This window comes from Ruditapes philippinarum, unplaced genomic scaffold, assembly GCF_026571515.1.
Source record: "Ruditapes philippinarum isolate M1 unplaced genomic scaffold, ASM2657151v2 ctg826_1_1_1_1, whole genome shotgun sequence".
Taxonomy (NCBI): domain Eukaryota; kingdom Metazoa; phylum Mollusca; class Bivalvia; order Venerida; family Veneridae; genus Ruditapes; species Ruditapes philippinarum.
Window position 1 is genome coordinate 47,025 of NW_026858472.1, and position 144,179 is coordinate 191,203.

General features: G+C 33.2%; 6 protein-coding genes across 9 annotated transcripts; 1 reads left to right on the top strand and 5 right to left on the bottom strand.

The window, feature by feature from the left end:
- Window positions 1-1,694: 1,694 nt before the first annotated feature.
- On the bottom strand, window positions 1,695-13,805 carry LOC132753267 (putative leucine-rich repeat-containing protein DDB_G0290503). Its single transcript, XM_060743718.1, has 21 exons — window positions 12,865-13,805; window positions 12,221-12,313; window positions 11,742-11,819; window positions 11,269-11,319; window positions 10,514-10,606; window positions 9,760-9,846; window positions 9,321-9,389; window positions 8,684-8,761; window positions 8,096-8,152; window positions 7,621-7,737; window positions 7,073-7,177; window positions 6,638-6,742; window positions 6,424-6,495; window positions 6,008-6,085; window positions 5,684-5,725; window positions 5,110-5,205; window positions 4,493-4,645; window positions 4,060-4,258; window positions 3,472-3,579; window positions 2,873-2,950; window positions 1,695-2,432 (listed from the first exon to the last, which is right to left on the bottom strand). Exons 1-21 carry the CDS (start codon window positions 12,933-12,935, stop codon window positions 2,163-2,165), a joined length of 2,100 nt encoding a protein of 699 aa, XP_060599701.1. The 5' UTR covers window positions 12,936-13,805; the 3' UTR covers window positions 1,695-2,162.
- A 1,166-nt stretch (window positions 13,806-14,971) lies between these two features.
- On the bottom strand, window positions 14,972-21,136 carry LOC132753271 (vitamin D(3) 25-hydroxylase-like). The gene is made up of 6 exons (XM_060743722.1): window positions 20,488-21,136; window positions 19,195-19,407; window positions 18,817-18,955; window positions 17,020-17,285; window positions 16,312-16,439; window positions 14,972-15,332 (listed from the first exon to the last, which is right to left on the bottom strand). Exons 1-6 carry the CDS (start codon window positions 21,013-21,015, stop codon window positions 15,116-15,118), a joined length of 1,491 nt encoding a protein of 496 aa, XP_060599705.1. The 5' UTR covers window positions 21,016-21,136; the 3' UTR covers window positions 14,972-15,115.
- A 2,641-nt stretch (window positions 21,137-23,777) lies between these two features.
- On the bottom strand, window positions 23,778-37,437 carry LOC132753257 (proton channel OtopLc-like). The gene is made up of 9 exons (XM_060743700.1): window positions 35,655-37,437; window positions 33,560-33,963; window positions 28,339-28,459; window positions 27,668-27,788; window positions 27,144-27,348; window positions 26,548-26,708; window positions 25,951-26,128; window positions 25,180-25,311; window positions 23,778-24,842 (listed from the first exon to the last, which is right to left on the bottom strand). Exons 1-9 carry the CDS (start codon window positions 36,080-36,082, stop codon window positions 24,070-24,072), a joined length of 2,523 nt encoding a protein of 840 aa, XP_060599683.1. The 5' UTR covers window positions 36,083-37,437; the 3' UTR covers window positions 23,778-24,069.
- A 15,527-nt stretch (window positions 37,438-52,964) lies between these two features.
- LOC132753258 (F-box/WD repeat-containing protein 5-like) lies at window positions 52,965-64,512 on the bottom strand. Of its 3 annotated transcripts, none has more exons than XM_060743703.1 (8): window positions 64,466-64,512; window positions 63,452-63,709; window positions 62,234-62,406; window positions 60,969-61,176; window positions 58,525-58,652; window positions 57,418-58,061; window positions 56,006-56,242; window positions 52,965-55,206 (listed from the first exon to the last, which is right to left on the bottom strand). In XM_060743703.1, the coding sequence occupies exons 2-8, from the start codon at window positions 63,621-63,623 to the stop codon at window positions 54,894-54,896; spliced, it is 1,875 nt and encodes a 624-aa protein (XP_060599686.1). In that variant the 5' UTR covers window positions 63,624-63,709; window positions 64,466-64,512; the 3' UTR covers window positions 52,965-54,893. The 3 variants fall into 3 exon arrangements, with proteins under 3 accessions (XP_060599686.1, XP_060599685.1, XP_060599684.1); XM_060743702.1 differs by lacking the exon at window positions 64,466-64,512 and adding an exon at window positions 64,379-64,454; XM_060743701.1 differs by lacking the exon at window positions 64,466-64,512 and adding an exon at window positions 64,105-64,254.
- An 8,946-nt stretch (window positions 64,513-73,458) lies between these two features.
- Window positions 73,459-87,365, bottom strand: LOC132753259 (F-box/WD repeat-containing protein 5-like). The gene is made up of 7 exons (XM_060743704.1): window positions 87,029-87,365; window positions 85,860-86,032; window positions 84,947-85,154; window positions 82,399-82,520; window positions 79,381-80,024; window positions 78,404-78,640; window positions 73,459-74,939 (listed from the first exon to the last, which is right to left on the bottom strand). Exons 1-7 carry the CDS (start codon window positions 87,198-87,200, stop codon window positions 74,627-74,629), a joined length of 1,869 nt encoding a protein of 622 aa, XP_060599687.1. The 5' UTR covers window positions 87,201-87,365; the 3' UTR covers window positions 73,459-74,626.
- A 7,301-nt stretch (window positions 87,366-94,666) lies between these two features.
- On the top strand, window positions 94,667-102,824 carry LOC132753260 (alpha-N-acetylgalactosaminidase-like). 2 transcript variants are annotated; one of them, XM_060743706.1, is made up of 8 exons: window positions 94,667-94,854; window positions 95,510-95,684; window positions 96,246-96,423; window positions 97,227-97,312; window positions 98,361-98,436; window positions 98,712-98,797; window positions 99,467-99,664; window positions 100,919-102,824. In XM_060743706.1, the coding sequence occupies exons 1-8, from the start codon at window positions 94,697-94,699 to the stop codon at window positions 101,189-101,191; spliced, it is 1,230 nt and encodes a 409-aa protein (XP_060599689.1). In that variant the 5' UTR covers window positions 94,667-94,696; the 3' UTR covers window positions 101,192-102,824. The 2 variants fall into 2 exon arrangements, with proteins under 2 accessions (XP_060599689.1, XP_060599688.1); XM_060743705.1 differs by lacking the exon at window positions 97,227-97,312 and adding an exon at window positions 97,512-97,609.
- Window positions 102,825-144,179: the final 41,355 nt, after the last annotated feature.

A 144,179-nucleotide genomic window follows, 5' to 3' on the forward strand; every position in this document is an offset into this window, starting at 1 on the left:
CAAAATATTGAGTTTGCTAATATTGGAAAGCATGTCTTTTCTATTGAATCTAATCACAAAATGACTCATACTAGTTAGTGTTTGAATTTAATTTTTTCCCAATAGGATTGCATTTCAAATGAAACGTAACACATTTACTTTGGTAAATCGGCAAACTGTTTATCAGTCTAGTAAATCGACTGTTTATACAAATAATTTAAAACACTAAGCTGGTAAAAATTTATTAGTACATATTTACGTATTTAAATTGGTCTGACCAATTTAATTTTGTAAATACATATTCATAAACTTTAACCTATACTTAGTATAAAATCATTATCTTTTTCACGTTTTATTTTTTTTAAATAAGCAATTACACAAACTATTTAACAAAAAATGATGTATTTCATAGCTATTAGGATACTAATTGCCTGTCAAAAGTGTAATTGCATTTATATAACATTTAGACATACATGTGTTTATAAATGGATTATCTATGTTATCAATGTTTAAATTGCTTTCTTCGTAAAAATGTTCCATATTATCAATTAATGTGTCCCTTATGTCATTTAATATGTCTGAGTGTTTAATATTCATCTGACAGAATGTCTTCTGCAACTGTTGGCTTATTCATTTTAAAATATTAAAATAATGATTGTCTGTCAAAAGTGCACTGTTGTTATATTTTTCTGGTCCTTCGGGATCCTTGATCCCAGCAACTGTTTAATGTTTAAAATTGTGAACCCTCTCAAGCCGGTGCTAGTGGGCGTGAGGGATGTAGCACTTATTCATTGTCCCTCATGTACAGACGCCATCAAACCGAGTATGCAATTTTCATGTAATGTTGTGATTAGTGCTTCCGAGGGATCACTTTGTTTCCAGATTTTTATACTTCCCAACAACAGATGTCATGTGTTGTGTGGCAGCTGTAAAAAGTTGCCCCGTACTTCACTTCAGTGTTGTTATCTTTTTCTGGTCCTTCGGAATCATTGATGCCAGCACTATTAAGTTTTGAGAATTGAGTACCGCTCTTGAATACCGCTCAAGCCGGCGCTAGGGGGCGTGAGGGATGCAGCACTTATTCATTATCCCTCATGTACAGACTCAATCAAACCGAGTCTGCAATTTACATGTTATTTTGTTGTGATAAGTGCTTTCGAGGGATCACTTTGTTTCCAGATTTTTACATTTAGATTACATATAGACATAAATGTATCTATAAATGGAACAGTCGGTGGTCAACTTTTTTAATCATATCATCAGCATGTATATTTTTATCAAGTAAACAAAATATCGATACATGTATTTATAAATAGTAATTTTGTCAGCTCATTTGCTAATTTCTTGAGATATTTCTAAATTTTACAATTCCGACGATGATACTAAATATACTATCTCGTACTTAATATTCAACTCGGCATTGATGGGTGCTTATTTCTAAGCAATATCTAATGTTTTGCTTGTCCCCATTCATTATGGGCAAATATAAACTTTATGGTGTAATAAAGTAGATGCAAGTTAGTTTTTTTGTTATCTTTCTATAAAAGTCATTTGATAAATGGTTAATACAAACAATATGAAAATAAAACAAAGGAAATAAAGATGTAAGTGCAACAATTGAGATACACAGCCACGCCTTAACCAGTCAAAAAACCAGCATGTAATTCAAGACAAGTATCATATAGGAATTCAAAAAGTAACACAACTCTTCTTTTTTCTTTTATCAAACAATACCAATGAAGAACACAAAGCACAATTGTTTTCAAATTCTTAAATTACTTTTGGTCGACAAAGCAATCCATGTCTATGACATATGAATGAATCAATTAATACTGAAATGATAAATTCATAAATGTAGTACAATAGATGTATTTTGTATTTTATTTAGTTTATGACACTAGGCATTGGTCCTCTCGACACATACGGTAAAAGTGCCGAGACAGAAATTAAAAATGCAAGTTGTAAAGAACACATGTACTAAACTAACAGACAAAAATACTCGCACAGTATAACACTTTTGATTATTCCTCTCTGAAAAATATGTATTCAAATTAAACTGAATATGGTCTACATATTCATCTTACACAGTTTGATACAATGTATTGAGCAACCTGTTACTAAAGATTCAAAATGCAAAAAATCAATTGGAAATTTAGCACCCAGTTTCTAAGTTTCTATCAACATTATCTGGCCTGTGCAACACCTTTGCACAACAATTGTCCATCTTTATGTAACATCACAGGTGGCCATACAACATAGTCTATCAGTTTTCCTGACTTAGTGTATGACCTGAATCTATCCCCGTCGAATTCCGCACCTTTTGAATATGTTGTATCTATAGTAACAGGTGGGTCCTGGGAGTTCATCAACCAACAAACTTCAACACATTTCTTCATGAACTTTTCTGTTGTCCTCTTTCCCATCAAGTTAATTTGCATTGTGTCGAGAAAATGCTGAAACAAAGTACAAAACATTCTCTTAGCATAATTTTATGTGCAACAATGAATTGTAATACGCTGTTTCAAGACTCCTAAGAATAGTACAAAACCTTGTTCATGTACATGAATCCATTTTTGGTGTTTATTTCCAAAAAGGTGTTGGAATTATAGAGTTATACAACAACATGGTGTTGTGTCAATTACAATCGTGTAGTAAGTATACTTGTACAAGCAAAATAAGATTGATATCTTAACTGCCACATGCAAAATTCGACAATGGCTTTCTTGACATATTTAGTGTTTTGGTCATAAGTGAAATGAAAAAAAAACATCTATGTGCATTTAAAGTGTTTTAAAGTCAATACATTATGAGTATTAGATATTCAATAATGGCACCTGACTATCATTAATTTGATTTGCAAATCAACACGATAAGAGTAAAAATTAATTCTTGCCTGGAATACACCTTCTACAAGATGTGGCGCAACAAGTTTTCTTAACTCCTTCAACTGGCGAAGGTTGCTTAAACCAATCTGTAAAGATGAACATACAGGTTTTAATAAATACCACACACTTTAAGAAAAAAATTTCTTTGATATGAAGACTACGAAAACAGTACGCGTATCCCTTCCAGCACATCTTCCATAGAATAACTAATTCAGAGAATTTAGTTTAAAGAGAACAACTATTAGAATAAAGAGGGAACTCTATAGCTCTCTAAACTCAGTAAAGTTCATTATCATTGATGGTTTCATTTGATTGAATCAATTTGTTAATCATTCATATTTGTATAATTATACTTAATACTAGCATATCATTACAGAATTTAAAAGTCAGTTTATTATGTTCAATTGCGAATTCTATATAATTCGATCGGTTTTTAAAAAGTTGGGAATATCTAACGCTCACTTTTTATTTGCAAAACCCGCCAGCAAGTACTTATGAACATTCTGCTAAATATTGTAATATTAACATATATTTCATAGTTCACTACAGGATAAACAAACCCCTTTAAAAACTAAGAAAAATACTTAAAAAGGAAAATAAGTTTTACCTTATCTGTTTTAAGTCTTCCTCTAGCAGCATACGGGACAGTTAATGCACATGCTTGAATACTCTTTTCATGTTCCTCTGCGATAGTCTTACAAAAATCGAAAATGTCCTGAAACAAAAATGCAACATTGACGAATTTGAAATTCTTCGAACACCTCTTGACCTTTCATAGAGCGAAGTAGCACACATGCCTTATTGTGTTAAACTAAACATAAAACTTGAATGGAAATACGGACACGTATGTACTTGTAGATAGATTACGTTACAAGTCATTGAATAGAATATTTACAAGGTTTATTTTAGGAGAATCTTTTTAGATTCGTGTTAAATACTTTATACATGTAAATAGATATCTTTTGTGAAACTGTTCAAGCTAGATTGTTTAGTTTTTATATTTTGTTTCATGCAACTATTGCCTATTTATACAAAAGAACTTTAATATCCCGTGTTCAAGATATTTCTTATTTTGTAAATGTATTTGCAATTTTTTTATTATATTGGTAAAAAATGCAATTTATGATATGAAAGTTCTTTTAACCATTACTACTTTTATGCAAAACAAAAAAGGAAACATGCGGAAAACCAGTACTATCACAGTTTTATAAAGATGCCCAATTATTTTCTCATCTGAATTGAATTCTTTTGCAGCTTCTTTATATGCAACTGTCCATTCATTTTCATAAAGTTCAGAGAATTTTTCCGAAAGTTTGGCCGGTCTGTTGTCTCCTGTGAAGTCAGAAATACTTTGACTGCCGTTTACCAAACTTCCACCAGGAATTTTGAGAAGCCTGAAAACACAAAATATATTTCATAATAAAACTGATAAAAATTTTAAAAAAGTAGGGATAAACAAAAATGTACCTTCTATCAAAATGAGTACACTGCCAAATTATCAACGCTGTTGAAGGAATATAATTCTTATTTTTGTCATTGATTTCATATCTCTTCAATTTTAATATCGTTAATGATTATCAATCACAATAAAACTCCAATGCATGAACAAGTTATTCTGTATTCTTTACCTTTGTTTAAGTTCCTCAATCTCGTTCCTAGCATTTGTAAGTTCTTTCACAGTTTTTTCGTACTTTTCTACAAGGCTCTTTGTTTCTATATTTGCATTACCACCACCTGTTGGATCTACCATCAACTTTTCAGCGCGGAGTTTCTGGATAATTCTATGATGTAAAAGATTGAAAAAAAGAGATTCATCTTATATGTGAATGCTACTGAATACCGCTTGTTTTCATAACTGTTTATGCCTTATAATCTGCACAGATAATCTAGAAGCATAAAAGTTCGTACTAGAAAATAAATTGAAATAAGTCCGTAATCCTTTTTTGTTTTATTTGTTGAATTAAACCCTGACGCCATATTTGACATAAATGCCTCTAACCAACCTTGGATCGGATATGTACCAGACAAGGATAAGATTTGCGTGACAATGTAGCAACTTGTTTAAGCATTAGAAAGTTTTCTATTTGACAAAAGCAATGATTGGAATAAAATTATAGCCTAAATTTTCTCAAGTATTTCAGTAATGAGTTGTTCAAATAACATGACTACAGAGCAGCATAAATATTCATATCGAATCTAGTCTAACCAGTACAAAAATTTATAAAGGTATTTTCACTTTACGTACTCATCTTTCCTCTTTATCGCTTTATTGTGCTCATCTTGTTGTTGTTTTATTCTCTTTTCTGTCTTTTCGAGCTTGTCAAACGCCTCGTGACATGTGCTTCAAAAGGGAACCATAATGTTTTTGAAACATAAAACGTGTTATCTGTATTTAATGAGTTTGTAAACAAGTTTTAGCATTTCCAAAAATGAAAAAATGCTAGGAATTGTCGTACAGTCGGGTATTCGAAAAATATTCTTTTCGTTAATAAGCAAAAACCTTATGTTTATTCCGAATATTGATTACTCACAGTGGTTTAAAAATTATCCTATCTAATTGGTTATGGGAAAGCTATGTACGGATCGAAATGGACAAATCTCGTTAACTGCATATACGGCCACAATTAGAAATACTGAATTACCTGGAAAGTTTTACTTTCGTTTGTATCAAACCTTAAATACATTTTGCTTAATACCGGTATCCCATAGCTCAAGTCATTTGCATAAAACTTGTATGTTACATTCAGATAAATTAAATACTGTATCTTTTTCAACACTGAGGTATCTCATTTGAAATTTTCATTATCGGCATAACTTACAATTCAAGCTTTTCCTTTTCTCTCGTGACTTTGGCATTGACGCTATGAAATAGAAAAAAAACATAAGATTAGATGCAATAATAAAGAACTGCTTTCTTTATGACAAATATTTTACTAGCTACTTAAACCAGTGTCATAACAGGCTTTACATTAAGCTATTCTAAAAAATCAAATCTGCATTTTCTTGTGGTGTTTAAGAAATTCGGAATAGTATTTAATATAACAACTGACTTATATATAATTATAAAATTATCAAATTATCGATCATAAATGATGGTAGGCTATTTGCCTTTACTAAAACTACAATCGAGTAAAACAAATTACACTTTGGCTTCCTTTAATTCATTCGTCAATCTGTTGAGTTCATCTGTTTGATCGATAACAGAACATTCCACTTCAGACCTATACATAAAAGCCAGCTTCGATTTTATGTTATCAAATAATTCAAAAGTTTGATATATCTATGATAAAACTTACATTTTTAAAACAATAAATAAATTGGATACAATTCATTTCAAAAATGATTCAAGAAACCAAAAATTAGCTTTTTAGGAAATACAGATAAGCGATTTAGTTTATCATATATGCTCTATTCTTCAAATAAAGTCACAAAAGAAATTTGCATATTCATAGAAAAATACAGGTTCACAATAAAGATCATGTTTATCATCAGTATTATATAAAAGCTGTTGTGTACCTCTAATTTTAAAGAAAAACATTCATATAAAAGAGCACAATACCTGTTCTCTGTTGGTGAATTCAGTCTTGATTCGAGTTCTGCTATAGTATTTTCTTTTTGGTTCAAAAGTGCACTGAAAATAAGATGCTTCTTTAGGAGGAAAGGTGAAAAGGTTACAAGAAAAATGTATTTCAAATCACCGCTAACCAGTCAGCTTTATTAAATGTGTTGACATTTTGACTAAATAAAATAGTGATACCAAAATTGATACATACTTCAGCTTTGACAGCTCGATTTCCATTTCAGTTTTCTCGTGTAATAATTTCTGTTTGTCTTCCTTTAAAGATTGAAAAAGCTCTGTTTGTTCGTCAAGGGTATTCCTGTAAATGCAATATTCTTGGATAAAAATACACCTTTTAGCTAATAAAATAGTACATCCCTCTAGAACAATAAAAACAAATTTTGTGAAAAGTAAACAAAATTCGGTTTGATTGGGTATGTTCATTAGAGATAATAAAAAGGTTCCACATCTTTCAAGCCCACTAGCACCGCTTTAAGAAGTATTTAATCTCCAACACAGTAAAGTTTTAAATTTACATAATCAGTGTTTTAGGGACATTAGTAAAGTGTTTATTTTGCCATCGTGACTTAATTGTCACATCAAAACCTTAATAGTCATGGCATGTACGCTCTATAAAAATTGAACAAACCGTAGGTCGGATAGCTCCTTATCCTTTTCCTCATTTTCTGCTGGATTGTGAGTGTTTTCTGCATTTAATCTTTCTATTACATTGTTTCTTTCTTCGAGGGTTTTTCTGTGAAACGATAGGAATTCAAAAACACAGGTATTTTGAAATTAAATTAAAAATGTAAACTTTGGCAGTTACGATACGTATGTTCACGTACACGAATGCCACACATTTGTTTCTGTTGTATTTGCTTGGATGTTTTTATACATTAACTGTTACTTAGTTTTTCGCAAAAATATTTAATTTCAGTTTGATAAGGTCTGTTGTTTAAATAAACTCAACTCAGCTGCTTATTTTTTTATTTACAAGTTAACGTCATAAATCTTATTAAGTAGCCTCTTAATTCTTCAAGAACTTATTTCAATGAATTAAATAATTGATAGAATCAAGTTTAAAGCAGTGAATTTGCTCAAAATTTTACTCAGTAGTATATATTTATTGTTATTTAATATATGTTTTAGTATACGACAGCTAAAGTTTTGAATTAGGAAATTTGACACGATATTTACTGTTGTTGATGCAAAAGTGCCTCGTTTTCTTTAAACATCATATCTCTTTGTTTAAGCTTTCTTGTCAGTTCCTTTATTTCTGTAATACGTTCCTGATGTTCCTTAGCATAACCATTTCTGAAGGGAAACATAAAACAAGCCTAAAGTATGATAAATTTAGAGGCTCTTCATGGATGCCAACGAAGAAATCCAATAGACATCAGATTTTTTCACTTCCGTATTCTACCGGCCTTATGAATATTTTAATTCAAAATATACATGAATTATGTTGCAAAGAAAAATGACCCATTTGATCAAAGCAAGCAATAAATCGAACTTGTCTTTTGCAACATCTTCGTTGGTAAAGAACATTTTAAGAAACTAAAAATAATTTTGTAACAGATGTTTAATATGAAAAGAACTTTATCTAAACTGTGTTCATGACATAGTTCTCTCTCAGGAAAATTTTTGTAATTGGTGTATATAAGATACTGACAGTTCTGCCCGCAAGGTTACTATTTTTGCAGCATCTTCTTTTAACGTCGAATTTATTCTGCAAGTATAAGAATACTCACAGGTAGGTAAAGAACTAGAATGGTTTGATAAACGGTCCTGTTTGATTCAAGATAATTTTTGAACAAGCAATTTTAGTTCTAGAACTATAACCATTTATACTGTGGGCTTTAAATGGTTCTGTTAAACTGTGAAAGAATTACCCCAATATTTTCAGCATAATTATAAACATTGACAATTGTGAGTCCTGTCATTTTTGTGAATTTGATATTAAGTGATATCCAATTTCATCATGTATTTAGAAAAAGAGGAACACCAAAAATGGCATCACCATTAAATCTTAAGTTGCACTTAAGAATACCTTGTTTATATTTTATTTCATGCGGTGATTTAAATGTTCAGCTTAATGTTTTACAAAAGAAACGTGTTTCTATTTCATGTTATTTTACATCGTGTACTAGATACTCCATAAAATCTATATTTATAAGTTTTACACCTTCCAATGTTCTTGTAAAATGGCTACCCTTATAGAATAATGGTTAGTTAGTATACTGAATCCTACCCGACTTACTTTTCTGCTTTGGCAAGTTCGTTCTTTAAATTTTCCACTTCTTTTGATAAGGAGATGATGGTTGACTCCTTTCCTATCCTAGTTAAAAAACAAAACAAAAACATAATTACTTCATGATTAATTCATGTAAACATATCTTAAAGTTCATAAGTTGTATTAATATAAAGGGTAGGGAAAATTTTGAAATGAAAATTTATATCATTGCATATTGTTCTGATCGTACGATTTATAATGAAAAGAAAAAGGGCTGATTTAAGGACAAGGAAAATGGTACAAACATCGATTTCGTAATCTCGTGCATTTAATATTTCTTAAATTGATCAAGCACCAGTCATTAATGATATAGATATCCACTTCTTTTGATATTGACACAAGCAAAATCTTAAAAATAGCCCCGTTCAACGATGACATTTAGATTGTTATATCTCGCGCTACAGAATGCTCTACCTTATTTCCCCCTGTTTGCCGCACATGCAAATCTACTGCAATTATCCGCCGAAAAGGCGTAAATATACAGAAACGGCTGACTCCAAACCGCTCCTTGGGATTGATGTTAAAAATACTTGAAAACCTTTATAAGTTTGGGGTTTTTTTTATTTTAAAAAGAACATTAATCTGTCTTTATCAAAGTACTTACATGTTATTTCTAATGTCATCATATTCTAACTGGAGTTTCTGAAGTTTATCTATGGCTTCAGATGAATGTCTAAAAGCATACAAAAAGCGAGATAGTACAGAAAACTAACCAGATTTTACACTCATAGAATAGATGATGAAATCTTTACGTCAAGAAGGGTCTTTACCGTTATATTAATTAAAGGATAAGCTATTAGAATTGTTTATCAGCAAGGATGCATATAAAACTAAATACATCAATTGAATTGACAAAACACGTCTAATACCTGTTGAATTATGTTTATAAATTATAATTATGATTGACGCCCATTTTAGACGCTGGCTAACTAAAATTGTTAGCACAATTACGTGTGTCTTATCTTAGTGTAGTTTAGTAAGGATATTTCCATGTTAGAATATTTTCAAGTCATTATAGAATTGGATATGTATTTATCTATTACCTGTTATGTGACCTTTGCAACTCTAGCTCTGTTCCATATGCTTTTAGTTCCTTATCTTTCTCATTAAGAGATTTTCTGTAATCATCTCTGAAATTGCAAACATATAGACATAAAAGCATAACGTTTAACTGAACTGTAAAAGCTTATTTCTAATCTAAGTATGTTATAAAGTATGTACTATTTATTTTTTATTTCGTTGAGCACCAAGTTGATATGTATAACAAATTAGACTTAATAAATAGATTCTTTCAAACCAGGAACACATCAGTATTTATCGAAGTATAGTATGAGGCTACATAAGATTTTCTTAATGGCCCATGTTAAGCATGAACCATCTTTCATACATTATTTTAACTCTTTTTTATCCAGTATCAGTGCTCAATCACAGGTTTTGTTTACAATTTACAGGGTAAATATAGAACCAAAAATAGAGAAAATAAGAATCCCTAAAGAAAGCCCAACATGGCAAAATTGAAAATGGTGCAGGCTCGGTTTGATTGAGCCTGTTCATGGACGTTATTGTCAAGTGCAAACTACCGTCCACGCCCCCTAGCACCGGCTTAAGCAAAATTCAACATTTAAAATGAACTGGTACAATTTTGAATTTTGAAACATCCGTAGATGTGTTCATATGGCAGTTATCATGGAACCGTCAATGTGACACGTAAGTTGAAAAGCTGCATATGGTCCCCAAGTAAAAAAATGTGTGTGCCCTAAACGAGAAAACAATGGGCAGAAATAAATAAAACCATACATCATCCTATTTTTCTCTTTGACTTGTTTATCTAGCGTTTTCGAATTTGCTCTTTCTCTGTCAAGGTCAATTTGGAGATCAGACAGACTTCCTCTGAAAATATAAAGACAATTCTGCAATCTTATGCAAACTTACTATCAAACAGAGTTTTAAATAAATCTAAAGAATTTAGATTTGATTTTAAAAAAATATATTTATACAGATGTACTGTTTAAAAATATCTCGTCACCATTTAAAACATGTCGATACTGGGACTATAATATGCTACAATAGTGGATTGGTTTAAAGTGGAAGGACTAACAATAAATAATTATGTTGATAGAATTAGATAGCATAGATAACAACAAGCCACGAAAGAATTATATTTGTATGTTGTTGTTAAATGTGTGATACATGATCCGATATTACATTTTTAAAGCAGATAATTAATTGTTCTTAGAACAAAATTCACCATAAAAAATTTATACTAAAATACTAGGAACTTTATTTATAAGAAAACCGAAACGATACATTTCTATTGTTTTTATTAACATTTGAAATACTTTTGGAAAATGTAGCGATCGTAGACGAATCCACTATTAAGTGATAATGAGATGGTCCATAATCTATATCATCAATTAGTAAAATGTTAAAGTACGTCTTACTCTCATGACATTCAAAACATGTTCTGAACAAACAAAATGTGCTACGGTTAATACAAAGGCATACGATTTCTATATCTTTAAAATATGCTGATTACAACATGAAAATAATACCTTGTTGTCAGTCCTGTGCTTGATTCGTACTTCTGAATTTTGAGCTCTAAACTGTTGAAATATAAATTATATCCATATGTATTTTCTTCTTTTTAAAATGATTAAAATTTGTATCATTAAATGACTACATCTTATATAATATGTTGCCCTAAAACTAGAGTTAAGCATGTTACAATTAAGACATGTATTTCCTTATCTTATGAAATAGATTATAATTCTTTTAAATAAAAAATAAAGTTCGGCATATTATGAACATGATTAGGTTGACTTCACGGAGGGGGAAGATGTGTCATGATATCTCACACAAATTGCTACAACTAAATCACCATTATTTCATTCTCATGATCGTTTTATCTCCCGCATATGATTGCACGTTAATCCGTCTGATAAGGTTTCTATAAAAACAGAAAGCGTGTTATATATAAATGTGTTTTAAAAGATTGTCTATCTATATTAAGATCACAATAACTTACTCATGAAGGGTTTCGAAAAACATAGCTTGCATGTGATTTTCGGGTACGGTCTTGTGAAATTCTTTCATTATTTCAGGCCTGAAAGATAAACAAAATAATTCAACATAGAATTGTGTTCTTATTTGTATTATATTAACTCTTTAATGCATGCATTAGGTTAATATGTTTTAATACTTATAATAAAAGCTATTATAGCATATTTTTTGTATTCATTATGACGATGCACCACAGTAAAATAATTAAAACCTGTAAGGAGGCAGAAAAAGTTTGACATAAGTAGCTTCTGAAGCTCTTTAGATATGTACATAATACGGCCGTACTATATTCGTTACAAACCAAATAGTACAAAATACTACTGCCAGTTTTAAAAAAGTAAATGAATTAATTGTAAAACTGATTCATGGATTTGCGTTGTGTATTTCTGTTTCTGAGAATGATTACTTTACTTCAACATATGTAAAATTAATAAGGATACTGACATATCAAGGTTTTTCCTAAGCATCATATTCTCTCTTTCTAAGATCTGCTCTCGGGTATCCCCTTCTTCTTTAGGTGTTTTCGTCCCGTCTTTTCTACAACAATAACTAAAATTTTTATTCCAACAAGTTCATATTTGTTTATTCCAACAAGTTCATATTTGATGGCAAAAGTAATAAAGTAATAAGGAAGCTAACATATCAAGGTTTTTCCTCAGCATCATATTCTTTAGGTGTTTTCGTTCCGTCTTTTCTACAACAAGAAATAGTGTTTTCATTTCTATACTCATCGAGGCCCTGTGGTATGTTTGTATAAGTCATGACTTAAAAATATTTCTTTGATTCAGATGCAGGTAAGTACGTTTGCCTTGTATGAAGTCATAGCTCATTAATTGTTTTCTAACAGAGATAGTTAAAGCGGTAAATTACTTTAAAGGTGTTAAACATTTACTTAAGTGTAAGTATACATTATATATACCTAGCAAATAAATATAATGAATATTGCTTTCATGATGATTGATAACACTCAATATGATACAAATTGTCTTGCTTTATGTAGATAAAATACACAATATGTTAAATTCATGTTTACAAATGAAAATCACAGTGTGCTTACATTCCACAACAAGAGATCTACTTATACTTACCCATTTTCTGTTGTCTTTGTACTTTTTGGTCTTAAACCAGTTGTCGGCTTCGCGGGTTGTTTAGGTGGCATTTGTGGCAGGTGATAATCCGATACTTAGTATAAGAATATTAAGACCTCATCACATGTACTAATTAAATTACTCAATGCTTTAAATCATCACGTTTTAACACAGTATAAACCAATATATCAATGTCGCTTTAAAGTGTGTCTTTTATTGGAGTTCTAAATATATTAAGTTCGGCGTTGTTCTAATTTGTGTACAGATTATATAGCTGTGACTATAAATAGCAGTAAGAAATCGATCACTTATCGGTTTGCCTGTACAGATAAAATACCCTTTAAACATGACTAAAGGTATTTGTAAACGTTTAAGCAAATACTATATACTGTTATTTCATTAGACCTATCACAATCAAACGATTCGGATACTTACGTTAAGTATTAACTTTTTTCAAAGAGTCATAAACTATTATACAATGTCATGCAGTTCTTTCCACGTGATTACATAAAAATAAACCCCCTGATTAAGGCTAAGTAGTTAATCTATTACATTGCCTGAAGGAACATTCCCCCGACAGATATTACAACGGGCAACAGTATATCTATATATATCCTAACTAAGTTCATATTGGTTAACAAATGTTGTATAAATTGCTATATTGTTTCTTTTGAGTAGATGACATTTTTAATAGTGTTAACTATAGCTATAGTTAACTCGTGGAAACACGAATATACGTCAAAGTTCGTAAATGGAGGTAAACAAAATAAATATTAATTACATTGGTCAGATTAAAGCCATAAAATAAAATGATGATCAACGGAAGATAAATAAGACATTATTTTAATAGTCAGTTAAACCACGGATATATATTATAGATAATTAAGATCCGTGGTTAAACATATTTTGAATAGAAAACAGTTTAAAAACGTTACATTTTCAACGTCTTGTGCATTTTGTTCTATTATAAATCATGTCCAATACCAGATAGGTGGATTATATAATCATATTAAAAAGTGAATTGATCTATAATAAAAGCTTTGTAATAGCATAAATAAGTATATCAATAGTATTTAGTATCATACGTAACAATAAATCACAAAATATATGGATATTGTTAATAAGTATGAGATACATTATCCAATATTACTTATCTATAAATTTGTTGAACAAAATATTAATTTTCGTTGCATTAATGCTAATAAAAAGTATGATTTTATTAAAATATCCGAATGATACATTTTTATTGGGTTTTTTTTATCAAAATTTGAAATGTTTATGGAAAATGTGCCATTTTAGACCAATCTACTTTTAATGCATGTTACTGTTGTCAGAAATTGTTTTACCCTGTATATGTTAATAAAAAGAATATTTGACGAAAGGATATTATAAAATACATGTATTTGTAAATGTACATCGAATCTGAACATTATACATGCTCTTAGGCTATATTGGATTAAAAATTTAGCAGCAGGTTTAACAATTTAGCAATTTAGCAGTAGGTTTAACAATTTAGCAATTTAGCAGAAGGTTTAACAATTGAGCAATTTAGCAGAAGGTTTAACAATTCAGCAATTTAGCAGAAGGTTTAACAATTTAGCAGAATTGACAAAAGAACAAGTAAAGAATGACAAGAGGAGACAATGTAAAAGTTGTTTGCCGTTTTAACTACATAATTATATATTTATGATAAAAAATAGCAAATGCATTCAGTGGTATTCAATAAATTTCTGTGAAAACAAATATCATTCATAATAACTATGATTATATTTTAATAATCGTGAGTTCTCTTTCATCGACTTTTGCAAAAATGGTTATTTTAAAAAAAATTGTTGCATAAAGACACATCATATTAATTTATGTTAAACTTAACCGAAAAATCTTCTGTAAATATATAAATTTAAGATATATAAATTTAGTTCATACTTTTTATCTTTAATGTCATTTTGTATTTGTAATCTAAAGGTTTTTGTTGAAATATAAAGAACCAGTGAAATCGATTTTGTCGATGTGGGGTCCCCAATTAATGTTTCATTTGTTGTGGCCTCACAGAAATTGTCCGGATTATCGCACATGATTTATATATTCTATATTTCTTTTCAAATAAGGGAATTGTCATCCCTTCGGATTTTTTTTCTCAAAACTTATATGCACATTGCAGTCTAAAGAACATAACAATTTTCTATAAGGGTACATTTCTAAGATATGTTTCTTTTTTCTATAAATCATTTGAAATGTCAATAACTTCGAGTCAGTATCTTTCCTCAAAACGAGCGAAGAAAGGTTTCGGTCGTATTGTAGCTAAAGAATCATAATTGTGTTTGTCTCTCGGATCACATGATACTGACTGACCGGGAGAGGACACCAATTTCCAACGTCTAAATATCGACGCCAGGTACAAAAACGACGTGGACCGTGCGAACTGTTCCCCTACACACTGTCGTCGACCGTAACCGAACGGGAACCAGCTGGAATGTAAAACAATTTTAGCTGTACTATCTTTTTTTAAAACAGCATACAGCCCATATATAATTTTGTAAAATACATTTATTTATATTTACCATCATATAAAGAACATCATAATTATTAACCATCAAGTATCATTATCTTTAGAGGATAATGTGCATCGGATACTATCTTCGACAGCTGTTTCCTCAACAGGTTTCAAGTACAAGAAACCTCGGTTTTTAAAGGCTCGACCTAAAGAATTTGTCGGTAGCTGTAGCAGGAAATGCAACCATCAGAGAGTGTTAACTTTATTTACTTTATTTATAGTGTCCAATGAAAACCCACATACCATTTGAACACCACGTTGTATTTATAATGTGTGTGCATGTTTTTGCGAATGTACGTGCGTGTGCATTCATATGAATACAAATGTGTGAACGAAGTGAGAGAAGTAACCCTTTATATTGAAATGTTTTAAAATTTGTATAATTTATATCTGTACATTTCTCTATCAGTATTACATATTGAAATATATAAGATATTATGTATAACGTGTAAACATTTTTAAGTGATATATTATGCCCATCTAATTGTTAGTGTTCAGGTAGATAACTTTACATTTTGCCATAATTGTTTTCAATTATATATTTTGATACGCAAAAATAATAAATAAAACACATAAGCCAAGTAATTTTCAATAAATAATCTTCGGAATCAATCGGTAACGCACGCCCATTTGATAATAAGAGTCAGGCAGTCTTTTATATATTTAGGTAGTTTTAATTGCTTTTTTCTACACATTGTCATTATCAATTATTGTAATAGTCAATCTATTGAAATAAAAAAGCTAATTCAGCTCAACTTGATAGCTTTGTCACTTTAACTTGTTTTCTGTGCACTCTTAATTTATTTTGTTCCTGTCAGCATTAAACACATTACATTTTTTTCTGAAACTTCAAACTATGTAACATGATGTTTGAAAGTTTAGTATACACGTACTTTTTTCTGAAGGTATGATCTTTAGGCACAAGATTTCCTTGTTCACCAAGCCATCTTTCTGGTCGGAAGTTCCAGGGGTCGCCCCATATCTTTTCATTATGGTGGATATACCATACATTTGCATGAACCTAGCATAATGTAAATATTAATAAGTATAGCTGTTTATATATTGCAAGAACAATAATCAAAGTTATGACAAATATCATGTACAAAAAAAAACATTCTATTGTTATTTTGTCGGACTATTGTTTATGACATTTTGTGTCCAAAAATTAAAATAAACGGCAAACGCACATATCGCGTGTTAATAGGTCTATTCTGAGGTTTTAAAGAGAAAATCCAAAAGATAAATAGGCACATAATACGGGACAGAAACTTTGGAATTAATTCGCTTGGATCTGTTCTTGATAGTCACAAAATCTGTGCAACTTTACTAGCATCATCTTTGCAATATTCACTATTGGACTATTTTTAAACTATTGCAATAAGTAATCATCACGCCGAACGCGGAATGTACACTTGAATAAAGAGCAGAATAGCCGCAAACATCAATCATACAAATTTCTTTGATTATCTTATTAGCACGTGATTTAAGGATATTTGTTAGGAGGAGGATAAGAAGAGTTATTGGTTAAATCAGGGTTTAATGGGATAGAGGACATACAAATGATTCATGTATTCGTTTATCTTCATAGCTTTCTTACTTACCATACTGCCTTTCGGTATGTCATACCCTTCAAACACCAAGTCTGCGTTGCAATGTTTAGCATCGAGGAAGTTTACTACAGGTACATATCGATGCACTTCAAGCTCTACAGCTTCAACATACGGACAATCTGACACGTCCTTCACGTCCAATTCCCTTGCGCGACCTATAACCTTGGCCAGCTCAAGAAACATCCTCTCTTGGCATTCCGGATGGTTCAACAGACATAGCAAAGCATTCGATAAGAAAGCCCACGTTGTCAACATACCTATGTAAAAGGTTTATATATTTACATATGCTCCTCCTTGCTAATAATCTACGTAAAATTGTTTTAGTCCTTTATGCAATGGCAATTAATAGACAGACGTGTTACAGGAAATATGCAAATTCGTTCAATTGATACCCCCAACTTCCATAGCTGTATATCTATGAATCAAATCACTTGATTAAAACCTTCTTTGTATGATGCTACTCAGAATGTGAGTGAAAATAAAGTTGGCATCTTTACTTATTATTAAAGCTGAGCAATGTCTAGCAAAACGTGCTTACAGTAAAGGAAACACTTTTGAAATATAATGGCATAAAATATGATTATGATATTGTGTTATGTCATTTGTCATTCATTTTAGTATGTTGTGATAAAGATAACAACCTTAGGGTTCGTAAGTGAAAGCATTTAAAATGAACGGACGAGTGGACGGATAACGATATTTCGAAATCATTCATCTGATTGTATCGGCCTATAATAAATAAGGTTAATATTTCACCGCAAAAGTCTGGTTATACCGAACTCATAGGGACATTCAAAAGTTGTTCCTTATAAGACACACTATGCCTTATAAAGAAACTATTTTTTATCCTTTAGAGGGGCACTTATGGGGTTTTATAAAGGTAAGATAATGGTTCTAGATCATGTAAGATGTACACCTCATGAAGCCAGTAGTATGCTGAATGTGAAATTATTTGTAATAAAAGTAGCAAATTGTAAGCAAAGCGCTATTGTGACTTCCATACAAAATACTAAATCACTAAAACTGTACTAACTGCCACAAAAATCAACTAAAGCAAAATATGGTTCAGGCAACTGGCCAGTGCGTAACTTTTCTGGAAACTATAACAGCAAATCAACAACATTAAAAATCTTTAGAGAAATGAAATAAAAGCATTCCTGTGGCCAACTGGGTCGTTCCTTGTTAGCATATAGCAAATACTAGTAAGTTCCTAAAATCAAAAGTTTTTATAGCAAACTAAATCATTAATAACGTACTGAATGTTTACCAGCATCTTCCATCTCTTATTACGATATATATTTCTAAATCATCCGAGTACAAAATGAATTAATAAAACAAGGCCACCTAAAATAAAAAAAATAAACTACTAATACAAGTATGTTTGAACGTGATGTGCATAGATAAATATCAGTCTTCAATTTCGGATATATTTAACTTTCATTTATAATGACAAGTTTTCTATATAATGTTGTTTTTTTTCTAATTTATTCAAACCTCTGAAAATAAGGCTTTATTACGATTGATGTCATTGTTAAAGAAGTGCTTGAAAAATCGCAAATATCACTGACATATTGCATAAAAGGATATTTGTAAATAAAGAAAATGTGTTTACAAGATCTTTTTGAAAAGGATGCAAATTTATTCGACCATTTTTTACGCATGCGTATTTAAACAAATAAAGAAAACAGAAAATACATGAATAGGCTGTCCTTTTTAAAGTTTGTTGAGAGAGCGTCGCATACATGCGCAATTTGTTTATAAAACAATGTTTCATTTTACATAACCTACCAGTGCTCATTATTTCCAGTATCTGGGAGATAATTCTTTCGTCTGTAAAGAACGGTTCCTTGCCCATTTCTATCTCCTTTAGTTGATCTTTTAATGTATGGTCGACTGTACCTCTCACCTTTTCAGGATCATAACTTTCCTATATATATATATAAATATGTATATTTGAAAACAAAAAAGGAGCGTAAATTAAGGTAACATTTGACAGTTCTTTTGAACTTTCTAGTAACAGTTCATAATTATTATGTGCACATTAATCAACGATAAGTTAAACAATCTTGAAATATTTTTTTCTAAAAACATATCCACGGGTAACTTATATTGCGTTACATGGTAAAGGTCAGCGACAAGAAAAGCGACATCAAAAATTCCCCGTACCTTTTGTTGATGGAAATAAACATCAATTATTGCTTCGATTGCTTTCGTAGCACGCTTATATTGCTTTCCATACGATCCCGGAAGGTGACGCAAGAACGGAAACATTTGTAAAGCATCGTTTACACTTGGTTGCAAAAAGAAATCCGTAATATCGGAAAACTCCCCTATCAACTTTCTGTTTGGATCATCTCCCTTAAACTGCTTGCCAATCAACTGAAATATAGATATGGATATATGTTTACACGTATTTCGCGTCCTTCAGTTATTTGATGATATAACATTTTTTCACTTATGTTAATCGAACATTGTTCGGAATTTTCCGTCAAACTTAGAGCAAAATAATGAGAATACACAGAGTGCATATAAAGCTGCGGTCTCACTTACTCCCGGCAGAGCCCAGGACCATCCCGGTAACTTACCGAGATGATCCGGGACGATCCGGGGTGAAATTATTGTTGCGGTCACGCTTACCCCGGCAGCACTACGGTAGTTCCCAACCAACCACCCAGGATGCGCTCCGGATTATCCAGGCAGAGCCCAGGTGAAGCTACGGTTCATGCCGGTGCTTCCCCGGTCGTTCCCGGTTCACCCCGGACGTCTACCGGGGCTCTGCCGTGGCTCTGCCGGGATGTAATTGAGACTGTAGCTTAAAGTTTCAATTTAAAATGTATGCTGCAAAAATAAATAAGTAAACAAGTTAAACGCAATTGCGTAAAGTTACTGGTCCATTTCATTTTTTTTATACCGAGTATTTTACAAACCGACATCAAATATCAAACGGTATTCCTAATCCTCATCTGATTAAATAAATCATAGTTTTATCAATATACACCTAATATTTCCCTCCGAGTGTTCATTAAATATCTGTGTTGTGAATACATATGAGCCACGTCATAACAAAACCAACATAGTGCGTTTGCGACCAGCATGGATCCAGACCAGCCTGCGCATCCGCACAGTCTGATCAGGATCCATGCTGTTCGCTATCAGTTTCTCTACCTGTAATAGGGTTTGTAAGCGAACAGCATGGATCTTGATCAGACTGCGCGGATGCGCAGGCTGGTCTGGATCCATGCTGGTCGCAAACCCATTACATGTATGTTGGTTTTGTCATGACGCGGCTCATATATTGCAAAGAGTATATATCCTCTTTATTTGTAACAAAGATAATAAAGACATAAGGGTATTTCGAATCATAATTGAAATGTTGTTTCTGAAAAACTTACAAGTGTTCTCGTGTGATTAAGAAAACGACTAATACTGACTGATATAAGGTAACATTCAAATACTAACCAAGGATGACAATGTGTCTGCCAGTGACATCTTTATCTCAGAAACTATCTCAAAATCTAGGTTTTTAGCGGACTCAATCTTTGCTATAAGAGATACGCATCCAATGATAATGTCTTTTGTAGCCTTTGTAAATCCTTTTCTGTAACCATTGTGCTCGGCACTAAACCCATGTTTACATAACACAGTACATTGAGAGTCATAGAAAAACATGTCTCCGTAGAAACTTCCTGGTTTGTCATTCATAAATTGTTTGTAACGATCTGTTGAGCCGGCCAGTCGGGTTAATGACTCCGAATTTAAGACGATAAGTCTCTGATTCAGTAATTTCACTTGGAAAATGTCGCCAAACTTGCCAGCATATTCGAAGCACTTAACATGCATATTTTCTGTATTAACCTCGGTGATATTTCCTACAATAGGCAATCCTTTTGGTCCGGGAATTTGTGTTCCCTCCCGAACATCTTTTCTCCTCATTACGAACGCTATTAGTAATGCGGCAAATAATCCGAAAAGAACAAATTCTATCATGGCTATCTTATTTTGTCTTATTTCCTGAACAAAATGCAATCATATATCGTAATGCATATTCCGCAAACGTTCAAATTCAAGTATCGGTTTTATCTTGACATAAAGTCGGTGTCTATATTTGCATGCAGACGACACAATTTTGATCAACTTAAGCAAACATGCATACAGGTATCATTATCTCACAATACATTGAAGTGAAAGAGATGAACGCATTTTTTTTTAAATTGTATCAAAGATACCATGTTCTTTTCTATGAGAGGGGGGAAGGTTCAATGTGATATGACTAGGCCAAAATGCATTGTTTTAAGATAAACAAAAAAATATAAATATAATTATCGTATCAGAGAGATCCAATGGTCTTCCAAAACCTCCGGAAGAAGAAACAATATAATTATGATAAAGGAAAAAATGTAGAACTGCACATATCTATCAGATAGTGTCATATACTAGATTAGGTAACTTGCTGCTGAAAGTACAAGAAGAGCTATTTATAGTTATTTTTAGCAATTGAAAGCAAATATGTGAATGTTCATTTTAATGGCATCACGTATTTGAACAATCTGCAAAGCCTCGTTCTAGATGCTTTATTACCGTTAACCGATACATTTACATTTCATGGGACATTTAAGGAGATTTCTAGCCAAAGTTTAGTTACAATTTCCGAAGCTTCATACGAGGTAATTTTAAACGATACAGTGAAAATTCTTTCCCCACGCTTAACTCATTTTCCTTCATGAATCGTATATCTTTTTTATTAAGACTCAGACTACGTAGCTAAAGATTTGGACGCAATTCGGATAAGAAAAGCTAACATCTGAATTAGAGGCGAGATTCAGTCAAATCTCTAATGTTCGGGGAATTCGAACTCGCATTTAGGAACATCAAATTATTTATTACATACTGACGACGGATTTCAAACTGTAAAATAAACACTGTGAAACATTTTTTTTCTATTTGATTCGTTAAAGTCAGAAACATATTTGGCATTTTATGAAAAGTTTCAAAAATTTTAGGCAGCGTCTGTCAAATACTACTTGCAAGTCCCTGTCTAAAGTTACAATGTTTAATGTGTTGTTAGGAATTAAATAAACTTAAACAATATCAGTGTATGTTAATTCGTGTAGTTTCACTGTTATTTTTGTCAATAAATAGCTTATTCTACAACCAATTTGCAAATGATGAATAGAAAGCTTAATTTAACCCAGCGTACATATTTTTCTTTGCGTGTTTCTTATGTAGGTTTACGTCCTATAGATTTTTCATTTGTTTTAAACATGTTCTGTATAATATCCCTATTCTGAATGAATGTGATATTCCTTAATGAATTTTGTATTTTAGCAAAGTATTTATTGTTGAATGTACTCTGTTGACGATATCATTGTGTAAATTTTTCATTTATATGTTTCAATTACAGCACAGCACTATCCGGCAAACAATCTTTTTATATTCTTTTTGTTCATTTATTTATTTTGTTGGTCTTTTTAGGGAGTGTGTCGTCTTTTTTATTCTTATCTTATTTTCGACATCCTCCGCCAGGTTCTCGCTCAATTTATTACATTTCTGGTGTTCATTTTCTTTTAAACGTTTTGAGTGTTCTCAGTGGATTTGTGAGACTTATTCATGTTATTTGCGCAGTGTCTAACAACAAATGATTTCGTTCTATCTGGCTTAGTTTTTCTTAAGGCTAAAGATATTTCATGGAGATTGATTGCTAATGATTCATATAACGTAAGACAACAATAAAGTTTGTGATAATTTCGTTATTAAATTTGATATAGTGATAAGCTCCGTTGGAGATACTATAATTGCATGCGTTAAAGTAGGTTTGCTGTATGTCAGTATATTCAAAACTTCTTGACCTTATGCACTCGAATTTAATTAAAAAGGGAACGCTCAGCATTTTTAATTATGTTGTACTTTTTGAAGGTGACCTTTAAATTTGAAACATACTAATTCTTTGACCTTTTAATGTTTAGATAGGTACATGTATATGCATCCGGTGTGCTTTTATTTTCGTTGTAATGCTGTTTTGATTCAAATGTCTTTGATTTTTACTTTCTTAGCAGGTGATGCTAAAGAGGTTTCTACAACGTAACACATCAGGAACATTGAACACTCATATGAAAAGGGAGCTATTGCAAAGTGCAAGCAGTTCTTTCTAAGGTACTTTCTCAATCCTGAAAAAGGCTGGAGAGGTCACTTGGTGGGGGGTGTCTTTCTCCACTTTAAAGCATGAATGCTGCTATATGGTGTAAACGGTGTTGGTGTCGGTGCGACTAAAATTCTAACCTAGCTATCTTTTACTACTTTTACACTTTAAAATTATTCATTTACTCGCACTATATTGCAGTATAATCATTTCCTAAAAATATCAATACAGACTTAACTGAAATAAAAGATGCTTTAAAGATCACTTTATCTCTACACTGCTGTAATTTGAAGATTGCAGCCTAGCATCCCTGTAGTCTTAAGTTGGTGAGTATATCGGTCTTAATTGCATAACAAATCACTACATTTGAGACGAAATAAAAGCTTATTCACATTTCAATTAAAACACCGACGATTTAACATTCTTCGATTCTGTTCTGCATTCAAATTAATCAAGTACAGTATAATTTACAAAGGTGAAGATGTATGTTGGCTATTTCTGAAAATTGTAGATGAATGGTAGCTTTCGATTGAAATAATTGAAATATTTTATCATTATACCGCTCTGCTGAAATATTAACATACAACAATTATATTCAAATGATATCAAAAGTTTAAGCTTTGTTTATTTTATTTTTATTATTAAATGATGATATTATATGTAAGAAACGAAACCGTCCTGTACAAGACTGGTCCCACATATACAAAAAATAAATTGTTCCACGCGTATTAAAATAATTCAGAACAAAAATAAGAATAAGTGGACTAGATTGATTAATCTTACAAAGAAGACAAGAGCTGCCAATAAATATATTTCAAACAGAGTATTGTTAATGTATTGCCAATATCTAGACAATATCTATTAGAATTTTCCTACACTATGATAAGAAAATATATGGCCTTTAACTAATTTCTAAATTTCCAGGCATGTTTCCAAATGTTTGCCAAACAAACTGTTGAATGAAACCTGTAAAAGATAGCGAAAGGCACTGAAACGTGAGTGATAATATTCCAAGCAACACTTCCATAAAAGTCCACCTGCACAGGGTTAGCCTCTGACCTCTGAACTTCAAAAATATTCATGCCCCACAATGCAATGTTACAAATTAATAAAAATGTCACAAACTCGCGCCCTGTCTTGGTCTCCTCTTGCTCTCGTTTCCAAACAGTCTTTCGCATTGTGGTCAACAAATAGAGCGTTTGTACAGTCGCCTGCACACATCTTAGGCAACTTGATAAGATAATCAAATGTCCATAATGTTCAACATCCGTGAGAATTCCCGCGATAATGTTTGTAATGCACAAAATGTACACTCCAATAACGGAAATCACTAGCAAAGCCTCTTCAAAACCAGGACCTTGATCTTGGTCAGTGTAGCGCAAACCATGCGTCCGGTGAAAAGCCAAAATTAGTGATATTGTGGTAACGACAAATATTGCAACGTCTCCCAAATGGTAAAGTCTAACAGCCGTATTCATAAACTCGTCTGTTCGCACCAGTACAAAAAATGTTATAAGTATTATCACGGCTGCAACAAATATGATTATACCAAGAAACAAGCCTCTACTTGAGCTTGAACAATCTACATTTGAGCGTTCCTTTGGCACAGATTCTTCTGATGTTCGGTCATGTTTCAAGTTTCGCTTGCCAAGATTACGCCACATCACGAATAAGATACCTGTCGAAACAAATCAAAAACATTCAAAATGCGCATTTGTTTCATTTTAATACACACGTTTAAAACACCACAAAAGTTCCATATCAACTAATTCAATTAATAATCGACAGTGAAATTATCTTTATTCACATAAGGAACAGAAGCAAATATTAGTTGACATAAAAGCGCTGTGAAAAACAACATGACAAGAGAAAAACATGTTTTTACTGAGAGAAAATAGCAGATGCAAGGTTACACACTCATAAATATAATGGTCCGGTGAATCGGACTTACGCTATAAAAAAAACAAGGCACTAATACTGTCGCCTAAGATAAGGTAGGTAAGATAACTACTTACTGGCACATATTATACTGTACAAAATACTACACGGGTACAGATAGGGACTGGACATTTCAACAACTTCTCCCATCAGGGAATCTCCTTGACAATGTGGGAATCCGTACTCTTCTAACATCCTCAATCCAGTCGCTTAAATACAATAACAAATGTGTGGTAGCTCCACCGTATAATGTTTATTTCGTTGCTATTCTTAGACATTTAAACTGCTTTAAAGTGTATTAGTTAGTTTAGATTACACCTTAAATGGCTCTGTTACAAAAGTATCGAAACATTGTATTTTATAAGAGAATGTGCCGTTAGCAAGATGATAATTTGTGATAATCATGACATCACTTACATTGATTAATGAGTGGAATGCACCACTAAAGTCTTCATTACTTTAGGACTATCAAAATACTACGATAACATTTTGTTACGTGATATCATTATAAACTTCCACACATCAAGAAAATAACTAAATGACATTAAACTACCAGGTGTCCCAACAAATTTGTATCAGTAAGATATTAATCAATGTTAATTATGTATCATCTGGGACCAAAACATTTTTGGCCCAAGGTATCATTAGCAAATGAATATGTGGCAATTGTCATCCATATTTGAGTTTTATAAACATGAAATAAGCGCCAATTGGTACAGAAAAGAACAAAATGGCATTTTTTGTCAACTCCTCGCTTTCATGAAAGTTTGATACGAAAAGTAACAGCTTCCAGAAATCATTAAAAAATAATAAGAGATAAAGTATTTGAAATAAGAATAACCACTTACGACGAAGTGTAACAATCTTGTTTGGTACAGAAGAGTTATCTCCGTCCGTCACAGCGGAAGTTCTGCCAAGTTCTCGGAGTGTCTCTCTGACAACGTCCTCAAACCATACAGCCAGATTGGTGGCGATCATGTGCATAAGGCCAATCCTTGCCAGATACCGGTATCGATGTATCATCATCTTGTTAAATAAAGAAAAAACTTTTTCAATTTTGAAGATAACCAAAGGCAACAATGATGAGTTTATAACTCATTAACGTTGCAGATGTATCATCACATGTTTTGGAATGGACATGCTCCTCAATAATTTCTTCTTGAATTGAACTGAAACGCACATTAAAAGTAGAGCACTACATTATATCTCCTTTGCTGAGAATTTAGCAGCGACTTAGCAAGCACATACAATTCATTACAAACTTGTACCTGTTTCAAGATCATTTACTATGTACATTGTACTGAGCAATATCTTTTAAACTTTACTCAAAATGTTCACGCCAATCCGCTCGATGTTTTAATCACCGTCATTTTAAATAGGTCTGTCCTTTATTTTCAAATGATGTCAAGGGATGTTATAACGATAAGCAGAACATAAATACCAACCTTTGAGTTTAGAAAAACGAAATAAAGTTGAATGAATGTGAAACAGAGGTGTAGAATTGGTCTAATTCCGAACAGCACGTGCGCACAATTTGGCGAAGTTGTCATCTCAAAGTATTCTCCAAAGTGAAGTCCGCTTTTTATCATGCTACCTATCCCAAACCCTATAAAAATAACGATATGAACTCAATAAATTCACTATCTTATATAAGTAAGCGACAAATATTGTATCTTGAATGAGTCGAATCATCCATAAATAAATTGAAATAAAGAAACATTTCTGTAATGAAACAGGTTTTTGATTGCATAAAATTCTATGAAATTTGTCTGATACGATCATTGCGTCTTCGAGATCGCTTCCCCGAGTACGTTGGGCAAAGGTCAAGCTAAACATTTTAAAATTAATGAATGCACATTTAACTGTAATTAGACTGACCTTTACAGACATCCCCTAAGCAACTCTCTGAGTTCGCAGAAGTTATCAAAATATTCAATGCGAAGTGATACTGACAGTTAAATAGCAATAAACACCTGTAATTCTTTGTCTAGGATGAGAAACATTGATGTATAAAAAGTTAAAAACAATATGAAATACTCACCGACTGCTCCGAGACGGAGATAAAAACTTCCGGTCTGCTGTTCTGTCTCATCAACGCTGGCGTTCCTCTTCCGGTTCTGCACTGGAACAGACGATATTATGGTTCGACCTCGGCGGCCGACGGAGAAAGTTCGAATCCTCAGGAGGTAAGAGTATGCGTACACAAGAAACGCAATGCTCATAACGTAAAGATAGATATAAAATCCCTGAAATATAAAACATTTTCATAGACAGGCGGTGATTGAGAATCAACCAAAACTCATGTTGTCTTACTCACTGATGTAATGGGACATAATTCTTGCTCTAAATTTTTTCATGTTTCTTTGCTGAATCGTTACATACGAATATAAATATACTTCTACATATACATGTTTAAAGCGTTTGTGATAAAAACACTATATAAACATAATTTTTTAAGAAAATAAACCAAATCCTTCATTATTATTGTAAACATAACAATACGGTTAAGAAATGAGCTTTATGAACGCTAAAATGTTACGGAAACGGAGGAAAATGATAAAATACCTCAAATAGAGCAGGATAGGGTTCCGCTACAAAGACCTCGGATATTGGGAGAATCAGGCCGCAAACCACAACAAACAACATGTATAGTCCACTGCACACCACACATACACTCTCTGTGAAACTGCATACAATGTATATATAATCAGATTTCATTATGAATAAGACATAGGGTAAAATCAAGTTGTTGATTTGGTGCAGTGATTAAGATAGCTGTTATGAAAAGAAGAAAAGCGGATATCTGAGGACTCATGTCGATCCATCGCAATATGCAAAGTAGCTTAACAAAGTCCCTTGCGAAAATACAGACCTCAGCGGTGAGTGGCAAGTGCTTTGGAGACAGTGATATTAACCAAGGTTCAGGTTTTATTGATACCTCAAGCTCTAACTGCATATGAATGTGAGAAAAACAATAATATATCAACAAATTACAAAACATAGTAATGTAAAACCAATGACAATGACAATGCTATGAACAGTATTGCTCGGGCACGGATGTACTTGGGCACAAACAGACAGACGCGCAGGAAAGGCGTGTTAGTGACGTAATAATATACTCGATGATCGTTATTATAACATACAAGAAAGTCAAATATTTGTTCAGTAAAAGTATCTGGTAAATGAAACACTATTTCTTTTTGACAAAAATGATGTTACAGTCATAATAAAAATACCTCATATTTTGTCCAAACTTGTATTCTCGTGTAGTTTTTCCTTTCAGCATAGAGACGTTGGCAGCTCCCGTGTTCGAGTTTTCATCACTGGGTGTAAATTGTCCCTCGTCCTGTCCTAAACCTGTATCATGTTAGAAATTGAAGATCATCTTTTTTAGATATTTTCTTTACTTGGTAACTTTAAAGTCATGTTATTGTATGTATTTAAATATCTTCTAATTATACATTCACCCATACATATTACTGCACACTATTTAAAACCATTGCTGATAGTTAAGTTTATCTATGTATGTGTGTGTGTGTGTGTGTGTGTGTGTGTGTGTGTGTGTGTGTGTGTGTGTGTGTGTGTGTGTCCGTGTGTGTGCGTGCGTGCGTGCGCGAACATGTGCGTGCAAGTTATTTGTGTTGCTCAATTGGTCCATAGATCATACACATTGTGCCTGATAAGTTTGTACCAATGCATTGTTTTACACATTTTCACAATCTATATCTTTGTTTAGATTGTATAAATGTTCATATGGATGTAAAGAAAATCATATATTTTATGTTTTGAAAAAAAAATCTTTTCCTTGAACATTTTCTAAATAGGTTCGCACAAAAACGAAAATTTTATTCATTGAATAAGCTAGACATTACCTACTTATATTACTTCTGTTTAAATTTATCCATAAAACTAGTAAGGAACAAGTAATATTTCACTGTACCTTGCAGAATTTCTTTCCCAATTTCGATCGCCATTTTAATTTTTTCAGATCCCTATTATAATACTAATCTCACAAAAAATTTGCTCTGAAAATCTAAATTCCTCATTATCACGGAATAACCGTGCAGTTTTACAATTTTCATGTTACTGTGTGCTGATACACTCAAGAAGTTTCGATCTTATAATCTTTACAGCCTATAATGAGTGTAAGATGAGTAAAAAAGATACATGGAAAATGTATTTGCTACAATAAGTCTGCCTCTGAGGGTTCTTCAAGTTCATATTGAGATAAGATATAGATAAAAAAATGGGCAATAAGAAAATCATGGCACCAGCCTCTGCGCTATGACTACACTGGATTGTGGTTGTTTTTTTTTTTTTGTTTTTTTTTTCGCCGTCGTCGTCGTAACTACAGTTATTTTATTATTTTATAATATAAGTCTCAGAAAGGGAGACTCTTAAACACTTATCAGACGGCAAACAAAAAAGACATTAAATAACAAAATGCTTTATTTGTAAAATGAAGAAAAAACATTTCAGAGATGAATTTTTAAAAATTCATCAAATGATCGCATTTTTGTAACTTTTTTAAAAACACTCTCAATAAATAAAGAGTCTTCTTTGATATTTGTAATTTGAGAAGGTACTGATAAGTTTTTCTAATGATGAAAGCAGCCATTACCTTCAACGCGCCAAAATGAAATAAAACTTATCTACATCCGGTGTTTATTCGATAAAAAGTATCTTAAACTGTATCATAAATATCCCTAGATTTAAATATTTTGTTTAAAGAAATATATATATACCAGTTATAATGTACGTATATATTGTTGAATGATTCATGTATATATAAAGCTCGATTTAAGGTAAACCAAGTTTCAAGTTTAAATTGGCGGGAAACGGACATATTTCATGAAAGGGCTTTTGTCCACTTAGTCTTATTTAATGTCCGGGAGGGCTTTTGACCTACACACTACAACATTAGTAGTATGTCATCTTATTTCAATGATTACAACCAGTAAGATTGCAGATGGTAATTCTAAAGAAACAATTTCATTATATATATTTTATATATATTATAAAACTTGTGGTATAGACGGCTAGCCGTATAGATATACATATTCCTGATAAAACAAAACAACCCAGAAACAAACGATGGACTATGCGGTGATTTCATGAACAAGAATAAACATAAATCAACATCATGAGTTAACAATACATATAGATAATAATACAATCTCTCTATCCCAGACCCGCCTGAATTTCTCACAATCTACATACTACGGCCTTTCAACAATAATTTGTAAATAAACTTATGTTAATAACTGAAATTTGTTGATCATAAAACCAAACCTGTATCTGGCAAGCGTTAAATTGTTTTGGACTATCATCCTAACAATAAGGCAAGAGGTCTGTATAATCTTTGAGATTAGACAATTTTGTTTACATGCCATATGTAAAGCCTGGATAAACCTTAAGATCTTTCTAAAGAAATCATCATAACTCATAATTAGCCAATCAGTACAAAGGTTATCATTATCTATATTACAGACTGAAATATCTGACTATCGCGATGTTTCCACAGTAAAACTTTTTTCTAGAAGCTATTTAATCAACGCGAATTTTGATGATCAGGTCATCTTTTAATTATAAAAAAACACTTGAATTCTAGGTAAGCTAGATTTCGATGAAGTTTTAAAATAATATCAGAAAGTGCTTTCATCCCTCACGTTTCGGGCGTATCAAACAGAAAATGTACCTATTGTAACATGACATGAGTGTGATGACGAATTCCATTTTTCAATTGAAAAATGCGTCTATTTGTCTTACTGGTTAAGATCTGAAAGCGTTGTATGATAGCAGTAAGAATGAAAGACATCTTATGTCTTTATACATGCAAGAGAATAAATACATGTAGTTCAATAAAGAATGATAAAGAATAACGTGTTCCATAATTTTGGTAATATAACATATGCATGTATGTATGTATGTATGTATGATGTATGTATGTATGTATGTATGTATGTATGTATGTATGTATGTATGTATGTATGTATGTATGTATGTATGTATGTATGTATGTATGTATGTATGTATGTATGTATGTATGTATGTATGTATGTATGTATGTATGTATGTATGTATGTATGTATGTATGTATGTATGTATGTATGTATGTATGTATGTATGTATGTATGTATGTATGTATGTATGTATGTATGTATGTATGTATGTATGTATGTATGTATGTATGTATGTATGTATGTATGTATGTATGTATGTATGTATGTATGTATGTATGTATGTATGTATGTATGTATGTATGTATGTATGTATGTTTGAATATGTTAGAGGTTTTCTTCCGCACCAGTCAGTAAGTGTTGTTTTGTTTTTGTTTTGTTTTCAGTATAAAGTTAAAAAAAATAATGTTTATGGTACAGCCAACTTATGCTCCGATCATAAATTAGCAATAGGGTTGAAGCGGAAAGGAAGCATACCGAACATAGTTATTCCGTTTCACCGAAATATCGTACCGTAACATTTTGATAAGAAATCTTACTGGCCCGAAAACTTCAGTTGAACATATTCTATGAAGAACCGTAATAAATATATTTTATTTAATCTGTACCATCAATGCCCTAATTCTTTTTTTTCTGAATACTGATAAGACCATTTTAAAGACCATTGGAATATTTCATCTTCTTCTAAAGCAAAAAACTATAAAGATTTTGATCGCGCACGTGCGCGTCCTGTGCGGCTGATAATTACCTCCAGATTGCATCTAGCTTACAAATATTATTAGTATATATCACATTGACGCATCTGTTCATGTATCCATCACAGCATGGGCTATGGGGCGTGCAGTTTTACTCCATGTTTTTGGGTGTTTTTTAAATATACATTTTCCAGTCATAAGTACCTGAAAATGTGTGTGCATAACTGATAATGACAAAGACGTTTAGTGTAAAACAAGAAATCTGAGAAAATGCTTTCATCCCTTACGTTTTGGGCGTATCAAACAAAAATGTACCTATTGTAACATTAAATGAGTCTGATGACGAATTCCATTCTTGAATTGAAAATGCACCTATTTGTCTTATATTTTAAGACATAAAGGCGTTTTATAATAGCTGTAAAAATTATAGACACAGAATACATGGACTTACAATAAAGAATGTAGTTTTAATGATTTTCATAGTTTTGGTAAACGATTATGGAACGTACATATGTTGCACGCGATATCCTAACTGCAAATATGCATTACAAATTGCGCTCTTAATTAAATTAACCCGCTTTCAAAGAAAACCTTAAATCTCTCAAAGAAAGCCTTTAATCTTTCTAAGATAAAGAAAGCCTTCAAAAACTTCGCCTCTGAAACTAAATTATGCTAACCTGAGATTTAGCATGTACAAAACATAATAGAATAAGATAAGGGATTTTTCTTCGCCTCGGTTTCTTTGCTTTTTTGTCTTTTCTTTGATAAGTTTTATTTTTCGACACATCAAATCTCTGTTTCACATTTTATTTTCATAATGTAATCTTTAAAATATGGCGATAAAAATCCCATCCCATTTGTGCAATTTTCATAAAATAAAAACACCCCTGCTTCTGAAAAAAATAATTGGCACCATACTGCCATAATGTTTTATTTTTGTGTCTAACAAAATCCTTGAAAATTATTTTTACATTTAGATGTTTCATGTACACATGATATTTTTTTCTAGAACTTAGTTTAATAGCTGATAAAAAAGGGTTGTTTTTCCAAAACTTAAGATAAGATTGTACAGTTTTAGAATAAAAAATGACATGGGTTTTCACCGATAAAAAAAAAATGAATGAAACCACTGTACTAAGAAAGTGTAAAATTTGTAATACAGGTATGTTAATGTTTTTTGTTGTTGTTGTTGTTGTTTTCAGGTCCGTGTTTACACTTTCTTTATATAATACTTTCATTTTACATTTTACAATTATTAGTATTTACATAACATACATAGCATAATAAAATACGTATGTTAATGTGTAATCAAGTAGATTTAAATACACCACCATCATCCCAAAACAAACCTATGGAAATATATAATTAAATTTGTCAAATAAAAAGTAAGCTTGAAGACTTCCTAATTCTAAGTAAACGAAAGTAAACGAATGACAGGTGTTTCAGAAGCTGTTGATTTTAAAGTGAATTTGCAGCATGTGCATGGAATGAAGTCAATTGTAATGTTTACAATATCTACTGACAGACATCTTTTTTTATTTTGACATAGTCACATATGTTTTGATATGCACAAAAATGTCTAAAAACATCCGGATAATTACGAATGCAAAACATGTTATAATAAAGACGATTCATAGAGACAGTTCTTTTTGTCTGCAATAAAAACTAAAAAAAGATGTATCGTAACTACAAATTGAGAACATCTGCTAAAACAGCTTTGCGCAGAGGGGAAAAATGCAATAGATCTAAATTGAAAAATAGTGAAAATGTTTAGCTTAATTATATCTGGTTTAAGAACTCACCAGAATCCCCATTCGGAACGTTTCTGATATCTAGGGTAATTGTTCCTGTCGTCTCATCGTGACGTAACAGTCCGAGACTGACTTGTTTTGACGGAGATACTCTTTTGTTGACGCCGGAAGATTGAAGATTCGACTGCAGGGTATGCCAAGAGTCTCTTGAATCTCGTCTGCCGCTGTCATGTGACCCAGCTCGGCTGTTATTCTTCTCCATCCTAGACAACCCGGATGGAGATGCTACGTATGTTAAACTGCCGACGCCGGCGGGAGGTACACTTCCGGCTTTATGTATGTAGCTCTGAGGGCGGCTATGATCACTGCCGTTTGATGACGTAGCACTAGGTGGCGGGTCGCTGGTAGTGTCTTGAACCAGGCGGGCCGAAGGTCTTTTGTTTATTGGTACCCAACTGTAAAATAAAATTGGTTAAAGATACATGAGCATGTTTCATTTTTGGCATACTTACTTGAGCAGTTTGTTACATTTTAGATTGGGATAGTCAGACGGGAGATTTGTCCAGCTTCCAAATAATTGTCAACATAAACAGCATTAAATGTTCAGCTATATTCGTTTCGCATTTTTATTAGAATTTACATAAGAATAATTTGTAAAAATAGTGTTTTAGCAATAATTTATTTAAATTATCGTATGCATTTCTCATGTTTCTGGACATATTTTGAAGAGTGTCGCAATGTAAGACAATAAGTACAAAACGAATCAATGCCGTTATTTAAAACAAATTTTTAATTTTCAAAAACAAAATAATTAAAGGTCCTGGGGAGCACAGGTTCACTGCGTGTCGGGGGGGGGGGGCAAATGTCCAGTGATTCGTTTTAAAGTAGGGGAAGGGCAAATGTCCTGGGGCAATGTCCGTATACCGAACAGAATCTGGCACTAATACTAACATTTAACGAATCAGATAACTGATTTGTATTTTGTAATAGGATGTAAATGCGAATGGTAGAAATCTCTTTTTTTTTTTCATAAAAAATGTTGGATTTTTATTATCTCTTATTACGGTTCTCACACATGATAACGCGATACTATTTTGTATTTCAGTATTTGTAAAAAAAATTATCATTTTATCAGAATTGTATTCATAAAAAATGTTATCTTTAAATTTGTTGTAAAAAAAATATAAAATATAGCTAAAATAACAAAGAGGATTTAACGTTCAAAGTTGGATCGTTAAATTGATTGTATAATAAAAATAAACAATAACATATGGGTAACATATGCGTCAGGGTGATTTCTTTCCATGTGACCAATACTACATTTTAGTGGACATTTGGCAAAGGTGACAAAATACCATGGAAATGTGAAAAGAGATGGTCAGCGGCGTTGATTATACTACGATGACCTTTTCAATATGAGAAATTCATCATTGATGAAAAAGTCCTTTGTTACATTACATGCGACTGATTGTCGTCTGCAACCAACACATTCATTCGTTAAGTCAATAAACTATTAGTGGTCAACATTATAGCCGTACTATGTGCTCGAGACAATCCGGAAGTGTCAAAATTGTAGGTGGCATTCTCGTGATTCTTTGTTCATCGTTCGAGCATCGATAATTTATCGATATAATCAATGAAATATTTGCGTGTCACATTTCACGCTTGTCACAAAAAAATCCGTCTTCTCGCGATACATTGCTTTTTATTTGTGACTTGTAAATGTTTACATTGTACTTAATGTGTTTATTTACTTTCTTTTCAATAACAAATAACAAAGCATCAGAATAAGCGACCTGATCACGCATTTTATTATTATTATTTCTGGGTCACTTTAATCTATAATGTCATGGTTTTGTTACTAATCGGCCAACTTTATCTGCAATATTTCATAATTGTCACAACTTCTGGGGGTAATGATAATGGTGGCCTGTCATCCGGATAAATAGTAATACATTCAGATTATTATCTGTAAGTCGAGAAAGGAACAGTTGGGCGTTTAATGTGCTTCCATTTTGAGGTCAAAAGTTGAGGAAAAAAATGTGATAGTTATTTCGACCATGTCGAAAAAAATCGATTTTTTTATTGATATATGGAAATCAGTCTTCTTATTACAAAAAAAAAAGAAATCTGATAAAATTCTTACATTTGAGTTTCCTCGGATTCCGAAGTACTTGTTGTGGTAGTGTCGTCTGTCACCTGACCTTGACCTTGTGTTAGTTCACTTTCAGTACAACTATCTGAATCACTGCTTAAACCCCGATTTATCACGTTTAAATCCTTTTGTATAAATTCCCTTGCGTCCATAACAGATGAATTATTTTTTAAAACCTTATTCACAACGGGCTGTAAGTTCTGATCCAGATTACCGACGACGCCGGCGTTAAAATCTGCAGGATCGTCATCTTCATCCTGTGTCAAACAAACGTCTGTTTCAAAGTTGTCATAATGCCGGTAGGTCGGCTCAGATTCCTCGCCGCTTTCTCCGGTATCGGACTCCGGAATGCCAGGTCGTAAACAACTACCGTTACCCGAAGGCTTCGAACTACCGTCTGTTTGTTTATCAGAACTCATATTAAAATCCCAAGATAAAATTTCAAGTTAAATAAAAATCCTAGAAAACATTAAAGAGAATAAAGCACTGTACTTGTAACGCAATCTAATTCCAATCTACTTTGAAATAAATCGTGAATGCTCTGGAGTAATCTAAGCTACCATCCTCTTACAATAGACACCCCTATCCAGATATCGCAAAAACCAGCACTGTACTTTGTTACACATCATTTCAATTTGTAAATCATCTCTGAGAAACTTTACATCTAAAATACAAATTCCGCAGCACGCTTATTCCGATATGCTAACATGTTAATTTAAAGATATCTACAAAGTAAAACCACATTTTCTGCCTCTGTCATAAACGCAAACAAAGCTCTGACTGACGCTGAAATTCTATCCTCCGTTATAATCAAATTTTTACACGGGGTCACAGGGTGGCTTTCATTAGTAACTCTTTGTAGCCTACTGAATGAATCAGAATTTTAGTGACTCTCACAGAATTAGTTATCGAGAGTTACACTACCTCATCTAATAGCCCCCGCGGGGGCGCGTTGATTAACACGCCTGATTAAATAAAAAATGTACATATATAACTTAAAATGTTTATTTCTTTGTTTACCTTTACTATCAAAAACAAATCTGTATTTAATACTCCGTGTACACAAAAAACAACGTTATTTCAACACTGTTTGGTCAATTGATCACAACGCTTTGTTTCTTTACAATAATTTAATCTCGTGTCAAATATATATATGACTTCATTGCCACACATAATTACTTTAACCACGCTACAAATGTCATTGTAGTTAGATTGTAAATTCCTTAAAATAATTTAACATCTTCAACATTTATGGAATTCTGTCGTAATTAAAATACATATGAGCTTTATTTCTGGGCATGAAATACATTTACTGAATAACAATTTCCTACATATGTGTCTATTAATATCAAGTTAATTGATCTAACATAAATGTGCAAACGCGTAACATGTTTTTCTTTCTGTCCAGATGTCGACAAGATGGGTAATTGTAGAGAAAACATCACCTTACGGCAAATTAGAACAGAACAGAACGTCTAATTATATTATAGAAGTAGGTAAATGCTAATTTAATAAGGTTCTATTAAATGATACCAAAATATGGAAATAAACGTTTCCTAATTTTCTCTTAGATATCGTAATTTGATTATTTGGCTGTCTTTAAAGTCACGACGAGATTAAGACTCCGGCTTTATCGATGGACCTCAATTACACCTCTACGCATTATCTCCGGTACCCTCTGGAACCAGAGTACAACTCCCGAGCCATCCATAATTAATATCAAATGTAGCTTGAAAGCAGGAAATTTTTAAGAAAAGGAGACATATACAAAGTAATAAGTGCTAACAATTAATTGTCTTTAAATAAACTATACTGTACAGGACTATTTATATGTGCGTATAATTAAAACGTAAATGAAAGATAGAAGAAGAAGAAGAAGAAGAAGAAGAAGCAGAAGAAGGAGAAGAAGCAGAAGAAGGAAAAAAAAGCAACTTAAATTCCAAAATTTGACCGTCTGATCTCTCCATTATACAAGAAACGTTTTTTTTTTGTTTTTTTTTTTTGTTGTTGTTTTTTTTTTTTTTTTGGGGGGGGGGGGGAAGGGGGGCAATCATGTTATAATATAGAATATGCTTTCTTACATAAAAATAAATGCTTTCCAACGCGCGTTAACGTCTTTAAGAATGATCAAAATCAAATGGTTTTAAGAATAACAAGTTTTCAATACAATTATGCTAATACATGTAGTAAAGTGTCAATAATGCAAATTCAATAAATGAAATACTCTCCAAATCCCCTTTGGGTGGAGAAATAGTAATTTTCCCTGACACCTCTGACCTTAAACAAATATTTACTTTATCAGATAATTATATAATAGGGAACGATCTGAGATAAGCATCGTATACGTCACTGATAAGAGACCTGTTCTAAAAATAGCCACATATCGATAACTTTCGGACAAGGAAACTGGTTAATCTACATGTAGATTATACAACATGTAATGGTTACGAATACTTTTATTCACATTTGTCTCAATGAAAATGATGTTCCTGGAGTTAAACTTGCATAAAGCATGATTGAGATGGTTTAAAACCATCAGGAAAATAAAGCTGATATGGTGAAAAAGAAATAACTTTCGGAGCAATACTTTCCCTGCATGTCAATTTGAGAAAAATGCCGGCGCTTGGCATTGTTTTTGTGTCACTGTTTATCAAAATTAGAAATGGTGATATGATATGGAATGATTTTAGGAAACTGGGACTAAAAATGAAAGAGTATCTTTCTGTCCCAGATATACCGTACAAAATTTTGTTTTCTATGTAAAAATACGTAGATTGGAGAAGTCATGAATCTATCCACCAAAGTGCTACGAGTATTAGATTAATGATGAAATTAAATATCTTAATTCTTTAATAATTTTAGAATAAGCAAAACTCTGCATTGTCCCTATTTTACCTAATGAAAAACGCTGATTCTAGTATTTATTTTATCAGAAATAATGTATACGTACATGCATGCTTGCATGTATAAGTAAGTAAGTAAATTCTTTATTATAGTGACATGTGTTATACGTATATACATACACATAAATACACAAAGATGAACACCCGGCCCATAGGACCTATAAGTCACCTTAACAAAAGATCATATTCTGAGCATGTGTTATAGTTTTTAACATGTTATTAACATAATAGTAAATTCATATCAATACATGTTATGCATTTACGGACAGTTCAATTTTAATTAATCATGATCTATTATACAATAAATCTCTCCTTAACAGATATGCTTGTACAATAAATTTAATAACTTTATTTTGATGGTTGTATATTTAAACTGAATTGACAATTGAGGTCCGTGATTTAACATACGCTGTTTACGTATAGACAATAAAATATATTTGTTTTTTTATTTTATGTCTCACACAAAATATTTTTTGTTAAAATCATCGCCAATTACTGGTGCATTTTTTAAACTTTGTTTGTAAAGATGTATAAAGAGGCCAGAGCAGATTGTGAGATATGTTTAAATTTAACTTTAAAAACGTACAGCGTGTAGTTGTCCCTTTTCTTTTCACACTAAATTCCATTTCCAACTTGTTTGCATTCTACAATTTCTTAAAATATTGCATGTAAACAAAGTAAATATACGCTGATTAACATCATGTGTAATGTGTACTCCCTTGTCCTTGTGTATAGAGGCTATTCGTTGCCAAAAATCCAGCCTTTGAAACTTGACAATGCATACTTCGGTTCTACTAAACAGATTAGTAAAAATCTAATTGTCGATCCGAGAGTTACATACTGCATTGGTATTAAGCATTTTAATTATCTCGATTTGATAAAATGAAAGCTGTTAACATGCAACTTAGATAAATTGCAAACTGTATTTATAAATGTATAATTTCAAATTTGCGACATGTAGAAATGTAAACGATAGAACGTACACAATACGTTTAATGCTGTGCATCATGACGTTGAGAATGTCACAGCATCAACTTGACACACTCAGGTTTACAACACCACACTTTCTTTTTACATTCTAACGCGATTAACATTTGTAAACGATTTTGCAACTTCCATATATGGAATTATCACGGAAATAGACGAAAATTAATAGGCGGAGCCAATTTCACGAAAGCAGAATATAAAGAGAGGTAACTCTTGCTGGTACAAAAATATTTCAAATTATATAGAAACTGTTACATCAATCTTGACTTTGAACATCCTCTGATTTTGTTAAAACGTATTCTAGTACAGGATATTCAAGTAATGCAAAATTGGTTAAGATATAATGTAAAAATGTAACAACGTATATACTGATAATGAGCATAATAATATGCAAAAACTAAAGTTGGTGAAATAACATAAGGAAATGTTTTCCATATATAGTGACACACACCACTATCCATTGATATCAATGACAGGGTTTTGTGAGCCACGGCAATAGTCTTTAGCATATTATTTTTTTTACCTTCAGCAAATAGTACTAGAATGCGATACATGGAAGGCACTTTTGGCAACACGAATAAAGAGAACTGAACAATAAGTATGTGCCTTCTTTCTTTAAAGGACTGTGTTGGGTTGTAGAAAAACTCATATTTTTTACCAAGTGTATAACCACGAAACAATGCAAAGTTTACTATCGATAATTCCGTTGTATAACCAAAACTTGTGAATTTGTTCCATTTTAATGTTGAAATAAATATTCAGTGTATCCTGGCAACTCTGTTTACCTCCATTGGGAGGTATTTTGAGTCATAGGATGTGATTTAGCCTTTTATTGTTAAATATATGTAAGCTGGCGTAGGTTAAGGTCTTTTTATGCATTGTGCTGAATCAATAGCACCTCTAAAATATGTGTATACATGCTGTCATTAGCTGTTACCTAGATTTGCTGTCTAGATTTGCTGTCTATATGATCAAAAACAGAGAACTACTTTTATGTATATGAAATACTACACAGAATATTTATTAAGTTTTGTAAGTGATGGCTTTCTAAGAGATAAAATAAACAAGGTATACATAAATTGATAATCAACATACATATATTTGAACTCATTTAAATTTTACTGAAAAACAAAATGGGAAAAATGGGAAAATATATGGTAAAAATAAAAAGTTATGTACGAAAGGGTACATACAACTTTGGTTATAATTTTACTATTGTTAAAAGTTTTTTTTCTTGTCAAGCCATACCCTAGAATTAAGATTATTAATATAATAGTACTACTAGGAAAGACAACAGCCAGAATTTGGTCTGTATTAGTAATTAGTCGTATCAAAATTTCTATCAGATGTTGACTTGAAAATTTGAAAGTGGTAAGGTAGCAGCTTAACTGTAAATGTTACTCATTCCTATGCAAATTGGAATACCATCAGTAAAATTTATTTGTCGTTGAATATAGTCTTTTCAAAGTTTTCACTTCCTTGAAAAATATTTAACCTCAGACAGTATGTAACCTGGTGTTTTTTTGTTGTTTTTTTTAAGTTTCTCTTTCCAGGAAATGTGGTGTCTACAACGTTTTAAAACTAAAATGCCTATATTAATTTAAAGTCCGCTGATGTTGATCAAGTGAATTATGTTTAGTAACTAAACACCTAAAAGGTATGATAAACGGAAACTACACCGCTTCTTGTCGCCGACGGTAAATACCGAAAATGAGCGGAAAATACGTTTATTTACGATGATTTAGTGGGCGGGAAAATGGGCGGAGCTTATTTTATCTCCTATTGAAAAACGTGTAAAGCTGGATTATGCTGATCTGAATCATGATGGTTCGACAATGTAAAGCTACGAAGAAGAGTGTTATACGTGCTCGAAGGAACTTAAAAGGCTCGCGAATAGTGATCAGGGAGGATTTGACATCAAAAAACGCAAAACTTGTACAAACATTACTGAACCGCGAGGATGTTAAATCTGTGTGGTCTGATGAGGGGAAAATATTTGCCATATTGTCAAATGGTAATAAGATAAAGTTGGATATTCAAACGGATTTGTCGAGACCTCTTGCTTAAAAAGAACTACTAAGTGATAAAAACTTGATATTGTATTAAATATAAATTCCATTTGGCTTGACTGACATTTTATCATTTATACACTTGTAGAAATTCTATAAATATATCTATAGTTTTTTTTATTGAAAACTTATATATATGATTCATTTATACTTTTCTCACTCTCTGTATTTCATTTATACACTTGTAGAAATTCTATAAATATATCTATAGTTTTTTATTGAAAATATATATATATGATTCATTTATACTTTTCTCACTCTCTGTATTTCATATTCGATTGAACATAAAGAGAACTTAAGTGAGTGACAAAACCTTGATATTTTTACAGCATGAAGTTATCAATATAAATTTAACTAAGCCTGACTGAAAGTGTGGGATTTATACACTTATTGACATTCTACACATATATCTATATATTTTATTGAAAATTCATATAAGTACATATGTGCGATTTATACCTTTTACACTCACTGTTTTTCATATTCAATTTAATAGAAATTTGAGTTCGGTCATTCGACACATAGACGATTAAATTTATACTTAGATATTGGATGTATATATTCCATTTTTTTCCCCCGTTGAAAGCGGTATTACTTAATGATGTATTATTTTATTCGACACATATACAATTAAATTTATATTGAGATATTGTATGTATATGTTCCAATTTTTTCCAGTTGTAAGCGGTATTACTTAATGATGTCGAAACTCATGTACATCTTCACATTGTTTAAAAGCCACACTTTGTTTAAGGTTTTTTTTTGTTTTTTTTTTTTATTCGACACATATACACTTAAATTTATACGTTGATATTGTATGTATATGTTCGAATTTTTTCTCCGTTGTAACCTTCTGTTTAAGGTATTACATGTTTAAGGTATTACATGTATATTATTCGATACATATACAATTAAATTTACACTTTGATATTGGTATATGTTCCAAATTTTTTACTGTTGAAAGCGGTTTTACTTAATGATGTCGAAACTCATGTACATCTTCACATATTTACAAAAGTCACACTTTGTTTAAGGTATTATTTTATTTGAGACATATATAACTAAATTTTACTTAAATATTGGATGTAAATGTTCCATTTTTTCACCGTTGAAAGCGGTATTACTTAATGATGTTGAAACTCGTGTACATCTACACATATGTACAAAAGCCATTTTGTTTAAGATACAGTGCATTTGTGATAACTGCACTCACAAACTACATATGATGATGTGCCTTTATAAACTCAAAAACAACATATACTTGTAGATGATTGTTTTGTTTCGTTTTGTTTTTTTTGTAGGGTACAAATAAAGCAACCATGCAAATATTTTTCTAAATATTAGTTTAATGTTAATTATACATGGAACACTGAAATTATACTTGAGAATTTGTGTGCATATCTAAATGTAATATATGTTTTACTTACAAAAGTAAGGTTATTTTAGTTTAACATGCGCAATTAATAAAAAAAAAACATGAACTTTTTGAAAATTTAAAATTTGTGTTCATACATTAAGAAATATTTGCAATGTCTTATATACTGTATACATATTTACATACAAACTGCTGTGTTAAGTTAGACGTTAAGCAAGACTAAACCTTAGTCAGCGGTATTTTTTGCTACCTCTGAATTTTTTGGGTTTTTTTTTTGTATATATAATGCTAAGTCAAGCATCATTATAAAAACTCCACTTAACGGGTTTTTCATTGTTTAAAGTATGAGTCAATCATTCACTTTTTTTGGTTCAATATGTACGTGTCTTCAAAAATTGATTATAGTTGATTTACATTTGGTACTTGTGTTATATGGTAATTTACTTCTTTCAAACCAATGTCGAGTATTCATGGCAATACAAAGGTTATCTAATTCTGACTTAGAATGTCAAATGGTATAACAATAGCTAGTTTAAATGTACAGGGGATCGGGGACAGTCGGAAAAGAAAAGATGTATTTGGTTATATTCGTGATAAGAAATTTAATATTTATTTTTTGCAGGACACACACTTTACAGACAAAGAATCTAAAATTATTAGAAGTCAATGGGGTTATGAAGCTTACTTTAGCAACTATAGTAGTCAGTCGAGAGGTGTTGCCATTTTAATCAACAACAACTTTGAGTTTAAATTACACTCCGTTGAAAAAGACAACGCGGGGAATCTTTTAGTTGTACATTGCGCTATAGCAAGTATAGATATGTCTTTAATATGTGTTTATGGCCCAAATAGAGACGATCCGGATTTTTATAACAGTTTTAAATGAGATACTCCGTCGTCTGAATAATAAATGTATAATTGCGGGTGATTTCAACTTAGTACTTAACCCAGATATTGACTGTTTTAATTATGTTAACATAAATAATCCGAAGGCGAGAGACACAGTATTAAGTATTATTTTGGAACACAATTTAATAGACTGTTGGCGTGAACAGAATTTAGAATCTAGACAATATACATGGTTTAAACGTAATCCAGTAAAAAAAGCGCGTTTAGACATGTTTTTGATCTCGAGCGACTTATTTTTAGATATTGCGGACACTTGTATTTTGCCGGGTTATCGCTCGGACCATTCAATTGTTATATTAACATTAAAACTGGGTGAATTTAAGGCAGGTAAATCCTATTGGAAATTTAATAATTCGCTATTGAAAGATGTCGAGTATGTTAAACAAATTAAACAATTAGTACAGCGTATTATTCAACAGTATGCCTCTGATGATCAAAATCAATCAGTAAACGACTCTGTTACTAATCAAAATATTTCGCTATCTATTGATGATAAGTTATTCTTAGAGACATTGTTAATGCAAATTCGCGGTCACACAAATCTCTTATGCCACTTTTAAAAAACGACAGGACAATATCAATGAGAAAACACTTATTAAAGACATTGAAATTTTACAACAGTGCACTAATACAGAAAATGAAAATGCCTTGTTAAATAAGCAACAAGAACTGCAAGATATAAGGAAAAAAAGGTTAGAGGGCTCCTTAATAAGATCGCGAGCAAAATGGGTATTAGAGGGAGAAAAACCGACCAGATACTTTTGTAACCTAGAAAATAGGCATTTCGTTTCAAAAAAATATGGCAACCCTTTTTAACAAGACGGGTGAAATTATAAATAATCAAAAAGCTATTTTAACGGAAACCATGAGCCATTATAAGTCCTTATACTCTGCAAAGATTACTAACACAGTTAATTTAGATAACCTGTTTCTTGATATAAATGTAACAAAACTTTCTGAGACGACAAAAAATAGTTTAGAGGGTTTCATTTCTCGAGAAGAGGCTTTAGCAAGTTTAAAACGAATGGCAAATGATACTTCGCCTGGTATATAAATGGTTTTACTTCGGCGTTTTTTAAAATTTTTTTGGATTGATATAGGAGATTTTGTTTTGCGTTCAATTAATTACTCATATACCACAGGAGAACTCTCGCAATCCGATAAATTAGGTGTTATCACATGTATACCGAAAGGTGACAAAGATAAACGTTTCTTAAAAAATTGGCGTCCGATTTCCCTACTTAATATTACATATAAAATTGCATCCGCGTGTATTGCTAATAGAATTAAATCTGTATTAGACAAATTGATAAGTGAAGACCAAAGTGGATTTATCCCGGGGAGATTTATAGGAGATAATATTCGTTTAATTTATGACTTAATGTTTTATACTGAACAAAATAATATTCCCGGAATGATATTACTAGTCGACTTCGCTGCGGCATTTGATTCCGTGTCTTGGGACTTTATGATTTCGGTTCTGAAATTTTTCAACTTTGGTGACTCTATTGTTTCATGGGTAAAACTATTTTATACAAATATACAATCATCTGTTGTTGTTAATGGCCACCTCTCCGACTGGTTCCCCTTATTTCGAGGCTGTAGACAAGGGGACCCCCTGTCACCGTATATTTTTGTCCTGTGCGCGGAGATTCTTGCTTTACTTATAAAAAAAAATAGTAATATCAAAGGTATCAAAATTAAGGGTATAGAGTATTTGATGTCACAATACGCAGATGACACCTCTTTTGATATTAGACGGTTCTGAAAAATCCCTCGTTCATACTATGAAAGTTTTAAATTTTTATGCAGATATCTCTGGTTTAAAAATAAATGTTGACAAAACTAGGGCGTTATGGATAGGTGCAATGAGAAATAGCGATTTAGAGTTATGTCCGGAAATCGGTGTTAAATGGGACAAAGGTCCATTTTAAATTATTGGGAGTAACTTTATCAACAAATATTACATCTATAAGTGATCTTAACTATCCTTCCAAGATAAATGAAGTTAAGACTCTTTTAAAAGTATGGTCCAGAAGATTACTTTCTCCTATAGGAAAGATCACAGTGATTAAGACGCTTGCTTTGTCTAAATTAACTAACCTGTTTTTAACTTTACCGAAACCCTAATTCTGAAGTAATTAAAGACCTACAAAATGTATTTCTCAAATTTATTTGGAATGATGGACCGGATAAGATAAGTAGAATAAAACTCACTCAAGATATATGTAATGGTGGGCTTAGAGCGGTTGACTTAATACATTTCATCAGTGCTTTGAAAATCACTTGGATAAGAAGACTTTTATCTTCAAACACTAAATATGCTTTTCTTGTACAAGAATTGTGTCCAGCTCTTTACCAGTCGACCAAATATGGTAGTGACTATTTGTTACAACATACAAGTAGAGTAAACAATTTGTTTTGGAAGGATGTTTTGAATTCATTTTATTTATTTCAATGTAAGATTCGTTCAGGTAATTGGGCAGATTTCTTGTCCAATCCGGTATGGTTAAATCCTAATTTCAAAATTGCAAGAAAAATCGTTTGAATTTAAACACTACTTAAGAAAAGGTGTTTTGTTTGTCAACGATTTTGTAAATGAAAATGGGTTATTCTATAGTTTTCAAGAATTTCAAAGATTATTTGAGGTTAGATCAAACTTTCTTGAATATGAAGGTATAATACGTTCCTTCAGAAAAACTTTGACGGATTTTCATGTAAATCAAAATGATATCAAAGTAAAAAACCCGATATTGCCAATTGCCATCCAAATACTTAACAAAAGTCGCAAAGGATGTCGAGCAATATACGACGTGCTGGTCAATAATAATCGTCAGACAAAATCAGAAATAAAATGGCAAAATGATTTTTCTAATATTTATCTTAACTGGAAAAGTATCTACTCTCTACCCTTTAAAGTGACTAAGGATCCAAAAACTTTTATGGCTTCAATATAGAATAACGCATCGTATTTTAGGTACTAATGTATTACTGAAAAAGATTAATGTTAGGGACAACGACAACTGTACATTTTGTAATATCAATCCAGAAACCATAAAACATTTATTTTGGGAATGTGACATAGTCAACATGTTTATAAGGGAAGTGCAGGGACTGGTTAACAAACAAAATTCCAAATTTATCTTTTCATTTTCAGAACAATCTGTCATTTTTGGCTGTTCCCGATCCACAGTTCCAGAGAATAATATATTATTATTATTAAAACATTATATTTACAAATGTAAAATGAAGTCCGTATTGCCATGCTTAGAGGCTTTTAAAAATCAATTACTATTTTTGGTTAAAACAGAAATAATTAATGCCAAAAAAATGCTTAGGTTTGAAACAATGCAGGATGTATGGAAAGAATACATAAACTTAATCAATGAAAACGAAAGTACCTAACATTATTAGCTGTAAAAAAATTGTGACACTTATTGTTGTTGTAACTTAACTCTTTAATAATTGAACGTTTGTGCAGAGTAAACTTTGCCTTTTTAAAAAAAAATATAATAAGAAAATACATATAGTACTTTGCAAATGTATGAATTTGTGTGTATCATTTCAGAACATTGTTATTACATCAAATTTCATGGTATTGTATTATTGTATTATTTCATGACTTTTATTGTTTGCATTGTACAATAAAGAGAAATAAAAAAAAAAAAAAAAAGGTAATAAAAAAAAAAAAAAAAAAAAAAAAAAAAAAAAAAAAAATGTAAAGCTAAGAATGTAACTTCTGTTTTGAGTATTCGAACGCTTGGTATTGCTACTATCAGTTTAATGTTTTGTCGTTTAACAAAATGTATTTTGTTGAAATGCATGTTTACAATGTTAAATCGGCAAACTCAATGCAAGTATGCAACATTGGAGTTTACATACAAAGAAATACAATTGTATTTTTTCGATTAACAAACTGTTCAACTCAGACCAACAAGGCTGGATTTTTGGCAACGAATAGCCTCCATACTTGTGAGACACAAAATCCCTTGTCCGAAAGTCAGTACAGGTGATGTAGTGGTGATTAGGTAAAATCTATTTTTAGAACAGTGTTACCTTCAGATCGAAGGCTATTAAAATCATCTACTCGTATCTATGTTATTTTTGGTTCCGGGCTACAATTTCAAATAGGAAGCACGCCACAAAATGGAAGGTGTTCTTTTTTTAAGTGCTTTCTAAATGATTCAATACCTTAAAACCATTTTGAATCCTTTATATAAGGCATAAACATGAATTATGTTCCATTCTATACAAAAAGAAGAAAATGAACAAGAATTAAGGTCAAAATGGTCATTTTTATTGAGATGAGTAATTCAGAACATAGAAAATTAGACCATTGAAAAAAATATTTAGGTAGTCCTACGTCCTGGATGGGGTAGGTTTCATTTCTAGTACAGGAATATGCCGTGAATTTTTCCCTGCCATTCACTATTCTACTGGTCAGGAGGCTTCATTAATACAAGTCCCTCAATATCTACAATACTTTTACCGATATCTACAATACTTTTACCGATCTTTTTTCTTAAATGTTTATAATCAGGTACTTATTTTAACATATAATATTATTAGTATAATTTAATATTCTTTTTTAAATACATGTACTTAAGTATTAATTTGGAGTACAATATAATCTTATTTCAAAATATAACAATATATTAAAAAAATCGTTCTAGTAAAGGGCTATACACAGGTATGGTGATGCTTGACTTGCAAAAGGCGTTTGACACCGTAGACCATGATATTCTTAGTGGAAAGTTAGAATTAATGGGTGTTCAGTCTATTTCCTGGTTCAGATCATATCTTTCAGAACGTTCACAAATTGTTAATATAGGAAATACTTACTCTAAATCAAACAGTGTGACATGTGGCGTCCCCAAGGTAGTATTCTAGGGCCGTTGCTTTTTCTGTGCTACGTAAATGATATGATTTTAAGTATTGATAATGATTGCAAGTTAATACTCTATGCAGATGACAGCAAATATATTTTATTCTCACATAAAGACCCGAATTTCATCTCAGAAAAACTTGGGACAGCCCTAGAAAGCTGTTCAGAATGGCTCGTAGACAATAAGCTGTCACTCCACCTTGGTAAAACAGAATGTATGCTATTTGGCCCCAAAAGAAAATTACAAAAGCAAGAAACAATTTACTGTTACATGTAATGGTCATAGCATAAAGGGTACTAATTTAGTCAAGTATCTTGGTCTTTATATCAATAGTGATTTATCTGGGGAAACTATTGTTAATAACGTTATTTCTAAAGTGAATGCCAAGCTCAAGTTTTTATACAGGCAGAGCAGACTTTTAGATACTAAAACAAAACAGCTTTTATGTTCAGCCCTGATTCAGTGTCATTTTGACTACTCTTGTTCCTCTTGGTATGAAGGTTTATCAAAACATTTGAAAAGAAAGTTACAAATTACTCAGAATAAGGTATTAAGATTTGTCCAAAACTTACCGCCCAGAACTTCTGTAACAGTGTATGAGTTTGAAAAATTAAATTGGTTAAATGTAGAAAACAGAGTCAAACAGTTAAGACTAAATCATATGTATAAGATTTTTTACAAAAAGAGTCCATCATACCTTAGAGCCGACTTTAGATGTTGTGCTGATGCAAGATTTTACAATACTAGATCAAGCAATTTTAATTTTATTGTCCCCCAGTGTAATTCTGTGATGAAACAGACCTTTTATTATAATGGAATTAAAGACTGGAATGATCTGCCAGAATATATATAATCCATTAATAATTTTGTGCAATACAAAAAATCTGTTAAAAAGTACCTACTAGAAAGTTATAAAAGTCTTTCAGAAGATATATATGTGTACAACTAATGTGTTAGGCACTGTGATCAAATATTTCTGTGATAGTAATACTAGGCTTATTTTAAAAAGGGCATACTTTTATAAATATATTTCCTTTTTCAACCAAAATTTTGACCAAAGTTAGTTAGTTTATTTTTTTATCTTGTTTGTTTTTTTAGGGGGGGGGGAGGGTTAAAATTATGTTAGTTTTTTTTATTTCTATGGACCCCATTGGAAATAAGCATTTAGCTTAATGGGCTATCCATAGGTGCATAGTACCTCTTATTTTATTTTTTATGACAAAAGTGTGCTCTTTTATGCTGTTTTATGATCTCATTTTATATATATGATTTATTTATGTTATCTCTTAACTGTATGATTTTATATTTTGTATCTTGTGCTATGTTCCTAAAATGTATAAATAAATAAAATAAAAAATACCTATTTCAACAAATATTGCTCCAGTAAATTAAACTAATCAGTTCTAGTTTTTTTTCCAGTCGTATATTTGTTTAAGTTGTAATTTTCTTAAATAGCAAGCATGACTCCGTACTTCAAACACACATAGTGCAAATAACTACACAGCAATAAAGTCAGGGAAAATTCTTCTCTACTAAATCTTTTTGGGTAAAACGTTACTCGAGTTGCTTCCCTTGACATTTCATTTCGTGATGTAATGTTTGAAGAACTTCAGAATCAATTTTCAGACATATCCCTATATACACACTATCATATCTATATTTTGAACAACTTTTGAAAATTTAAACAAGGGTGCCATAGTCACAAAATACGCCCGTTTACGAAAGCTTTAGATGGAGATGGGGGCATTATGGATAAGTGTTATCTAGCAAGCAAGTTTTTATTCTTGGCACTGTGTTGTTAAATGAACCTTAAAACAAATCAGTAGGGAAGATATGCACAGGATGTGTGACCTTGACCTTGGTCGCAGGGACTTGAATTTTATGCACGGCACTCAGCCTCACAATGATGAACATTTGTGCCAAATTATATTGAAATCCCTCTATGCATGTAGAAGTTTTGCTCCAGACAAGCGTTTTTCTATGAGCTCTAACTGTGACCTTCACCTTTGACCAAGAGACTTGGTTCATGTGCAGGGCACTACGTCTCATGGTGGTGAACAATTCTATAAAGTAACATTAAAATTCCTCCATGCATGTAGAAAATATGCTCCGGACAACATCTGGATATTTAATCATCTCCAGTGACCTTGACCTTGCAAATATTAACCTAAATTAAATGTGTCACACCTGTAGTCATGATAGTTACCATTTGTGCTACAATTCATCAATAAATGATGACTAAATGATCCCTATACACATCTTCAAATTTTTATCTGAACTTTGACTTCTATGTGTAACCTTGACTTTGGTCGCAGGGATCTGAATTTTGCGTGCGACACTCAGCCTCACAATGGTGAACATTTGTGCCAAGTTATATTGAAATCCCCCTATGAATGTAGAAGTTTTGCTCCGGACAAGCGTTTTTCAATGAGCTCTAAGTGTGACCTTGACCTTTGACCTGGAGACCTGGATCATGCATGGAGCAATACATATCATGGTGGTGAACATTTCCATAAAGTATTATAAAAATTCTTCCATACATGTAGGAGATATGCTCCAGACAAAATCTGGATATTTCACCATCTTTAGTGACCTTGACCTTATATATATTGACCTAAAGTACATGTGTCACAGCCGTAGTCGTGATAATGACCATTTGTGTTACAATCCCTCAATAAATGATGATTAAATCGTCCCTATACACATCTTCATATTTTTATCTAAACTTTGACCTCTATGTGTGACCTTGACCTTGGCTGCAGGGACCTGAATTTTGTGCGCGACACTCCGCCTCACAATGGTGAACATTTGTGCCAAGTTATATTGAAATCCCTCTATGCATGTGGAAGTTTTGCTCCGGACAAGCGTTTTTCAATGAGCTCTAAGTGTGACCTTGACCTTTGACCTAGTTCATGTGCGTGACATGGCTTCTCATAATGGTGAACATTTCAATGAAATTTCATTAAAATCCCTCCATGCGCGTAGGAGATATGCTCCGGACAAAATCTGGATATTTCATCATCTTTAGTGACCTTGACCTTGTATATATTGACCTAAATTATATGTATCACAGCCATAGTCTTGATAATGACCATTTGTGTTACAATCCCTCAATAAATGATGACTAAATGGTCCATATACACATCTTCATATTTTTATCTGAACTTTGACCTCTATGTGTGACCTTGACCTTGGCCGCAAGGACCTGAATCTTGCGCGCGACACTCCGCCTCACAATGGTGAACATTTGTGCCAAGTAATATTGAAATCCCTCTATACATGTGGAAGTTTTGCTCCGGACAAGCATTTTTCAATGAGCTCTAAGTGTGACCTTGACCTTTGACCTAGAGACCTGGTTGATTTGCGCGACACTGCTCCTCATAGTGGTGAACATTTCTATGAAGTTTCATGAAAATCCCTCCATACATGTAGGAGATATGCTCCGGACAAAATTGGACGCCGCCCGCCCGCCCGCCAGGGGCGTTCCCATAATACGTCCCGTTTTTCAAACGGGCGTATAAAATGATAGAGTATACGGGGGTTTGTTTGAAAGGTAATTCTTGATAATATTTTGGGCAGTTTGTGTAATATGTACTACAAGAATTCCTTCTTCCCTCGTACAGCCACAACCTGGAACAACCTAACTGCCCCCGTTGCAGAGGCCCCTGACTTGGTATCCTTCAAGCAGGGGTAATCATCCCTTACATTCTAATCCGCCATTAGGGGCCTAGCTACAAGTACCCACTAGTGATATCCAAGGCTGTGCCGGCCGCGGCCACTGTAACCGGAGAGGTTTGGGTTGAAGAGGCGAAATATAGCTGGCCAGACTTTTTGTCTATATCTCTTTCTTTTGACCTATCCAACCTCTTCTAACTTTCTATCATTTCATGTATATTTCTTTTTCTTGACCTAGCACCACCCGTCTCGTTATAATCAAGTGTGATTGCGCCGACGTACGATGTAGATGGGTATTATTTGATTCGTTTTATGATTACTGAAGGTCTCTTGTGTCAGTGTCCTATACATTCGCATTGGAACCCTTAATTTGCGCTACATATATCTACATCTAATGTACCTTTAAATGTCAACCGTTCAATACGAAGTACTTTTTGTTAAAGCAAAGAAGCTTGGGGACTTTAAACGTAAGTCCTTGCCCATTGTACAGCAAGATGGACATAGTTTAAAGTTTAATATAAAAGAAGAATATTCAAATATATAATTGCTATAAATCTGTATTGCAGAATAATAAAACATTCCAATAAAAAAAACATAACAGTAAGATAAAAAGCTAAAAAAAAAAGAAATGGAACAAAACAAACATCATATCCTGACATGAATATTATTCAATACATGTACATTCATGACAAAATAAGCTACAAGATATTTGAATATCACAGGCATGCTTGTATTCTTTATCACTGTTCCAGCATATATAACCATTAGGCTGCCGGCGCCGACTGAAATAACATATGCCACCAGGGAGGCCAAGATTACTTGGCACATAATGCTGTATTTGTCACAGTCTGCACTGTTCACTATTCAGTCAGAACATATTGAGAACTTTCACTAAAAATATTAAGTGAATTAACAATATTATATTTTCTTCTGGTTAAACAAGCTTTTCTTTAAATTGTGGATTATATCCTGACCTGGTAATGTTACAGTAAAATTATCAAAATGTAACATCACTGAAGTCAAATTAAATTCAAAAGCTTTTGGTACTTAGCAAATTATCATGAAAATTTAAGCATATATTAACTCCTTTGTTACTTTATATTTACATACATGATTACTGTAAGAACATTTATACTTGTACACTTGGTGTTAAAATGAATTAAAAGTCTACAAATCTTGAAGAATAAGATATCAACATAGATATTGTGACACTAAAGAATTGATAACATTAAATTATAATAATTGATAACATTACTAATTGATAACATAAATTAGCTGATAACATTTATTAGCTGATAACGGCAGCCAAAATCAGTTTAATAAATCATAAATCACTAAAAAAGATAATATTTTTATTACATGTATAACATGTAAGATTGAACAAAATTTCACAAGTGACCACGAGCAATCACTAATTTTATTTTAAGTTAACCATTAATGGAAATATTACACATTATGTTCACTCAGTGAAATACATTTTACACGGAAACAAACAAATATCCTCTATTTTATGTAAATTCTTTTTTTTACAATATTATATGAATACATAAGACTGTTGAGTAGACCGAAGTTGCAAGCTCAATCAGCTTGTACTTTAGTCTTGTAATCTCAACATTGTGCGTTGGATTTCCTAGTCCGGACAATTAAAATTACTAAAACAGTCTTTCGAATGACACTTTTAAATCAAGGTCCTGTGTATGAGAGCTTAAACACTTGGCATACTAAAGAACTAGAAGCTTCTGGAATTTGGGCAACCTTTTGTATCTTGCATTATCCTCCAAAATCTAAAATGACTAATACTCTCCTTGATGATTCGCCCATTTGGGCAACCAGTGGCAAGCATAAATAAACTCAAATCTACACACACAGATATAAGTTGTCACGATATCTTACATAAGATGTATAAAGAATGCTGTATACTATGTGCATATATCTAACTTAATGAATGACATCAATATTGTTCCAAAGTTATCCATCAGTATATTTCACACTTGCAGATATTTCAGTAAAAATCTTTATCGTTTCAACAAAACTTGTAAAATTGGGGTTATACTAACAGAAAGACAATAGCAACATAACAGACAAAGGAAGTCCTTAAATCTTACTCTATGTATCATTCAAGGCATTGCTATAGGAGTAGCATGGTGAACCATCAATCTTTCATAAGCTAGCTAGAAAGGTTTCTCACCAGTCAAAATGATGTAGCCATCTTGAGCCATATGTCAGAGTAGCACACTAATGTTAAAGTGCCTATACTCACTATACATTATAAATGAATGATATGGGACCTCTTCCATTATTCACTTTGTCATTACAAACTACTGCTTGTAAAACTTCAATTCAATGTGACGTTATTGCATAGAATTAAACACAAACTATATTATCCCAAAACTGTTATTCATATGAGGCCTATTTAAAGTTGGAATTCAACTCCATAGGTTACCTATCAATCCACTAATTTTTGTGGCCAATTCTCTCCTAGCATGAGTTTTACGTGCTGACAATGCTGTCCTAATTTTGTATTTCGATCGCCAGATTTTTATGAGGCCGTCATCACAAACTGTAACACAAGTCTCTTGGTCGACAGGTGAGAAAGCTATACCATTGACGACAGTACTATCGTACAATGACATCACATACAGCGTGTTGTTCCCTGTATCGCTGACTGAGTGAAACAACCTGCCTATAGGAACACCATAATGTCTGTCCCATAGATACCCTCTCAAATCTTCGCTACCACTGTAATAAAAATCATAATACACAGAATTACATTTCTTAAACTCAATACATCATAAACAAGCTTACAGGTCACTATAGGTCAGCTGACCAACAGACCTAAGAATCAGCAATCTGGTATTCCTAGTACAATGAATTATGTGTTTAATTTACATTAAATTTGCATTTATAACAATATGTTAAAAAACTGTTGAAAATGATTCAAATGTATAAATTTCATGTTAATTTGCCAGAAAAGAAAATAAAAATAAGAGAAGGACTAAATACAAGAGAGTCATAAAGGCTCTAGATTGTTTACCTCTTCTATACAAGGTCATAATTTCTGTCATGTAGAAGTAGGTCACTGCCTTATATTTAAGAAAACCCAAGGTCAAAGTTCAATACCATTGAATGCCAAAATTTGATAACTTAGTATACATCATGTTAAATATCAAACCCAATTGCCTGTGTAGAATCATTTATTTAAATGGATATAACATTAAGTATATGTACTCAAGTTGAACATAATTGTCATAAAATTGTCTATACTGGTGATACTAGATATAGGCTCTCCAATGCTGCTTTGCCACATCTCAAATCATTGACGAATAAGGAATAATAGCAAAATGAAAATTTTGGCATCAGTAACATTAAACCAATCATATTCAAAACCAGTCATAGAGTCAATATAAGCCTATATTATAATCATAGGTAATTACATAAAGTCTCTGAAAAGGAAAAGAGCAAAATCTATTTCAAGCCCCTCAGAGATTTTGACCATTCATATCTAATAAAGTCACTGAGGCATATCAACATGTCTTACCTTCCTATAAAATCAGGACTAGCATCCAGACATATATACCAGGCAGGATATGCTGAAAAAGCTACATGACCTGTAAACTCACGGTCCTTGACTCTTTCCAAGGTCACAAGGTCAATGCAGCCTATTTTTAGTTCTTTGTCAAACACCTTTTCTGATACTGGTAATTCATCTTCAGGGTTATCTACCTTGTTTTCTGGTGCATTTTTATCCATTTCACGGAAGTTAAAGTACAAGTGCCTGGAACAAAAATGATTTAACAGATAATATTTTACGTCAAAGGTATATATTATATATACTTGGCAGCAATGATGTTAATAACATTTATGCAAAAAAATCTTACACTTCTTCAATCTTACTTTTCAGTATATTTCACCTGCTGAATGTCAGTGTTCCTGATGCAAGGCAGTATTTTTTTTCATCTAGAGACTGAGTGCACCACAAGAACCCCTAAACCTAGCCAGCCATCTTATAATTTTCAAATCATTACTTTTGTATAAATGAAATTTTATTTTTTGTCATCTATTAGTACTTCAGGCATAACAACAAACCACAAAAGAATTATACATGGATGCTGTTGGCAAGTGTGTGATGCATGATCCAACATTACATATAGTCAAACTTGCCACTTAATATACATGGCAAGTTAAGACTTATTTATAAAGCAGTAGAACAAAATATTATCCATATAACTTTATCAGTCTTTTTTTTTCAAGCATTGTTTTATAAGAATAGTGAAACGAAACATTTCTATTAATTTATCAATACATTGTGTATTTGAAATTTTATTTAAAAATGTGTCCATTGCATATGTGTGAACTTTTTTTGATGATCAATTGTGAGATTTTTCTTCAAAAAGAGGGAGATTTTAGAATTTGCAATAAACAAAGAAGAAAGTTCTGACACCAAAAGAAGGGAGATTTCTTTATTTTGTGAAAATACCCCTTATTTTAGGAAAAATCTTTGAAAATATGGCTGCAGAAAGTGGGAGTCTCCCGCTTAAAATGGGAGAGTTCACATGTATGCCATTGTAGACCAATCCACTTTAACCTATTACTGCATGAGCATGTAGTGAAAAATAACTGTTTTCACTGAAAAGCCTCCTGTTACAAGTTCAAATTGCTTTGAAACTATAAAAGATGCTTCAATATTCATCAAACATGGCACAAAATGTTGAGCGAACCATAGCCTTTGTAACGGCATGCTCAATCTTAAATTTCCTTTTACCATGGCAACAATATGACATCTCAAGATTGCACAAAATCACTATTTTGTGTTGATTTTTTCCATCAAAACTGATTTTTTACCATTTGAGGCCTAGAGGGTGGGGGAGGGAGGTGACAAGGCATGAAAAGACATCTATATGAAGTAATAGGTTAAGAAAGAAAGATGGTATTACCGTTTGAATTTATTACCTTTGATCATGAGATAGACATAAGCCTGTAATATAGCAATCCTTAAGTGTAACTGAGTGATCTATTTTATCAATGTCATCACCATGAACATCTTCCTTCCTACGCTGATTGCAATGTTCATCCAAAATTTTTGAACACGATTCCGAAGAGATTTCATGGATAGCTATTACAGTATGTTCACCAGCAGTGAATATCACATATTGTTTAACATTTTGGCACAATAATTCTGATTTGTCGGTAATATCTGTCCTCCTATATTCTGGCAAGACTGTAGAATCATTTTCGGAATTATGAATATCACATGTTCTATTTACATTTAAACTTAAAGCTCCTTCTACAATACCAGTTCTATTTATAGATTCTGTGTCCATGAACTCATTTTTCGGTGTCTCAGCACAGTCACATGACCCTGATAAATCACCTGACCTTGATTGATCACATGACATTGTTGAATCTATATTTATCACAGGTACATTAGCAACAAGCATGTTCATCAAATGGTGTCTGTTTCCTTGAAAGGTAAATAATCGTATTGCATTTCTGGTGTATGGAATGTCTGCAAAAATACTGTATTCCCCATCTGGATTTTTATGTTTACTTGAATCTGGTGTCAAATAACAATTTAAAATATCACAATCTCTAACCTACAAATAAATGAAAGACAATATAGTAGATTAAACTAACCTGCTCAGACACATCCTTCCACATTAAAGAAAACTTTTTAAAAGTGTGACATTTATGTGTAATTATTTCCACTGTACTCACTTAAATACACATATAGTCTCTAATCAAAGTGCAAAGTACATATCGCATACACTCTCTAATCAAAGTGCAGAATACAAATGGGCTGGCTCTCTGTTTCCTTATAGAACTGTCATTGAATCAGCAAAGCATATGACGATACATCCATATCAGATAACAATTATCGGCGATACACCAATATACCAATAAATGCTCCCAGTTTCTTGTATATAATTCACTTTCATACCTGTTTAAATGATCTTAGTAAAATAAAAGTTTGGCTTTCATTGACAGCTTTTCATAAGTGTTCCCCATACAGAGGCATTCTATATTAGAGATCTCACTTTAAATCTTGATTCAATTTACCTTATATGCTTGAATATCTACTTTGTCTGATTGTTCTTGAGGTAAACTGGTAAGAAATACTCTCTCATTGAGCCAGGCACCAAATATAGTGGGTGGGGCCATCTCAGCAACACACACAATATTTAAATCTGTATGAAAATTAAAAAAAGACTTCTTATTCCAATATGCCAACTTAAATTAAATACCAACATTATCAGCACACATTCAAATCAGTAGTTAAAATATACATATATATATATGCACCTGATGTTCCAGAACATTGCTGACTCAATATAGTGTTAAGTTAAATTTATGATTAAGTAACAAGCACAACAAAGTACATGTATAAATTAAGTAAATCACTGTCAACACTTTATTCTTTCAACATAAAATTCTAGGAAGTAAGTGGTACACTTTCCCCTGTCATAATAACCTCAAACATACATGTACATTTTATCGTAACAGCTCAAGTGTACAAAGGTACAATATCAAGGTCATGGAATATAAATGAAATCACTGTACCATGTCTTGCAAGCCTATACAATTTAATGTGTACCCTGTCTTGTGCGCCAATTCAATTTAATGTCTCCCCTGCTTTGCGAGCCTAAACAATTTAATGTGTACCCTGTCTTGCAAGCCTATACAATTCAATGTGTACCCTGTCTTGTGAGCCTATACAATCTAATGTGTACCCCATCTTGGGAGCCTATACAATTTAATGTGTACCCTGTCTTGCAAGCCTATAAAATTTTGAGGTGTACCCTGTTTTGCAAGCCTAAACAATTTAGTGTGTACCCTGTCTTGCAAGCCTATACAATTTAATGTGTATCCTGTCTTTGGAGCCTATACAATTAATGTGTACCCTGTCTTGCATGCCTATACAATTCAATCTCTACCCTGTCTTGAAAGCCTATACAATTTAATGTGTACCCCATCTTGGGAGCCTATACAATTTAATGTGTACCCTGTCTATACAATTCAATATGTACTCTGTCTTGCAAGCCTATACAATTTAACCCTTTCACTGCCATAGGGACGGCTTAAGCCGTCCCTCTTATTTTCGGCGTATTTGCCATATGGACGGCTTTAGCCGTTTCAATAATAATAATAGTAATAATAATAAATTAATAAAAATAATAATAAAAATAATAATAAATATAAAGAAAATTATACCATCGACAATAATTATTATTATACTAACAGATTTGGAAACATATATTATTATTATAATACTAATAATAAATAATAATTAATTATATTAATTAATAATATAGTAATTTCTTAGAGAATCCTCTGGCAAATAGGTGAACAATAAAACAATAACCCTCTGGCAGCGAAAGGGTTAATGTGTGCCCTGTCTTGCAAGCCTATACAATTTAAGGTGTACCCTGTCTTGCAAGCATATACAATTCAATGTGTGCCCTGTCTTGTGAGCCTATACAATTTAATGTGAACCCTGTCTTGTGAGCCTATACAATTTAATGTCTACCCTGTTTTGCTACATGTAGCCTATACAATGCCTACCCTGTCTTGGGAGCCTATACAATTTAATGTCTACCCTGTCTTGTGAGCCTATCCAATTTAATGTGTACCCTGTCTTGCTACATGTAACCTATACAATGTCTACCCTGTCTTGTGAGCCTATACAATTCAATGTGTACCCTGTCTTGCGACATATACAATTTAATGTGTACCCTGTCTTTGGAGCCTATACAATTAATGTGTACCCTGTCTTGCATGCCTATACAATTCAATCTTTACCCTGTCTTGCAAGCCTATACAATTTAATGTGTACCCTGTCTTGCTAGCCTATACAATTCAATGTCTACCCTGTCTTGCGAGCCTTTACAATTTAATGTGTACCCTGTCTTGCATGCCTATACAATTCAATGTCTACCCTGTCTTGCAAGCCTATACAATTTAATGGGGTACCCTGTCTTACGAGCCTAAACAATTTAATGTGTACCCCATCTTGAAAGCCTATACAATTTAATGTGTACCCTATCTTGCAAGCCTATACAATTTATTGTGTACCCCATCTTGGGAGCCTATACAATTTAATGTGTACCCAGTCTTGCTAGCCTAAACAATTCAATGTCTACCCTGTCTTGCGAGCCTATACTATTCAATGTGCACCCTTTCTTGCAATAACAGAAAGTTTATACTAGTTTTTATACTTTGACAGTGCAGTAAGTCGAACTTTGCAAATTTTACAAGCAATTTTCAAAGTATCTGACTTACCCTTAAATAATGCATTATTTCTTACACACAAATAATATGAAGATATTCACTTTGTATGCTGTCAAAGATAAATTTACCTGGTGTTATGCAAAAGTACTGACCTTTACATTGCATTTTTAACTTTATATCAGTATGATATAAGTATAACAGATTTTTCAGACATGTAATTGACTTGTAAACATTACCCAAATTACATTGTTACATTGTGTATATTAGATATATACCTGGTACGGTTAATACTGCCACTACTCCATATCCCCATCTTGAAAAATCGTCCCAATCATCTTGAGGTACATGAAAACGTTGCACTCCACACACTAGTACAAGAGCATCATCAGGGGAGAATGCTGAGTACTGTGACAGCTCCCATTTCAATAATAAATTTGTATCAATGGACTTTATTAACTCTGTTTCTTTGCCAAGTTTCCACATCTAAAACATAATTTTACAGTATTTTGGGCCTTACATTTTTTTAAATTCCTACCAACAAAAAAAAAACCCATAAAAAACTTTTCCCAGTTTTAAAAAGTTTTCAAAGGGGGAAAAAGGCACACACATTTGGGGTTTAAATGAAGATCTAAACCTTTCTTAAAACCCAAAAAAATTTTTTCCTTGTTTTGGGGTCAATAATTATTGATTTTTTATTTTATAGGCCCAATTAAAAAATACGATTTTTTTAAATATTTAAAAAAAGAAACAAAAACAATTTAAAATTAGGGGGGTTTGGGATTTGACAAAACCCAAAAAATTTTTTAAAATTTTTAGGCATTTGGAGAAATTTTTAAAACTCAAATAGCTTAGGTTTAAAAGCTTTAAAACTGTGGGTTTAAAGTGACCAAAAAACAAAATTTGAAAGGGAAACCCATCTAAAACTCCCCAAAAATACTATTTTTATCAATAATTTTTCCCCGGGGCCCTTTTAAAATATTTTTTTTTATAAAGCCAAATATTTTAGGCAATATGAATAATATACATTAATTTTATACATATACAGGTCTCCAAGGACAACCTAGAGGATGCCAAAGAAATTTTAATAATGATCCTGAGAGGTTTTCTTACAATGTTGTCACTGAACCAGCCATTTTCAAATGACACATACTTTTCCAATGTAATAGTGAATGACAAAATTGACGCCTGAATTACAAGCATCAACCTATTTCATTAGCTAAGCCTTAATTCTGGGCTCTGTTAGTCACAAATTCACACATGCAGTTAAGACAGACTTAATTACAAATGTTACAGGTTGAGAAAAATGTGCAGCCTGACTAGGACTCTAACCATGGACCCTCGGAAAATACCATGCCACGCCTCTACAGACTGAGCATCCAGACGCTTATAAATTCTTTACCCTAATAGATGAACAGTTCTAGACTGTGATACAAATTTCTTAGTTGGAAACCAAGTTAAATCAACTCTTTTTTATACTCTTTAAAAAAAATGAAGTGTCTTCCTTTGATTTAATGCATTTAATACACTTAGCTTATCTTACAATGATAAGAGCATCTTTGGAGCAAGTACAGAAGTACTCTCCATTGTGAGATATAGACACATCAAGAACTTCATCGGTGTGCTTTTCTAATGTCTCGCAGCATTCAGTAGGCACATGGTCAGTCAGTCGTCTCACTTCTTCATACCAGGATGATTTCCCAGGTGCCAACCCGCCTGTAATAAATTACATGTAAAATAGTAAGAACAAAATTACAAAATTGCAATTTAATATCAAAAATTATAATGTCAAAATTTTTAATGTCAAGTTTGAAGTTCCACACTACGCTTGAATTCTTGGTAAATGTTATAAATGATCCTGACACAGTTCATATACGCTTTTGGTTAATAAAAACAAAACCATAAAAGTCTTAATAGAGACTGAGTTCATTACAGGAGTGCCATAACAACTGTGTAACATAATCAAGGGAGACAATTATGATATTTGGGTTTAACTAAGATATAACCTACCATGAGTGCAAACATTTGAAAATTATGAGTACAGACTTGAGCTGAACGGCCTAGGGTTTTGATATCAAGGTAGGAGAAAATGTCTGACAAACAATAAAATATGAGGTTAGTCCATTTCACAATTTTTTTCCTGATGCCTCTATTTAAAATGGGGACAAATAGCCTGTCGTCAGCAGTTAATTAGTTTAAACAAAATGAATACAACATGTTATTATATACAGATACACAAGTGAAAAAGGACTAGAACCAAAAGCTATGAAGCTTATAAATGTCTTCTCCTATATAATTGTACAGTCAGTAATTGAATTCACCCATTTGACCATTCAGACAAAGATCAGCCAGCACAAACACGCTGTTTACTGAGAGTTATTTAGTTTGTAAATAGTTGTTTTGAATTTTCCCCTGAAAATGATGAATTTGTTTACTAGACAAATCCATTAAAGATTTTCCTTTAGGTTGGGTTTTGAGTTGCAACACATAGGTCATATGGTAACTTACTAGCTTTACTGGATGAGGAAGACCTCAGGTGCCCTTTCTTGCATTTTTTTAGGCATGAACAGGCATTTGAATAGAACCACTGACATTCCGTTAGCTTGCTGGATAGCTTACTCACATAAAAGTCCCTTAAGTGGGATTTGAACGCACAGCAATGAAGGGCAAGTGGTTTGAAGTCCATGACATTAACCATTCAGCCATTTAGCTTGGAATTTGGTAAGGGTTAAATAATATCAACATTAATATGTCTCCCTACCTGTTACTTTCCATACTCTCTTGATAATATTATGCCATAGAAACTCATCATAGACTACCCTCCTCCATGTCGTACAGACTTGAGCTGAACGGCCTAAGGTTTTGATATCAAGGTAGGAGAAAATGTCCAACAATAAACTATCAGGTATAATATTCTGCCATGGTGATTCCATTTCACAATGTTTTTCCCTCTGTCACTTTATCATGGACTGGCAGGAATTATATTATACCAACTGCATCTATTTAGTTTCTGCTCTTTCTGAAAAAAAAAAACGTTAACAATCATTGCCCGGAGGCGAGTGACACGAGTTGTGTTTGATTTTTTATGTAGACAATTTATGAGTGACGAATATCAACTGGAATGTAATCTCTAATATTGGCAATTGGGATCAAGGTTGAAATATCAAGATTTTTTAAATTCCCACTGTGATATCACATTCATGATATTAAAATACATCACAGGAACTTGAAATTCTATCAAATAACCAATATTAATGATAATATCCAAATATACCCCCTATATACTATAAATAGTGTTTTTTTTTATATATAATATGGGGGTATATTTTGCATATTATCGTTAAAATGATTGATAGAATTTCAAGTTCCTGTCAATACATGTATATTGTCCAGTTAATTGGATTAATTAATAACCTGCCGATAACATGTGCAGCACTGCATTTTCCAAATCTCTTCACTCGTTTCTGCTGTTCCTCTTATATCATATACAGACTGTTGAGGAAGAGCTTAACCTGGGTATCATTTTATCAGTTTATGTCCCAGACCCAGATCTAAACATATCATGATATCTAAACACTGCAAAAAAATTAGAAAGGAAATAAAAAAAAATCAACAGAAGAGAGTAAATCAATAAAATTTTATAATTAAGTAAATGAAACTATGAAATGAAAAATTAGTAGAAAAATACCTGTTGATTTAATGCATCATACTTAAAAATCATGACATTAAATTAATTAATTAATAATTTTACAATTTTACTTTAACTGTTTAATACACAAATTACATTATCACGACGTGTTAATAGCACAGACGGTGTTAACGCGGTATGCCTAAAATACGAAAGTGAGATTTTTGACGAAAGTGAGCGAAAGTGACTTTTAAAATTTGAATTGTACCGTTTTAATAGAATTTTACAGTGAATTTTCTGTTTGTAGACGTATATTATTTGCAACTTATAATATTCTTTTCAAAAATAATCACTATGATGATTTAATCGCCATTTATGTGCATAATTTATGTGCATAATTTCTATACACAAGTTCTGAGATCTTCCTTTCGCTCACTTTGAAAAGTACGAAAGTGACTTGTAAAATATTAAATATAGAGTTTTAATTGAAATTTATACTTAAATTGCAGTTTGTAGACGTATATTATCAGAAATATATAATATTTTTTTCAAAAATAATCATTATGATGATTTTTACCCCATTTTTTTCCATAATTTCTACATACATGTACAAGTTCAGCAATCTTCCTTTCGCTCACATAGAAAATTCTGAAATGTCAAATATAGTGTTTAATTGAAATATAGTGTTGAATATCAAAATTATTAATTTCTGATAATATAGGTTTACAAACTGCAATTTAAGTACAATTTCAATTCAAACTCTATATTTGATATTTTACAAGTCACTTTCGTATTTTCGATGTAAGTGAAAGGAAGATCACTGATATTGCATATAGAAATTATGCAAAAAAAGGGGTATAAAACTATAAATCATCATAATGATTAATTTAGAAAATAAATAATATTAATTTCTTATAATACACGTCTACAAACTGCAAATTTAGTACATTTTCAAATTAAACTCTTTTTTTATTAACAGTTCCCTGACAACGCGCCTGCTAGTCATAATCAGAATTGATTGTTAAGCAGTATAATGTAGATGTAGATGTCATATCACTGTTCACTTTCGTATTTTTCTATCTGAGCGAAAGGAAGATCGCTGAACTTGTATATAGAAATTAGGCCAATAAATGGCGATTTTATCATGATTATGGTTATTTATTATAATATATATAATAAGTTGCTAATAATATACGTCTACAAACAGCAATTTTACTGTAAAATTCTATCAAAACGGTACAATTCAAACTTTAAGTCACTTTCGCTCACTTTTGTCAAAAATCTCACTTTCATATTTTAGGCAAACTTTGAATCCTTTATATCGGGCATAAACATGCATAATAATGTTCTATTTTTACAAAAAGAAAAAGAAGAAGAAAATGAACATAAATTACGGTTAAAATATTCATCTTTGATCAGATAAGAAAATTAGACCACTGAAATAATTATTTAGGTAGTCATGCAAAAATTCTGGCGGTGGGGTGGGGTAAGGTAGGCGGGGAAGTCCAGGTTTCTTTTCTTGTGTCATGAATTTCGGGTGCCATTCATTAATTTACTAGTCAGGAGGCTTCGTTAATACAAGTCCCTCGATATCTACAATACTTTTACCGATCTTTTTTCTTAAATGTTTATAATCAGACACTTATTTTAACATATAATATTATTAGTATAAGTTAATATTCTTTTTAAGTACATGTACTGAAGAATTAAATTGGAGTTCAATATAATCTTATTTTAAAATATAATAATATTAAGATATCAAACAAATCGTTCTACCCATTTCAACAAATATTGCTCCAGTAAATTAAACTAATTAGTTCTAATTTTTTCAGTCATATATTTGTTTAAGATGTAATTTTCTTAAATAACAATCATGACTCCGTACTTCAAACACACATAGTGCAGATAACTACATGGCAATAACGTCAGGGAAGACGGGAAGTTCTCTACTAAATCCTTTTCAGTGAAACGTTACTCGAGTTGCTTCCCTTGACATTTCACTTTGTGGTGCAATGACGTCGGCAGAAGATTTGAAGAACTTAAGAATTAATTTTCAGGCATATTCCTGTATACACAATATCATATCTATAGTGTATACAACTTTTGAAAATTATATATGATAGTGTATACGGAGGTATGCTTGAAATTTTCAAAAGTAAGTCTTGATAATACTTTGGGGCAGGTATTTTTTCATTCATTCTATGATTATTTAGAGGACTATAGCAGTGGCGGATTCAGGCCCGGGCTTCAGGGCTGCAGCCCCCCCCCCCAGCTCGGCCCAAAGATACGTTTACCAGCTGGTCTGGAATATATTTTTGTCAGTATCAAACTTTATTGGCTGTAGTGTGCTCCCTTATCAAAACATTCATTGCTGTCATCCAAAGACATTGGCAAATAAATACATCATAATTTACTATCTTTGTTTTTCAATTTTCTTTGCGTTAGCTCTAAAATTAAGAAATTGAAAATTATGATTTGTTAATTAAAAAGTTGGCGAGTTTTATAAAGATAATATTAAAGGAATCGCATTTAAATAACTAGTTTTACTAAGATTTATATTAAGACGAAATGATTGGTCAATTACTTTTAATATTTTTTATGGCAATTATATTTTTAAATAAAATTTGAATTGTACAGTGACCTCTTAAATATCTTAAATCAGGATACATTGATGGAAATTTTTTTTATTGAATATTAGTATTTGAAATTATTTTTTTGTAAAATAGAAAAACAGTATTTTAATAACACTTTCTTTAGGAAAATCGCTATTATATATAGGATATATAATAAATATACATGTATAAAAAACTATTATTCAGACGAGTAAATTGAGTGTTTGAAATTATTTTTATCAACGGTCACGCATTCATTGGTAAGTGTGCTGTTATTTTGTAAATGCTTACTACTAAACACAAGGGGAATGCTATTTGAAAGACACTGCAAACACTAACCTATACAAAATACAATGTGATGTTAAACCATCCAAAAGGTACCAAAAACAGCACTAGAAAGTAAAGGAAATAACACCATTTTCATCTTCACATTTCAAAATTTTCTCAGTCTATGGGAGGGGACATCCCTCCCAGGCCCACCCCAATCACGTGCATTTTTCTTAAATCAGTCTTAATTACATATATCATCTACACATGTACAAGACATTAGTATACACATATATAAGAAAAGTGCATTGCCACATCAAAGACATTCATTACAATTATATATATTGTCACATAAACAAGATGCTGGCCCAATCTTCAAACATGCACAATTCTCATCTGTTGCATTGTTTTTCTTCTGTTTTTGTCAAAATCTTCCACACATGTCAGCCCCCCCCCCAGGAAACCCTGTTCTATATCCGCCCCTGCTATAGTGCCAGTGTCCTGTACTTTCACAGGGGGAGACCCTGTTGCACTACATCTATATCTACACCTAATCTGGGAACAAGATGTACATTTTTGTTATATTTTTTGTCCAAGATCTAATGTACCTCTATATTGACAACCATTTAATGCAAAATAGTTTTTGTTAAAGAAGCTTGAGGATTTTTAACGTAAATCCTTACACAATGTACAGCAAGATGGACATAATTTAAAGTTTAATATAAAAGAAAAATATTCAAATATATAATTGCTGTAAATCTGTATTGTAAAATTTTAAAACATTCCAATAAGAAAACATAACAGTAAGATAAAAAGCTAAAACAGAAATGGAACAAAACAAACATCATACCTTGGCATGAATATTATTCAATACATGTACATTCATGAAAAATAATCTACAAGATATTTAAATATCACAGGCATGTTTGTATTCTATATCACTGTTCCAGCATATATAACCATTAGGCTGTCGGCGCCGGCTAAATTAACATATGACACCAGGGTGACCAAGATTACCCGGCACATAGTGCCATATTGTTCATAGTCTGCACTGTTCACTATTCAGTCAGCACATATTGAGAATTTTCCCTAAAAATATTAAGTGAATTAATAATATTACATTTTATTCTGGTATGTACTTTTCTTTAAATTACTGAAGTATAAATACCAAATATATTCTGGTAATATCACAGTAAAACAAGCATTTGATAGTATTGCGGGCAATACAGTAGTCCCCTACCGGTCCCTCAAAAAGTTCTTTAATTGTCATACACTCCTGTGTATTGCCATTTATAATGAATTTGAGGATGAAGTCTGTATTTGAAAATATCAACCACAAAACATAATAAAATAAGTTTGTCTATATCACAGTAATGTGTTAAGTTTCCATGCTTAGTAAGGAAATTATGTTTATACAACCTTGTCATATTATTACGATGTGGGATTTTAAAGTAAATCCTATAAGGAATGAAGAAGTTGGAGTGAAAATACCAGTTTCTCGAAAAAAATCTAAGTTCAAGGGGGACATAATTCTGGAAATAGTCTTGCTAGAGTATTTAACCTTCTCAAAAATGTCGAGTGATAATAAGAAACATATATATGAAGTTTGAAGTAGATACATTAGGAAATAAAGAAGTTATTTAAAAAAGACAACATTTTTCCCCTAAAAAATCTAAGTTCAAGGGAGGTAATACTGATATTTTTTGTGCTAGAGTTATAAACCTTGTCACATATGATGTGGTTGATGACCAGAAACTTATATTTAAAGTTTGAAGTAAACACCTTAAGAAATAAAGAACATATAGTGAAAAATCTGAAAAATTTAAATCAGAAATCTTGAAATTCAGGCTATTTGTTGCCATAGCAACCAGAATTTTCAACATAAGAAGAAAAGAAAAAGATGTGCATAACCTCCAGACTGCCATCTACCCATATTTCAAGTTTCATAAAAATATTTTCAGTACTTTTTGAGTTATCACTGGATCCAGTTTATGTGTTAAATTTGCCATATTTTCAGACTATTTGTTGCCATAGCAACCAGAATTTTCAACATAGGAAGAAAAAAAAAAAGACGTGCATAATCTCCATACTGCCATCTATCCATATATCAAGTTTCATAAAAATATTTTCAGTACTTTTTGCGTTATCGCGGGATCCAGTTTTGTGGACGGACAGACTGACGGACTGACAGACTGACAGACAGACGGACAGACAGAGAGACAGACGGACGGAGGGTAAACCTAAAGTCCCCTCCGGTTAAACCGGTAGGGGACTAATAATCAACATTTAACTTCACTGAAGTCAAATTAAATTCAAATGTGGTAGAAAAGCTTTTGATATTTAGCAAATTATCATGGAAATTTCAGCAGATATTAACTACACTGTGACTTTATATTAATCTACATGATTACTGCAAGAACATTTATATTTGCACACTTAGTATTGAAATGAACCAATAAAGTCTACAACTCTTAAAGAATAAGATATCAACAAAAGATCTGACAACATTAATAATTGATAGCATTACTAATTGTTAACATTACTAATTGATAACATTACTAATTGATAACATTAATGAGTTGGTATCATTAATAGCTGATAAGATTAACAAGGAAAGCACATAACATTGTGCAGCCAAAATCAGTAAAACTAGAACTGCCACTATCTTGGCGTGAATACCCCCGCATACCACTTTGTCAGAATCAACAGTGGCTATTTAGAGCTCAAGGACAACCTCCCTACCAAATCTGAGGTTACTAAGCCAGTGCATTGCTAAGTTATGTATTCTACAAGCTTCAAATGTGAAAATGTCAAAATCAATACATTGCGGACAGGACATTCTTTAGCAATTGAGAAGAAAAGCTTTTTTTTGTCAAGGTCCCTGTGACCTTGACCTTTGACCCAGTGACCTCAAAGTCAATAGGGGTCACCTTATAGTCATGATCAACATCCATGCCAAATATGAAGACTGTGGGTCAAAGGAATCTTAAGTAAATGGGTGGACAAACTTTTTGAAGTCAAAGTCCCTATGACCTTGACCTTTGATCCAGTGACCTCAAAATCACAAGGGGTCATCTACTTATCATGATCAACATCCATGCCAAATATGAAGACTGTGGGTCAAAGGAATCTAAAGTTATTGGGCAGACAAACTTTTTGAAGTCAAAGTCCCTGTGACATTGACCTTTGACCTGGTGACCTCAAAATCAATAGGGGTCATCTACTAATCATGACTAACCTCCATGCCAAACATGAAGACTGTGGGTCAAAGGAATCTTAAGTTATAGGGCGGACAAGCTTTTTGAAGTCAAGGCCCCTGTGACCTTGACCTGGTGACCTCAAATTCAATAGGGGTCATCTACTAATCATGACTAACCTCCATGCCAAATATGAAGACTGTGGGTCAAAGGAATCTTAAGTTATTTGGCGGACAAGCTTTTTGAAGTCAAGGCCCCTGTGACCTTTGACCTGGTGACCTCAAAGTTAATAGGGGTCATCTACTAATCATGACTAACCTCAATGCCAAATATGAAGACTATGGGTCAAAGGAATCTTAAGTTATTGGGCGGACAAGCTTTTTGAAGTCAAGGCCCCTGTGACCTTGACCTTTGACCTGATGACCTCAAAATTAATAGGGGTCATCTACTAATCATGACTAACCTCCATGCCAAATATGAAGACTATGGGTCAAAGGAATCTTAAGTTATTGGGCGGACAAGCTTTTTGAAGTCAAGGCCCCTGTGACCTTGACCTTTGACCTGATGACCTAAAAATCAATAGGGGTCATCTACTAATCATGGCTAACCTCCATGCCAAATATGAAGACCATGGGTCATAGGAATCTTAAGTTATTGGGCGGACAAGCTTTTTGAAGTTAAGGCCCCTGTGACCTTGACCTTTGACCTGGTGACCTCAAAATCAATAGGGGTCATCTACTAATCATGACTAACCTCCATGCCAAATATGACGACTGTAGGTCAAAGGAATCTTAAGTTATTGGGCGGACAAGCTTTTTGAAGTCAAGGCCCCTGTGACCTTGACCTTTAACCTGGTGACCTCAAAATCAATAGGGGTCATCTACTAATCATGACTAACCTCCATGCCAAATATGAAGACTGTAGGTCAAAGGAATGTTAAGTTATTGGGCGGACAAGCTTTTTGAAGTCAAGGCCCCTGTGACCTTGACCTTTGACCTAGTGACCTCAAAATCATTAGGGGTCATCTACTAATCATGACTAACCTCCATGCCAAATATGAAGACTAAGGGTCAAAGATATCTTAAGTTATTGGGCGGACAAGAAAAAACCGACGGACGGCCGGACGGACAAGCTGATTCCAGTATACCCCCCTTACAACTTTGTTGTGCGGGGGTATAATAAATCATAAATCACTAAAAAAGATAATATTTTTATTACATGTATAACATGTAAGATTGAACAAAATTTCACAAGTGACCACGAGCAATCACCAATTCTATTTGAAGTTAACCATTCATGGAAATATTACACATTATGTTCACTCAGTGAAATACATTTTACACGGAAACAAACAAATATCCTCTATTTTATGTAAATTCTTTTTTTTACAATATTATATGAATACATAAGACTGTTGAGTAGACCGAAGTTGCAAGCTCAATCAGCTTGTACTTTAGTCTTGTAATCTCAACATTGTGGGTTCTATTCCTTGGCCAGCCAAATAAAACTAGAACTATCACTAAATGTGATTAATACCCCCACAAGACTGCTTCTTAAATGAGGATGTTACTAGTAAAAGAATACCTTGTAAAAGAATTGAAATATAGAGTTATGGTTGTGGGCAAATAAAGATAGTTGTGGTTCTTGTACGTTGCATTTCCTTTCAATGTGGTTGGCCATTTATGAAATTTAATTGAATTACTCTGTAATAAGTCCAGAAAGATAAAAAAAAAGAACAAAGGGCAATAACTCTATAAATACTGAAGATAGAGTTATAGTTCTTGTGCACTGCACTTCCTCTTATTGTGCTTGACCATTGTATGAAGTTGTTTTGAATTCCAACCAGTATGTTTTAAGTTATGCTTCGGACAAGAAAAAGTACCAAAGGGCAGTAACTCTGTATTTTGTCAAAATGGAGTGATGGCTCTTGTGCACTGCACTTCCTCTTAATGTCCTTGACAACTGTATGAAGTTGTACTGAATTCCAAACAGTAGTTTTCAAGTTATGCTCTGGACAAGGAAAAGTAACAAAGGGCAATAACTCTGTAATTAGTCAAGATGGAGTTATGGTTCTTGTGCACTTCACTTCCTCTCAATGTGCTAGACCATTGTATAAAGTTATACTGAATTCCAACCATTAGTCTTCAAGTTATGCTCCGGACAAAAAAGCAATGGAAAAGTAACAAAGGGCAATTACTCTGTAATAAGTCAAGATGGAGTTATGATTCTTGTGCACTGCACTTCCCCTTATTGTGCTTGACCATTGTATGAAGTTGATTTGAATTCCAACCAGTAGTTTTCAAGTCATGCTCGGGACAAGGAAAAGTAACAAGGGCAGTAACTCTGTAATTAGTCAAGATGGAGTTATGTTTCTAATGCACTGCACTTCCTCTCAATGTGCTTGACCATTGTATGAAGTTATAATGAATTCCAACAATTAGTCTTCAAGTTATGGTCCGGACAAAAGAAAGCAATGGAAAAGTAACAAAGGGCAATAACTCTGTAATTAGTCAAGATGGAGTTATGGTTCTTGTGCACTGCACTTCCCCTTATTGTGCTTGACCATTGTATGAAGTTGTTTTGAATTCCAACCAGTAGTTTTCAAGTCATGCTCTGGACAAGGAAAAGAAACAAAGGGCAGTAACTCTGTAATAAGTCAAGATGGAGTTATGGTTCTTGTGCACTGCACATCCTGTCAATGTGCTAGACCATTGTATGAAGTTATAATGAATTCCAACAATTAGTCACCAAGTTATGGTCCGGACAAAAGAAAGCAATGGAAAAGTAACAAAGGGCAATAACTCTGTAATTACTTTAGATAGAGTTATGGTTCTTATGCACTGCACTTCCTCTCAATGTGCTTGACTATTGTATGTAGTTATATTGAATTCCAACCATTAGTCTTCAAGTTATGGTCCGGACAAAAAAAAGCAATGGAAAAGCAACAAAGGGCAATAACTCTGTAATTACTTTAGATAGAGTTATGGTTCTTGTGCACTGCACTTCCCCTTATTGTGTTTGACAATTGCATGAAGTAAAATGCTACAGACAAAAAAAAAGCAATGGAAAAGCAACAAAGGGCAATAACTCTGTAATTACTTTTGATAGAGTTATGGTTCTTGTGCACTGCACTTCTCCTTATTGTGTTTGACAATTGTATGAATTTGTTTTGAATTCCAACCAGTAGTTTTCAAGTTATGCCCCGGACAAGGAAAAGTAACAAAGGGCAATAACTCTGTAATTAGTCAAGATAGAGTTATGGTTCTTGTGCACTGCACTTCCTCTCAATGTGCTTGACCATTGTATGTAGTTATATTGAATTCCAACCATTAGTCTTCAAGTTATGCTCCGGACAACGAAAATGCAACGGACGTCTGGACCGACCGACCACCGGGTGACTCCTATATACCCCCCCCCCCAAACTTCATTTTTGGGGGTATAATTACTAAAACAGTCTTTCAATTGACACTTTTAAATCAAGGTCCTGTGTATGAGAGCTTAAATACTTGGCATACTAAAGAACTAGGAGAAACTTCTGGAATTCAGGCATCTTGCATTATCCTCCAAAATCTATAATGACTAGTACTCTTCTGGAGGATTTGCCCATTTGGGCAACCAGTGGCAAGCATAAATAAACTCAAACCTACACATACACACAGATATAAGTTGATATATGTCACAATATCTTACATAACATGTATACAGAATGCTGTATACAATGTGCATATATCTAACTTAATGAATGACATCAATATTGTTCCAAAGTTATCCATCTATTTAGTATATTTCACACTTGCAGATATTTCAGTAACAATCTTTATCCTATGACAAATTGAGTTTCAACAAAACTTGTAAAATTGGGGTTATACTAACAGAAAGACAATAGCAACATAACTGACAAAGGAAGTCCTTAAATCCTACTCTATGTATCATTCAAGGCATTGCTACTAAAGTAGATGGTGAACACTCAATCTTTCATAAGCTAGGTGGAGGTTTCTCACTAGTCAAAATGAAATTGGAGTCTCGAGCCACACATCAGAGTAGCACACTAATATTATACTACCTATCCCTATACGTTATAAAAGTTAAACATCTCTTTCATAATTCACTTTATCCCAACTAACTACTGCTTGGAAAACTTCAATTCAATGTGACGTTATTGCATAGAATTAAACACAAACTATATTATCACAAAAACTGTTATTCATATGAGGCCTATTTAAAGTTGGAATTCAACTCCACAGGTTATCTATCAATTCACTAATTTTTGTGGCCAATTCTCTCCTAGCATGAGCTTTACGAGCTGACAATGCTGTCCTAATTTTGTGTTTCGATCGCCAGATTTTTATGAGGCCGTCATCACAAACTGTAACACAAGTCTCTTGGTCGACAGGTGAGAAAACTATGCCATTGACGACAGTACTATCGTACAATGACATCACATACAGCGTGTTGTTCCCTGTATCGCTGACTGAGTGAAACAACCTGCCTATAGGAACACCATAATGTCTGTCCCACAGGTACCCTCTCAAATCTTCACTTCCACTGTAATAATAAACACAATACAAGGAATTACTCTCATTTTTTCCAAATATCAAAAACATCTTTTTAAGTCCAAAAGCTTACAAGTCACTAGATAGGTCAGTAAATCAACAGATCTAAGAATCAGCAATTTGGTATTCCTAGTACAGTGAATTATGTGTTTAATCTACATTAACTTTGCATTGATAAACAATATGTAAAAGCCATACATTTTTCAAAACTGTTGAAAACGATTCAAATGAAGAAGTTTCATGTTAATTTACCAGAAAAATAACAAGAGCTGTCAGTAGGACAGCAACGCTCGACTATTCTTAGTGCTTGATAGTAAAAAAAGCCTTGATTAAAAGGTAAAATTTTCTAAGTAAAGAAAAAGGCAATTTTTTTCTTTAAATCCATATTACAGTTATAGGCCTTGGAGAGGGTCCTATTATGCTCTCAAAGAAGAGTATAAAATTTCAACATGTTTCAAAGCCTTATGTCAATGAACTTTGAAAATATTTGAGGTATAACAAAAAATTTAACGTAAATTCAAAGTAAAAAAAAAAGGGGCATAATTCTGTCAAAATGCTTGATACAGTTACCTCCTCCTGTCTACAAGTTGGGGTCATGATGGTGAACAAGTGTGCAAAGTTTCAAAGCCATATGTCAATGGACTTTGAAAATATTTGAGGTATTACAAAAACTTTAATGTAAATTCAAAGTAAAAAAAAAGGGGCATAATTCTGTCAAAATGCTTGATACAGTTACCTCCTCCTGTCTACAAGTTGGGGTCATGATGGTGAACAAGTGTGCAAAGTTTCAAAGCCATATGTCAATGGACTTTGAAAATATTTGAGGTATTACAAAAACTTTAACATAAATTCTAAGTCGAAAAAGGGGCATAATTCTGTCAAAATGCTTGATACAGTTACCTCCTCCTGTCTACATGTTGGGGTCATGATGGTGAACAAGTGTGAAAAGTTTCAAAGCCATATGTCAATGAACTTTGAAAATACTTGAGGTATTACAAAAACTTTAACGTAAATTCTAAGTCAAAAAAGGGACATAATTCTGTCAAAATGCTTGATACAGTTACCTCCTCCTGTCTACATGTTGGGGTCATGATGGTGAACAAGTGTGCAAAGTTTCAAAGCCATATGTCAATGGACTTTGAAAATATTTGAGGTATTACAAAAACTTTAACATAAGTGGTTACGCCGACGCCAAACTCGGGTGACTACAATAGCTCTACTTATTCTTATTGAATAGTCAAGCTAAAAATTAGAGCAGAACTGAAAGCAAGAGTATCATAAAGGCTCTAGATTATTTACTTCTGCTATACAAGGTCATAATTTCTGTCATGTAGAAGTAGGTCACCTATTTATATTCAAGGTCACACAAGGTCAAAGCTCAATACAATACAAGAGCTGTCACAGGAGACAGCGAAGCTCGACTAATAAAATACTGGACGCAGTAAGGAGGACAAAACTATGAAAGAAAAATCAATTATGTATAATTATGTATTAAGTTATAGTAAAAAAACATTTGTTAACATAAATATCAAGATCAAGGGGAATAATTCTAGAAATAGTCACACTAGAGTTATGAACCTTGTCACACAACATGTGTGTAATGATAAGAAATATATATTTGAAGTTTGAAGTAGATACCTTAAAAAGTAAAGAAGTTATAATATTTCTTAAAGAAAATCCTAAGTTCAAAGAGAGATAAATCTGTAAATATTGCTTCAAGAGTTATTGAACATTGTCACATAAAATGTATTGATGATAAGGAATAAGTATTTGAAGTTTGAGTTAGATACCTTAAAGTTATAGTAAAAAAAAATTTTTAAGGAAAATTCTAAGTTCAAGGGGAGATAAATCTCAAAATATTGGTGCTAGAGTTATGAACCTTGTCACATAAGATGGGGATGATGATAAGGTACCTATATTTGAAGTATGAGGTTGATCCCTTAACAAATAAAGAAGTAACAGTAAAAAATAGTATTTTTTGAGGAAAATTCTAAGTTCAAGGGGAGATAAATCTGAAAATATTGGTGCTAGAGTTATGAACCTTGTCACATAAGATGGGGATGATGATAATGTACACATATTTGAAGTATGAGGTTGATCCCTTAACAAATAAAGAAGTAACAGTAAAAAATAGTAATTTTTGAGGAAAAATTTAAGTTCAAGGGGAGATAATCTGAAAATATTGGTGCTAGAGTTATGAACCTTGTCACATAAGATGTGGTTGATGATAAGGAACATATATTTGAAGTTTGATGTTGATACCTTAAGAAATGAAGTTATAGTGAACTAGAAATGTGTCCATAGGACACGGATACCCCCACACGCCACTGCTCTGTCAATCTTATGACTCTAGGTCAAATATTTTTTGGACTACATGTGCCACAAGTTGAAAACTAAAAATCAACAAAATGCCATAATTCTGTTAAATTTGGTTGCAGCAAAAATTCCTTCCTTTACTACCATCTACACCTTAAGGTTATTTATCCCTGTAAGCTTAAGCAAAATCTGCCATCCGGTTTAAGAGGAGTTGCGTTCACAAAATTTCTACATAGTATATAGTGAAAAAATCAACAAAGGGCCATAATTCTGTTAAATTTGGTCGCAGCAAAAATTCCTTCCTTTACTACCATCTACACATTAAGGTTGTTCATCCCTGTAAGTTTAAGCAAAATCTGCCATCCCGTTTAAGAGGAGATGCGTTCACAAAATTTCTAAATAGTATCTAGTGAAAAAATCAACAAAGGGCCATAATTCTGTTAAATTTGGTCGCAGCAAAAATTCCTTCCATTACTACCATCTACACATTAAGGTTGTTCATCCCTGTAAGTTTAAGCAAAATCTGCCATCCGGTTTAAGAGGAGTTGCGTTCACAAGATTTCGGGACGTACGGACTGACGGACGGACGGACAAGTGCAACGCTATATGCTCCCACATTGTGGGGGCATAAAAATATTTTACTGCACCAAAACTTTAATCTGAAATCTGGACGCCGACGCCGGGGCGAGTAGGACAGCTCTCCATATACTTCGTATAGTCGAGCTAAAAATGCCAAAATTTGTTTACTTAGTATTATTTATGTTAAATATCAAACCCAATGGCCTGTATAGAATCATTTATTTAAATAGGTATGACATTAAGTAAATGTACTCAAGTTGAACATAATTGTCATAAAATTGTCTATACTGGTGATACTAGATATAGGCTCTCCAATGCTGCTTTGCAAAATCTAAAATCATTGAAGAATAATGAGGAATAATAGCAAAATGAAAATTTTGGCATCAGTAACATTAAATCATTTTCAAAACCAGTCATAGAGTCAATATAAGCCTACATTATAATCATAGGTAATTACATAAAGTCTCTGAAAAGGAAAAGAGCAAAATCTATTTCAAGCCCCTCAGAGATCTTGACCATTCATATCTAATAAAGTCACTGAGGCATATTAACATGTCTTACCTTCCTATAAAATCAGGACTAGCATCCAGACATATATACCAGGCAGGATATGCAGAGAAAGCTACATGACCTGTAAACTCATGGTCCTTGACTCTTTCCAAGGTCACAAGGTCAATGCAGCCTATTTTTAGTTCTTTGTCAAACACCTTTTCTGAGACTGGCAATTCATCTTCAGGGTTATCTACCTTGTTTTCTGGCGTATTCTTGTCCATTTCACGAAAGTTAAAGTACAAGTACCTGGAACAAAAATGATTTAACAGATAATATTTTACATATGTCATATGTAAAATATTATCAGTGCTGCCAAGTACATAATATAGACCTATGAACTGAAAGATTCTGAATCTTTCAGTTCATAGGTCTATATTATGTACTTGGCAGTACTGATGTTAATATGAACATTTATTTAAAGAAAACTTGCAATCTGAATAAATCTTACACTTCTTCAATCTTAATTTATAGCATTTAGACTGTATTAATAAAGCAATAGAACAAAATATTATTTTTTACCTTACAAATTGTTTATACTGAATCACTTAAAACTTTTTTAAGCAATATTTTATTTTACAAGAATAGCAAAATGAAACAGACTTACACTTTAACCCATTACTGCATGAGCATGTTGTAAAAATGGCTGTTTTCATTGAAAAGCCTCCTGTTACAAGTTCAAATTGCTTTGAAACTATAAAAGATGCTTCAACACTGATCAAACTTGGCACAAATGTTGACTGGACCATAGCCTTTGTATGAGCATCACGGGCATGCTCTATCTAAAAATTCCTGTTACCATAGTAATGAGGGGGCATCTAAAATGCACAAAATCACTATTTTGTGTTATTTTTTACCATCAAAACTGATTTTTTACCATTTGAGGCCTAGAGGGTGAGGGAGGGGGGTGACACGGCATGAAAAGATGTCTATATGAAGTAATGGGTTAAGAAAGAAAGATTCTATTATAGTACCGTTTGAATAATTACCTTTGATCATGAGATAGACATAAGCCTGTAATATAGCAATCCTTCAGTGTAACTGAGTGATCTATTTTATCAATGTCATCACCATGAAGATCTTCCTTTCTACCCTGATTGCAATGTTCATCCAAAAATTTGGAACACGATTCCGAAGAGATTTCATGGATACCTATTACAGTATGTTCACCTGCAGTGAATATCACATATTGTTTAACATTTTGGCACAATAATTCTGATTTGTCGGTTATATCTGTCCTACTATATTCTGGCAATACTGTGGAAACATTTTCGGAATTATGAATATCACATGTTCTATTTACATTTAAACTTAAAGCTCCTTCTACAATACCAGTTCTATTTATAGATTCCGTGGCCATGAACTCATTTTCCTGCGTCTCAGCACTGTCACATGACCTTGATGAATCACCTGACCTTGACTGATCACATGACAGTGTTGAATCTATATTTATCACAGGTACATTAGCAACAAGCATGTTCATCAAATGGTGTCTGTTTTCTTGAAAGGTAAATAATCGTATCGCTTTTCTCGTGTAAGGAATGTCTGCAAAAATACTGTATTCCAAATCTGGATTATTATGTTTATTTGAATCTGGTGTCAAATAACAATTTAAAACATCACAATCTCTAACCTACAAATAAATGAAAGACAATATAGTAGTTTTACCTAACCTGCTCAAACAAACAAAACTTTTAAAAATGTGACATTTATGTGTAAATATTTCCACTGTACTCACTTGAACAAGAGCCATGTCAACATGGCCATCCCCCGCCGAATGTGTTTGCTCATTGGAAGAATGTATATGTAGTAGAGCGGAATAATTCCATTTTAAGAGGTCTTTTGGTAATGAAAACTGATGGCTATAGTGATTACAGATTTGAAACCTATGTGAATACTGATGGCTGAAAATAACAAAGGGCAATTACTGAAAAATAATGCAGGGTAGGTTATCATTCTTGTGTGCTGCATCCCTCCTCAGTAAAATCTATCCACGTTTCAAGTTGATACCTCAAATACTTTTTGAGAAAAAAATTGAATTGAAAAATTAAGTATGAAAAAGAACAAAGGGCAATAACTCAAAAATTATAAAAGGTAGAGTTATCATTCTTGTGCAATGCACACCTCCTGAGTGAGATCTATGCACCTATGAAGTTTCATTTTGATATCTCAAAGGCTTTTTGAGTTATGCTCTGGACAAAAATTAATTTTGAAAAATAACAAAGGCAATAACTCAAAAATAATGCAGGTAGAGTTATCATTCTTAAGCACTGCACTCCTCCTCAATGAGATCCATCCACCTTTGAAGTTTCAAGTTGATACCTCAAATACTTTTTGAGATAAGCTCTGGACAAAATAGCATAAAAAAAAACAAAGGGCAATAACTCAAAAATTGTATAGGGAAGAGTTATCATTCTTGCGCACAACATTCCTCCTCAATAAGATCTATCCACCTATGACATTTCATGTTGATATCTCAAACACTTTTTGAGTTATGCTCCACTCAGGTGAAAAATTAGGTATGAAAAATAACAAAGGGCAATAACTCAAAAATTATGAAAGGTAGAGTTATCATTCTTGTGCACTGCACACCTCCTGAGTGAGATCTATGCACCTATGAAGTTTCATGTTAATATCTCATAGGCTTTTGGAGTTATGCTCTGGACAAAAACCAATTTTGAAAAATAACAAAGGGCAATAACTCAAAAATCAGGCAAGGTAGAGTTATCATTCTTGTGCACTGCACTCCTCCTCAATGAGGTCTATCCACCTATAAAGTTTCAAGTTGATAACTCAAATACTTTTAGAGATATGCTCTGGACAAAAATGTCGGACGGAAGGACGGACGGACGGAAGGTCGGACGGACGGAGACTATTTCTATATCCTCCACCGAAATCTTTCGGCGGGGGATAATAAGCAATAAATAGTCTTGAGTTTAATGGGCTAGCTATCTGTTGGGGTGGTTGAACTGTGCTCTGGTAAATTCAATGTGGCTTACTGTCGTGATCCGGAGTAAAAACTACCTTTAAGTTTCTTTCATCTAGAGCTGTCATTGATTCAGTGCAAAGCATATTGATGATACATCCATATCAGATGACAAATATCAGCGATCCACCAATATACCAATAAATGTTCCTAATTTCTTGTGTATAATTCACTTTCATACCTGTTTAAATGATCTTAGTGATACATGTTCTGTTCATACAATTATGTTCTGTCTTGTGTTTATACATGTCCTTTGCATGATTTTTTTTCCGACCATGAAAGAATCCAAAGATTCGAACCCACAGCGTTGAGGGATGTTTACATCTAAATATGTCTTTTATCAGCCTGATAATCATATACAGTTTTCGCTGTTTTAAGATGAAAGGGAATCTGGCACAATATTGTGAACTTAACATAAATTTGCTCTTTAAAATGACTGTGTCTTTTTCTTCAGGTTTTCCATTCTATGTAATAACAAGACTGGCACAAATTCTTACTGAATATATAAGTGTAAAAAATAAGTAAGAATGCATTAATATGTAAACAAAACATTTTTAAAATAGTTCAACAACTTATCTGGAAGGTACGTACATGTCTTGAAAAGACTGAGACGTAAAATGTTACAAATAATGTCACTTCAATAATAATTCAATGCAATAGCCAGTCTATGAAATGTCCATTAGATAAGCGAACTCCCGGCATCTATAACTTCCCCTTTTCAGTGCAGTAGCAAAATGTGGGGAATTGACCCATTATAGTTTTGTAAAAGTAGGCTAGTTTGAACTATTTGAAATATGTATGCTGACATGAATGTGCTAAGGCCTCCAACGTGTTGCTTTGGAGAAAACAAATAGAGAAGACTGCACTAACTCGCAAAAATGGTTACTTTGATATAGCTATAAATCTCCAGCCAAAACAATCACTTCATACATTCATTGATAAAATGGGGACTTGAAAAGTTTGCCTTTTAGTGACAGCTTTCTACATTAGAGATCTTACTTTAATTCTTGAGTCAATTTACCTTATATGCTTGAATATCGTTTTTGTCTGATTGTTCTTGAGGTAAACTGGTAAGAAATACACTCTCATTGAGCCAGGCACCAAATAAAGTGGCCATCTCAGCAACACATACAATATTTAAATCTGTATGAAAATATAAAACAAGAGGGCCATGATGGCCCTGAGGTCTCTCACCTGTATAAAGGCACCCGGAGCGGGGCCAGTTTTAACCCCAGGGTTTTTATTTGAACAAACTAGGAAGACAACCATTAGAAGATGTTTCACGATGTTAAGTTTTTACTACACACATATAATGAAAAACAAAGATCTACCTCTTTTATTTGAACAAACTTGGTAGACACCCATAAGAAGATGTTTCATGCTAAACATCTAAGCTCTAGCTCATTGGGTTTTTTTAAAAGAAGATTTTTTAAGTTTTTACTATACTTATATAGTTAAAACCAATGACACCCCTGGGGCAGGGCCAATTTTGACCCAAGGGCTTTTATTTGAACAAACTTTGTAGACACTCACTAGAAGATGTTTCATGCTTAATATCAAAACTCTAGCTATTTGGGTTTGATCAAAGAAGATTTTTTAAGTTTTTGCTATACACATAAGGAAAATCAATGACCCCCTAGGGCGGGGCCAATTTTGACCCCAGGGCTTTTATTTGAACAAACTTGGAAGACACTCATTAGAAGATGTTTCATGCTAAATATCTTAGCTCTAGCTCTTTGGGTTGTTTAAAAGAAGATATTTTAAGTTTTTACTATATGCATATAGGGAAAATCAAAGACCCCCTGGGGCAGGGCCAATTTTGACCCAAGGGCTTTTATTTGAACAAACTTGGAAGACACTCATTAGAAGATGTTTCATGCCAAATATCTAAGCTCTAGCTCTTACGGTTTTTTAAAAGAAGATATTTTAAGTTTTTTCTTTCGGTTGCCATGGCAACCAGAGTTCTGTATGGAATTAAATTCTTTGAACAATTTTTAAAGGTGACCACCAAAGGAACATTCCTGTGAAGTTTGGATGAAATTGGCTTTGTGGTTTATGAGGAGATGTCATTTAAAGTAAAAGTTGACGGACGCCGGACGAAAAGCGATCACAAAAGCTCACCCTGTCTTTTTGTGACTGGTGAGCTAAAAAGGACTTCTAATTCCAATATGCGAACTTAAATTAAATACCAACATTATCAGAACACATTCAAATCAGTAGTTGAAATATACATATATGAATATGCACCTGATGTTCCAGAACTTTGCTGTCTCAATATACTGCAAAGTTAAATTTACGATTAAGTAACAAGCCCAACAAAGTACATGTATAAATTAAGTAAATCACTGTCAACACTTTATTCTTTCAACGTAAAATTCTAGGAAGTAACTGGTACACTTTCCCCTGTCATAATAACCTCAAACATACATGTACATTTTATCGTAACAGCTCAAGTGTACAAAGGTACAATATCAAGGTCATGGAATATAAATGAAATCACTGTACCATGTCTTGCAAGCCTATACAATTTAATGTGTACCCTGTCTTATGAGCCTATACAATTTAATGTGTACCCTGTCTTATGAGCCTATACAATTCAATGTGTGCCCGGTCTTGCAAGCCTATACAATTCAATGTGTACCCTGTCTTGCGAGCCAAAACAATGCAATGTGTACCCTGTCTTGTGAGCCTATACAATTTAATGTGTACGCTGTCTTGCGAGCCTTAACAATGCAATGTGTCCCCTGTCTTGCGAGCCTATACAATTCAATGTGTACCCTGTCTTGTGAGCCTAAACGAGTTAATGTGTGCCCTGTTTTGCGATCCTATACATTTTAATGTGTACCCTGTCTTGTGAGCCTATACAATTCAATGTGTACCCTGTCTTGTGAGCCTATACAATTCAATGTGTACCCTGTCTTGTGAGCCTATATAATTTAATGTGTACCCTGTCTTGTGAGCCTATACAATTTAATGTGTACCCTGTCTTGTGAGCCTATACAATTCAATGTGTATCCTGTCTTGCGAGCCTATACAATTCAATGTGTATCCTATCTTGTGAGCCTATACAATTCAATGTGTACCCTGTCTTGTGAGCCTATATAATTTAATGTGTACCCTGTCTTGCGGCCCTATACAATTCAATGTATATCCTATCTTGCGAGCCTATACAATTCAATGTGTACCCTGTCTTCCAAGCCTATACAATTCAGAGTGCACCCTTTCTTGGGAGCCTATACAATTCAATGTGAACCCTGTCTTGCAATAACAGGAAGTTTATACTAGTTTTTATAATTTGACGGTGCAGGAAGTCAAACTTACAAGCAATTTTACCTATCTGACTTACCCTCAAATAATGCATTATTTCTGAAATAACACACACAAATAATATGAAGCTATTGACTTTGTATGCTGTCAAAGATAAATTTACCAGGTGTTATGCAAAAGTACTGACCTTTACATTGCATTTTTAACTTTATATCAGTATGATATAAGTATAACAGATTTTTCAGACATGTAATTAACTTGTAAACATTACCCAAATTACATTGTGTATTATAGATATATACCTGGTACTGTTAATACTGCCACTACTCCATATCCCCATCTTGCCCAATGGACCCAATCATCTTGAGGTGCATCAAAACGTTGCACTCCACATACTAGTATAAGAGCATCATCAGGGGAGAACGCTGAGTACTGTGACAACTCCCATTTCAATAATAAATTTGTATCAATGGACTTAACTAACTCTGTTTCTTTGCCAAGTTTCCACATCTAAAACATAATGTACAGTATACTGCCTACATTTTCTAATCCACCAACAAATAAAAATCATAAATAACTATATTCCAGTGGTAAAGTTTTCTAAATGGCAAGGCATACACACTTGGGTTAGGAAGATCCAAACACCTTAAAATCCAAATAAATTGTTGGTCAATATTATTTGATTTATTATATTATAGACATTAAAAGACCATTTTTAAAATATTTTTAAAAAACAGTGTAGATTAAGGTAATAAGATTTTTGATTAGCATGGGATTAACATACATACATACAATTAATTTAAATTTTAAGGCATTTGGAGCACCCAGGTTCGATTCACGGAGGGTGCAGGTCACTTTCGTTGTGATTGATTACGAAATCCTTTCTACAGTCATTCGCACTGTACCTCTGCTCTGGCATGAACAGAAGTAATCAGTTTCTTCCGCAAGTGAAGGCAACTAGTACTATTAAACTGCTTGACAGCCTGTCCAGGAATGATGCTGTGATTAACCTGTGCTCTGGTAAATTCAATGTGGCTTACGACCCGATTCCAGAGTGAAAACTACTGACACCATGTGAACAATTCTAGACTGTGACACAAATACAAAATGATTTTTACACTGAAAACTAAGTTAATTTAACTCTTTTTACTCTTTTAAAAAATATGATGCGTCTCTCCTTGATTTAATACATTTAATACACTTAGCTAATCTTACTATGATAAGAGCTTCTTTGGAGCAAGTACAGAAGTACTCTCCATTGTGAGATATAGACACATCAAGAACTTCATCGGTGTGTTTTTCTAATGTCTCGCAGCATTCAGTAGGTACATGGTCAGTCAGTCGCCTCACTTCTTCGTACCAGGATGATTTCCCAGGTGCCAACCCACCTGTAATAAATTACATGTATAATAGTAAGAACATCGCCAGTAAAATATAATGTAACATAAACAAAAAAAATCCTGATCCTGACACGGGTCATATACTGTACGTAACTGTTTAACCAAAACAAAACCATTCAAAGTCTTAATAGAATTTATAATAGGAGTGCCAGAACAACAGTGTAACATAATCAAGGGAGACAATTATGATATTTGGGTTTAACTAAGATATAACCTACCATGAGTGCAAACATTTGAAAATTATGAGTACAGACTTGAGCTAAACTGCCTAGGGTTTTTATATCAAGGTAGGAGAAAATGTCTGACAAACAATAAACTATGAGGTTAGTCCATTTCACAATTTTTTTCCCGATGTCTCTATCTAAAATGGTGACAAATAGCCTGCCGTCAGCAGTTAATTAGTTTAAACACAATGAAAACAACATGTTATTAATACATTTATAATATATAGATACAGAAGTGAAAAAGGACTTAACCAAAAGCTATAAAGCTTATAAATTTATGTCTTCTCCTATATAATTGTACAGTCAGTAATTGAATTTACCCATTTGACCATTCAGACAAAGATCAGCCAGCACAAACACGCTGTTTACTGAGAGTTATTTAGTTTGTAAATAGTTGTTTTGAATTTTCCCCTGAAAATGATGAATTTGTTTACTAGACAAATCCATTAAAGATTTTCCTTTAGGTTGGGTTTTGAGTTGCAACACATAGGTCATATGGTAACTTTCTAGCTTTACTGGATGAGGAAGACCTCAGGTGCCCTTTCTTGCATTTTTTTAGGCATGAACAGGCATTTGAATAGAACCACTGACATTCCGTTAGCTTGCTGGATAGCTTACTCACATAAAAGTCCCTTAAGTGGGATTTGAACGCACAGCAATGAAGGGCAAGTGGTTTGAAGTCCATGACATTAACCATTCAGCCATTTAGCTTGGAATTTGGTAAGGGTTAAATAATATCAACATTAATATGTCTCCCTACCTGTTACTTTCCATACTCTCTTGATAATATTATGCCATAGAAATTCATCATAGGCTACCCTCCTCCATGTCGTACAGACTTGAGCTGAACGGCCTAAGGTTTTGATATCAAGGTAGGAGAAAATGTCCAACAATAAACTATCAGGTATAATATTCTGCCATGGCGATTCCATTTCACAATGTTTTTCCCTCTGTCACTTTATCATGGACTGGCAGGAATTATTTTATACCAACTGCATCTATTTAGTTTCTGCTCTTTCTGAAAAAAAAACGTTAACAATCATTGCCCGGAGGCGCGTTACATGAGTTGTGTTTGATTTTTTATGTAGACAATTTATGAGTGACGAATATCAACGGGAATGTAATCTCTAATATTGGCAATTGGGATCAAGGTTGAAATATCAAGATTTTTTAAATTCCCACTGTGATATCACATTCATGATATTAAAATACATCACAGTAGTCCAACTAATTAGAATTGTCAAAGAGACACCGAGATAATTTTGGACGGGCGCTGTCTTTTTCCAAGTCCAACCACGAACTGCATTTTTATGCACGGACGCTTCCCAATTAGAAGTTGTTGGGAGCGAAAACTAGAAAAGTTTCAAAGAAACGGTCTACATTACCTGAAAGAGAATCGTTTTTTATGCAAGGTTCCAAATTATCATACTTCAAAGTCGAACAGAAGTCTAAATATTCCACTTTAATTTTTTTAATCGTTGAAAATTATTGAAAGCGGCCATATTGGAAAACGGTGTCATGATAAAATTGTAAACACTGGTAAAATCCATGGTGTAACACAGGTATCGGCGGCAATCGATTGTATTTGCCAAGCTTTATTATACAATTTGTTTATGTTATTTATATGAATTATTGCAGGAATAACTCTTTTATTCACACACAAATATTTCAGCATTAAAAAGAGAATGTGTAAAGGAAATTATAATAACCTTACTTAGAAATTAAATAGTTTATGATGTCCGATGTCAGATCATACTGCATTTAAGTCCGTTTAAATTGTCAAATTAGATATTATTAAGTTGGATTTTTTAACATCTGTGATCATTAGGTGAAATTTCTGAACTAACTTTTTGTTTTATAACCCTGCCATGATTTCCCACATACGAAAATACAATGTAATTGTAGGTACATCTTAATGAATTATAATTATACTATACATGATGAAGCAAAGAAGAATTTCAATTTATATTACACTCCATATCAATTTCTAGTTTATTATCTTTAAAAGAAATTGAGGACGGTTGTGTATGGGAAGAAGTTCAAAACAACCAAAAATAACTTTAAAACTCTGAAAACTAGAAATGTGTCATCATGCCACGGATGCCCCCGCATGCAGCCAAAATTTCAAATGTTATAATATTTAGTTCCAAATTTGTTTGCACAAATTATTTTTTTCATTCTAAGTTCAAAGCCCTTAAAACTTTTCAATGTTAACACAAACCATTTTTATACAATGTTCAAGGCACTGAAATTATTCAGTCTTAACCTTTTAAAAACAGCATATTGCATATTTGTAGCCAACATAATGGCTATATACATTTCCACAAAAGTATGAGTGCTGAAACTGAAAGTTCAACATTCAGGAAAGATAAGTTTGTCTAAAATCATTGAACCACGACCAAATTCAAACTTAAACTGCTTATTCCTAAGATGTATCTATATTATTTTCAAAGTGAAAGGGACATAACTCTGCCAAAAAATCATCGAACCATGACCAAATTCCAACTTGACCTGCGCATTCCTTTGACATATCCATATGTCAATTTTGAGTTGAATATGTAACACTGTTGGGTTGATAATGAACAGAAACTGTAAATTTCATATCATTTTCAAAGTGAAAGGGGCATTACTCTGCCAAAAATCATTGAACCATGACCAGATTCGAACTTGGTCTGCGCATTCCAAAAACATATCCATATGTCAAATTCGAGTTGAATGTGTAATATTGTTGGGGAGATAATAAAACGGAAACTGAAAATTTCATATTATTTTTAAAGTGAAAGGGGCATAACTCTGCCAAAAATCATCGAACCATGACCAAATTTGAAATTGACCTGCGCATTCCTTTGACGTATCAATATGTCAAATTTGAGTTGAATGTTTAATACTGTTGGGGAGATAATAAACAGAAACTGAAAATTACATATTATTTTCAAAGTAAAAGGGGCATAACTCTGCCAAAAATCATCGAACCATGACCAAATTTGAACTTGACCTGCGCATTCCTTTGACGTATCGATATGTCAAGTTTGAGCTAAATGTGTTGTACGATTGGGGAGATAATGAACGGAAACTGAAAATTTCATATTATTTTCAAAGTAAAAGGGGCATAACTCTGCCAAAAATCATCGAACCATGACCAAATTTGAACTTGACCTGTATTTTCTCATGACATATCAATATGTCAATTTTGAATTGAATGTTTTGAACCGTTTGGGAGATAATGAACGGAAACTGAAAATTTCATATTATTTTCAATGTAAAAGGGGCATAACTCTGCCAAAAATCATCGAACCATGACCAATTTCGAACTTGACCTGTATTTTCTCATGACATATCCATATGTCAATTTTGAATTGAATGTTTTGAACCGTTTGGGAGATAATGAACGGAAACTGAAAATTTCATATTATTTTCAATGTAAAAGGGGCATAACTCTGCCAAAAATCATCGAACCATGACCAAATTTGAACTTGACCTGCGCATTCCTTTGACGTATCGATATGTCAAGTTTGAGCTAAATGTGTTGTACGATTGGGGAGATAATGAACGGAAACTGAAAATTTCATATTATTTTCAAAGTAAAAGGGGCATAACTCTGCCAAAAATCATCGAACCATGACCAAATTTGAACTTGACCTGTATTTTCTCATGACATATCAATATGTCAATTTTGAATTGAATGTTTTGAACCGTTTGGGAGATAATGAACGGAAACTGAAAATTTCATATTATTTTCAATGTAAAAGGGGCATAACTCTGCCAAAAATCATCGAACCATGACCAATTTCGAACTTGACCTGTATTTTCTCATGACATATCCATATGTCAATTTTGAATTGAATGTTTTGAACCGTTTGGGAGATAATGAACGGAAACTGAAAATTTCATATTATTTTCAATGTAAAAGGGGCATAACTCTGCCAAAAATCATCGAACCATGACCAATTTCGAACTTGACCTGTATTTTCTCATGACATATCCATATGTCAATTTTGAATTGAATGTTTTGAACCGTTTCGGAGATAATGAACGGAAACTGAAATTTTCATATTATTTTCAATGTAAAAGGGGCATAACTCTGCCAAAAATCATCGAACCATGACCAATTTCGAACTTGACCTGTATTTTCTCATGACATATCCATATGTCAAATTTGAGTTCAATATGTGCAAGGGTTATTAAGATAATGAACGGAAACTGATGATGACGGAAGGACGGAATGACGGAACAGGGTAACACTATATGCCCCTGCCATTATATGGCGGGGGCATAAAAATCTTAAAATTTCAAACTATAAAATGGAATTTCAGACAGTCCTCAGTAAAATATAATTGTCGCACAGATTTGACGGGGTTTATGATAAAAACACAGCAAGCGGAAATTTAGTGACCGTTATTTAGATGTTGAATAGCATAACAATGTAAGACAGATGGGAGAAATGTTGGAACGACTGTCGCAAAAGGCACCAAAACCTCTGATACCCATTAAAAATTCCATGTTATCTAGTTCCCGTTGAACGGCACCTAGAATGTGTCACATTGAAAGTTCCATGATTACCGCCGTATTATGTACACATCTGTGGATGTTGATTAAAAATTTCAACATTATTATGTTTAAGTGATCAATTCTGTCTAAACCGGCGAAAGGGAGCACTTGAACCTACCAGAGCCGTCTTTGGCACTCCTGTGTATTTATGTTTCGATTTTGCAGTTTCAGGCGTTTTTGGTGGTTTTTTTTGGAGGGTGGATACATGAATGTGGATAAGTTTTTTTCTGTTTCTTTACATTTCTTTGCTTGTTTGCCGAACCTTGTATTGATAATCATTATCTGTTTGTTACGGTTCGGTATACATGTATACAATATGATAAACAAGATGAACAAGGAAAGGCGGCGTTCAATGAACGCAAACCCCACACGACCCAGGAACATGAACCATTGGCAAGGAGCCCAGGAGGATCCTAAATTAAAACGGGAAAGGGCGCAAAGGAGAGCACGGTCAGGCTTATCACTAAAATGTAACTGAGAAGGAAATCAAAGAAAATAAATAAATGAATGATTAATAGGACCACAAAGTTAACGAGCACAGGGGAAGGGGATAGGAAATTCGGGGAGGGGGCGAAATAAAGAAATAAAACTAGGGGCAAAGGGAAGATACTTACCAAAGAGGAAAAAACAACAAGGGACACAAACAAAAGTGTCACCAAAACAGTATGAAACAGGACCACTAAGTTAACGGGCACAGGAGAAGGGGATAGGAAATTCGGGGGAGGGGGCGAAATAAAGAAATAAAACTAGGGGCAAAGGGAAGAAACTTACCATAGACGAGAAAACAACAAGGGACACAAACAAAAGTGTCACCAAAACAGTATGAAACAACAAGACATACACCTTATACATTTATAAGTCTCTTAATCCGTTCATTTGAAAATTCTGATCTTCTCAATGACTTTTTTTTAATATCCTCTACTTAAAATTTATTTTAATTAAAATATGTGACCCTTCCTTTATAGTTACACAGCATATGGCTGGATCACAATAAAGTTCCTTTTTAGTAAATTAATAAAGTATGTCAAGAAGACATTTAACTTTATCAATAGGTTTAATATGGTATTATATATCGGCAATCGGTGAAAAAGAGCTCTTGAAATATTATTTGTACAAATACTGAATAATTTGAAGTGTATTTCAAATAGTTTCCTTCAATATTTCTTTTACGTTCTTAATTGTCATATAAATATGCATGTATAAATGAAGTCAGTATTTTATCCGAGAGTGACATTTGGCAGTCATTAGCAGTAAACAAGAAGGCAAACCACCAATTGATAATGTTGAGTACATGTATTAAAATATTTAAAAATATTAAACAACAGTACTTGTACGGAGCCTATTTGCGACCATTGCATTTTAGGTTAAATACAATGATACTTTTCAATAGTATTTAATAATGCACACGTTTATTAAAAAATAATGAATAGATTTATTTCCCCCGATATTTTGTTTAATTTAATCCTCATGCGTAACCCACACTTACCTGCTAGACACACTGGTAGCTACTACCAGCTTTCACGGAATCGATTTTTTACGATAACGTCATAACATGTCCGCCGAAGATAGAGTAGACAGTAAAAATTTGAAATAAATCGCATGTATGCGTTAAGACAGGTGCAATCTAATATTTTTTCTAGGAGAAGTTAGTTCTAAAATTTATATTCTATTGATCTTTAGAAGTAATTGAAGTTACTTTCAGGTTTAAGCAGTAAAAATCAGTCCAAACTATCGAAAGTGTTGCCGGAAGATTTTCCGTGCGTAAAAATGACAGTTAAAATTAGGCGTAACGGTTTGACAGTAAGAAAAAAAGTCTGTAAAATGGGTCAAACCGTTCACGCCAAATTAATTAGGCTAGGCCTACACCTGTAGTCCTACACTTGAAGCTGGACCAATTCACCAGTGCACTTGTGGGTCATACCGGATTACCCTAACCTCCGGCTTGAACCGCTCTTGAAAACTCTCAACAGGTCAAAATGGGCCAGCTGTCTATATGCGATTCCACATTGTCAGCCATGTTTTTTTCCACCAAGTGGGTCTATCTATCTATCTTCTGTTAATGTCAAACCCCTGGCTAGGGCGTAGACATGTAAAAGTGAAAGTAGTTTGTAACATGCTGCAAAGTGAAAGTAGGCCAAAATTTAAAAGCGGTAGTAATAGAATGCGAAATGAACTCCATTTCGCGAAATGAACTTTTCGACTACGAAATGGACATTTGTTTCTTAAATTTTGGTTTAAGTGTACTATTTAATATCTTTTTTAATAACGAACAAGTGATATATGACATAAAATTACTATTTAAACAATTTTGATAATATTTTTTCATTATTTATGCTTGTAGATTTACATTTGAAAATAATCGTATAATAATGCCACATATATAGTTAAGTGTTTTATACATGGTCTTTCAAATAGAAAGATTCTGTAATATATCATATGTTTAACCTGGGACAAAAATATTTTTTGTCGTCCCAGATTAAATTTAAGTGAATAGAAAAGATACCCTTTGTGACATGTCAGTAACACCATAATTTGTAAAGCAAATGTCCATTCCGTAAGCGAAAACTCCATTTCGTGGCCGAAATCTCCAGAGGCCTGATTATTTTCATAAATATGACTATAAAATAGGAAAATAGTACTATTAATTTGTTCAATCTGTAGTTTTATGTCAAAGGTTAAACATAAATTAATAAAAATAATATTACTCATCGCGGTTAAACAAACAAATGTCCATTTCGTAGACGGTAAGTTCATTTCGCGAAATGGAGTCCATTTCGCATTCTATTACAACCCATTTAAAAGTAAAATGATGAACAATTTGCAATTACACTTATTAATTTGATTGTCCCCTTTTAGGGGCCAATAGAGCTAAAACTAGAAATCCTTTAAACTTTTTCCAGGGCTAGACATTAACAGTTGTCCGACTGCCCTGGAAGCAACCAAGTTTGGTCCGGGCAAGTGAATTCCAAGAGAACTTGCCCCACAGGGCAAGTGAAAAAAAATCATAAGTAAACATATTTAACCAATAATCCTTGCAAATTATGATTTCAATCTTAATTAGACTTAATTAGAATGGATTAAATTTGTCTAAACAGTAAATGCCGAAGCTCACAACAGGGGCAATTGTACATGTACACAGGCTATCTGTAAAATCAAGTTGTCTGATTAATATGTCAAAACTTCATTAACATTATTATGTCAACACCTCTAATTTAATGTGTTCAAACCCTGTTGAATTTCAAATCATAACCCTGAACTTAATTTAATTTAGCTGATATGTAAAGATTGCCAACCCTTTATCTCGAAACTTACTAATGTATGGTTGTTTTCAATTTTTTACCGGTTTAGGTCTGGGCAAGCAAGCTTTAGGTCAGGGAAGTACTTGCCTGACAGGACAACCAAACAAAAATGTTTATTTCAAGGCCTGTCTTCTACTGAACTAATATATTATGGATGATTAACAAACTTTGTCTGTAGTATTCTTAGGTAGTATTTTATAAAAAGTTTCCAGTATGAAAAAGGAAATTAGAAATTAGACATGCTTTACTTGCCAGATGCACAGTAACAATGAACTAGGGCTATTTTTGAAAGGTTCCTTTTTTATTAAGAAGAAAGAAAAAAAAACAATCGGTTTTGTGAAACTATATTAATAGAGGGTCAAGTTGAAGTTGAGCTGGACTTGCCCTTTTGCAAGTTCATTTGAAAAATTATTTCAAACACAGAAAAACAGTTCTTTCTAGTGAGCGATTCAGGGCAGTCATGTCCCTGTTGTTTATACATGTAGAAAGTGGTTAAAAACAAAGAGGTGCTCCTGTGTTAATATATAGTCAATTTATATTTAATATATTTTCAATTTCAGAGGTAAAATACTACATAAGATATGACACTATGGTTTGAAATCATCATCCTGGTATTAGCATTATCTGGGACAGAATCTCTTGACAATGGTCTGGCTCTTACACCACCGATGGGCTGGATGCAGTGGGAGAGGTTCCGCTGTAATATAAATTGTACTGATGATCCAGACAACTGTATAAGGTACAGGATACCGTATTTGTTTTGGTTATTTTCAGAGCCTGATTTCAACCTTAAATGGCCTATTCTATGATTCACTAAGTTGTCATAATGCTATTTTATCAAATTCCAGTATTATTTTTTGTAAAATGACTTATCTGTCACCGTGACAGGTGTATTGTGTGGATTATCAAAATCTGAACTTTTGATATTTTTCAAGATTTTGTTTAATAATTTTAGCGTACCTTCAAAGTTGAACATGTAACACCTTTAAAAAGGCCAGTGGGCGCCCCGATTTCTGTAATTAGGTTTTGTAATAAACACTGTATTCTTTTGATATATATTATATTTGTATATTGATGAGTGCACAGGTACTTAAAACAAACTATTTTTGATGTTCTATATAGGCTATATACTATAATAAGACTACGGTAGTCTTATTATAGTATTTAGCCTAAATAGAACATTAAAAATAGTTTGTTTCAAGTACCTGTGGATAATGGTTTAAAGCAACTGGTTTCAAATCGCAAGCCCTTCACTACAAAGATCCATATATCTTGCCATATGAGGGAGCTTTCACAGATTCTAAAGAATATCAAGCAAGAATATTTTGTTGAAAATTGAACATTCCATTTACTTTAAGAGTTTGATATCTATTTTGATTAATGTTGTGTTTTAGTGAGCGACTTTTCAAGACGATGGCGGATATTATGGTTTCCGATGGTTACCGTGACGCTGGATATAAGTATGTTGCTATTGACGACTGCTGGATGACATCAGAACGAGGACCAGATGGGAAGTTGCAACCAGACCCAGTTCGTTTTCCTAATGGCATGAAACATCTAGCTGACTATGTAAGTTTCTTTAAAATATCAAACAGTTCCTAGGTACATGAACCTGATAGGTCCAACTGTTTAAAATAGTTTTCTTGACAGTTATGTATTTTATACATTTTTACAGAATTTCTTTTTGGTATACAATGTAAAGCTGCCAAGACATTTCTTATATACATTGTATCATACATCTGTTTGTTTTTAACATAACTTTAGGAAGATTAAAGTATGATATATTTGTACACATAAAACTTAATTATCACACAACCTTGATGTTCATTATATTGAATACTAGCAGTTATATGTACATTCACTGTGATGTTTACATACAAACTTTGAATAATGTTAATCAAGTGGTATTTAGTGATATTGAAAACAGTATTTGCATTGCATCGATTAATGTTTAAAACTTTAGTATTCTAATTTGTTTTTCTCTTTGTAGTGATAGCATCAAGTTTACCTGTTTAAAATTTTGTTTAAGGTATTCTAGTTTTAAATAATGGCATATATTTTGTTTGGTACTGTATCATTATAACATTTTTTAAACAACTTAACTTGTAATCTTAACTAATTATTGTATAGATCCATAGCAAAGGATTAAAGCTGGGTATATATGGAGATATGGGAACGTTGACATGTAAGAAATATCCTGGTAGCAAGTTTTACCTAGAGCTTGATGCCCAGACATTTGCATCATGGGAAGTGGATATGTTGAAACTGGATTGTTGCTATGCCGGAAGTCTTGTCGACGTCCAGACAGGTAACTAGTCTCCTTGACAACCATTAAAATATGTGTTACACTTTCTTTTGTTGATTGGTATAATTATTTTAACTTTACATGTATTTATCATTTGTTAAGACAGACAATTTAGGTAATTTTGATACCCTGGACGACAGGCCTCAGATATAAGTGTCAATATAATCAGAAATAAACATAACTAGTTTGTTAGTTAGGAGAAGAACCTAGCTTTACTGTGACACATGTTCAGTCTCTTAAGTTTGAAATTATGAAATTAGTATGGAAAAATGTTCAAAAAGTGTCTGGTTGATGGCCCCTGACCAGCAGCTTTAGCTGCTGGAAAAGCATTATATTGCAAACAACCATTTATATACAACCATATAATTGGTCAAGAATCTAACAATTTTATAACACAGCAGACTTCCTTCATTACAGAAAAAAAGAGTAATTAATGTACTTGTTAAATTGACTGTAGCATTGAATATTGTTTATATAAACATCACAATTATTCACTGAAAAGTGATATTACAAACCTGCGCTATAATAAATACATGTATATAAATAAATATATAAGACTGAAGTTAAAGGTGTGATTATGAATTTCACTTTCAAGTCATAAAAATACTGTGCCTAAAAAGTCATGTATCAGTAAGCAACCAAAAAGAAGCAACAACAATAATTTGGTATTTGTTTGATTTTATTAAATAACAAAATATATGCTACTTTTTAGATAGAACATGTTTAAAGCATAATAAATGAATTGTTCGACTTTATATGAAATCCTTTAGGCATTATAGTACATTTACATTTACTTACTTTCTTAGGTTATGAAACGATGAGTTTTTATCTGAACCGTACTGGCCGACCTATACTTTATGACTGTAGCTGGCCTCTGTGTGGTGGCCCAAAGGTATGGCATGATTTTATTCTCTAGCTTACAGATGGTTGATAGTTCTACTCTTGATCCTGCCCTTGCTTAAAACCAGTGCCCGAAACAGCACTTTTGATTAAGTGAAAAGTTACCAACTTACCCAAAAAGTGGTTGGTGTAACTCAAGAATTAACATAAGAGATAGCAATAATGTATGAACTTTCCATGTATGTATGCAGGATTTCCAGCTATGAGTCAGTATTTGAATAATACAGGAAGACCAATACTTTACGCATGTTGTTGGGCTGCTTGTGAAGGTTTATACTACAAGCATAAGGTATTACATATGATAATAACAATACCTAGACTAATTTCATCTCTCGGTCTTATAGCATGTTCATAATAATCAGATAAATTTTCATGTCTGTTTATGGTGTGGGATTAGGGGCTACTTTGATTGTTTTTTTAAGGTTGCATCGATTTAAATCACTTGATATTTCTTAATAAAGTTGACATGATATGTTAATTTAGAAGGAAAACTTTATCATTTGTTTACTTAAATCTGTTCTACTAAAAGAAGACTTCAGGTGGAGAAGCAGTCTGTAAAGGCCATCTTTTTATCTGCCTTTTAAAAATCATGGTGAAAGTCTCTTGTTTTTTTAAAGACATTCAACAAGACAAAATCTGCTGCTCCTTTAGCCACTCCTTAACACAGTGACTGTTTAGTGTTTTTTTCACTTAACTAGAAAGATGCTTTAGGCTCTTGATTTTGGGAAGAATTATTGCTAAAATTGCAAATTTGTGAAATAGAAAATCTGGTGTAAATTCAGATTTTTTGGAGAGCTGCATGATTGTAAAGAAAATTTCCTTTGAGAAGGAGGCCTTTTATAGGCCTTTATTATATAAGATGAAAAATCACTGCAGTTACCCCCCAATCACCCCCAATACATTATGTTATTTGCAAAAACAGATAAACACATTTTAAGTAATTTAGCTGCTATATTACAAATTATGTAATGATTATAAAAATTATTAGTAATAAAAAAATCTGTTTATTAATTATATCCTAATTTCTTGTGTAATTTCAGCCAGACTACAAGGCTATTGCCAAACATTGTAACATGTGGAGAAATTACAATGACCTCCAGGATGCTTGGAAATATGGTTAGTATTTACTGAATTAGCACGAAATGATTAATTAAAACTGTGAGGCCTAGTGGTTATAGCACAGTTGCTCAGGTCATTCGCATAGAACCATTTGCCATTCACAGCTAAAAATGCCAAAGATAGTCCATGTTTATTGCAAATGAGAAGTTTCTTTAAAAAATGGTAGCATTTCTGAGGCGTAATATTAAGATAAAGAATTAAATAAATACCTGTTTGGTCAATATGTTTATCAGTTATTGCATTGTACAACTTTGTTTTTTTTTCTTTTCTAGTATATGCAGCCATTGATTTCTATGGAAACAACACTGCTCATTTTCAGGAGGTGGTTGGCCCTGGTGCTTGGAATGACCCAGATGAGGTACATCTTTTCTATTGTGATCTTATAAATATCTTATCTTGTCTGAATACTTTAGCTTGACAGTGAAGCATGTTCTTGTAACTTTACTTATATAAATCTTTTTTGAGTTTGCTTTCTTGAACTTACAAGCACTAAGTCATTTGAGGACACATGTTATTGACATGGTTAGAGTTTGAAGGAAATTTCCTGAATTAAGAGGAGATTCCTAAATATGTAGGCTAAGGCAGCATATCATACCAAGTTTCTTCTTAGTGACTCAGATTTGTGCTTAAATGTCATATATATCAGGTTGATTTGTGTATATTTTAGTAACAGATCTATAAATAAATGGCATATACTTTTATGGAAGATTTAAGTTCTCAAATTTAGAGATGGGTACAATTTTGTTGATCAAGTGGAGCGGTGGCCTAGTGGTTAAGGTGTCTGCCTCTCAACCCAGAGATCATGGGTTCAAGCCTTAATGAGGTCACAAATATGTATCTTCATATGACACCAGTATTGGTTGGTTCCAGCAAGCAGACTCAAAAGTGATTAATATAAGTTGCAAGAACTTGTTTCGCAACCGAGCTTCAATAAATATGTTTTAACCAGTTTTGTTAATTCACAAAAAGATGTCAAATTTTACATCGAGTACAATACTAGAATAAAATTGTTTTCATTAAATTACAGTTGATTGTCGGTGATTTTGGTTTAAGTTACGACCAGGAGCGTGTACAGTTTGGCATGTGGTGTATGATGGCCTCGCCGTTGTTTATGTCGGTAGATTTACGTAACATTCGCCAGACTTCTAATGACCTGCTTTTAAATAAGAATCTCTTGAGAATACACAGTGATGAACTGCTTGTACAAGCTTATAGAATATCAAAGGTAAATGCATTGGATTTAAGCTCCAATTTAAATCTTATATCTAGGTAGTTAAGAAACAAGTAGCGTATCTGAATTATGTTGTTTTGATAAATGAGCCGCATCACAACAGAACCAACATAGAGCATGGATCCAGACCAGCCTGCGCATCCCCGCAGTCTGATCAGGATCCATGATGTTCGCTTACCAACTCTATAACAAGTAGAGAAACCGATAGCGAACAGCATGGATCCTGATCAGACTGCGCGAATGCTCAGGCAGGTCTGGATCCATGCTGGTCGCAAAGGTACTTTGTTGGTTTTGTCGTGACACAGCTCAAATAATGATCAGTAAGTAAATGATCAATTAGTATCTTTTAAAAATACATAAATGCTTTGAAATTATTGTGAAACATGATGACTGATATTTGATGTACAATCTTATCACAGGGTGAAAAAATATTCAGCCTGATAGCACCCTAGACTCTTGGAATACTATTCAACAGTTCTACTGTCTGAGCTTAACTTTGCAGCTCACACATTTCCTCAACTATAAATGAACAGTTTTATACTGTGATATTGTCCCCTGTAATATTGAAATTTTATCTCAAATTTCTAATGAGTACAAAATGAAAGGTGAATTGACATGGAGCTTTATACCATCACATTGCTGTGTTTGGTGCCAAATGTTGTAGGAAGAGAAAAATGTGTAGCTTGACCAGTGCTACCAACACATTTCCTCCCCTATTAGTGAACAGTTCTATACCAAGACATACCATTATCAATCACAAAACATATGCATACATGTGAACTTTTTTCAATGTTCAAGTGGAAAATTTACCTCAAAAAGAGGGATATTTTTTAATTGACAATAGACATAGAAGGAAATTTTGAAATGAAAAAGAGGGAGATTTCTTTATTTTTTTAAAACACCCCTTAATCTAAGAAAAATATTTTAAAGGAGAAAGAGGGAGTCACCAGCTTCAATTGGGAGAGTTCACATGTATGCATATGTATCACATCTAGGACTTGAACTGTTGAATTGACAAATATTTCTGTCAATGTCAGGGTACTAGTTATTTTCATAAATTTATAAGAATGGAGAGGAAAGGTGGTACTATGCATTAAAAGCAGCACATGTTTGTATAACCACAATGACAGGGACACTTAATCCATTGGAAATACTAAAATATGAAAGTTTTTGAAACAGAAGATAATATTCTAAATAATACACAATCTGATTTGAACAATTATATTTTGTAACCTTTTTATCCTGTAGGACAACCTCTTTGAAGTATGGCTCCGACCATTACGAAGTCAGTATTTCAGTGATGGAAGTTACGCTGTAGCCGTTCTCAGACATGATGACTATGGTATGCCTTTCCCATTCAATACCACACTGCAAAGTCTGGGTATGAAGAATAAAGCTGGATATAAAGTGACAGAAGCTTTCGATGGCAAAGAAATGGGAAAACTCCTACCACAAGACCAATTAAGATTTCCAGTTAATCCAACAGGAATCTTTCTCGTAACATTGACTCCTATAAGTTGATTGAAATTTTATTTAGAATAGGAATGAATTTTTATTGAAGGTCAGCTTTGGTTAGTTTGACTGATCAATTATAGCAATGAATACACTAATCAGAAATCCAAATATCTATAAATAGAAAGGAAACACATCTGTTACACTGTACATAAATAGGAGGGAAACATAACTGTTACAATGCGCATTCTTTACAGTAAACAAATTTACATTTTGATATTTCACGATTGTATCAGTTTGGCTATTTGCTTGCTTGAAATCCCATAGATGAACAGCTCAGTAGTCCAAAATCAAAACAAAAGAAATAGAGAATATTGATTGAGTGTAAGTTCATTACTGAATTTATTAAACCAGTTGAAATTAAACCAGTTGGATAAAAAACATGTACTCACTTAATAAATTCAGCAATAAATCTAAACAAATATAATATTATATTTATCACATATCCCAATAAAGACTGTTTAAAGTGCAAAAGAATCATTTTTAATTGATGCACCTTTAGTGTAATGCAACATTTAGCACATCTTTACAGAATGTTTGTATAACCTAAATGGCGTCATATCAAAATATATCACGGCCGTGCAATACCATTTTTTACGGAGTCTGAAAATCGGCAGGGGTATGTGATAAGTCCTTTAGGGAAGAGTTTATTGGCACTTGTACAGGATTAAAAAAGCACTTATAAATGGGATATTACTTACTAGGAATGCCTTATTTCCTGTACTGAATTTTTATTCTGAACTTGCCATCCTATTTGGACTGATCTATTTTTAATCTATAGGATTTGAAAGTGTATTTGTAAAATAAATACTCAGCAACATACAGTATATTGTTTTACTAGAACTCAAAGTCTTTAGCTAATGCAAATCTTGTCTAAATCATTTCTGCAATATTATTGCATAGTCAATACATGTGTTTTATTTTGTGCTTTTATATAGATTTTGTGCAATGTTCACATTTCCACAGTGCTAGTTGTCTGTACATTTTGTATTTTGATAAGGTAAAGAAGTTGTATTCATCTTGTAAGTTTTACATATTGTGCAATATACTGTTTCATTTTATGGTTTATATATATTTTTTATAATGAAATGGAAATACCACATTTTATTGAAATCAAGTTTTTGTGATTTTATGTGGAAACATAAATTTTTACGAACTATTTTGAGCATTTCTTTCACATTTGTTCATACAATTTTTTTAGTCAAATTACATATTACACAAATACACCTGTACTAAAAATATTATGCATTATAGATGGATCATGTTGCTGATTCAATATGTACTTTATGTTTTTTTGTTGTTCATGGTGCTAGATTTATCATATTTTATATTGTTTTTCTATTCAAAGGCTTTGAACTTGCTAGTAAACTTTTCTTTTTCAAAAACAAAATTTTATTCATGCTGCATAATACATAATAAATACTTTAACATTCCAGTTTCATTATTTTTAACTCATTTTGTAACCTTGGTGCAGTTACTGGTTAACTCCTTATATGATTTATTAGGAGTTAACCCGTTATTGCAGTAAGGAGATAAATTTTATTGATCATGTATAGAGGAACAATATGTATATACCAGGTTTTATCACTTTAAACAGAATACTTATATTATCAATAATCAGTTTTATAACAGATCTGAATAAGTTTATCATTTTTCTTTTGCTTTATATGTCGAATGAATTTCAAAAGTTTTACCCTTTTCTTCCGAATGAGATTACCTTGGTTTGATTCTCAATTTCAAGGTCAAAGTGCCAAAAATGAGGCAGTCAATATTAAAATATCTGTCAAGACTGCCTACATAGAGAAGTTGTGTAAGTTGGTAACATAGGTCAGATTCTATCACTGCAATCATCGAGGGAACTATATTCATTTTAATTACCTTGCAAAATTTTCAAAATTATCCAAGATCTGAACATTAAGAACATTATTGTTTGGTATTTGAGGCTTGTGATACACCTTTGTAATAAAATAGATAACTGAAAGAAAGTGTTTGTTTTAAACTATATTTAGGACACCATGAATTGCTGAACTATACAAACACAATACATTGTGCACCTCCTCCTTTTGATCATTGTACCTTTTTGGGGGAGTTTGATATTTTAGCTCACCTGAGAACAAATCTGTTACTGGCAGAGCTTTAAGAAATAGAAAAAACGAGAAGCGCCGCAATGCGACAAATACCAGGTTTTCAACTGCCAAGTATTGATGTGACAGGAATTAGGAATGAAATATGACAGTGAAGTAAAAATAAAGTTTGGTTTCAAAAAGGTCACAGCAAACTACTTATTTGGTGGAAACTGAATTTCTTTTTTTTTAAGGAACAGTGACCTTGACCTTGTTCACAGACACCTGAGTAGCAATCCAAATTTGCCTCTTGATATCAGCTACCCACATACTAAATTTCGTGTCAATAGGTCTAAGCAAATTCAAGATATTGAAACTTAATTTATAATTTTAGCAACAGTGACCTTGACATTGATCACAAATACAAAGCTGCCTCTTGATATGAGCTACTCACACACCAAGTTTTGTGTAAATAGGCCAAAGCAAACTCGAGTTATTGAGCGGAAACCAAAGTTAAGGCCCGCCCGTCCGCGGACTTCGGCATTACAATAACCTGGTTTTCGTTGAAAACCTGGTTAAAATTTTACTTGACATCGTGGTCTCAATCACTCAATAGATTTTGATGAAACTTTTCAGTAATTTTAGAAGTTTCTCTGAATCAAAATTCGGTGCTGCTAAACAAAATGACAAAATTAAGCGTACAAACTAACGAAACAGCGAATAATTATGGTTATGATGTATGTTAAAAGGCACATCCTTATAACTTTGTTTTGGGTAAAGTTATTCCTATCTAGAGAAAATCAACATTTTCTGACGTACTTTACAGTGTAACCCATACAGTACAAAACAGATTTTAACACTCCATTATAATATCAAATTTCATTTAGCATAAATCAACGAAAGCAACCCTGTTTTGTGTATATACGAGCATATTTGAGCCGCGTCATGACAAAACCAACATAACAGATTTGCGACCAGCATGAATCCAGACCAGCCTGCGCATCCGCGCAGTCTGATCAGGATCTATGCTGTTCGCTATCAGTTTCTGTATTTGTTATAGAGTTGTAAGCGAACAGCATGGATCCTGATCAGACTGCGCGGATGCGCAGGCTGGTCTGGATCCAAGCTGGCCGCAAACCCATTATGTTGGTTTTGTCGTGACGCGGCTCATTTGTAGAAGCTAAACTGATTTACACAGCGTGACAAAAAATGTCCAAATCATTTGTCACACGGGACCGGAACATGTAAGCTAATGATGGAGTTTTTCAGAAAAGTTGCTACAGCACTTTTGATAACAATCATTTCTTGAAATCTCTCAAGAAACTTGATAAGATTTTTTTTTACCATCCGCCCACAAGCCATTAATCATCAAATTTATAACCGCCGAACAACCTGACAAGATACACTTGACCTTTTATATCAATTTCACCGAACGACTACATATACAACTAAACATTAATACAACTAAATTATGATATTTTTTTTTAATGAAATATTCAACGGAATTTATTAAATCTGGGCCATACTATAAATTACATTATATATTTCCCAATTTAATCTACATATTAAAATATCTAAAAGTAAGTATATTATATCAGGTAAATATTAACCTTATAATATCATGCGTGTTTTCACTAAAATAGTTTTATTTAATTGTAGCCAGTTTTGCATTAAACTACTTGAATGTGAACTTGAAAAGTTTTAAGAATAATTTTGCCACATTTGATGTACTATGAGTATAGATACTATCTTAACATATAAATGATAAAAATGAGATTTGCCATATCTCACTTAACATAAATGTATTTTTATATAAAAACAATTAGATCTATTAAAACAAAAAGTGTCTCTCACACAGCTCTAAAGGTCTGTTTTATTAGCACTTGTCTTAATTTCTTGTTTGATGTTTGAAGGTTTATAGTGACAATATTTTTATTTTTGTAGGCTAACTTTACATGCGAATGAGTCACACTTTTTCAATATAAATAATAATGTTAATGGAGTGTAATAGCGTCACGAGTATTATAAGTATTACAGGCAATCAAAAAATTATAGAGAAAAAAACATCAATTATATGTTACACTTTTGCATAATACACAACTTTATACGCTATACAGTTTTCTATAAAATCACAAATTGTTATGCTTTAATAGTAACATACAAAGCAATGTCCGTTGTTCGTATCATAGTTTTCGCCTTATAATTCTGTTAGTTAAAGTATGTTTTGCTGCGCACTGCAGAATTACGTCATTTAATGTTTATTGCTATAATCATGTTGGCTTGTCTGTTGGCTAGTCCGACAAACTTTAATCCGCTTCCAGATATTCGTTATTCTCAGAACAACATTGTGCAATATCCCCGCTCCCTGAAGCGAGATTCTGAACTAGAATAAGAAAGTACAATATATATGTCAGAATCATGTATCCACTTGTCTTTATGTAGAAACGTAATTAGGGTCGAAACTGGTACTGCATCAGCCACTTAATTAATACTCGTACACTTTGTCACTTATAATCAAAACGGAAATTAATATTATTCATTTTACAATCTAATGCTTTTACACTGCCAATTAACAACGTGAATAATATTGATATAAGTAACAGATGTTCTATACAAATGTTTCTGTTTTACGCAGTTTAATGTACACTGTTATACATAAAAAATAAAATCAAAACTCGCACTATCCTAGGTGATCCGGAGGCGGCGGTGGTGGGCGTGTTGAGGATCTAGGATTCGCATTCGCCACGCCCAGTCGTGCAAAGTCTCGTTGCTGTACACCTATTCGTTCTGGTCTGGCTTCTCGGTTTTGGCGAAGTCTCGGCTGCATCCCTGGTTATGTTTTGACCTTCGTTTGGTTCTCTGGTTTTGTGTAATAGTGAGTTCATTGACTGGCTCCCATAGTTATACATGTAATATTTACTGTAATATTCACACTAATATGTTCATAACATATATAATTATATTTCCATTTAGTGAAAAACAACCTGAATTCACAAACACTGTTCACTACTGCGTCAACATCTAAGATGAGCGTCGCAAGAGGTAGATATTATATATCTGTTTCTGGTTTGAAATTGGCTCTCTCGTCATCAAAACCTTTAACAGTGGTTAAAGAGATGCATATGTATATCGATAAACTATCTTGTGTATTTTTGTTTTATGTCAATCTTAAACAATCAATGCACATATATTTTAATTGTATAATTTATCTATAAATTGTGACTTCTCTTTCTTACGTAAGATTTTTTATTTATTTAATTGTGTACTTTCAACTATCGTTATCGTATTTTACATAGAAGTTTCAAATCATAACCAAAGACAGATTAAAATGCACATTTAATGTATCCTGTTTAAAGGTCAATATAAAGGGTAAAATAATTCAGAAATCAACAAAATGGCATCAAATATAATAGGGGTCAGTTTACCTTTCGGTAGGTAGTATATGACCAAGGGATTTGAGGCCCTAAGTAAGTAATTATCAGATCTGCCATCACATACCCATTTAATGTGATTGTTTTATTTCCTTTTTTTTTTTCAAATGTGTCAATATCTTCATTATCATAAGTCCATCTTGACTGTCACAGCATAAAGTACTTTTTTCAATTTTAAATCTTGGATTTTCATTTATCATGCATCCAGTAGATCTCCAAAAATCGCGCGCATCCTATATAACAATAAAAATTTTTTTTAGGAGTTATGCCCCTTTTTAACATATATAATGTAATTCAAGACTGGTAAGGTGGGTATATTTCAGGTAATCCTACTCAACATTTCTTACATGTATAAAATCACCAGTTTCGTATCTTATACAAGTAGATATCTCTAGTGATCAGGGAAAGTAGCCGATTCTGGTACACTACACTACTCGGAATCAGTAAAGACAAGTTGCTGAACGAAGTACATGTACAAAAAAAATGTACTACGAACGCACGATCCACATTTATGAGAAGTTGATTCAATGGCACGGATGCTGCAAATCCTTGAGTTATATTCATTCTGAGTTTTAATTAGTACATTATCATTTCAGTCTCAGGTTACTGTACATGTATGTTCTAATTGGCCAACGTACATTGACGTACCTTCCTTTGGCACAAAATTCATATCTTTGGCTAATACTAATTAAGTAAAGACCACACACTTCAGTTTGTACTCAACTGTCATTTATCATAGCAGCAATGGGGTCGGTTTGGCCCCACTTACTGCGCATGCGCAAAATTATTTTCATAGTTTGTCCCTGATATCGTTTTATGACGTAGTATGCACACACTTTTTATGAAAAACTTTGAAGTCGTCCATTACACAAGAGATGTTCCTTCTTAAGTATCTTCTCAAACCCAAAGCCATAGCTTTCAGTGCTTTTTGATTCACTTGGAAAAAGCCCTAAAAGCTAAATTAATTCTTTTAATCAACATTCCTAAATAACCCCCTTTTGTCATTATTTTATAATAAATAATCTAACTAACAAAACACCTTTGTTCGTCCCCGTCTAATAAGATTAATTATATAATACACACTACTTCATTACGTATCTAACCAACAATAGATTGCGTAATGCTATTCAAACTATAATCCAAAATAATCTCGCGCATGCGCAGTGAGTGTGGCCAAACAGACCCCAATCTTTTGTTGATTTTCCCATTTACTATGCAGAAAAAATTTTTTATGTCTTCAGACTTCCTGGTCAATTATGATACATTACGGAAAAGGCCGAAATATCCGATCGTGATCTTGTATTACAGCTCTGGGAGAACATATCAGTTTGTTTGTTGTTGTTGTTGTTTTTTGTCTCTCATGTGAAATTGTTCCATGTAAATAAGGTAGATAATGACATTTATCAACTTATGGAAAAAAAATTATATGGAATAAAACTTTATGAACCTTTTTCTTTCTGTGAACGTTAAAGTGCATTTTGATAACATGATAAGTTTAAGTCAAGATCAATGAAAGTACTTTTACAGACGTATTTTAGAGGCCTGAAGCTTTTTGCAAATACAGTTTCTAAGTAAAATGCAACTAGAAATGTGTCCATAGGACACGGGTGCCCCTACAATCCACTGTTCTGTCAATCGTACGACTCTAGGTAAAATATTTTTTGGACTACATATGCCACAAGTTGAAAACTAAAAATCTTTTACTAAGTAAAGGGCAAGAACTTTACAAATACTGAATAAATCCACAAGCAAACCCCAAGGTGCATAAGTACACATGCTGACCAACATTCTTGTAAACTTTCAAGCCTACAAGTCAAATACTTTTTGAGCTATGCATGAACAAGTTGAAAATTGCAAATCTATACAACTGTAAGTCAATGGCAATAACTCTAACAAAACTGAAAAAATCAACATGCAAAGTCCCAGGTGCATAGCTCCACAGTGATGGTGATCATAATTCCTGTAAAGTTAGTTGATTCTCACTCAAGCACTCAAAGAACAAATAGCACAACATAATGAAACGGTTTTTACTAGTCAAGGGCAATAACTCTATTAATACTGGATAAATACACAAGCGAAACCAAAGGTGCACAACTACACATGCTGATAAACATTCCTGTAAAGTTTCATGACCCTAGGTTAAATCCTTTTTGAGCTACATGCGACATAAGTTGAAAATTGCAAATTTTTACTAAGTCAAGAGCAATAACTCTATATAAACAGAATTAATCCACAAGTGAAATCCCAAGTGCACAACTTCACATGCTGAGCAACATTCCCGTAAGGTGTCATGACTCTAGGTCAATTACTTTTTGAGTAACGTGCGACACAAGTTGAAAATTGCAAATTTTTACTAAGTCAAAGGCAATAAATCTAAACAAGATATGTTTGTAAAACATGTATGCCCCCTATCAGCAGCCAATTAGTCATGTGATCAGGTTATTATGCATGACTTCTGACCCAGTGAACAAACAATTTATAAGGGTCATCTAGTATCTACTGGTCATGACTAGTCACAAGGTTATAATTATTGTAACCCAATAGGTTGTGTGCAGCAATTTAAGTTATTACAAATCTTACCATTTACTATATGCATAAATTTTATGAATCATGTAGGCCTCATTAATGACAGCCAAGTTGTTATATTACATAAGACCTTCAAATGTGTATACCAAAAGCATTTTTAGTTTAATATAAAAATATCAACCAAGGCAACTTGAGTTATTGGTCAGAAACCGCCATTAAGTACAAGGTCAATATGACATTGACCCCTTGACCCCAAAATCAATAGGGGTCATCTACTGGTCATGACCAATCATCATACCAAGTTTGAAGTTCCTAGGCCTAAGCGTTCTTAAGTTATTGATCATGCTGCAGAAACCGTTTTTACCTATAAGGTCAATGTGACCTTGACCTTTGACCCCTTGACCCCAAAATCAAAAGGGGTCATCTGCTGGTCATGACCAATCATAAAACCACGTTTGAAGTTTCTAGGCCTAAGTGGTCTTAAGTTCTTGATTGGAAACCCTTTTCACCTACAAGGCCAATGTGACCTTGACCTTTGACCCCAAAATCAATAGGGGTCATCTGCTGGTCATGACCAATCATCATACTTAGTTTGAAGTTTCTAGGCCTAAGCATTCTTTACTTATTGATCGGAAACCGTTTTTACCTACAAGGTCAATGTGACCTTGACCTTTGACCCCTTGACCCCAAAATCAATAGGGGTCATCTGCTGGTCATGACCAATCACCATACCAAGTTTAAAGTTACTAGGCCTAAGCGTTCTGTAGTTATTGATCGGAAACCGTTTTTACCTACAAGGTCAATGTGACCTTGACCTTTGACCCCTTGTCTTCAAAATCAATAGGGGTCATCTACTGGTCATGACAAATCACCATACCAAGTTTGAAGTTCCTAGGCCTAAGGGTTCTTTAGTTATCACTCGGAAACCATTTGGTCTACGGACCGACAGACCGACAAGTGCAAAGCAATATACCCCACCCCCTCTTCTTTGAAGTTGGGGCAAAAAAATACTAAATAAATCCACAAGTAAAATACCCGGGTGCACAACTACACATACTGATCAACATTCCTGTAAAGTTTCATGACTCTAGGTCAAATACTTTTTGAGTTGTGTGCGAAGTTGAAAATTGCAAATTTTTACTTAGTCAAGGACAATAACTCTAAAAATACTGAATAACTCCCCACGAAAATACTCAGGTGCACAATTGCACATGCTGATCAACTGTAAAGTTTCATGACTCTAGGTCAAATACTTTTTGAGTTACATGCGACACAAAAGAGAACGGACGGACGGTAGGACGGGTGGACGGGCCATCAAGGGTAAATCTAAATGCCCCCCCCCCCCTAAAGTGGGGGTACAAAAATCAAAATATATTTCTTGATAGAATTTCTAAATGTGATGATACAAAATTCATCTTTCTATATACAAAATCCATTAATTCATACAAGTCTACACTAACTTAAGGTATTGTCAGGATTTTTTTTATACACGTGAACTGTAGCTTAATAAACACAGCAAGTGAGACAGTTTCAATATTTTTCTCACATTCATAGTCAACCAACAATTTACATAAGCAATGTGAAACGAAATAATTCTAGTTTTTTTTTAATGTTTAGAATAAAAAGATATGGATATAACAAGCATCCAAAGGAAAAAACTTTTCAAATGTCTACTCTAAGAGAATGAGTAATGTTATGTTTGGTGTTAAAGTCTAAAAACATTAAAAACCTATTTGAGATAAACCTGCTTATTAGAACAATTATTATTAAAACCATATCTGTTCCTTTAGCTGGATGCAAGTCAAACTGATACTGAAAAAATCATATCTTGACTTTCCTGCTTTACGAGTAGAGGAAGACCTTAAGCGCACCTTCGTGGATTATTTCAGGCACTTACTAGCACCCAAGTTAAACCATCAACCTTTCTGTTAGCCACCAGAATAGCTTCCTAACATAACAGAATCTAAAATCCCTGACTCACTATGAAGTCAACGACCTTGAGCACTCCGCCACAGCCATCTCAGTAGATGAGAAAGGAGTTAAGTATCTAACATATAAGTTTCATCACCCCAGGTCAAATTCTTTTTGAGATAACCAAGCTCAAGTTGAAAATTGCAATTTTTTGCAAATTCAAGGGCAATAACTCTAGAAATACTGAATAAAACCACACGCAAACACAAAACTGCACATGCTGATCAACATTCCTGTAAAGTATTATGACTATAGGTCAAATACTTTTTGAGCTATGTACGACACAGGTTGAAAATTGCAAATTTTTCCTAAGTCAAGTGCCAAATCTCTAACAAAACAGAATAAAGCCACAAACGAAACCCCAGGTCACAATTTCACATACTGAGCAACATCCCTGTAAAGTTTCATTATTCTAGGTCAAATACTTTTTGAGCTTCGTGCGACAAAAGTTGAAAATTGCAAATTTTTACTAAGTCAAGGGCAATAATACGGAATAAATCCATACACAAACACCCAGGTGCACAACAACACAAGCAAACCAATTTCCTGTAAAGTTTCATGACTCTAGGTCAAATACTTTTTGAGCTACATGCGACACAAAAGAGAACTGACGGACTGGCAAACAATGATAAATCTAAATCCCCCCACCCCCCACATATGGGGGCACAAAAAACTAATTTATAAAAACTTCCATGCTGAAGTGATATTCAATTATAATTCATTTTTATTATTATTGTTTGAATTCCGTAAATACATTGTATTTGAACAGTTTACAATGTGTATACAATCTTATTACATTTAAGTAATTTAAAACATGATGATTTGGTTTATACTGAATTTATTTTAGTTCGATTGCGAAGGAATCTATAAGCTTATAGACACACTTTCGAAAAAAACATGATGATTTATTATGATGATATAACATCTATTTCATAATTATCATCTTGAATAACTTGTAATACTTTTCTAACAGCAACACATCAAGCTAAGTAAAATAACAACAAGAGCTGTCGGTAACATAGTGTGCTCGACTGTTCTTAATACTTTATAGTAAAGCGCCAGGATATGCAGAATTTTATTAGTTCAAAAAAGAGCCATGATTCTGTCAAAATCCACATTAGAGTTATGGGCCTTGGAAAGTGACCTTCTATTATGCTCTCAAATAAGTGTGTGCAGTTTGGAGATACTAACTTGCATGCAAAATCTTAACCAAAGTGTGACCGCGATACCATTGCGAGTACAATAGCTTTCCACATTAGTCCAATAGTCAAGCTAAAATCTGTGGCAGTTTGCTGTGGTGTGAACTTTCTCTGAATAAAATCATACTTTGTTTAACAATGCTTCAATGTCTATCCCTATCAGAGATTTCCCAAAGTTTTAACATCATTTCTTCCACTAGCCATTATAAAACTCACTATTCATGAAATAAGTAAGATTAATATATGGTCTGTGACAAAGTTCTGAAAGATCGCCTGAAACTAATCCAAGTTCAAGAGCAAACTGAGCATATTTATTCACAATACGATAACAAGCTGATGTTTATAGATCTCTTTTTGTTAGCTTCATCGGAACATCCGCTGCACATTTCAGAACAATAAATCTACCATCAGCTGCAAAGAAAAAAAAGATTATTTTGTTGACATGTCACACTGGTGTAATGAAAATATTAGGAGTAAATATTATATAAATGCTTTGTTAGCCTGTTGATAGATTACTTAATATAGAATATGCGGATGGCAGCAAATTGCCATACTTTGGATATTAACCTAAATACAGTTGGTATTCCTGAACAACAAAGAATTTCTTGCTTTCTCCTAGTAGTTCCAGAAACTAGTTACTGTTCAATAGTTTCAGTACTGGTAGGAACCAATATTTTAAATGAAATTATGTTGTCATGGCAAACAAATTTTGGGAATTTGTTTTTACAGAACACCTCAATCTATACAACATGCTATCTATCATTTGGCTGTACGAGTATCAGAAACACGGCATTGCGTAGAAATAATTTGGCATTAGTAAGGTGTGCCGAACCATCGTTATTATATTAGGACCAAAAGGTACAATAGAAATGCCCTTCTACTGAGAAACAGTTACAGTGAATGACCGAAAACAAGTTTTCCTGGCAACAGATGTCCAACCCAATCTTCTCTCCAAAGCGAAGTCATGGTATATCGACAGTTCGTTCAAAGTGGTGAAGACACACTTCAACACAACGCTTTTATCAAGTCCTAGGAAAACATGAAGCATGGTATATCGACAGTACGTTCAAAGTGGTGAAGACACACTTCAACACAATTCTTGTCTGTTCACGCTTTTATCAAGTTCTTGTAAAGCATGACGCCGGTCCTTCTATGCTAAGTTCTCATGTCTGAAAACAACAACAACAACAACAACAACAAACAAACGACGTAACTATAAAAAGATAAAGAAATTAGTCCGTTTAATAGAACGTTTACATTATAAATGAGTTGATGTAAAAACATAATATTGTTGACATTCAGCGAATTGTTTTTTGTGGGTTTTTCTTTTGCAAAATTAATATCTTCGCTTTCTTCTAATTTATTTCGTCCGAAATGTCTTTGCCTGAAATAAAACAAAAATGCAACTGTCTTTTTTCTAAGGTCTTTCGAGCGATCAGCAAGCTCACACCTGGGCATTCGTTGCTGATTTTGAGGCAGTGATGTGGCAGGGTTTGAGAGACGTGTTCGGGGATCGGCACATTAAAGGTTGTGACAAGCCCTCTTGCGCGAAGTGCAACAGGTATCTATATTATGCTACCCTTGTTACAATTATTCTATTTATTGATATGACGAGGCGAACATGCGAAACATGTTTGTTACTTTAATAAATAAATAGCTTGTTTTTAATTATTGCATTTGTACAAAAGTCACTTTCTCATATTGATATATATTTATATATTCTGTTATATCTGTTAGTACATTTTTTATTTACAGACAGCTAACAGCGAACAAGATGATGTCTACCATGATGAGGACATTTTCCAACCTACTTCTTCAAGCCGATGATATAAGGCCAACGTTCTCCTCAAATTAGTCTCAACATGCAGACACCTACACAAACTATATAATGGATAAACAACGACATTTTGTCTGTGGAATCATTGCATCAGTTTTCAATTAATTTAAATAATTTACGAATGACATATGTAAAATAGAAAAAACAAGAGCCACCGCCGGGTTGGGGCAACGCTCGACTTTTTACTTTTTCTAAACGCAAACATAGAAAGGTTTGAACATATCTTAATGTTTCCTTTTTATAAATTTAGTTGGTCTGTCTTGTCACATTAGTTTTGTTTATATATTTTGTATATATATATGAATAGAAACATTACACAATTTCTAAAAAATAGCAACATTACACAATTTCTAAAAATAGCATCATTACGCAATTTCTAAAAATAGCAACATGACGCGATTTCTAAAAATAGAAACATTGACGCAATTTCTAAAAATAGCAACAATTGACGCAATTTCTATAAATAGAAACAATGACGCAATTTCTAAAAATAGCAACAATGACGCAATTTCTAAAAATAGCAACGATGACGCAATTTCTAAAAATAGCAACAATGACGCAATATCTAAATATAGAAACAATTACGCAATTTCTATAAATAGCAACAATGACGCAATTTCTATAAATAGCAACAATGACGCAATTTCTAAAAATAAAAACAATGACGCAATTTCTAAAAATAGCAACAATGACGCAATTTCTAAAAATAGAAAACAATGACGCAATTTCTAAAAATAGAAACAATGACGCAATTTCTAAAAATAGCAACAATGACGCAATTTCTATAAATAGCAACAATGACGCAATTCTATAAATAGAAACATTACGCAATTCTTGTTGTTGTTGTAAATATATATACACACACACACACACACACGCACGCACGCACGCACGCACGCACGCACGCACGCACGCACGCACACACACACACACACACACACACCAATAAATATATAATTATGGTCATTTAATGCACAAATCTGAGAAAATTCAGTAATTTAACCTTCAAGGTCAAGGTCATTAAAGAGCCCAAGCAAATTTGGGTTTGATAAACAACAAGGTCTGGTCCTTAAGAATGTTCTGTTATAATATGAAGTTGATCCCTTCAATAATAGCAAAGTTACAGTCAGTTACCGCCAAAACAATGAAAAATTCAATAATTTGACCTTCAAAGACAATGTCATTAATGAATGAAGATCAAGGTCTTTCGGTATATTTTTAACAGTTATCTTTGAAGATTATTATGTTCAAGTTTCAAGAAAATCCATTCAAAAATAACAAAGTTACAGCCAATAATAGCCAAAAAATGAATATTTCAATAATTTGACCTTCAAAGTCAAGGTCATTTATGAGTGAAGGTCAAGGTCTGTCTAGTTATTTTTAAGGGATATCCCTGAAGATTATTATGTTCAAGTTTCAAGACAATCCATTCAAAAATAACAAAGTTACAGCCAATAATAGCCAAAAAAATGAATATTTCAATAATTTGACCTTCAAAGTCAAGGTCATTTATGAGTGAAGGTCAAGGTCTGTCTAGTTATTTTTAAGGGATATCCCTGAAGATAATTATGTTCAAGTTTGAAGACAATCCATTCAAAAATAACAAAGTTACAGCCAATAATAGCCAAAAAAATGAAAATTTCAATAATTTGACCTTCAAAGTAAAGGTCATTTATGAGTGAAGGTCAAGGTCTGGCTGGTTATTTTTAAGGGATATCCTTGAAGATTATTATGTTCAAGTTTGAAGACAATCCATTCAAAAATAACAAAGTTATAGCCAATAACAGCATGAACAAGCAAAAATTGGACTTTTAACCTTGAAGGTCAAGGTCATTTATGGATGAAGGTCAAGGTTAGTGTGGTCTACTGAAAGGTCTTGTCCCAAGGGTTGTTGTGGCCAAGTATTAAGACAATACACCAAGAAATAAAAAAGTTATGATCCAGGTACAAGTTTGCGGACGGGAACGGCAACGGCAACGCCGACCTGACTATAACAATACCTCTACTTTTTTTCCAAAAAAAAATGTCGAGCTAAAAAGGATTTTATCAATACAAATTTAGTTTGACAAGAGCCACCGTAAAAGTACATCATTCGCCTGCATTGGGTGCTATGTCAAATACTTTTAATATTTTAAAATCAATAATTGTTGTTAATAAACCGCTGTAATTATATCAGTATATTTAAATCATTTTGATTGTAATTTTCATACTGTAAATGTTAGCATGTTGGCAGTTGATAGATAGAAATTTCATTTTATGTTGATGCAAGGTAGGACGAAGGTACAATTATTTAAGTTTGGTTACTGTATGTTCTCTTATATAATATATTCTTTCTTGGGTGAAAAGATAGGAATATGTCATTGACTTTCAGTGTATATTACTGAAAAATCAACATATCTGGGATGCTCCACAACCAATGACATAATGAACAAACACTTATGTGAGTACAATCTTGGCAAAACATATAGTTATTTCGATAGTATTTGGGTGAATGAAGTTTACATCCACAAAATAAGAGACACTAGTAACACATGTATAGTATAAAAAAAGGTTATACTGTCACAAGCAGTCAACAACATGTATTATGATGCGCTGGCCATAATTGAAAAGGACAGCAGTGATGGCCTAGGAGGTACCATTCTGTCTGTTTATTGCTTATGTACTTCTGGAATGCTAGGTTCATGCAACCATGTAGCTGGACTTTTGTTCACAGTGGAAAAATATGTAAAATCAGGGTAAACGAAAAGAACATCAACCAGCAGACCCTCTGAGTGGAATGTTTCGGGAGGAAAAATATTCATGTAAACCGTTCAGTAGAAGCCCAAGATGTTGTTCAGAGTAACGGACGTTACGATAGAAATTCTCAAAGAAAAAGTGACATAATGTAAAAAAATAAACTGTTAACGTTCAAATTCAAACCTATGTCTAAACAACAGTGTTATGAATCAAACAATTAGACCAAATGATAACGGAATTATATTGACATTAAAGATACTAGTTTATCTCTTATTATTGAAAAAAGGATAATTGCCCGAACTAAACCAACTCTCCCTCCAACTGTGATTCATGTGACTGCTCATTTTCTCATTAATCTATTCATTTTATAAAAAATTTACATGTCAAAAAAAATTTGTTGCACTGCTGGAGTAAGGAACCCAGACTTTGTTTATGTGTACTTTAGTTTGTAGATTGAGTCGATTTTATCTGTGGGCGGTCATTCAGCGTTAGCACAGCACATGTACAAAATATGAAGGCTAAAAATTTAATGCAATGTCGACGAAGAAGAATAGAAATAAAGACACGCCAGAATTCTACCGCGGCGTTTAATGAAATTCTTGACCAAATTCGTGGGCAGAGACACGAGATAAATTCTTTGAAGGAAGATGTTCGTGGAAGTAATTTGTGTGTTGCTAACGAAGTGAAAAAGTTGAAAGACAGAGAAATACAGTGGAAAAACAAAGGACATAAAGTGCAGTACGAATTTAATAGTGTTTGTCGGATACTTGCCAGCAAGTTTCGTGGGCTATAAGTCATCATAAATTAGAATACGCAGACGAACTGTTGACTGAATGGGAGAAAAAGTCAAAAAGAGAAATAAGCTCATACGGATTGCGGATACATCAGAAGGAAGTTGGCAGACTGTACAACAATATGAGAGCAATCCCATTGCATCAGATAGTGATGATGAGTCTAAGATTTCCAAGGCGGAGAATAGGGCCTTATGGAAGAGAAAGCGTACACGTGGGTCAAAATCTTCGAACTTTGTTCCTGTTTATCCCGGTACTTCTCAATGAAGCGCACTCAATCCGAGGAGCAGTCCATTTTCATCATGGGGATCAGCCGGTACATTTGGAAACTTTCCAGGCCCAGTCTCGGGGCTTGGACGGAATAATTTTCGTGGTTACACCGCATAACAGCGTAAAGGGGTCGCATGTGGCGAGTTTAACCATTGGAGGCGAGACTGTCCGAATATGGCGGGACGAAGGTCTCAACAACAACAACCCAACTTCCCGAGTAAACAATGAGACCGTTCATAATGTACAAGAAGATGAGTATATTTTTAGTAACTGTTCAGTACACAATAATGTCTATGAACAATTCACAGAATATTATTTCGAATATGAGCAGGGTTCTAAGCATATTCTGGTCAAAAATAGATTGAGATAACATGTACATTTTTGGAGAGAAATATGTGCAAGTGAGTTTGTTTTAGATACTATTGTTAATGGGTATAAAATTCCATTTTTCTCCTGGCCAGAAAATGTTGTTTTGGAAAATAATATGCCTGCCAAAAAAGAAAAAGTTTTTGGTTTTGAAGCAATTCAAGACTTATTGTTAAGAGGATTAATAGTAAAAAGGGAAGGTTTGCCTACTGTAGTAAACCCTCTTACTTTTTCTGTGCAGAAAAAGAAATCTTGTTTACGTCGCAATAAGCAATACAGTAATGTGTTTATATCTAGTGATCGATCGAGGGAAGAGAGTGTACAGGCAAATAACTTCAGGAAAATTCTAGATAGCCTGAAGGCAGGGGAAGTGTCTAATCTCGAGATGCGTGGTGCTCATATTGTATCGAAAAGTGACGTTCGAGACCGTTCTCGACAAAGTGATTCAAATAGTGACGAACGAGACCGTTCTCGACATAATGGTGCAAATAGTGACGTTCGAGACCGTTCTCGACAAAAAAAGATGCAAACCGTGATTCACACACTTCAAATGGCAAAAGTGGCTCAGCCTACAACAGGCCAAGAAGCCGTTCAAGGAGCCCTAGAACTGGTCGGTATGGCAAGAACTATGGTCGCTTTAATCAAAAAAGTCAACGAGGCAATAACCACAAGAGATAGGTAGTTTGCGGGTTTTGGAACGTGCAAAATTGGAACACTAACATTTTAACTGATAATCATAAATTGAGAGAACATTGTGTAAAATTTTGTTATCATGACATATTAGGTATGGCAGGATAATCAAGTATTACATGTACATGTAGAAGGCTATACATTTTATGGTTCTAATAGAGATAACTTGCATTGTATTCTAAATGGTAGGCATACTATTACAATAATTTTACATTTGTTGGACCTCAAGGTGCATCAGTTGTTGATTTTGTTTAATTCCATATGAAAATTTGTCAAAGTTTATTGACTTACTGAAGTACTGAAGGTGTCCGATGTTTTAGATTCTTCTAATGGGTACTCTCAGCTTAGTAAGCTCACAATACCAGACCATTCATTGCTTAGATGGAATCTATGTATATATGGCCAGGGAACAAATATTAAACAATGAAATTCCCAGTCTAGTATAGAGTATACCAAATTGTTATATGAGACTAAGAATGTAGGTAGAGATTTTTTGACAAATCCAGATGTTCAGCATGAAGTTTTTGATACTACATGTATAAGTCACTTGAAAAGTACAGTGATTTCACAGGTTGGTCTTAATGAGGCATATGATAAGTTTGTTAATATAGTACATAACGCTGTGTCTTCTAAACTAGAACATAGAGTTGTAAAAATTTCTTCTCACAGAAAAACTGGTAAGAAAGTAAATAAACCTTGGTGGTCTGATCACCTTACTGTCTTATGGACTGACTTATGCCAAGCGGAGAAAATGTGGCTAAAATGTAAGGATGGTAATAGACAAACCCTTAAACATGTTTATGTACAGAAAAGGAAGGCATTTGATAGTATTGTTCAGAAAGCAAAGAGGCAATATGTTTCTCAAGCCCAGTCTGAATTGGAGGCGGCAGTATCTTCCAACTCCAGATCATTTTGGATAAGTATTGGAAATATCGGTATTGGAAATGAACGTTTAAAGCGTATTCCGTTTGAAGTGAAAATGTCCGATGGTTCCATTAGCTCTGATCCAGAGACTGTACTTAGTAAATGGGGCTCTGATTTTGAAGTCCTTCTAAACTCGAAGAACACTGCATCAAATGACCAGGCTTCTGTTGATTTAGATCAGTTTAATGTTAATAGTGTTGATGAAATAGAGAATGAACACTTTGATAGCATGATAACTATTGATGAGGTATTGAAATGTATTTTACATGCAAAGTCTGGTAAAGCACCGGGTTATGACAATACACCATGTGAACTAATTCTGCGTTAACTTTGCTACATAGTCTGTTTAATAGATGTTTTTAAGTGGTACTGTTCCTACTGCATGGTCTAAGAGTATAGTTTCACCGGTTCCCAAGTCTTCAACCTCAGACCCACGGGATCCTTTGTCATAAAGGGGCATTTCATTGGCTCCATCCATGTATAAAATATACTGGTCTGTTTTAAATAATAGATTAGTAAAATGGACAGCTAGTAATAATATTATGTGATGAGCAAAATGGTTTTATAAAAGGTAAAAGTACAATTGACCAAGTACAGTCCCTATTAATTATTATTGAAACACGTAAACTTAAAAAGTTACAAACATTTACTGCTTTTATAGATTTTAGGAAGGCGTATGACCTTATAAACCGTACATCACTGTGGCAAAAGTTGCACCAGCAGGTGGGGATAGGGGGCAGACTGTTTCTGGCAATTTTATCATTATATAAAGATGTAAAGTGCTGTATATAGCTTAAATGGATTTGATACACCATGGTTTGATGTAAAATGATGAATAATTTAGACAAAGGTGTTTGTATTGGTGAAAGAAAAATATGTTTTTTGCTATACGCTGATGACATAGTTTTGTTGGGCAGAAAACGCCAAAGATCTTCAATCCATGTTAGATGCTTTAGCTATATGGTGTTGTCAAAATAAAATGACTGTCATTTGTGATAAATCCAATATTGTTCACTTTAGAGCCAGCAGTATTTCTAAAACTGAACATGTTTTTTATTTCAATTCAGAAAAACTGGAAATTGTTCATAGTTATGAGTATCTTGGTGTCGTACTAAATGAATTTTTGGATTATAATGAAATTGCGAAGACAGTCGCAATGTCTGCCTCTAGAGCTCTTGGTCTTGTTATATCTAAAAGTAAGGCATTTGGTGGTTTTCAGTACTCTACATTTACAAAACTTTATGATTCAATGGTATGGCCCATAATAAATTACAGTGCCCCGATTTGGGGTGATAAATCTTACTCGTGCATTAATGCAGTTCATCATAGGGCCATGCGTTACTACTTGGGTGTTGGAAGATACACTCCGAATGTGGCTGTAAGTGGAGAGATGGGTTGGAAACCACCAAATGTTAGACAGTTGGTGTCTGTATTTAGACAGTATTTTAGAGTCATGACTATGGATGATAATAGAATTAAGAAGTCTGTATATATGTGGTCTAAAGCAAGTAATGTCAAGAATGGTTTTTACCGACTTAAGAAACTTTCAAAGATATTAATAGTGTTAACGTACTAGCTAATATCGGAAATGCCAAACCTACCATATCAATGCTAGAATCTAAACTAATGGATATAGAAACAAATAAATGGAAGTTATTACTTGAGAGAGAAAATGCCATTAGAGGAAATGGCGGGAATAAATTAAGAACTTACAGGAAGTTTAGATCTCAGTTATGCACTGAAAAAAACCTTACGTCTAAGTTGCCATTTATGTATAGATCAGCCTTTACAAAATTCAGATGTGGTGTAGCACCACTAAGAATAGAAACGGGTCGTTATGAAAATATTGATGTAATAAATAGAAAATGCTTTAACTGTCCGGACACTGTAGAAGATGAGAAACATGTATTACTTTACTGTCCATTATACACAAATCCTATGACATAAAGGTGTTGAAATGTTTTACAAGGCGTGTGTGTTTGCGTGTTTGCCTAAAACTGACAACAAAGTTCCACAGTTAGATATAAAAGTGATGCATGTCTTCAAGATATATCAATATAAAAAGTTAAGAATTTACGAATCTGTCATTAGCAATCATGGCTGATACCGTATTTACATGTATTATCTGCTCTGAGATGGACACCATGCGACAGCATGCTGTCTGTTGTGACGGATGCGCAAACTGGCAGCACAGGAAGTGCAAGAAAGGTAAATAACTTTAATTTTTGGTTAAATACTTTATGAAATTTTTCAAAATGAAATATGAACTGAATTTTTTAACTTTTATATTTAATTAGCATATATATGTTTATCTTAAAATTATTGAATATTCATATTTTCTTTACAACAATAGTCATGTTCTAATCTATTATAGTACTTCTAGAAAGCTTCATATACTCATATATAACATTTGTTTCTGTGACGGATGTATCAACGAAGCGCTCGAAGACACACCAGCTTCTCCATTACAAGATGAACTGATGAACGTTGTCCGAGACGATGAAGTCCACGAGATGCAAGAAGATGAATCAACCATCACGAACCCGAATTCAATCTACCTAGAAGACAGATCCTTTCATATCAATGAACGAGACCACAACCGACAGCAGGCCCCACCTGACGCTAGATTACCTACAGATATTCCGCTAGATGATGTAATACTACAAGACGGGGCATTGACTTTCGAACTCGTAGATGGGGTACCAAGCGTGGGGCACAGAAACTCGTCAGTAGTGATGGTTACACTTATACTCGTATGGTATGTCGTTAATTTCTTCCTTATTTTCTATTTATAGTCTTCCATTACATAGAAATAATCATCATATTTTGATTTTACTACGTCATTCGGTTCAATAAATTAATATATAGATATATACATGTAGATATCATATATTATATAAATATAATCAGGTTTTATTATATTATTTCAGAAGACGATAGGAGAGCTAATTTACTGGAGATGTGGTGTCAGAAATAACAACCTGAAGTGTGGTGTCACCGTGAAACAATATAAAGACCTGTTCACTCCTAGCGTTAACGGGCATCAACATCAACCCGAGCCCGGCGCATTAAAGAAAGCAAAGATAGCCGCTAAGGTACCTTTTCATACTTGTTTTATAAATGTATTATTATATTAATGTCAATTTTATAGAATTATGTATTCTGATTGTATTCGTATAATAATACAATAATGTAACAATTAAATAGGTTTTAATCAATATAGAGCATAAAAGTAACTTTCATATTGTGCAATTCTTTCAGGTGAAGGAGATGGCCAGACAGGACATATTTAGACCGGCCGCCGAAATAGTGGTTACAGTGATGACGCAGATGGTAAAAAGAGGTAGATTTTGGATTTGAGACTTGTAAATAAACATCTATGGAAGCAGTCTGTTAAATATGATGATTTGAAAATTGTTTCAGTTATTATCGAAAGGGATGTTTTATGTTTAAATTTGACATTCATTTTGCATATCATTTTTTAACAATTTTCCGGCACACCCAACATTTTTTGTTTTTTTTCATGGGTGGACGAGAACGGCCATAGAAATTACTATAAGTTCTTAGTTATGGCATTCGGTTTGAGGACAGCGCCTTATTTGTTCACAAAATTAACAAGGCCTTTGATTAAAAAGAACATTAATGTTTCTTGATGACGGTTTTGGTTGTGCAGGTACATTTGATAAGGCTAGTTCAATAGCTGGGGACATTAAATCAACTTTGATTTTTTCTGGGTTTGTTCCTAAAAGTAGAAAAGTCATGTTGGGTGCCTGTACAGAAATTAGAGATATTAGGTGCTTGTTTGGATTCAGACAAAAACTGTATTTTTATCTCTGAGAGACGTTTGATTAAGACAATGAATACAGTTGATGATGTAGAACATGATTTACGGGTACACAGAAGGGTACATGTGAAAAAGGTGGCTAGATTTGTGGGACAAATTATTTCAATGTCTATAGTCATAGTTCATTTCACAAAATATGACAAGATACTTGAGTATGGATATCGTGAAGGCACCATCATGGTTTTCATATATCAAGTTAAGTTCCGAAAGTAGAGAGCAAATTACATTTTTGGAAGCAGAATTTGTCCTTAGTTAATTATAAATTGTTGAATGAAAATGTTAGCTTTTCCAAAATTGTTTACAGTGATGCAAGTAATATTTCATTAGTTAGTAAACTGAATGGGGTAGCACATAATATGTGGTCTGAATCTGAGGCTTTAAGTCATCCTGTTGGAGGGAAATGATTGCAATCTATAGGGTGTTAGTGTCTTTAGTTCATTTATTAAGATACCAGAATGTAAAATGATTTTCAGATTGTCAGCTTGCATGTGTAATTGTTAATAAAGGGTCTATGAAAGCAGACATTAACCAACAGAATTCACTGACATGGTATCTGATAAGCTTGAGAAGTACAATCTTTAGAAATTATTAGATGACAATGTCGAGAATTTGCACAGCTTAATAAAGAAAATCTGGTATCTAAGGTTTCGCATTTGGAAGGAAGATGTTGTTAGATTTGAGAATTTCACTGGATTAGGAGTTTAATTATACCAAAAATCACGAGTTGCTGTGGACAAAGATAACAACTGAACTGAACAAAATGGAATCATGGTCTCAAAGATTTAGGCTAGAAACAAGTCAAACTGAGGACAGCATTCACAAGTGGAAATACTTTCAGCTATTTCAAAATGCGTATGGACATAAAACCTCGACTGTTCCAACACCAACTTTTCATAGTTATATTCCTGTAAAGGATAAGATTTCTGTTTTATCTAAGGTTAATAAAGCAGAGCAGCATCTAAGTGTGAATCGTAGAGAAATAACCGCTTTACTTAATGCAAAATTAACAGTTTCTAAGCCACTGACAGTAAAACATATTGGAAGAGACATAATAGAGGTCATTCATTTGGAACAAGTTTGAATAAATGTAAGACAAGTAAAAAAGAAGCAAGAATGCTACACAGAGTGAGCTGAGGAAACCTTAAGTAAAAATCTGAAAATGTCGCTTTAGGATATATACCAATAGAGTCCTTTGTACTAAGTGCATGAGGCTTTTCATTGAAATAATAATAATGATAGTTTTAATCTTATTAGTTTGAGATTGTTCAGATCCCATGAAGGGAATTAATCGCTGATGAAAAATAGATTTAATTTACACCAGTTCCCTATAAAGATGTCAAAAATAATATTTACTCTACTGCAACTGTATGTTATACAATTGCATATGGAGACATATTTCGAGCATAATCTTAACTGCAATTTTGAACTTTCTACAGTGGATATCCAACTTAATTTAATTGAAAAAATAATCATGTGGCGATGTGTCACCTATAAAATAGTTCACCCAAATTTAAAGATGTTCTTTTAATCAACAGTAAAATGTAAAATTGAAAAATTTGTGCAATATATAATTAATCAAACTGCTTTACCTTTACATTTATTATAGTACCTGTATGCGGGAAAAACTGTACATATTTACAATAGTGGCCTGAAGAATCAGAACTTCTTGAAACATTTTGTTTCTTGAGTATAAAATGCCTGCCTTTAGAACACACAGTAATGGCTGTAACTTGCAATCAAGACAGAGTCTTCAATTTTAATCATTTCTTTATGGTGTTGTGAATACGTTCAAAGCCTAATGCGGCCTTGTGCATTTCAAAAGTACAAAAGGTGAGTCAAAACAACAAATTTAGGAACTTCTCCCACAATTTTGCCATTTTTCTACTCAACCTTTCTGTCAAAAATGCCCATCTTTAACACCTATCCAGAATCAATATTTTTGCATCGCCATTATCACATATTATAATGTGTTTAGTTAACTTCCTGTTAACCGACTACAGTTTTATTCCAAATTATTTCCATTGCGATGTGTTCATTTCATCAGGCAACAGAGCAACACACAAATGCGAGTGCATTTTAATTCAAATGTTAAAATTTTGCCATAGCTAACTCCAGAGAGAATAATAATTATAACCAGAAAATTAAATTTTTGAATCAAAATTTGTCAATGTACAGCTGCCCAATTACAACTTAAACAGTATTCAACTGTAAAAATAATATAAAATAAAATATAAATGACTATGTCCAAAAAATGTTATATCCAAACCAGCTCAATATTTTTGCACAAAAAAACAAAGCTTGGGAAAATTTGTAAATATTGGTTTCATATCACTTTATTTCTGGTCATATTTCATGAAAGTGATTTGACATAAAAACTAAACAGCATAAGTTGGGCAAATCATACCTAAATTAAAATTATGGTGAATCACAATTTTTCAAATAAGGAGAGGCCCTTAAAGCTACATGCCTTCAGATGAGTCAAAATATTTCAATAAAATCAAATTTGAGAAATATGTACTAAGATGTAAGTAAAAGTAAAGAGTTTCAAGATTCAAGTAATATTTTACATATTATGTGCGATTTATAACTGATTTCTCAGTATTTACATCTATATTTCTACTGCGTTACTAACGCAGTAAAGGCTATTTAAGCATATTTTCACCACTTTTACGTAATTAACGTGGTTTCTAAGTGCCATTGATGATGTGTAAATTGTTTCCTTTTGGTAACTTCACCATATTACACATTCCAATACAGTTTCAAATTTTCATGAACATGAGCATGAATCTGGAGGAATGCTGCTTAAAAATGAAATCTGTCCAAAAACATTATGTGAAAATGTAAATTTAATTGTGGATGCTTTCTGCAGTCTCACAACTTATGAATGTAGAAGAAGAAATGTTTTTAATTTCTATTCAAAAGAAACTGTTTGACTAGTACACAGTTTCCCTTACTACAAGCTTTGGCTTGCACCATATACAAAGTACAAGGACAATCGTGTGATGATAAAATTGTTATCCGCTGAACAAATTTATATAGCATTGAGTGGACTTGTTTTCTTACTTTTTATTCCAAAATAATAAAAGTCAAAGGTGTTGTACAGTAAAACACTGATGTTGTTGATTAAATTTCTGATTAATTCTGACAAATTACAATGCTTACAAATAGACAGTTTTTGCATGACAAATTGTCAAATTTTCGCAAGTGCTTGCAATTTTAGTAAATAAAGCCACTCATTGCGAAATGATATAGTACCAACTTTCTGGGATTATTAACCATGCAGATTTACATTTACTATTCATATCAGGTTCAAATTATTTTAAGTAATTTCTTTGAAGGTGTTTATGACAAATTAATCAATTTGATTATCAGAAAAAATGAAGAGGATTATTTCCTCTCAGAATGATTCACACTAATAAAGTTAGAAATTACACAACGTGAACAACTGAGAGATGACAGTTCTGGAATTATGGTTGGTGACGCTAGTTTAGCAAAACATCTGCTCTTAGCTACAAAAAATTGTCTTTCTCAATCATAAAACTTGAAAATTCATTCTGTTATTCAACTTCGTAAACAAACGAAGAGTAATTGTCCTTACCAATGATTCAAAATATACATTTATACCACTAATAGAAGTTCTGCCTGCTATAAAAATAGAGGCCAAAACATCGAAAAACCAAACGACAAACACAGAATCTCCAGATCAAAGGGTCGTGTTAGAACTTGACATGAAAATTATTAAAGAACAAAACCTTGCAATGTTAACAAGAGAGACTTGGGCAATATTTCATTTTAACTGAAGTAAAATATGGAAAGAAAGTTGTAACGTAATTGGCTTTAACTAGCCAGAATACTTATACAGTGTAACATGATTTGACTTCTCTTATGATGATCTTACTGAACTCTTAAAATACATTTCAATCCACAGCCTCTAGTGATAGCTGAGAGTTACATGTTTTATGAAAGGGATCAAAGATCGTTTGAATGAATTAAAGATTTTTACATTAGATCTACAAACTGCAACATTGGTGATAATTTGAATGATGCATTTTGGGAAAGATTTGTATGTGATTTAAATAATGAAAATATTCAGAAAATGCCGCTCTGTGAGAGCGATTTAACAATGAGAAAAGTTTAGTTACAGATGCTTGAGGAAAAATCATTTGCCTTATAAGTTCAAATTGCAGGACGATTTGTGCTTTACATGTGGAAAGAATGAACATATCTTGCCAGCATGTAAAAGCAGTTTGTTTGATTGGATTTTATGTCGAACTTGATACCATGTCGAGTGTTTCTATAGTGAGTACATAAGACTTTCCCAGATTTTTCAGGAGGCAAGTTAGAAAAGAAAGTTTCATCCTATACATGGGAGTTGAATAAGCCCTAAGCTAAAATGAAAGTTGTAGTAAAGTTTAATGGACAGACTGTTTATTTGAAATATATGTTGTAAAAATGAAGTACACCTATCTTCGGTAGAGCATGGCTAAACATTTAAAAGACTGTCTAAAAACTAAATCTCTCCAGTATGTAAACAATTCACAGCAAATGTGGTTCAGGAGATAATCAAGGCTGAATACATCCAGGTATTTGAAGATAGTTTAGGAGTTGTTAAAAGAGTCAATGCTACACTTGAGCTGAATCAAGATGCATTGCCAAAATCTATGAAAGTCAGGTCCGTTCCACTTGTGGTAAAGCGGGGGAAAAATGAAAAGAACTAGACTCTTTAGTGGATGCTGGTGTTACAACAGTGAACTACACCGAATGGGCTATACCTATTCTATTGCTTTAGCACCTTAATCAAATGAAAACCTTAAGATCTGGAAGGAATTAAAATCCATTTTGCATTTTCTACTCGAAGTCGACCAGTACCCTCTTTCAATGATAGAGTATATCCATGCGTCCCTATGTGATGGAAAACGATTCTCAAAGATTAACTTGTAGAATGCCTTCTTGCAGGTAGAAATGGACTCTGATACGCATCAGTACGCACAAGGGTTTATTTCATTGCAACTGATTGGTGTCTGGGGTTTCATTAGCTGCAGCAATTTTTCATAAGCTTATGGAACAAATTGTAAGTGGCAAACCGGGTGTTCAAGTTATATTAGATATGATTACAACAGGAGCTACTGATGAAGATCTTTTAGGCAATCTTGAAGAAATGCTTAAGAGACTATACAAAAACTTTTTCAGGCTGAATGTGGAATAATGTGCTTTCTTCCATAAGAAAATTGAATTATGTCAAAGTAAGACCGAATAAACATTGGCATGGGTAAAAGTTAAAAAATAAATACTGAAAATATGTTGAATGATTGCTTTCATAAACAAAGAAAAGATCAAAGCGATATTGGATGCTCCGCCATCCTTGACATAAACTGTGTTAAGGAGCGATGCGAAATGGAGTTGGTCTAAAGACTGTGATGATGCAGTTAGAACAGTGAAGAAAATGATAGTTTCAGATTATGTATTATTAAATCATAGTTTATGGTTCAGATTATGAATTATTAAATCATAGTTTATGGTTACCAGTCATATTAGCCTGTGATTCCATACAAAGGTTCTACATTTAAAACTTTCAAAGAAGTTTTCAATATTGTGTCACAGGATACATTAACACTTATTTGAAAAATTCCTTTGAGCATGGTCAAAAATTAAGGAGCATAAGAAAGATGTGCCAGTAATAGTAATAGGAAACAAGAAATACTATTTATCCAGACGTCATGGCCTAACTAAATAACATCGGAAAACATGCAGTTGAACAAATACATACATGGTTATTGACAATGCTGATTGACATGGAAGACTTAGACAAACACATCTGTTACCCTTGCCCAGAATCTGATGTATCAAATCCTGAATCAAATGTTGACACAATCATATATGCCTTTTAGAAAGTTGATTCCACCAGATCATGTTTGGTAGGCTGTAGTTAGTCAAGTAATGTTGAATATATCTGTCTGCCCTCCTACAAATGTTTAGCTGGCAAGCAGAGCAAAAATTAGATTAATTAATTTGGTTTTAAACATATTTTGTGTACACTTGATTTGTCCCAATGGTCAATTCTTATTCGTCTATTTTAAAGAGTTTTCAAGTGACTTGGTCTTTAATGACATTGACTGCTTTTTCAAAAACCCAGTGTTCAAATGCAAATTCGGCAAATTAAGAGAAAGACTTGTAAACGAGGGAGCTACTTTTGGATAAGGCGAAACAAATGGCTCAAAGCATGTATTTCGCTACGCAGCAAATGATGACAATAGGGCACAACGAGACAGTAGGTGTCCTCCTAGTTCCTTCATCTTGAAACAGGAAGACAAACATAAAAATGTAAAAAAAAACATCAATGTTTTGTTTTACTTTTTTGTAAAACTCTTTGAATTTTAACATGTTATAACAATTTTCTTTCAGGCAAAGAGTAAGTTGTCAATATCTTGTGCAACATTGACCAGGGAGGGAACAACAACGGCCACTCCCAGTGGTTCATCCAGGAGGCTGGAAGATGTACGCGCATCACCATGGTACACCATAATGGTGGATGACACAACAGATGTTGCAGTCCTCAGTGCGATGATAGTTTATATAAGGTATGAAATAACTAATATAAAGTAAACACTTAACTAATACTTGCAAAGTAACAAAAACAACATGAAATAGATTTTTTGACATACAATTCTCAATTTCTCAATTTTCATTTTTTTTATAGATTTGTAAAGGATGGGTACAGCCAGACAGAGTATTTTTCCATCGTGCCTCTAAAAGATGGCAAGGCAGATACAATCACAACAGCCATCCTTAAGTTACTGTCATCATGCAACCTGTCTCTGCAGCAGATGTGTGCCTTTGTTAGTGATGGTCACATACATGTAACCAGTTTTTTTTGTAATTCCACTTTGTACTTAGAATTAAAATAATTGACTCAGTCTAAGCCTAAGTGAAAATTAATTTAAAAGCAAGAGGGCCAAGATGGCCCCAAGATCGCTCCCCTGACCCATCAACCACATCAGAGCAATGTCTTTGACAAGCATCCTGACAATTGAGTCAAAAAAAATGTGACCTCTAATGTGTTAACACGGTTTTTCCATATTTGGGCAAAACAACCTTCGTGACCGATTTCCAGGATATTTGGATCAAAACTGCAGCAACTAGAATTTTAACAAGCTTTTTCTATTTTTAGCTCTTGTGACCTAGTTTTTCACCCAAGATAATCCATCTTCGAGCTTAACCTGTATTTTATTGAGACAAACATCCCGTTAGAATTTGATGATGATCCAATCGAAACTGTGACTGCTAGATCGTAACAACCCAATTATTGACAAAGAACGACGCACGACTACATACGTCGACATAGCCCCATCACTATACCTCACCTTGACCACTTGATGGTCAGGTGAGCTAATGAATGTCTGAAATAGAGCAGAGAAACCAATTACTTATTAGCTATGTATTATCTTAACTTTGTTTTGTATATGATATAATGTGCAGATATTTATTGATCTCTATTTTAGAAGTTGCTAAATGAGCCTGTTCTCAATGTGGTTGAAGCCAAGGATGTACGGTGGCTGAGCCATGACAAAGCAACAAGCACGCTCATGAAGTGCCTTCCTTCAGTGTTTACAAGTCTGGAATGCGAGGATGAGGAGAGGAATGATGTCAGGGCAGCAGGACTTTCAAAGTTCACCCAGGACCATCACTTTGTAAAGTCTCTTCATATGATGTGCGACACTCTACCTCATCTCACAGAACTATCAACTGCCATGCAGGTATGTGTAGAATAAATGCAAGATACTCCCAAGTGAAATAGTCTAAATATCATTTAAAGTTATTTTTAAAACTTAAACTAACATTTTGGCTTATTTAAATTTGCCTTTTTGTCCAAGTTAACATTTAAAAAGCTGAAAACAGCTATAAATTGTATGTTTGTTTGATATTTTCAGGCCCGGGATGCTATTTACACTACTGTTAAACCACTTGTGACTGGTACACTGTCCATTCTGCAGGGTCTGTAGACTATACCAGGTGAGGCCTACCAGAGTGCAGTAAAGAGGGTAGCTGACATTCAGGCCCAGGGGTTTAACATCAAGCCTCCTTCTGAACAAAGACTGTCAACTTTAGAGAGAAGGTAAATTTAAATTTTGCTTAATCTATAAATTTATTTATATAGAGAATGCCCTATATGTTTTAATCAAGTTTCCTGAAGCTGAAATGAACAAAAGGCAATTTAAACATTATATTGAAACATGACATTGTATCATTTTAGGTGTTCAATCCATTTATGGAGAACATTGTTAACAATTTGGAAGGCCGATTTCCAGACCTGCCCCTTTTACAGAAGTTTGAGGTTTTCAACACAAGGAAATTTCCTGATGACAACAGCACCAGTCATGGTGAAGAGGACATCAAGGTATAATATGAAATAACAATTTTCTAATGAACAGATTCTTGTTATTTTTAGCAAACTGGATAAAGGAATAAAAAAGTGATTGTTAGAATAGTATAACTGAAGTGTTTTAAAGATATGGATATTAAAGATAATTCTAATTGTTATTGTAGAATGTCAAAGGAAGAAGTTTGTACCATCATTGACAAGATGTTTGTTTAAAAGATGCTGGTTGATCACTTTGAGCTTGTGGTTGACAAGACCCTTAATAAGTGGGACCAAGTTATATATATCAATTGCTGGCAGTGGGCTTGCTGCAGACAAGGCCATGGAGTTGGTTACCACAAATTTGAACACCAGCCACACCACCTTCTTCAAACTTGCAGCTGTGGGATTGTTGATTCCTACATCAACATCAGGTGAAAAACTACTAATATAAATCAAATCATATTAAAAATCAGACACAAATTGTATATCTATTTCAATTTTTTTAAAAAAGAAGTAAAAAAACTTTTTAAAATGTTCACTACATTACTTTTTTGTTTTTATTTATAAAATATTTTTTTTTGATAGACTGTGAGCGTGGGGTTTTCACCCTTAAGAGAGTTAAAACATCCCACAGAGCATCCTTTAACCTGTCCTCAATGCCATACTTACTGTTGGGATGCTAGAACCACGAATAGACAAGGTCGACATTAACAAAATGGTGAAATTTTGGCACAAGGAGAAACCTAGGCGTAGCCAGCTCTATGCACCAGTCATGACTGTAATATCTTTTTATGTTAAGTTTTCTGTTTCTCTGTTGAAAAGACAACAAAAGTATGTAAATACTGACCACCTTTAGTTTGTTTAATCTCCCACTAAACATGCTCCAAAATACCCCATTCCATTATAAGGTATCAAAATTTGTTTGACATGCGGGCGATGGAAATGCCTCTTCCCGCACACACACACTCTTACTTACGCTTACAATTAATTGTGGGGAATGCCCTGAATTAATTGTGGGGAAGGCCCTGAAAACAATTTAATAATTATGCTGTTACTTTATTGCTAGGAATACGTTTTTATTATTTATGTTTCAGTTCCATATATAGGCTTTATAGATAAAAACAACTTTCAAAAAAGTTCCACAAATTTATGTCACAGGATACATTAAATACTTATTTGAAAAATTCCTTTGAGCGTGGTCAAAACGTAAGGAACATAAGAAAGATGTGTCAGTAATAGTGACGGAAATAAGAAATACTATTTATCCAGACGTTATGGCCAGACTAAATAACATTGGAAAACATGCAGTTCAACAAATACATATATGGTTATTGACAATGCTGATTGACATGGAAGACTTAGACAAACACATATGTTACCCTTGCCCAGAATCAAATGTATGAAATCCTGAATTAAATGGTGATACACTCATATGCCTTTTAGAAAGTTGATTCCACCAGATCATGATTGGTAAGCTGTAGTTAGTCAAGTAATGTTAAATATATCTGTCTGCCCTCCTACATATGTTAAGCTGGCAAGCAGTGCAAAAATAAGATTAATTAAATTTGGTTGTAAACATATTTTGTGTATACTAGGTATGTCCCAATAGTCAATTCTTATTGGTCTTTCAAGTGACTTGGTCTTTAATGACATTGACTACTATTTCAAAAATCCTAGTGTTCAGATGCAAATCCGGCAAATTAAGAGAAAGACTTATAAACGTGGGAACTACTCTCGCTTTGGATAAGGCGAAACAAATGGTTCAAAGCATGGAATATGTTTCACAGCAAATGATGACTATGGGACACAACGAGAAGGTAGAGGTCCACCTTGTTTAGAACAAACTAAAACAGGAAGACAGACATAAAAATGAAAAAATATAAATGTTTAAGATACGGGAACTTCATTCCAAATATCAAAATAATCCACCAAGAGGGAAAGAAAATGTAACAATTGCCGGAGACCCAAGCATTTTAAATTTGTGTGTAGATCGAACAGTGTACATGTAGTAAAAAACAAAATGTTACGTAAAATGACATTCACAGTGATAATAATAGTGAAGATATGGATTATTTCATTCATTAATTTTCATTCTTCTTGACCCCCCCCCAATTAAATTTAGGCCCCAGTGTGCTGCATATCAATTTCACACTGGATATTGGGTCATAAGCTAACATGTTGCCGTTAGCTCAGTATTCACATTTACAGCTTAAAATGAAGTATCCAGTGACTCTCTTTTAGTACACTTCAACCCTTTTTATGTATTGTACTTTGAAGCCTTAAGTTGTTTTCATTGGGGGGGGGTTCTTACCCTGCTCCGACCGTTCAAGGTTCAAAGGTTATTTCATTTTCATTGTATCTGTATCTATAGGACAATAAAATCTCAGTTCACATGTGCTGTGTTTGTCTTTTATTCATTGTATGGTTCGTGCAACCAAAACAAACATCTTATCTGGCGACCAGGTCCAGTGTTCACAAAGATTTAAGGATCAGGACCAAATCTAAAAACTCAAATATTCTCCATTGTTTATCCTAAGAGAATAAATATTTAATATTAACATAATAAAACTGGACTTGAAATAGCATGTTTATGAAATTTTAGAATAAATTTATTCTTATTTTTGCAAGATATGGGCATTTTACAATTGATCCAAATATTGATCTTGATCCTAAAATTGATCCTTATTTTTGTATTTGTTTTGTTTACATCAATTTTATTCCGAGATAAGTTTTTTCTTTGCAAAACAGCAATTGTTAACATTTTGAAAATATACCAATATATATAATTCTTGCCACCGATATAAGTTGTATATTACAAAAAAAATAAAATCACTTGATCCTAATCCTGATCTTTTCGTAGTGAACACGGGGCCAGGATAAAAAACATAGCCACAGCATTACCAACTTTTCCAGAATTCGTTGTAAAAAGTGCCGATGGTGGGGCAACGAACTCAAACAGCGCTATGAGATGGCGTATTTGACAATAGGGATGAATCTATCTTAAATCAAATAATACAAGGTTGTGTAAGCTCTCGCCTACTTAGACGTGATCTCAGAGACAATTTCACTTTAGAACAAGTCACCCAGTCACAATTCTGGTGAGCTAAAAAGGCAAGGAAAAATATTCTGGAACCATCAGAAAAAAAGGCTGATCTTTTAAGTCTTTGAGAGTGAAATGGGACGGAAACCAGGTATTCTGACAACAATGAAAAAATACTCTTGATTCATATGTTCCAAAACCCAAACAACTGCCAATGAAACTAAGTGTGCTTAAAGACAATGATTCACTTCATATGAATAACATATACTTGGTGCAAAAAAATTGTTCCAATATTTCCATCAGTGCCTCTGTGGAAGAAGTAATTAATGCAGAAAAACTAAACCAGTGCCAGTCTAGTAATAAACAATGGTTTGACTTCAGAGCAGGGCGTATCACAGCTTCAAACATGAAAGGGGTTTGTAACACTGACCTGTCAAATCCATAACAATCACTAATTAAGAAGATGTGTTACCCAACAAATTTTTCCAAAATGAGGCCACAAAGTAGGATAAAGAGCACGAAAGACAAGCTAAAAGTTATTTTTTACTCCAATATCAACAGAAACATGAAAATTGCCAAGAAATCGCAGACAATGACCTTTAACATTTCAATTGAAAAGCCTTTCATAGCAGCCTCACCAGATGGTATTTTATCATGTAATTGATGTCCTAAAAGTTGTTTGGAAGTGAAATGTCCCTTTTCAAAAAGACAGAATCAAATAGTTAGTGAAGAGATACCGTATTTGAAAAAGATGTAGTGACGGTCAACTTAGACTAGACACATCACATGATTATTATTTCAAAATTCCAATGTCAAATGGATGTACTGGTCATAAAAGCTATTACTTTGTTGTTTGGACAACTGTTGATTGTCATGTGAAAAGATACACTTTCAGGAAGACTTATGGAAAATGATTGTTGAAAAAAGCGCTCAAATCATATTTCAAGTAGGCAATTTTCTGCCCAAGAACTTGTTGGCAAATTCTAACACTGAACCGTCTATATTCAAAATTACCGTTAAATGTGTCCAGCAGAGGAAACACATCATAAACCAATAATAGCAGAAGTTTGTCCCTGCAAACCGGAGACAAGACAGACAAGATCTGTCCCAAGCCCTAATCCTGGCTAAGAATAAATAATCTAACACTGTTGAAAAAAGATGTGTTTATTGTGGACCGAAGTTGAAATTTGGTAAAATCAATACGCTGTGAAACAAATGAAAACTGTGAAAGATAAAATGGTTTTTCAATTTCCCCTTGTTTTAAATTACAAATAAAACCAAAAATTAAAGTTTAATGGTATTGTCCGGAGGTGTAGTAAAAACCTCAAGGAAAATGGGTGAAATGTGACATGTGAATGTGTTGTGTAAAGATTTAGCAGTTCTTAACCTTACCGTTCTTCATTGTGTTGTAAAAGATTTAGCAGTTCTTAACCTTAATGTTATTCCCTCACGTGTTCCACGCAATCAAAACTTAGTTTTTATAGTCTTAATTCTCCACTTTCCAATAGATCATAATCCTTTGCGGGCACTGTGACTTCCGGTTTACCGCTTGTAAATAAACTTGATCATTTGATGTGCTGCAGATAACAGTATAAAAAATAATAATTCAGATTCAGAAAAGACGTAGAGGCGAGTTAAAAAGAATTTCTTAACGATAAATTGATCATTACGAACACTTAAGAGATTTTCTCCCAGCTTATGATTTTTATTCAGAACACAATCAACTTGCGTTTGAGTTTAGGAGTGGGTGGGGTAATCGTTTTTAAAAAAAGTATTTTCTGATTTTAGCTACTTTTAAGGTTGAAGGCATACTTTTATCAGATAGTTTATATAATATTGTGTCGTTACTGTGCATATAATGATATTTTGATCCTATTTTATTTTTTGCAGAACCATTTTTTCTTAAAAGCTGGATCCAAACTACAATTTATGTACACTAACAAACTATCAAAATATTTTGATTTATTTCTACTTTTAACATTATAATGTGTGTAACATTATAATGTGTGTGCTCAAAAAAACACTTGTGAAAAAAAGATCTGGAACATTTAATTTTGGTGCTAATTTAGATTTCATACTTTCAGAGATATGGAGGGCCTTCCACGTTCACCTAAAATAGGTGGTGGAAACAAAGGGTCTGTCGGTGCATATTGTTGTGTGCCAGGATGTACTAATTCTCAAGGTCGATGCAACAGAAAGGGTTTGGAACTATCATTCTACGGTTTCCCTAAAGATGTCAAACAGAAGAAGATTTGGCTAGACAGAATAAGGCGGGATGTAATTGATGAAAATGGAAAGATTGTTCCTTTCGAACCATAATCTCATTCTCGAGTGTGCTCATATCATTTTGTTGGAGATATAAAACTTTTTGAAGTAAAATAAATCTTAAAAGCATTTTCTTACAATTACCTGTACTCAGAATCCTTTCCAAACTCAAACAAAAATGTGCACCTCTGTTACATAATAGTTACAAGCAATTCCAAAGTAGACAAAATACTTTCTATAAGCATATGCTACATATTAACTAGAACTCCGCTGGTCGGATGTGTCGCCTTGTGAACAATATAGTTTGGGAGAAATTGCCAGGACAAGAAAATTAACAAAGGGCAATAACTCAAAAAATCAGAAGTGCAGAGCAGCAGTTTCTTTGCATAAGTCCATAGCTTTTATAATTTATGAGAAATGGCCTGGTCAAAAATAAAGTATGAAAATTAATAAAGGGTAATTACTCAAAAATAAGAAATGCAGAGTACCGGTTCTTGAGCACGGCACTTCTTCTTAATGAGATCTATCATCCTATGAAGTTTCAAGTCCATAGCTTTTATACTTTCGGAGAAATGGCCTGGACAAAAATAATATATGAAAATTAACAAAGGGCAATAACTCAAAAAATAAGGACGTGCAGAGTACCGGTTCTTGTGCACTGCACTTCCTCTTAATGAGATCTACCATCCTATGAAGTTTCAAGTGCATGGTTTTATACATTAAGAGAAATGGCCCGGACAAAAATAAAGTATGAAAATTAACAAAGGACAATAACTCAAAATAAGGAAGCGCAGAGTACCGTTCTTGTGCACTGCACTTCTTATTACTGAGATTTATCATCCTATGATGTTTAAGTCCATAGCTTTTATAGCTGAAGAGATGAAAGTATGAAAATTAACAAAGGGCAATAACTCAAAAATTAAGAAGTGCAAAGTATCGGTCCTTGTGTACTGCACTTTGGGTTACTGAAAGAAGCATGCATACCAAGTTTGAAGTCAATCAGACTTATAGTGACTCAGTTATGCTCCGGACAAGCTTTCAGGGACGCCGACGCCGACAATGACGCCAACACCGACAAGAAGGCACTTATTTTTGAACCGTCTTATAGCTAGTCTGCTTATTCAAATGAATTATTATTTAAAACTCTATTCCATGATCTAGGTCACGCAGCCTTCACTGTGCTTCATTTATCCCAAATATATTTCCAAGAAACAGCACCAAGAAACGAGAAACAAAACGGTTACAGACAGCAGGTACCTGTTATTGTTTGATGTACATTTGAATTATCAAATTGTTTTCTCAAATTTATGTACATGTACTCACATAATTTTTAAAAGTTATGTTGTTGGACGGTGTAGTGATAGTGAAAGTCTAAAAAACAAAGCAAATAACATTATTTGCTGAAAATTTTTGCCTTGTCATTGAAATATATTTTGAGCTTGACTTTAAGGAAAAGAGCTATCTTAGAAATACTTTAACTATAACTACTTAAATTGAGATCAGAAAACTTCATTTTCTGTAGTTCTAGCTTAATCTGAGAAACAAGTTTTTGCAGCTTGAATTTATCACTTATAAACTGGTTACCTGGAACTAACTGGTACGAGTGTCATATATGAAAACACTGTCAAGACTCAAAAGTGGCTCTAATCCATGATTCTAAGGTGAAGACTACTGCAACCCACTACTTTGTTGATAAATTCACATCTACATGTTGTTGCACTATGTCTGTTCAACATTTGCCAAAGATAGATGAATTTGGGACAAGCAAATAATAGTAGTGCACAAAGGTCTGTGAATAGACTGTTATTTGCTGTTCTCATTATCCCACATGGAAAAATTAATATATTCAGTGCATATTTCTTTTCTCTTTAAGGTCATGCACATACTCCACCATTATCAAGTAAAGGAAGGCCTGTACCAGATTCACAGAAAGACCTGATCGACCTAAAGCACAAAGGAGTCTTAACTTTCCTGATGTCCCTTTAAATCATAACTATATATAAACAAGTTCTGCCTCAGTAGACAGCTCTAACCAGGAAACAAAAATGATTGAATAGGAGAAAGAGAATGAACTTCTGATGTCCGAACACTTACGTCTGGAAAACATTAAACATAATGATGACAAATTTCAATTTTACCCTAGCTTGCCAAATAATGCCTGTTTTTTTTTAGCATTTTGTAACTATCTTGACGTCTAGAAAGTAAGGTGTTGTTATTGGGGAGGACAGTCAACCAGTTATTCCAGAGTTCCTTTGTGTTTTAAGGGCCGGACAGAAAAAATTTACAATTGAAGAAGTATCATTGTGTGTGAAATTGAAAAAATGGAATTCAATGAAGACCTAAGCCCCCACTTTGAACCAGTCCACATGGATAAAAATTTTTTGTGCCTGAATTCAAATTACTTGGGGAAAAAGCCCAAAATAAATGAGGAAGAAAAAGCAGAGTGCTTTAGTAGTTTTGAGGATTTGAAAATCATAATAGACTGTACAGAGCTTATGGTGCAAAGAGCTTCAAATTTAGATGCAAGGAAAACAGAGCTTATGGTGCAAAGAGCTTCAAATTTAGATGCAAGGAAAATGACATTCTCAAACTATAAACATCATGATACCGTAAAGTTCTTAGTAGGTCTTTCACCAAATTTAGCTGTCAATTATGTTTCAATTGCTTGGGGAGGGAGATCCTCAGACAAACATAATACCTTGAATAGTGATACACTCATGAATGGATTAAGTTCTGGACAAACTGTCATGGCTGATCGTGGATTCAATATTAGTGGTGAACTTAAAAAGAAAGGTGTCAAGTTGTTGATTCCGGAATTCAAAGGACGTAATAGACCACAAATAAGTAAGCAGGAGGCAAATAGATCGGAGTACATTTCAAAAGCAAGGATTCACGTGGAACGTGTAATACAAAGAATTAAATGCTTCTACCATTTGGAAAGGGTCATTCGACTAATTAGGCAAGATTTGGTTGAGCAGATTTTTACAGTTTGTGCATACCTTGTAAACTTTCAAATGCCTATTACAGTATTCGTAGGCACAACTTGTAAAGCCCCTTCAGTGTAAACAAATATTTTCATATGATTTGTTATGTACTTTGTTTGCAAAGTTTCGACTCTCACATTTGCCGTAATGTGCATTGAATAATGTTATTAAAATGCACACCTTCGTACTCAACATTTTCGTACCCATTGTTTCGTACCGGACTCATTCGTAATATAGTTTAAAAAGCACAATTTCTTAAATTTATTGTTAAATGATCTGTTTTGTTATTTCAAAACTTGCATTAAAGCATAATGTATTACATTTTCTAGTCACAACTATATTTTATTCTTGAACTCTAGTCAATAATGGTTTACAATAGTATTCTCAGAAAATCTGTCAAAATATGATTTCTTATTGTTATTGTATTTTTGTTTTCTTTCTCTATTTGTAGCTTTTTACCGCATCAACTTAAATAAAGACCATACAAACTTATTTGAGTTCTGGTTGACTTATCGTCAGATATGAGCCCCTCATATCACAGGGCGTGACATTGAAAAGACTGTGAACAATTGAATGAGTGATAGAAGGACAGGACAACTGTCATTTAAAGGCATGGCGATGTTTGAAGAACAAACGGTTACATATTCGGGAAAATTCGAAACAAAATGAGCCTTCTAAGTTGGACAATATTCATGCTGATTTCTCAAAAAAGGTTAGATGAATACACCATAGAATTTGAGAGATATTGTGAATTCCTTAATAATACAAGAACAACAGAAGCCAATAGATTACTACAAGAACTGTCAACTCAACACCAAATAAGAATAAATGTAGTTACCAACTTTAGAGACAGTGTGACGAGACAAAAACAACTTGTCGTCAATCATGAGACATTCTCAAATGTGAAGTCAACACACAATAAAGCAAGATCAATCGCATCAAGATCTTCAACGTCTTCAAGAGCAAGAGTTATTGCAACACAATCGCGATTAAGAATTGCTGAACAGGAAGCAACATTACAGAAGAAAATGTCATTGATGGAAGAACAGCAAAGAGTAGCTGAAGCTGCTGCTCAAAGACACAAAAACGATCTTGAAATTGAACTTAAGTTACTTAGAGAAAAGAAAGAAGCTGTTGAAGTTTTAACAGAGGCAGAAATAGAAGATTTTCAAGATAATCAGTTAAATTTACATAATACAAGTTGTGAAAATCCAAGCAAGAAAGTCACAGATTATCTACAAAACTTAAAAGTTGATAGCTCTTTAGACCCTTATGTTCCACCATTTATTCCTACACACCAAGCAATGCAGCATGACACCGAGCATTCACAAATGAACCAGTTTAGTCAGTTCCTGCTCAAGAAAGAGATTCTGTTGTCAAGATTCACAAAATTTGATGACCAAGCTGAATCATTCTTAACATGGAAGAACACTTTTAACAGTATAGTGAGTGAATTGAATGTGACACCATTCGAGCAGTTAGATTTGCTAGTGAAATGGCTTGGAACAAAATCGTCTAAACAAGCCACTACCATTAGAACAGCAAATGCAGGAAACCCTGTGAAAGGGTTAGCCCGGATTTGGCAACGACTCGAGGACCAGTTCGGTAGCCCAGAAATGATTGAACAATCCATTCGACAGAGAATTATGAACTTTCCCAAGCTCACGACGTCATCCAAAGACAGCAAGATGTTATATGAACTGTCCGACTTACTGTCCGAGATTGAGTCATTGAAAGAGAACAGTTTATATGCTTCTATGTTTAGTTATTATGATAGTTCAACAGGTGTAAAACCAATTGTATCTAAACTTCCACATGGTATGCAAGAACGTTGGACAGTTCAAGCCTCAAATTACAAAACAATGCATGAGGTAGCCTTTCCACCGTTCTCGTACTTTGTGCAATTTGTTCGAACTCAGTGTAAGATGAGGAATGACCCTAGTTTTAGTTATGATAGTATGTCTGCCTCAGATACTGTACGCTTTCAGGCTGCAAAGCGGACAGGTGTTAACACCAGATCAATGCGAACTGATGTTAAATCATTTAGGAATAAGGCGTCTGATTCGGATCAGATTAATCCAGATCAGACTAGCATCATTAGATGTCCGATTCATAGAGCAAATCACTCTTTGGTTGATTGTCGTACATTCAGGAGTAAGTCTGTTTTTGAAAGAAAGAAGTTAGTTAAAGATAGTCGCCTGTGTTTCCGATGTTTAGAAACTACCGCACATAGGGCGGCAGATTGTAAAAAACAGGTAAAATGTGATATGTGCAAAAGTGATAGACACATAACTTTATTGCACGAACAAGCAGTTCATAACCTTACCGTTCTTCTTAGTGTTGGAAAATATTTAGCAGTACTTAACCTTAACGTTATTTTCTCACGTGTTCCACGCAATCAAAACTTAGTTTTATAGTCTTAATTGGCCCCTACAGTGTAAGTAAATGTTTTCATATGATTTGTTATATATTCTTTTATATGTTTGCAAAGTTTCGAATCTCACATCTGTCGTTATGTGCTAAGAATCAACTTATTAAAATGCACACGTTCGTAGTTAACATTTCCGTACCAATTGTTAGACAGAGAATATAGCTTTTATCTCATTTTATTTTCATGTATAGACGATTCTCCAACAGAGGATGAGCTTAACATAATTGAACATGCAAATGAGAGCACCAGTCAGTCTTATGAAAAAATTCATGAAACTTATGCACTGAATGATTTGGAAACAATTGCTTCAAGGACATCAGAGAATGATCATGATATATTCTATGCAGTAATGGAGGACATCAATTCAGATGATCAACCTTTTGAAAAAAATACTGAAAATGCTGAAGAAAATCTTGAGAATGGCGAACAAAGCACTGAAAGTGCTGTACAAAATATTGAAAATGTTAAACAAATTAGTGAAGTTGTAAAAGAATCTGCATGCCCTGTAAATGATGGTAATCTTAATTCAACTCCTATTTATCAAGGACATTCTCTGACTTTATTTATGAGTGTTGTTATTATTTGGACATATGCTTTGACACATAATATTACTGGCAGTCAGTTGTCAGACTTACTAGTTTTGGTTAATGTTCACTGTTTGTCAAACATAAGTATATACAATAATATAAAGAATTTCAAGAAGTATTTTGCAGAAATGAAATCAACACTTGTCAAACATTACTATTTTTCATTTTGCTTGATGTCATTCTGAAATCTGTCCAAACACATTCTGTTTAAGAGACTTAAAAGTGACTGGTAACCTTGCTTACTTCATTGAATCACCATTTGAGAAACAGTTATTAGATCTGTATAAACGAGATGACTTCAGAAAAAAATTGAAATATAAGCAAAACAGACGAAAGTCCAAACCAAATGGCATTGAAGATATTTATGATGGAAACATTTATAAAAGGTTATCCATGCAGGGACAGCCATTATCAAACACACATAATTTATCGTTTTCTTTGAATACAGATGGAGTGTCTGTCTTCAGAAGTTCTTCTGTATCAATATTGCCAATGTACCTTTTAATAAATGAGCTTCCATACAAAGAAAGGATAAAGAAAAGCAATATGCTATTTTATAGGTTATTGTTTGGTGATATGAAATGAATCTATTTTGTTCACCTCTTTTGAATTCTTTAAAAGAACTGGAAGATGATGGACTTCAAGTTGTTGTTGACAATGAAAATATTGTTGTGCGAGGATAC

Coding starts and splice junctions, on each gene's coding strand:
- LOC132753267 (XM_060743718.1), bottom strand. CDS start 12,935: ATGCCACCTAAACAACCCGCGAAGCCGACAACTGGTTTAAGACCAAAA. Junction 11,320..11,741: donor TTTTTCGAAACCCTTCATGA/GTAAGTTATTGT, acceptor ATATTTCAACAG/TTTAGAGCTCAAAATTCAGA. Junction 6,086..6,423: donor AATTCACCAACAGAGAACAG/GTATTGTGCTCT, acceptor TTTTATGTATAG/GTCTGAAGTGGAATGTTCTG.
- LOC132753271 (XM_060743722.1), bottom strand. CDS start 21,015: ATGATAGAATTTGTTCTTTTCGGATTATTTGCCGCATTACTAATAGCG. Junction 18,956..19,194: donor TTTATTTCCATCAACAAAAG/GTACGGGGAATT, acceptor ATATATATATAG/GAAAGTTATGATCCTGAAAA. Junction 15,333..16,311: donor GATCATACCTTCAGAAAAAA/GTACGTGTATAC, acceptor TTTACATTCCAG/CTGGTTCCCGTTCGGTTACG.
- LOC132753257 (XM_060743700.1), bottom strand. CDS start 36,082: ATGAGTTCTGATAAACAAACAGACGGTAGTTCGAAGCCTTCGGGTAAC. Junction 26,709..27,143: donor TCTCCGTCTCGGAGCAGTCG/GTGAGTATTTCA, acceptor TTATTTTTATAG/GGTTTGGGATAGGTAGCATG. Junction 25,312..25,950: donor CAAGATTGTTACACTTCGTC/GTAAGTGGTTAT, acceptor ATTGTATTTAAG/CGACTGGATTGAGGATGTTA.
- LOC132753258 (XM_060743703.1), bottom strand. CDS start 63,623: ATGGAATCACCATGGCAGAATATTATACCTGATAGTTTATTGTTGGAC. Junction 62,407..63,451: donor GAGAGTATGGAAAGTAACAG/GTAGGGAGACAT, acceptor AATTTATTACAG/GCGGGTTGGCACCTGGGAAA. Junction 58,062..58,524: donor TAGATATTCAAGCATATAAG/GTAAATTGAATC, acceptor ATTTATTTGTAG/GTTAGAGATTGTGATATTTT.
- LOC132753259 (XM_060743704.1), bottom strand. CDS start 87,200: ATGGAATCGCCATGGCAGAATATTATACCTGATAGTTTATTGTTGGAC. Junction 86,033..87,028: donor GAGAGTATGGAAAGTAACAG/GTAGGGAGACAT, acceptor AATTTATTACAG/GTGGGTTGGCACCTGGGAAA. Junction 78,641..79,380: donor TGTCTATCTCATGATCAAAG/GTAATTATTCAA, acceptor TTTTTGTTCCAG/GTACTTGTACTTTAACTTTC.
- LOC132753260 (XM_060743705.1), top strand. CDS start 94,697: ATGACACTATGGTTTGAAATCATCATCCTGGTATTAGCATTATCTGGG. Junction 95,685..96,245: donor TGAAACATCTAGCTGACTAT/GTAAGTTTCTTT, acceptor ATTATTGTATAG/ATCCATAGCAAAGGATTAAA. Junction 99,665..100,918: donor AAGCTTATAGAATATCAAAG/GTAAATGCATTG, acceptor TTTATCCTGTAG/GACAACCTCTTTGAAGTATG.